The sequence below is a fragment of the Carassius gibelio genome, chromosome B11 (genome assembly GCF_023724105.1).
Source record: "Carassius gibelio isolate Cgi1373 ecotype wild population from Czech Republic chromosome B11, carGib1.2-hapl.c, whole genome shotgun sequence".
Taxonomy (NCBI): domain Eukaryota; kingdom Metazoa; phylum Chordata; class Actinopteri; order Cypriniformes; family Cyprinidae; genus Carassius; species Carassius gibelio.
In genome coordinates, this window is record NC_068406.1 from 23,427,373 (window position 1) to 23,558,663 (window position 131,291).

General features: G+C 35.6%; 4 protein-coding genes and 2 long non-coding RNA genes across 9 annotated transcripts in view; 2 read left to right on the top strand and 4 right to left on the bottom strand.

Annotated features, from left to right (window-relative positions):
• Positions 1-19,200: 19,200 nt before the first annotated feature.
• Positions 19,201-22,698, bottom strand: LOC127968339 (uncharacterized). The gene is made up of 3 exons (XM_052569482.1): positions 22,595-22,698; positions 22,460-22,513; positions 19,201-21,998 (listed from the first exon to the last, which is right to left on the bottom strand). The coding sequence occupies exons 1-3, from the start codon at positions 22,638-22,640 to the stop codon at positions 21,454-21,456; spliced, it is 645 nt and encodes a 214-aa protein (XP_052425442.1). The 5' UTR covers positions 22,641-22,698; the 3' UTR covers positions 19,201-21,453.
• Positions 22,699-44,910: 22,212 nt separating this feature from the next.
• On the bottom strand, positions 44,911-45,614 carry LOC127968341 (uncharacterized). Its single transcript, XR_008155950.1, has 3 exons — positions 45,476-45,614; positions 45,328-45,393; positions 44,911-44,961 (listed from the first exon to the last, which is right to left on the bottom strand). It is a non-coding gene; the product is annotated as an uncharacterized LOC127968341 (long non-coding RNA).
• A 3,547-nt stretch (positions 45,615-49,161) lies between these two features.
• Positions 49,162-70,410, top strand: LOC127968342 (tudor domain-containing protein 3). Its single transcript, XM_052569484.1, has 13 exons — positions 49,162-49,399; positions 52,268-52,358; positions 52,517-52,582; positions 52,978-53,141; positions 58,020-58,161; positions 59,116-59,187; positions 59,266-59,415; positions 60,536-60,685; positions 61,956-62,127; positions 62,396-62,518; positions 66,555-67,378; positions 68,091-68,216; positions 69,229-70,410. The coding sequence occupies exons 1-13, from the start codon at positions 49,362-49,364 to the stop codon at positions 69,343-69,345; spliced, it is 2,235 nt and encodes a 744-aa protein (XP_052425444.1). The 5' UTR covers positions 49,162-49,361; the 3' UTR covers positions 69,346-70,410.
• Positions 70,411-72,485: 2,075 nt separating this feature from the next.
• On the top strand, positions 72,486-110,028 carry LOC127968366 (uncharacterized). The gene is made up of 3 exons (XR_008155962.1): positions 72,486-72,736; positions 107,979-108,042; positions 109,594-110,028. It is a non-coding gene; the product is annotated as an uncharacterized LOC127968366 (long non-coding RNA).
• A 2,707-nt stretch (positions 110,029-112,735) lies between these two features.
• Positions 112,736-116,732, bottom strand: LOC127968346 (protocadherin-20-like). The gene is made up of 2 exons (XM_052569498.1): positions 116,554-116,732; positions 112,736-116,013 (listed from the first exon to the last, which is right to left on the bottom strand). Exons 1-2 carry the CDS (start codon positions 116,602-116,604, stop codon positions 113,458-113,460), a joined length of 2,607 nt encoding a protein of 868 aa, XP_052425458.1. The 5' UTR covers positions 116,605-116,732; the 3' UTR covers positions 112,736-113,457.
• A 10,207-nt stretch (positions 116,733-126,939) lies between these two features.
• Positions 126,940-131,291, bottom strand: part of LOC127968344 (echinoderm microtubule-associated protein-like 6) — a 63,696-nt gene continuing 59,344 nt past the window's right edge. For all 4 annotated transcript variants that reach the window (XM_052569495.1, XM_052569494.1, XM_052569493.1 and 1 more), the window contains 2 exons: positions 127,968-128,068; positions 126,940-127,887 (listed from right to left, as the gene is read on the bottom strand). In XM_052569495.1, coding sequence (XP_052425455.1) covers positions 127,863-127,887; positions 127,968-128,068 — 126 coding nt within the window. In that variant the 3' untranslated portion in view covers positions 126,940-127,862. The remainder of the gene's footprint in view (positions 127,888-127,967; positions 128,069-131,291) is intronic.

Genomic DNA, 131,291 nt, shown 5'->3' on the forward strand with positions numbered 1-131,291 from the left:
GAATCTGTACATTTTCTGAAAATATGACGTCTTCAGCCCACGTCTCGCCCCTAGTCAAACACCACTACGTCACGTAACAGCAACAAAAACATGAACAAACACTGAACGATTGTATTTTTTATTAACTAACATTAACACGGATTAATAAATGTATTGTTCCATGTTCGTTTGTGTACCACGTGCAAGGTTTATCAGCAAATCCATGTCTTCTCAGTTTTAAGTGTATCTCTGGCAGAATTACAGCGCCACATGCTGGTCTGGCATGTATACTACATCGGTTTCTCGTGGACGTGGATATTTCTTGAGACGAGGGAAAAAAAGATCGGGGGTAAGCTACTTCTCCGTGTGGACGGGGCCGAAAAAGTAACGGGTACTTACGGTTATGGATAGAAATCTAGTGGATTAAGAGTACAATCTTTGCCTCTCAAATGTACTTGAATAAAGTCATGAGTACTCCCCAAAAATTATACTCCCGAACGGATTAAAATGATTTGCGATCCCCAAACTGACTCAATGATTCGCGAACCCGCTTTGAACTCCCGAACTAACTCAAATGATTCGCGAACCAGCTCCAAACTCTCAAATTGATTCAAATGATTTGCGAACCTGCTCCGAACAACAAAAAAAAGGTCCCCAGGACGTCCCCTAACGCCGCCTTCACACTGGCAGTTAAAATCAGCTCCGATATGGCTACGAAACGACCGGAAGTCATTCATTTCCTATGGAGATTCGCAGACCGCATGCGAATGGCTATGAACCGGGTCCGAACGAGTGCGGTGCAAAAAAAATCGTGTCCGTTGGTCATCCGGATGCATTCAAAAAATTGAACTCTAGCAAAAGGCTACGGACGGTTCCTATCCGACAATTCCAGCGGAAGTTGCCGTTGCTATGGTACTGATAAACAAACCTGAATTCATAACTTTTAATAAAATAAATGTAATCGTTATTTTATAACGATAAGTTGTCATGTGATTCCTTTATTTTCATGATTTTCTAACATTATAAGGGCAGTTAATACAATTAAAATTAATAATTAAATATTATGGCCCCCGCTCTCGGACACACTCGGTCTCTCTCGCTCGAATGCAGGGTTGTTGCAGCCCTATATACCACTATATCACATTTAGCTGACCTGACATGCACATTCAGATACAGACAATATCAATCGTTCTAATCTCTCCACCATTTTTGTTCTATTCGCTTCCGAAGCTTTCCGATGCTTTTCAGCGGTGTAGTACGACGTCCACTGGGGGAGTATTGCGTATTATGGAGCGGATTTCAACTGCCGGTGTGAAGGCGACGTAACGAAATGATCTGCGAAGCCGCTCCGAACTATCGAATTGATTCAAATGATTCGCAAACCCGCTCCGAACAAAAAAAGGTCCCAAGGACGTCCCCTAAATGGCCTCTGCGAACGTCACCCGGACATCAGCGTGTAGGGTCCGCTTGGTGTTGAGCGGACGTTTGCGAAGACGTCCGCCGGACATTCACAGGACGTGCAGCGGCCATTCGGGACGTTTAGGGGACTTTCACTTTAAATCCTCTAAATGTCATTTTATTGTACTTTTAAGTTAATCAAAGACAACAGACACGCTGTATGAAGCAAAATACGTTTATTTTAATTGAACAATCGTAAAGTTGCAGGGCTATTTTCGTGTGTGTGTGTGTGTGTGTGTGTGTGTGTGTGTGTGTGTGTTTGTGTGTGTGTTTTGGTGGATGGTATGTCCGCGTGTCTCTGGTTGTCAGCTGTGGTTAGTCGATGGCATTTCTTCCCATTGTCTTCTAACCTAAAACAACAAAATGAACATATTCATGACTTTATATGTCTAGGACTATCGTTTATCCATTGACAAAAGATTTGTAAAGACCGAAATTTAGCGGACATAACGTATGCCTTTTTGCCGCATATAGGCGTTTCAGTGTGTATTTTTACCATATGGAAATTTAATATTTAAGTTCAATATCTGCCAATATTATATACCTTTAATCATTTCAACTCTACAAGCTAACATTAGCTTAGAAAGTGTTCACATAGCCTAATGTCAGCAGCCGCGCGGGACAACTTCACTAGTCCATATCGATATTTGATTAATTTTACAGCCCTATTGTAGATGTATTAATTCAAAAATAGCCAAATTCCGTGACATTCTGCTTTATATAGCCAGTTCCATTTGTGACTGGATTCCACTATTCAATCGCTACGCAAACACAGCCATTTTGTCATCCTTTCCAGTTCTGTATGTTTATTAGGAAGGATGTAGAACTTCAACTCATAATTTGTTAGTTTATTGGAGGTACAAAAAGCGACAAAGCAACTCTTCGGCATAATTGTCCCGTGTATTTCATTTGGCGCCAAGGCAATGTTTACCCCCACGGGCTAAATCCACATCACGTGATGGGGCGTTCCCAGGGGCGTTCCCAGACCAACCGTGTGTATCCATCTCCAGTGTGGCTATATTACTTTTTTATTAGAGCTCCATGTAGTATAGCAGTCTTAAATGCAATAACTAATATAATTTATTTCCTAAATAACTTTTCTTGTCGGCTTACCAAAACTTTATACAATAAAAGTTTATCTATATAGCACAAAAAAACAGTTTAATACGTAAATGAAAATAATTAATTTATTTGTCTTACCAGTGTTATTTTTCACTTTCTTTATTATATGTTTTCCTTGGCATTCACTCTATAACATTCTAGTAGAGCTCCTGGGATGCAAACATAGTTTCTTCATTTATGCATAAACCTATATTATTGAAAGGCATCATGATTTTGATGTTTAAATGCTGAAAACATACTCCTGATTTAATGATATTTTTCATTACAGAAGTTACTCCTAATTTCTTTTTCCAGAAATAAAAATTATTATTTTAACATTAACTTTATTTTACAATGTATTCAAATCTATATAGTATAACAAATAATAATATCAATCAGGGGCGTGTTTAGGGGGAGGCTGGCGGAGGCAGTGCCTCCCCTACGATAAGCCCTGCCTCCCCTTAGAAATAATCTGTCATCTAATGATAAATTAAAATGTAAAAGTGGATTGTTTTGTGCATATTTTTCCATCACTAGCAGATGGGTCTGACCCAACAAAAATCCAGTTTGGTGCTGTTGGACAGTGCGCGTGCTTCGGGCGTACACGCTCAGAAAAAGTTTGTCAGGTGAGACCATGGGGCCTGTACCATGATGGAAGCTGAGCAAATTCAGAGTTACAGGATTAGTTTTGAGTTGACAAAACCAAACCTCTCCAAGTCCGGCTTTGTTTGCACCATGATGCTGTGCATCAACTTTCTTTGTCAACTCAGGCTTTGATCCTGAGTTTGTGGAGCGCGTGCGCATGCATGAATATGTGACATCACTGGTGAACAGCCAATCATGGCCTTGCAATACAAAGCAAGTTTGATTTACTTCTCGCGAGAGACCCAGCGAGATTCAAAACTGAAGGTTAAAGGTTTTGCTAAAGGTTAAGAGACTGATGAATATGACAAATTTAAACGTCATATGAAATATGCTTTATCAGTGAAGTCACAAGTGAAACTCGTTAACTTAATTTACACATTTGAAAATATATAGTGATAGAGACTCGAACATGTAAGGTCAGATTTTTTATTTTTTAAATAGTGCAATCTTTTGATCTGTATCTTATCTGTATACATTACTATTTAAAATAAACGATTTATAATAACTGTTAAAGTAAAATTGCTTGTGTTTAAAAGATAATAATATGAATCACAATAATTATATAAATCATAAAAAGACTCAGTAATTATCATTTTTTTTTTTTTTTTTTTTTGTTTTGTTTTTTTAGCATTAGTGACCTTTAATTTGGAGCAAGATAAACTGGACTGACTGTGTCAGACATGTGTCACTTCTCTCACATCTGATTGGTCCAGCAACAGTTTGAGATCTCTAACCCAGAACATAACCTGCCCCAGAGCAGGTTAGCTGTGGAGTGTAAGTTACTATGGCAATAAACGCAGCTAAAAGCCAAGCCATTTACATGGTACCTAAAACCCAGGATTTGTGCAAACTAAACTGAAATTTACCTGGCTTGCCAAATAATCTGGCTTCATGGTACAGGCCCCAGAACGCCAATGAAATGTTTACCTGGCAGAGCTTTAGAGCAGTGGCGTGTCCACAAGGATGGCTGTGAAGAAGTGACCTTCTTCAACGCTGTAAGCGGCAGCACTGGCACGTATTATATGAACACGCACACACATATACAATCATTACTCACCCCTCCTGTTCAGTTTGTGCTGCTATCGGCATAGCGGGTGCACACGCTTGCTTGGTGGCACTCGGTCAGTCATCCACCCTCCTTTCTCTCCCTCAGTTATCATGCCATCCATATAAATCACACATAAACTTTGTCTATTGTTTTATGTTTTGTTTAATCGTCTGCATTACATGTTCCCATAGCCGGGTTACTAGATGCCGTGCTGGCGAACTAGAGGTTTTGGAAGGCGATCGCTTTTGACGTCATCGGTTGACGACGCGCCAGCGCGGCAGCCTAGGATCCGGTGAAACCATGTCTGTTTGTGTGGTGGGGTACCCAAGTATTTCGATCTGTTTCTATTTACAGATCGAAATACTTGGGTACCCCACCACACAAACAGACATGGTTTCTGGGAGTCTGGGACAGGGGAGTCTGGTCTTTAAATCTTTGCGCTAGACTTCAGATGGGGCTTGTTAACCAAGTCGAGCAGACGTGCTGTTGAGGTGCCGTGAGCTAAGAAAAACCCCTTCGTATATTGGTAGATACAAGTGGAAAATTTGTGTATATTTATTATACCGTTATTTTGTTATTTTGTTTTTATACATATTGGTTTGGACTGAGCACTGGTCAATATCTACACTGCTGGACTGTTGTTTTATCGGTGCACGTGTGAATAAAACACCAAGTTACACTGAAGAAAATCTGCGGGTTAAGTCATCTCTTTTGGTCTCGTTTTGTTGGGGTTTTGAACATTAACACGTCCCGCAGTAGACTGAGGAGACCCATTCTGGGCCTATCATAGTCTGCTGCATCACATTTGGTGGCAGCGGTGGGATGGCTTCCCGTAAGAAAGCACCAAAAGGCAAGAGGCCTGGTCTGCGCTCACAAGTAAAGTGGGTGGTTAAAGGGGAAGAGACCGGAGACAGCTTGACATCGGAAGGAGAGGAGGCGTCATGGGTAGATCCTCCTGAAGCGTCGAGCAAACCCGGCTTAGCACCGACCGGTGGACCATCCACAGTACCCAGCGGGGGCCTGGCGAGCCTGATGAGAGATTTCCTTGAGGCGCAGCAAGTGAGGGAGGAGAGATATGTGCGGGAGCTGCAGGGCATTCGTGAGTCAATCCAGCAGACTGTGAGATCAACCGTAGCAACTCCGAGTGACGTGGGGAGCATACATATGAATCTCCCAACGCCGGGGCCTTCAGGAATATCCACACCACCAACCAGGTCACTAACACAGCATAGAGGGCCCATACATCGATCAGAGACACCGGTGCCTGTCTTGCAGCCAGGGGACGACATCGAAAGTTATCTGAGGAGGTTTGAGCGATTGGCCCGAACGTGGCAGTGGCCAAGGGAAGAGTGGAGCTGTCGACTCGTACCTTTACTGACTGGGCAAGCACTTGAGGCATACCTCGCAATGGATGAGAATCTCGCAGATGGCTATGACCACCTTAAGGACGCCCTACTGCAGAAGTTCAACATCTCAGCCGAGACGTATCGTCAGCGGTTTCGGGCAGTGAACATCCCAGAGGGTGAGTCACCAACCGAAACATACCATCGTCTGCGGAATCTTTTCCAGAGATGGGTGCGTCCTGATCTGCATTCTAAAGAGGAGATTGGGGAGCTGATCATCCTGGAACAGCTACTTCGTGTACTGCCATACGACAGCCGTACTTGGGTAAAGGAGCATGAACCAGAATCAGGATTAGCAGCTGCAAAGCTAGCCCAGCAGTACCAGAATGCCCATCGATCTGGCCCGCGCACTCAACCTGTCAAAGGTAAAGCACGGTTTGCACACACAGATAGTTCCCAAGACGCTATCCATGAACTTAAGTTGGCTACTACACCGAAACTGATCTGCTTTGCATGTCAACAGCCAGGACACAAAGCTTCTGTATGTCCAGCACGTAAAGCCAAACTGACTGGCTTTTGCTATGTGCCCAGAGAAAATGATGGGGAAGTAGACTCTGTTGGGCTGGGGCAAGGTAATAACATGCTGTTGGACATTACGGTAAATGGACATGCGTTAAAGGCAATGCTAGATACTGGTAGTGCACTCTCTCTAATTAAATCATGCCATGTTGTTAATATTGACTATGATACCACCACTAAGGTACAATGCGTGCACGGGGATGTAAAGCCGTATCCAAAGGCTGAGGTGTTGGTGGGTGTGCAAGGTCAGATGTATCTTTTAAGAGTGGCAGTAATTGACACCTTACCGGCCGACATGATTCTGGGGAGAGATCTCCCAATTTTAAGTGAACTGGTGAATGAGAGGGGAAACCAGGTCACTGAGGTGGGGAATACCATGCCTATGTGTTCCTTTCCGGTAATAACAAGGGCTCAATCCAAGGCGGGTCTGCAGCCTCTGCCAGACTTAGACAATAGTCTGTTGCAGGGCGGGACCAAAGGCCCAAGAAAAACACGTCGTCAGAGGCGACTAGGTAAATATATGGGTACTCCAGTCTTCAAACCCGATACGAAAGGGCTTGAGACTCATGAATGGCAGATCCCAGAAAACCTGGCTGAGTTGCAAAGGGGGGATGAAACGTTAAAAGCCTTGTTCGAAAAAGCTGAAGGGTTAAAGGAATCTAAGATGGAGGAACAGTATGTGATAAACGATGGTATTTTGTATGCCCAAACTGCTGATGTTCTACGTGTGGTTGTACCCTTGTCTTGTCGACCCCTTGTGTTGTATCTAGCACACACCATTCCATGGGCAGGTCATTTAGCACTACAAAAGACATACATGCGTATTAGTTCACGGTTCTACTGGCCAACCATGTACACTGACGTGCACACATATTGTACCACATGCTCAATATGTCAAAAGACCAGTGCTGTACGTCAGCGTGGTAGAGCGCCATTGCAACCATTACCTGTCATTTCCACCCCTTTCCGTCGCATCGCCATGGACATTGTGGGCCCGCTAGAAAAGAGCAGTGTAGGGCACCGATACATCCTTGTCATCTGTGACTATGCCACAAGATATCCAGAAGCTTTCCCACTTCGTACCATTACTACACCAAAGGTCATTCACGCTCTCATCCAGCTGTTTTCTAGGGTAGGCATCCCAGATGAGATCCTCACTGACCAGGGGACAAATTTTACCTCTCAATTGATGAAACAGCTTCATCAGCAACTGGGCAGTACAGCCATTCGAACGACCCCCTACCATCCGCAGACGGATGGACTGGTGGAGAGGTTCAATCAGACGCTGAAGGGTATGTTGCGGAAGTTTGTCGCAGACACAGGACGCGATTGGGATAAGTGGCTGCCATTTCTCCTGTTTGCCTACCGGGAGGTACCGCAGGCATCAACAGGATTCTCACCCTTTGAACTTCTCTACGGCTGGCAAGTCCAAGGACCTCTGGACATCTTAAGGAAAACCTGGACCAAACCAAAGGCCGAAACAGAGGAGAGAGGTATCGTAAAGTTCATCCTGGAGATGAGAGACCGGTTAGAGACCTATAGGGAACAAGCCAAAGAAAACCTCCAGGAAGCTCAAGCAGGGCAGAAGAGGTGGTATGACCAGCAAGCCAGACTGCGCCAGTTCCAGCCAGGACAGAAGGTACTGTTACTCTTACCAACTTCAAGCAACAAGTTGCTCGCCAAGTGGCAGGGGCCGTATACTGTGGTGAGGAAGATGGGTCCGGTGACGTATGAGCTTAACCACCCGGAAAAGAGGAAGACCCACCAGACCTATCACATCAACCTGCTGAAGGAGTGGAAGGAGGGAACAGTAAGCCCCAAAGATATGGTATTGATGGTGAGAACCGTAGAGGAAGAGGATGACGAGCCTAGCCCAGATATGCAACCGCAGAGAGATGCTGCAACGGTGATGCTGGGTCACCTGGATGAGCCACAACGGGTAGAACTGCAAGATCTCCTCCATCAGTTCCCATCACTGTTCCGGCCAAGGCCTGGACGGACTGAGCTCATCCAACATACCATACACCTCACTAATCAAACTCCCTTTAGACAGCAACCATACAGAATCCCAGAACGGTTACAAGCTTCGCTAAAGGCAGAAATAGAGACTATGAAAGAGTTGGGTGTCATTGAACCTTCCCCTAGTGAGTGGAGCAGCCCATTAGTCATGGTACCAAAAAAAGATGGATCACTGCGTGTCTGTGTTGACTTCCGTAAGCTGAATTCCCAGTCGAAGTTCGATGCCTATCCTATGCCAAGGATTGATGACCTGTTGGAGCGAATAGGGCAGGCCCGGTACATTACGACATTGGACCTTTGTAAGGGATACTGGCAGGTGCCCCTCGACCCAAACTCCAAGCCTCTTACTGCCTTTAGAACACCAGTTGGATTATACCATTTCACCGTTCTACCCTTTGGTCTGCATGGGGCACCTGCCACCTTCCAACGACTAATGGACCAGGTACTCCGGGGCTGTGAAGAGTGGGCGGCAGCCTACCTGGATGATGTAGTCATCTACAGTCATAACTGGAAGGACCACCTAAGCCATCTACGACAGACCTTGGAGAGAATCCATACAGCGGGCCTGTCCTTGAACGTGGCTAAATGTGAGTGGGCAAAGCGAGAAACCAACTACCTGGGGTACCAATTGGGCAATGGTGAATTACGGCCACAGGCATGTAAAGTACAAGCAATCCGGGAAAGTCCGAGACCTAGGACGAAGAAGGAAGTCCGGTCCTTCCTGGGTCTTGTGGGCTGGTACCGCCGGTTCATCCCGGATTTTGCCTCAATCGCAGTACCACTGACAGACTTACTACAAAAAGGGGGGAAGAACCCGGTGAAATGGACAGAGGCCTGCGAAAAAGCATTCAATTCCCTAAGAGGGAAGATGTGCTCCGCACCAGTGCTGCAGAGTCCGGACTTTAACCGCCGGTTCCTGGTACAGGTGGATGCCTCGGACAAAGGGATTGGAGCAGTGCTGGCCCAAGGGACTCTGGGGGCAGAGAAGCCTGTGGTGTTTTTGAGCAGGAAACTATTGCCCAGGGAGACCAGGTACTCAACAATCGAAAAGGAATGCCTTGCAATAAAGTGGGCCCTCGAAGCTCTACGATATTACCTCCTGGGGCGGGAGTTTGACCTGGAGACTGACCATCGGGCACTAACCTGGATACACTCTATGAAAGACCACAACGCAAGAGTGACTCGATGGTACTTGGCTCTCCAGCCGTTCAGATTCCAAATCCGTCATTGCCCCGGGAGAAAGAACCTTGTGGCCGACTACCTGTCCAGGTTCCCGGACAGTGCGCGGCTTGAAGATGGGGGAGGTGATGTGAAGAAGTGACCTTCTTCAACGCTGTAAGCGGCAGCACTGGCACGTATTATATGAACACGCACACACATATACAATCATTACTCACCCCTCCTGTTCAGTTTGTGCTGCTATCGGCATAGCGGGTGCACACGCTTGCTTGGTGGCACTCGGTCAGTCATCCACCCTCCTTTCTCTCCCTCAGTTATCATGCCATCCATATAAATCACACATAAACTTTGTCTATTGTTTTATGTTTTGTTTAATCGTCTGCGTTACATGTTCCCATAGCCGGGTTACTAGATGCCGTGCTGGCGAACTAGAGGTTTTGGAAGGCGATCGCTTTTGACGTCATCGGTTGACGACGCGCCAGCGCGGCAGCCTAGGATCCGGTGAAACCATGTCTGTTTGTGTGGTGGGGTACCCAAGTATTTCGATCTGTAAATAGAAACAGATTGGTGACAACTAATATATGGTGGTTTTGTATTGTGGTTGCAAATGAGTGATGATTTGTGTTAATACATTACCAAGTGAAGTTTTGTATAAATCTTAAAGTGGATGATTAAATAATACTGGTGGAACTTACCTATTAAGGGTCGTGCCTGAAAATGGGCGGAGTCTGGTCTTTAAATCTTTGCGCTAGACTTCAGATGGGGCTTGTTAACCAAGTCGAGCAGACGTGCTGTTGAGGTGCCGTGAGCTAAGAAAAACCCCTTCGTATATTGGTAGATACAAGTGGAAAATTTGTGTATATTTATTATACCGTTATTTTGTTATTTTGTTTTTATACATATTGGTTTGGACTGAGCACTGGTCAATATCTACACTGCTGGACTGTTGTTTTATCGGTGCACGTGTGAATAAAACACCAAGTTACACTGAAGAAAATCTGCGGGTTAAGTCATCTCTTTTGGTCTCGTTTTGTTGGGGTTTTGAACATTAACACGTCCCGCAGTAGACTGAGGAGACCCATTCTGGGCCTATCATAGTCTGCTGCATCACAATGGCACAAATGAGCTTTGCCACCCCAAAGTGTATGGGAACGAAGGGTATTGAGAGCGAAACAATGTGAATTTTGACTGAAACAGGTTTTTTGAAAGTCAGAGAATTCTGCGACTTGCACCTGCGACTTTAAGGTCGAACGCTAGCCCTCGCGATCCAGTCTGCACCCTGTCCTCGATTTCTGCCGAGGGAAGTATATTAATATTTTTGGTTGTGGACGATAAAAATGTCTCCACGATCTGCTTTTGAAGAAATATCATTGTATTGTGCTGCAGCACACATTCTATCAGCTGCAGTTCTGGCGCCACGGAATTAATATACTGCGACATACATTAACATCAGTGTTAGCTCAGCAGTAGAGTTACTCTCACGGGACACTGCACTTATTCACAAAAATATTTTTTGCTTCTGCTTTAAATCCTTACTGGTTATTTAAACGTTTAATTCGTGTGCGTTTCTGACGTGCTGTTTTTCTGAGACCAATCAAAGCGCGGCACTAAAACGAAAAAGCCCTTCAAACTGTGCCTAATTTCTAAGTTATGTTTTGTGCTAATACTGTCAAAACACACAAGGTTCATGTATAGACTCCGTTGGATATGTCTAAAATGAAAGTAAAGAAATGAAAGAGGATGCATGTCTGTATATTATATGAAAGCAGGTCTTAACGGGACAGTACTGAACATGCTGCAGTGTGAATTAAAGGCATAGTTTACCATGAAATTTAACTTCTGTCATTGTTTACACACTCACATGTTATCCAAAACCTATATTAACTTATTTCTTGTGCTGAACACAAAAGAAGATATTTTGAAGAATCTGTGTTACCAGACTGTTGCTGGTCCACATTGACTTAGTAGCAAAACATACTGCAGTCACTGTGAACCAGCAATTGTTTGGTTTTTCACCGTCTTCAAAATAATGTTTATGTTTAGCAGAAGAAGAAAACTCATTCAGGTTTTTTTTTTCTTTACTATTTTCATTTTTGGGTGAATTATTCCTTTTATGTTAATAAAACACCAAACACGCAGAGAAAAATCACTCAATACTCTTGGCTGAAAAAAAACAAAAACTTAAATACAGTTGCTTTAATAGGAATCAGTGTTTATATAGTGTTTTATTTGTAGATTTGTTCATTAAATTTTTTAAGGCTCCTGCTAAATACACCTCTTGTACCTGAAAAAAAGACACTTTATTTGTGCAATATCTGTATTTGTTGCATTTTTTAATAACAAAGATAAAATAATGACAAAGATTTTTATCTTTACCCATGCACTTTGCTGCATGAAGTGAAGATGCGGTTTGGGAAGGACCTTCATCTTAATCTAGAGACTGCTCTTCAAGTTCTGAACAGTTTACTTCAGCAAATTAACACAAACACAAAAAATTATGTTCTTTTTTCCCTTAACACTACCATTAGTTGCTTGGTTTGTTGAACGGTTACTGTAATAAATCTATTTATACCATGGTCTGAATATCTGATTCTGATTGGCTAAAAGGTGTGCATTAAAATACTTTGATTCACAGGTAGTTCCAGTCAGTTTAATTATAATTAAAGTTTAATGTGCTGCTGCAATGACATATATGCAAACAAAACACTTGCACACAGAGATCGGAGATTAAAGTACTGTGAACTGAGACATTTTGCATTTAATTTTTAAACAATTTTACAACCTCAGTTGCATTGCTTCACTGCCATTCATAAATCCTCTCCTGTTCTCATGGAGTAGTAAAGGGTCCACTGTAAGCATACTTCAGAATCTCAGCAGAAATACTTTGATTTTGGATGCTGCTCTGCTCACATACTAATTAATGATTAATGTTTGAAAGTGAAGTGTAAAATAAATTATATAAATATTTCATTTGACTAAGTAATTATTTGTAATTAATTAGTTATTAATTCATTTGAATCTGTAATTACAATTCTTTATGAGTGATATTAATGTAAATTTGTAGATTTTAAGTACTTTTTGTTCTGAAATGTTTATCTGAATTTTAATCTATGTATTCACATTCTTTATGAGTGATATTAATATAAATTTGTAGATTTGAAGTACTTCTATATCTGTATATTTCCATTGTGAGTTATACTTATATGGATTAGTTTTGTGGTACTTGATGTTGTTCTAACCCTGATGGGAATTTAGATGAATCTGTATATTTGCATTATTTATTAGTGATAGATTAATGGAACTTTATAATGGACTTATTTTGTAATATGTAGATGTAGGTGAAACTTTATTTTCATTATTTATGAGATGTTTTAAATGGTTAGTGTTTTAAGTTTGATTTGTACATTTAAAGCCTTGAGTCTATCCAGAGGTAAAAATATAAAATAAATGTCTATCCAGAGGTGAATATATAAAATAAATATGCTGTCTATCCAGAGGTGAAAATATAAAATAAATATGCTGTCCATCCAGAGGTGAAAATATAAAATAAATATGCTGTCTATCCAGAGGTGAAAATATAAAATAAATATACTGTCCATCCAGAGGTGAGAACTAAATATGCTGTCTATCCAGAGGTGAAAATATAAAATAAATATACTGTCTATCCAGAGGTGAGAACTAAATAAATGTCTATCCAGAGGTGAAAATATAAAATAAATATGCTGTCTATCCAGAGGTGAAAATATAAAATAAATATACTGTCTATCCAGAGGTGAGAACTAAATATGCTGTCCATCCAGAGGTGAAAATATAAAATAAATATATCTCAATCCAAAGGTGAAAATAGGAAATAAAATTGCTGGCCATCCAGCTTTGAAAACGGAAATTAGCAGCGAAACGGAAATGACGGAGAAAATGGAAATGACGTAGGCTGTCTATCCACTGGTGTCCAGCCAGTGGTGTCTACAAGGGGCAAGGAACTCGAGCGGAAGTTGAAGTCGGGTGGGGGCTGCCATCTTTTAGCAGAACTTCACTTAAGTTAGCATTCCCATTGACTCCCATTCATTTTGGCGTCACTTTGACAGCGAATAACTTTACATCTGAGGCGTTTAAAGACTCTGTTTGTCCATTATTTATTTCTAAAGATACACGACAATGTATAAAGGGCTCCATTACCTTCTATGTTACATTATGGCCCCGTAGAATCAGTTTTTGTAAAAATAGGCTAACGATTGCGTCATAACCACTCGGCTCTCTGTCGCATTACCGTACAGACAGGAGGAGAAGCTCGCAGACAATTAACTTAATATGGCGTACTGGCGTTATATTTTAAAATACTATACAAAATAATTAATCAGAATACTTACTCCTGCTCACTCACGACAAAGAACTCCCCGCTCAAGCTCGCCGTCTCTGCAAGATTAACGATGGCAGTTTGCACGCACAGCCACTTAGAAGATTTACATCTGTCAGACAGGTTGCTGACGTCGTCAAGCTTCGTTTGAGTCTGCGCGAGCAGGTAACGTTATAAACATACCTGTCAAGTATCCCGTTTTGGCCGGGAAAGTCACGTATTTTACCCTTCTTTCCCGCCGTCCTCCCGTATTAGTATTTTCCCGTAAATCTCCCGTATTTTAATTCTTTAATTTTAACCTGCGTTATTAATAAAATAATAATAAAAAAAAAAACATTCCCAATCTGAGCTCTGTTATAGTCTCGCGATAACTGCCACCTGCAGTAGCCTGTCGCGAGGGGTGTGTGAGGTCAGATGACATGAGTTATAACTCGGGAAAAACAACAACAAAAGAAAAAACAGAGACGGATGATGGATGCTACGATAGAGAGTGAAGGCACACCTTCCAAAAAACCAAAACCCATGTGTAAATACCGTGATAAATGGGACAGCGAATTTACTTTTTTAAAGAATGCAAAGTCTGCAACAAATTTGTACAACAACTCACTAAAAGAGTAAAAGAAAAGTTATGTGAAATGAAAAGAAAAACTGTAAAAAAAAAAAAGCAATATGAAATTAAAAGAATGTGTGGAATGAAAATAAAATGTAAATGTAAAGACAAGCAATGTAAAATTAACAGAAAATATGCAAATAAGCCTTTAAATAAATGCTCTTCATATATACCGTTTTGTGTTTTCATTTGGGCTATAACACCTGTCTTAAAATGTAAGGGATACTGGAGCTTTGTTGGGGTGGTGGGACTGCTCGCGGTGGGCGCCGGAAAATTTCCCTTATTTTCAAATCCAAAACTTGACAGGTATGGTTATAAAGCGGACATACTGCGGACCTAAGCGGACGTTCGGAACGTCCTGGGGACGCCCTCTTGCCTGGGGAACTGAATCAAATGAACTCCCAAACTGACTCAAATGATTCGTGATCCCCAGACTGACTCAAATGATTCGCGATCCCGCTACGAACTCCCGAACTGATTCAAATGATTCGCGATCCCCAAACTGACTCAAATGATTCGCGAACCCGCTTTGAACTCCCGAACTGACTCAAATGATTCGCGATCCCGCTACGAACTCCCGAACTGATTCAAATGATTCGCGATCCCCAAACTGACTCAAATGATTCGCGAACCCGCTTTGAACTCCCGAACTGACTCAAATGATTCGCGATCCCGCTCCGAACTCCCGAACTGATTCAAATGATTTGCGATCCCCAATCTGACTCAAATGATTCGCGAACCCGCTACGAACTCCCGAACTGATTAAAATGATTCGTGATCTCGCTCTGAACTCCTGAACTGACTCAATTCAAGAACCCTAGTTGTTATAGGTTACAGATTACAAATTACCTTATTTAAAATGTAATATGTAGTGTCACTGTTTCAAGTGACTTTAAGTAATGTAACTGATTACATTTGATTACTTTTTGATTACTTTTCTAAATTTCTATTGTTTTAACATTTTGATTATTTTTAATCATTTAAAACAGGCAGGGTTAATGATACAGTGGTACTCAACACTGATTACTCTCAGATTTCAGAATCCTTCTTCACTTGAATTAAGACTGTAAAGTACAACCACCTCAAAATAGGACTTTAGCAGCTCTTTTTACTTTGCAATCTTTTTAGGTTAAAAACATTTAAAATCATAAGATATAGTTTAATAGCTATGATACTGTTTTTGATATCAAATCTTTGCATACTGTATCTATGACAGGAAACATTGGCATCAAACAATGCCTTGGAAAAAAGGCAGTTAATCTAAAAATAAAATAAAATAAAATAATCATTTACATAAACCAAAATAGGAAATAAAACAGTTATGGAATAAGCATGTGTCATATTCTGTGTCTTCAACTCCAGAAACACTGGTGTTTCAAATTTTAATGATGAAGCTCAATATAGCGTTATTGATTCTGGTGAAACAGCAAGATAAACTATAAATATAAATATACTGCACCATTAGACTAAGTGATGTGAAACTGGAAGATTCATGACCGATAAAGATGTTTCTTTATAGCTCATATTACTGAATACGATCTCACTCAAGGGGTTTTGAAAGAAGGGGCTTTGTCTGGTCAGTGCTGCCACTCCCTAACTACTCAAACAAAGGCATCAACTGAAAGTGAAACGAAAAGAGAAAATCCCTGCAGTGTGTTTATGGCAAGCTGATTTAACATTTAATCCTTAAAATCAACTAGTATATATTTTCACGCTACTAGTGTTTCAAGGCCTATATTCCATTGCTTATTCAGGATCAGAATCAGAAAGAGCTTTATTGCCAAGTATGCTTGCGCATACAAGGAATTTGTTTTAATGACATTAGCTTCCAAGACAACAATAAAAAAAAAATTCAGGCTACTATTTCTTATTCTTTAGGTGCTAGTGCCTTTAAGGTACAATTACTTATTAGATATCAGATCTTGTTCATTATATAGTACTTAATTCAGTATTGATTACCTAATTAGAACAACAGCTGAATACATGAAATGAAAAAGATTAGACGAACAGGCCAAATGTGTCAAATTGACAAAGGGCACAGTAAAAGAAAAGGAAATACGTTTAGATGTCTGTACTTCAGAATATTGTTGATTGCTTTAAATGGAAATACATGGAAGTAATTTCCAAAGCATTATGGCATTACCAAGCAATTGGTTCAGTTGATTTTAAGATTTGAAAAGCTTAATTTCTGACCTCCTTCAGATTGAATCGCTTGAACCCACTTATGCATATCCTTCGTAAATTCACAGAAAGACAACAAAGGATGCTCTTTATTGATTATAGCTCCACCTTCCATACGGTCCTCCTTCACAAACCATTTGCACTTGGACTACATCCCACATTCTGTGACTGGCTCCTAGACTTCCTGACTGGCAGACCGCAGTCCGTTAGGATAAAAATAGGACCTCAGACACTGTCAATACAAACATTGGCACCCCACAAGGGTGTGGTCTCAGTCCCATCCTCTACACAGTTTTCACACATGACTGTGTAGCCTCAAGGACAACATCATTCTGAAGTTCAGTGATGGGACGGATCACTGGCGGGGATGAAGCATCCCACAGGACGGAGGCAGTCAATCTTGTGACATGGTGTGAGGACAACAATCTTACCCTAAACTCGGACAAGACAAAGGAGATTATAGTGGGCTTGAGGAAAAAGAGCAGAACTCACCAACCACAGCAAGAGCTGCATCCATCATTAAAGACCCCACCCACCCTCAACACAGACTGTTCACACTTCTACCCTCAGGACGGAGGTATAGAAGTGTAAATTGTAGGACTTCCAGATTAAAGAACTCCTTCTTCCCCTCAGCTATTAGACTCTTAAACATGCAGCTAGCTAGTGGACGTATCTATCTCGGTTCAAATTGTTTCATCTCATTGAACATTTGTAATGTTTTTGCTGTTATTACTGCCATTGTAAATCAGTTAATATTACTTGTGTAGCCTCATCTCAACTTGCATCAGTAACTATTACTTCTGCTATTGTTATCATGTAGTTGTACTCAATTCGCACATTACTGCACTATTGTTTTTTGGACTTAAGTTATTACTGTGCATTCGCATATATAGATATCATATACATAGTCTATTTTTCTATTTTTCACATTCTATATTCCTTCTCTATTCTTGCAAATATAGATATACATAGTCTAGGTCAGTCACAACAACAGAGAAACTCTCTGAACAGATAATTTACTGCAGACTTGTTTATGATAAACCATTATGATAATATCAACTGATGCTGACATGAAACATGCACAAGATCTGCAAAACAAAAACACTTGCACATACTGACAATTGTTTTTAATTTATTGTTTAATCACTATGGTGTAGACATAGACATTATTAATGTCTTACTAGACGAGTGGGAGAAGTTTTCCACCACCGTCACTGGGCATAGGACGTTTGAGCATCTCTGATTTCAACATAAGCATATTTTTTAAATCATAAAGTAGGATTTGACTATAAATAATGGCTCAATCATTAAAAAAAACATAGTACCATCATTTTTGTCTTCCTCGTTTGACTTTCATAATTATTTTTCTTAATCTGTTAAACACATTAACAGATTCTAAACACATTATCATTAAGCATTAAATTAAGCATTACATTTAGAACTTTACCACATGTATGTATTTTAGATCCAGGTCTCTTGTAAAGTGTGTGTTTAAATACAATAAAGAGACAAAATACCTATTTAAACAGAAAACAAAATATAAATACAGTATTTTGTATCTTGAAAAAAAAAAACTATTCTGATTGCAAAGAAAATTTTACAACTGCTTTGAAACTTAAGTTTTCATTTCCCCTTAAATTAACCTTGATGACAGCACGGCCAGGAGACAACAAGCAGTCATTAAAGCTAAGGTTTGCCTGACTAAGTATTGATAGACATCTAACATTATCAAGATGAATTTGTTCTTACACAGTTTAACTCTTGAGTTCTTGTGATATTTTATTACCATCTTCTAGACTATAGAGATTAAACTGTGATAATGTGTAATGTTAAAGGTGTGTTTTGAAGAAATTTTGGTTTGACTGATCTACTTAATAAATGAAGTTAACCAGCTAACATTATACATACTCCTTTGGTTTCTCTACCCAATATTAATTTTTTTTAAATGCAATAAAAATATCAGTATCGGTACTCGTTATCGGCAAGTACCAAAAAAAAAAAAAAGTATCATTATCGGGCGAGTAATGGAAAAAGTGGTATCGGTGCATCCCTATAATGTATTGTGACAATTTTTGGATAGCACTTTGTTAGAACAGATCTTTAAATTAGATCCAATCCATTCAGATCATGTCAAAAAATATGCTACTCAAAACTGTATTAGAGGTCCTCTATCAGCCAAGAAGTTGCCTGAAGAAACCCAGAGAGGAGCAGAAATAGTACATGATAAAAATGAGCAGAGTTTATTGAATAATCTTAGTTGTGTATGTTTCTATAATCTTCAATCTATAGTCTTCATCTGACCAGCACAAATTTACTTCTTCACAACATGTGATGTTAAAAACCTTGAAAAGGAGACATTCTCTTATCTCTTACTCATGAAAACAATTATCTCCAAGATTATAACAATAAGGATAGAAGAAAAATGTTAATAATAATATTTAAATGCATAATATAAATGACAAATTATCAAATAATTAGTATTTTAAGTGATAAAATGATACAGTATTGTTCAAAATAATAGCAGTACAATGTGACTAACCAGAATAATCAAGGTTTTTAGTATATTTTTTATTGCTACGTGGCAAACAAGTTACCAGTAGGTTCAGTAGATTGTCAGAAAACAAACAAGACCCAGCATTCATGATATGCACGCTCTTAAGGCTGTGCAATTGGGCAATTAGTTGAAAGGGGTGTGTTCAAAAAAATAGCAGTGTCTACCTTTGACTGTACAAACTCAAAACTATTTTGTACAAACATTTTTTTTTTTTTCTGGGATTTAGCAATCCTGTGAATCACTAAACTAATATTTAGTTGTATGACCACAGTTTTTTAAAACTGCTTGACATCTGTGTGGCATGGAGTCAACCAACTTGTGGCACCTCTCAGCTGTTATTCCACTCCATGATTCTTTAACAACATTCCACAATTCATTCACATTTCTTGGTTTTGCTTCAGAAACAGCATTTTTGATATCACCCCACAAGTTCTCAATTGGATTAAGGTCTGGAGATTGGGCTGGCCACTCCATAACATTAATTTTGTTGGTTTGGAACCAAGACTTTGCCCGTTTACTAGTGTGTTTTGGGTCATTGTCTTGTTGAAACAACCATTTCAAGGGCATGTCCTCTTCAGCATAGGGCAACATGACCTCTTCAAGTATTTTAACATATGCAAACTGATCCATGATCCCTGGTATGCGATAAATAGGCCCAACACCATAGTAGGAGAAACATGCCCATATCATGATGCTTGCACCTCCATGCTTCACTGTCTTCACTGTGTACTGTGGCTTGAATTCAGAGTTTGGGGGTCGTCTCACAAACTGCCTGTGGCCCTTGGACCCAAAAAGAACAATTTTACTCTCATCATTCCACAAAATGTTCCTCCATTTCTCTTTAGGCCAGTTGATGTGTTCTTTGGCAAATTGTAACCTCTTCTGCACATGCCTTTTTTTTAACAGAGGGACTTTGCGGGGGATTCTTGAAAATAGATTAGCTTCACACAGACGTCTTCTAACTGTCACAGTACTTACAGGTAACTCCAGACTGTCTTTGATCATCCTGGAGGTGATCATTGGCTGAGCCTTTGCCATTCTGGTTATTCTTCTATCCATTTTGATGGTTGTCTTCCGTTTTCTTCCACGTCTCTCTGGTTTTGCTCTCCATTTTAAGGCATTGGAGATCATTTTAGCTGAACAGCCTATCATTTTTTGCACCTCTTTATAGGTTTTCCCCTCTCTAATCAACTTTTTAATCAAAGTACGCTGTTCTTCTGAACAATGTCTTGAACGACCCATTTTCCTCAGCTTTCAAATGCATGTTCAACAAGTGTTGGCTTCATCCTTAAATAGGGGCCACCTGATTCACACCTGTTTCTTCACAAAATTGATGACCTCAGTGATTGAATGCCACACTGCTATTTTTTTGAACACACCCCTTTCAACTAATTCAACTAATTGCCCAATTGCACAGCCTTAAGAGCGTGCATATCATGAATGCTGGGTCTCATTTGTTTTCTGAGAATCTACTGAACCTACTGGTAACTTGTTTGCCACGTAGCAATAAAAAAATATACGAAAAACCTTGATTATTCTGGTTAGTCACATTGTACTGCTATTATTTTGAACAATACTGTAGATGTTTAATTAAAAAAAATAAATGAAAGAATAAATGAATATAAAATAAAATAAAATGCAACACAAATGTATGTTTGCTCTCCTGAACACACACACCTGGGTTGCTGAAAGCAGAGACTCTGAAACAAGCAGATCATGGAAAAGAAAGTCATTTCCAGGCACAGCTCAGAACACAGAGCTCATGGGAGTTTCAAGGGCAATCGAAAAAACAAACAAACAAAGGAACTGGGCATTTAACAAGATGTCCCAATAACAGACACTAACAGGTTTTAATCGATTTTAAAGTGATTTAAAGTATAACATTTTACCAAGTTTAGAATAACACCCCAATAAGCACACTGTAATAATAAAGAGACTGACAAACCAGCTCGATTTAAAGAATAGTATTATTAAGAGAAACAAAACATTATATTATAAGATAAAAAACTAAATTAGATACACAAGTTTGAGTTGACATTTTGACAGATAACGTTCCTAAATGAGGACAGGAATATAAAAAAGTAGACTTACAATGTGATAACAGCAAACATTAGAGATATAAATGAATTATAAAGAGTGATATGCAACAATAACACTCATGTTTAAATATAAAGAACAATTTGAATGCTTAATTAAGTGGATTAAATATAAATAATTGTTAATGGCTTTTCAGAATGTCAGTGCTAGGTTGCGTCAGGAAGACCTGCACCAAATAAATGTGCAGACGATTCTGCAGTGGTGATTTCTAATGTGAGCAGTCAAAACCGAGACAGAGATTTTTAGGATAAATTTATAGTAAAATGTTATACATAAATATTCAAAGGTAATTAATACCTGTTGTGGCTAAAAGAATGAAAATGACACTTCTGAACCCAGCAAGGATACTCCCATCTTTGAACCAAATGAGAATCCAAATCCAAGGATTTTGGCCTCCACCCCACCCAAACCAATAGATGCACCTGTGTCAAAGCCTAGTCCCACTTTCACACCAACTGGACCGGCTTTAGCTGATGCACTGGCGATTTCAGCTCGAGCCATTGCTCCGAGTTTACCCTCTTTGGCTTCGATACCAAATGAGGCACTTGGACCTTTGGCTTCAGCCTCAAATATACTGTATTCAGCACGAGCTCGTCCAACTCCTGCTTCTGCAAGGTATCCAGCCTTGGGAAGCCTCTTTCCTGGTTTGTTTTCAAAACCTGATGATGCATATAAGTCTTGTTCAGCATAACCTCCTTCTGCATTGGCACTCGCTGGTCTGTCGTACGTGTCAATTATGCCCAGTAAAGATTTCGTATTTTGCGCTTCTGACTTTTTGATAGTATCCTCATCAATTTCATTCATGCCATCTTTCTGCCACTGTTTGGTAGACAGCATGTCTAACTCTTCACCTGTAAATGAAACCGATGAGCTTTAATGCAGTGCAAACAGACAGGTGTTTAGAAAAACAACAAGCTTATATATATATATATATATATATATATATATATATATATATATATATATATATATATATATGTACACCATTTAATGCTCAACATTAGAACACTGTAAATGTGACGAGTTGCTATTACACAACCTTGCATGCTAATATTTCTGCATTTGGTCTGATTCAATCTGAGATTTGGATTGCCTACATCTTCATAATAGGTGAGTAATAATATATTTTTACATAATATATAATATATTTTTGATTTAATAAAGAGACGTATTTCAAACAAACTACACTGAGAACCAAAAGAAGTACATGAATACACAAAATAGAATAAATAAATAAACAAATAACACTAAAATGTAGAGTTTGTGCAATGTATGTGTTAGAAATATAGACCAACTACTACAATACACTTACTGTTTTCTTCATGTCCATGGTTAAAATGTCTGGTATCAGGTCTAATGTCTTCATCTGAAAATAAAACATTATCTTTAATGCAGTGATAATCACACAAATGTGTAGAAAACTAGCTTTGTATTAAAATTCACTTACCACATTCGTCATGTCCATCGTGGTTTAACTCCAGTCTTTTAGACATTGTAGTATGCCACAAGTTAACACAATCTATGAGACTTTGGTGGAGTGTCCTTGTAAACTGTATATATATAAAGGGGCAGCAACTGAAAGTGAAAGCCAAAAACGAGAAGTCCTGCAGTGGGTTTAATTACCAGTAAATTAGCATTTTGATGCTACGTTTTGTCTGTTAAGAATTTGCTCATGCTGGGAACAGCTCCTAAAAAAATTGTTTTCTTAGTTTAGAGAACTTTTATGAACACTGTAAAGACTCCATGGAGATTCCATGTCCAGTTTCCTTTAGATATTTCAAAGGTTCATTAAATAACTTTTTCCCTAATATGGGCAAAAGCATCCAGCTATCTCTGTAGCTAAGCTGTATAAAAATGTGAAGGAAATACATGCACATTTGCGACAATATATAGTTTATGTGTTTTTATTATAATTAATTTTCAGTCTATTTGACTTAGCCAATTTCTGCCCCCTCACTTCTGAAAGGATGGCTACGCCCCTGTTAGCATGTGTTTGCAGAAGTGTGCCTATAAAATATGAAATTGAAAGGTGCCAAGTTCATCATCATATACTGAAACTTGCTCTGATTCACAGACTCAGTGTGTGGGTGTTTAGTCTTTCTGCGTCATTAGATAAATTCTGGAATATTTCCAGTAAATTACAGTTTTAATCAGTCCATGCAATTTTCTGGGATGAGAAGTTGTAACATTATCAGCATTTTGATGTAACGTTTTGTTTGTCAAGATCTCACTGACTGAACACGTAATACATATTTGCAGTGCATCACCATTTTTATAAACTCTTAAAACTTTGTAGTTTATACAGAGACTGTCACGTCCCTGGACTCATTATGTTGTGTTTTCCATCCATGTGTTCCGTGTCCCATGTTGATTGTATCATTCCATGCACCTGTGTTTCCCCAATTATCTTGTGTTTATAAGCCCTAGTCCTTGCTGTTGGTTTTTCTCAGAGATTGTACGTCTACCTTTGTGCTCCTGTCTGCCCGGTGTATACCTATGGATTACTGAAAGAAGATTGTTCCATGCATTTCTGGTTTCCTCGCTCCCTGACTTTACACGTAGTGTGACAAAGTCGATAGTGATGTTTCCAGCTTGCCAAAACACTGTTGTCTTGTAAATGTAAGTGTTTTTTTTTCTTGTGTTGGAACATAGACTGAAAAAGACCTTTTTGTTTTCAAATGAGATTTTGGGACATTTAATAACCACTGTACTGAAGATCTGATAAGAATAAAACTTTAAAAAAAAATCCTGCATTCCATTCGGAAGGGCTCATCCCTATGCCCTAATCCCTTCAAAGAGTTTACCCTCTGGTGTGAGAGCTTTGAAGGGTGTAGGGGACCAGTGCCCTTCGGGGGCATTATGTGCCCACACTGAGGCACCGTCATCATGCAAAGGATCATGGGAGCCCGACATGTGTATCAGCTGTACCATTCTAATTTCCTTCATTCTGGACCCTTCGAGGTGATCAGTTTTATGCACTTTGGTTTGCCATGACCCTTTATTACGGCAGCCATGATTGTTTTAAAGTGGCATTCGGAGGGTGATATATCCCATTTGGAACGCACCAATCTGAAATTATGTTCTTGGGATCTAGGATTGTGAATAATTTGATTCAGATTGGGACTTTGGAGCACATATCACATCTTTTTTTTCTAAGTCCTTTTTCTATTTCACAGTATAGCCTACATTACCTCAAAAAAGAGAAAAGTACACAAAAACACAATTAACCACACTTTTATTATTGTAAAAGCATAGTAACAAAATGTTTTTTTTTTTTATTTACAAATTTAAACCATGGTTAATTTGATTTAACGATGTGTTATCATAGTTTAGGTCAAGTTCAAAGTTTATTTATATAGCACCTTAAAACAACACAAATGTTGACCAAAGTGCTTCACAAGAAAAGCAAAATACACACATGATAAAACATGAAGTTAAAACAAATCAATTGTTTTGTGTGTGGAGAGGTGTAACTGAAACGAGCTGTAGTGTTTTGGACGATATGTAATCATGAGGGTGATGACTGACTGATCCCAGCATACAAGGCATTGCAGTCATGAATAATGGTCCCCAATCCCTAAAAGAAGGTGCTTTTACATTAGAGTTTATTTTAATTGGAAAAAAACTGGTCCTGAACACTGAATTTATTTGTTTGTCAAACTTCTGATCTGAATCAAAGATGACACAGAGATTTTTTACATTGGAATTATTTTACTGAGGATGCCCCAAAAAAGCACTGTATATGTCAATACACTATAGTTTAACTATATTAACTATTAAGGTTTTTTTTCACCTTAAATGGAGACATAGGATCAATGCAGTTTTAACAGAAGTTTCCATGTATTTTGTATAAATCAACTTTCAATAAAGATTTTTTATGTATGTGAAATTTAGCTAGCGAAAACAGATTAATTTTCTTATAGGTTATTCTCTTTTGTTTAGTCATACATTCCAAAGAAAACGTCTCTAAAACTGAAAAATCACTTAGTCACAAATTAGACTCCCTGAACATGAAAAAAAATCTGGCCAATGTTTCTGTGAGTGGTTACATTGACAAACAAATTAATGACCTCTTCCCCAGAAGTGTGACAAAAACAGCAACTAATTTCAATGTCTAACTTATATAATAATTGTCAATCAGCAAAAATTGTCTCTTCATTTTTTTTCCCAGACCAGAAATGGGTAATTACGATACTTTTCATTTTAAAATCATGTCATTTTTGTCAATTTTAGGGTAATTTACCACGTTCTGTTGTTCATGGTGCGATCAGATGCAAAAAAAGCAAATAAGAAAAAAGAGGAAGACATTTTCTGCTTGTATTTGCATTTTTTTTTTTGTCAGTGGGCATTTCATGACATTCAGACTTAAGAAACGTTTAGGGATTTTTCTGCAACATCCTGAAGTTTATGGGAAACGTATGATAACCGTGATCTTCAGGAAAAATTATATTTCATGTAATTCAATGCAGTTGTTGATGAATGAACAATGACTTATTACTTCCAGTGATGAACTTTAATCAGAGAATTGACACTATGATTATGATTAATATATATAAAATGGACTAATATATAAAATATTATTATGGTTCTGTTAAAATAAAGAAGAAAAAAAAGTGCAGTTAAATAGAATTGAAGCATCCAGTTCCGCTGTGGAAAACTTCTTCATATTTTTGTGGAAACTGTATATAATTAATATTTCAGAATTCTTTGATGAACAGAAAGTTCAAAAGAATGGCATTTATTTTTTAACAGATGTACTGAATAAGAAATCTTTGGGCCTTTTGCAAGAACTCATGACTCATGGGTCACTACAAATAAGGGGAAAACGAGTGCATTTGCATAGAAAAAAACATTTAAACTTTATTTAACCTTCAGGCATAAAATGAATCATTCTTTATTTCCATCCCAAGCCAGGAAGACCGAAGAGTTGACACGGGACCCAACCAAGAGCGGAGACACATCAAGAGCAAAGAGAAGTTTTCTAGAGAAAGAACCTCCTGTATGCTGGTGTTCCCAGTTACGCAGCGATCATCCACCAAAATATTTTCCGACCCCTTGATGTGGCGGATCTCCAGATCATATGTTTGTAAAAATAAATAACCACCAGCGCATCAACTGTTGGTGATTATGATCAGAATAACTCTCAACAGATGTTCGACCCCTTCCCACATAAACGCTGAAATGCTGAAGTGCCCAAACCAGAGCCAATGCCTCTTTTTCAATAACTGAATAGTTTGACTGATAGACAGAAATTTCCTTGAAAAGAAACATAAACATACGTTCAATTGCCTCACGTTTCCCGCCAATATAATGTCATTCAGTATACAGTATACAGGACAGATTTTATCCAAGCATGCACATTTACTGATGGATCTAAAGGACTTACATGAGTAGGAATATATATTTCAGATTTTAAAATATCTGAATTGTACAAATATGCTGTTGAAATGGCTGCTATTATAAAATGGCTTACATGTTTAGAGGAAGTGTAAACAAATAGATTAGTGATTTGTTTCTGTTTTAACATATTTGACTACTCTGAAATCTTCAAGTTGGATTCTGCTAGGTGCAAAAAAAATGCTTTACTTAATCCTTAAGTAAAGGTAAAATTAAATCTATTTTTTACTAAAGAATGGCAGAGCTAAAGATATTTTAAATAATTGTTGGAAACACTCAAATATCAAAGGGAGAGGACAGGATGGTGTATAAATCAGTTAGCAGAGAAACATCAGAAAACAAATACAGAATGTATAGTCACCTGAAAGAGGAGAGGTGCTAACATGGATAATTCCTGATGTAAAAAATGATTTAGAGATATTGGATAAGAAATAAGAATGGTATGAAATGGGTATTAAATAGGGATATCCCAATATCCAATTTTAGACAAATGATCTGCAAAGCAACTCCGAACTCCCAAACTGACTCAAATGATTCGCGAACCCGCCACCGACTCCCGAACTGATTCAAATGATTCGCGATCTCGCTCTGAACTCTCGAACTGACTCAAATGATTCGCGAACCTGCCCCAAACTTCCAAACGGACTCAAATGATTCGCGAACCCGCCACCGACTCCCGAACTGATTCAAATGATTCGCGATCCCGCTCTGAACTCTCGAACTGACTCAAATGATTCGCGAACCTGCCCCAAACTTCCAAACGGACTCAAATGATTCGCGAACCCGCCACCGACTCCAAAACTGATTCAAATGATTCGCAATCCCGCTCTGAACTCTCGAACTGACTCAAATGATTCGCGAACCTGCTCCAAACTTCCAAACGGACTCAAATGATTCGCGAACCAGCTTCGAACTCCCGAACTGACTCAAATGATTCATGCTCCGAACTCCCAAGCTGACTCAAATGATTCGCGACCCCGCTTCGAACTCCCGAACTGACTCAAATGATTCACGCTCCGAACTCCCAAGCTGACTCAAATGATTCGCGACCCCGCTCCGAACTCCCAAACTGACTCAAATGATTCGCGATCCCCAAACTGACTCAAATGATTCGCGATCCCGCTCCGAACTGTGACTTGACTTTAATACAGTGTTTGATGGAAAACAAGATCGATGGCCACCAAGAAGTGACAATATGGCAAGGGAATTAAGCGATGTTTGTTTACCACATATAGCATAATTGACATATGGAGTTATAAAAATCCACGGCCACTTTTGTATACATTGAGTAATAGGGACAGATTTCAACAATCACATATTGATTTTTGGCTCATTTCAGAACATATAAAAGAGATAGAGAGTTGAATTTGTTTGTATTGTACCATCAGTTTTAACAGATCACAAAGGCATATCTATTCAAATGAATGTGTTTCCCTGTCAATCAAACAGAGTTAAGAGAGGATATTGGAAGTTAAATAGTAGTCAACAGAAATAGAAGAGAATGGGTGATATAGGACATCCCTGTCTTAACCCACGGCCCATATCAAATCTCTGACAGGTACCGTGAGACAACTGGACTGAACTATTAGATCTATTCTGCAGAGCAGAGGGTTGAGACCAGATCAACACCACAGATGAAGCTGACAGAACTAAAGGCACCAACCACGGAGGAAGCAGCAGATCATAGGGCAGAGACCAGACTGGAGCCAGAGGTAGAACTGACTGAACTGAAGGTGGTGGCCACGGTGGAGTCCGCGAAGCAGAGGCCAGAGACTATATTAGAGACTTGAACGGAACTTGATTCCAGAATGGATTCTCGGACTAGATTTGTCTCAGAAACAGAAACCTGAACTGGACCTGGCTCAAGAACAAATTCTTGTACTGGATTTGACTTAGGACCAGAGACTTGAACTGGGCTTGGCTCTGGAGTAAGAGTACAGAGTATTACCCAGACACACAACACTCTTAGAAAAAAGGGTTCATTGGAGTTCTATATGGAACCATAGGGTTCTTTACTCCACTCCAAAAGAACCTTTTATGCTAAAAAGGTTCTATAATGACAAGAAAGAACCCTTTTGGCACAAAGGTTCTTTAGGCTATTATTAATACATATATTACATTATTCTGCAACATTTTGTATTTGTAATTAAATTATTGTTAACTTAATATCACATTTTAATAATGCAGATATATATACATATACACACATATTTACACATATATATATACACATTTCCTTTTTTTTTCGGCGCACAAATTTTTTGTCCACATGGATCTGGCGTTTTGGATGAGTGAAACCGATGTTTTGAAACCGGGTCCCAGAGTGGATATATTTGAAAACGCCTTTGCGTTTTGTCTGGACGGCGAATCTGTAAATTTTCTGAAAATATGACGTCTTCAGCCCACGTCTCGCCCCTAGTCAAACACCACTACGTCACGTAACAGCAACAAAAACATAAACAAACACTGAACGATTGTATTTTTATTAACTAACATTAACACAGATTAATAAATGTATTGTTACATGTTCGTTTGTGTACCACACGCAAGGTTTTTCAGCAGGTCAATGTCTTCTCCGTTTTAAGTGTATCTCTGGCAGAATTACAGCGCCACATGCTGGTCTGGCATGTATACTACATCGGTTTCTTGTGGACGTGGATATTTCTTGAGACAAGGGAAAAAAAGATTGGAGGTAAGCTCCTTCTCTGTGTGGACGGGGCCAAAGAAGTAAAGGGTACTTACGGTTATGGATAGAAATCTAGCAGTAAAGAGTACAATATTTGCCTCTCAAATGTACTTGAGTAAAGTCATGAATTCTCACCAAAAATTAACTCCCGAACTGATTCAAATGATTAGCGATCCCCAAACTGACTCAAATGATTTGAATGAATTGATTCAAATGATTTGCGAACCCGCTCCGAACTCTCTAATGGATTCAAATGATTCGCGAACCCACTCCGAACAAAAAAAGGTCCCATGGACGTCCCCTAAATGGCCTCTGCGAACATCACCCAGACGTCAGCGTGTAAGGTCCACTTGGCGTCGAGTGTACGTTCGCAAAGACGTCCCCCAGACATTCACAGGACATGCAGCGGCCGTTCGGGATGTTTAGGGGACTTTAGCTTTAAATCCTCTAAATGTCATTTTATTGTACTTTTAAGCTAATCAAAGACAACAGACACGCTGTATGAAGCAAAATAAGTTTATTTTAATTGAACATTTGTAAAGTTGCAGGGTTATTTTCGTGTGTGTGTGTGTGTGTGTGTGTGTGTGTGTCTTGTCTTCTTACCTAAAACAACAAAATGAACATATTCAGTAGTGTTATGACTTTATATGTCTAGGACTATCGTTTATCCATTGATGTTTAAATGCTAAAAACAGACTCCTGATTGAAGTACATTTTTCATTACAGAAGTTACTCCTATTTTCTTTTTCGCTTTGAACTCCCAAACTCCTTTCTTTAAAGGGTCACAACAAATACCTCGATTCGGGCACATGATGAAAACTGCTGGATCCCTTGTTTTGGTGAGTGGTTCTGTTACTGTTGCTTTCTTACACAAGACAGAGAACAAGACAAGACTTAAACCAAGATTAAACCTATATTTTTACCCATTCTAGATTGTGGAGATTTTATTGTTTTATGTTTGTACGGTCATCTTGGCCAGAACTCCCAAGATATTATTAGATCACTATGGGACCTTCCTGGAAAAATTGTATCCCATTCCTGTTCTTGTTTGAGTTGTTTTTTCAGATCTTGTTTGATCCGTTTCTTTTTAGCTTAGTCTGTATGTTTGGAAAGTAAACCTGTGTTTGGACCCAGACCCTTGTTTACACGCCGAGTTCCTTTACCGCATCGTGAAAAGTGTGTATGTTTGTGTTTGTGTCTGCATGTATGTCTGTGTGCCTTTTTGCAATTGCACTGTATGTTTGTGTTAAGGCTTGAAAAATGTAGGCGTCTCCCTATTTATTTCACATTGTTGTATTGTCTTTTCTCCATCTGTCTAATCTCATCCTGAATATCTGTGAAATCACGTTCACCAGATCTACATTAAAAATAAACCTTCCTGGTTTTTCTTAGAAAATATTATCTTCAAAAACTTTACCTAACAATCCACCTGAAACCGTACGCAAATCCAACTGTGTTTCACATTTTAAAGTTTAAAGCGCAGTTTTTGACCCGTTTCAATGCCCCCAGGGAGTTAGGGATGGGCAATATGGAAAAAAAATATATAATTCTTTCTTTTTTTTTTTAGAAATATCAGTATTTGCCATTTTAGCACAATTTTTTTGACATGTTGGTTTTACTATTTTGCAAGTTGTCTGAGCATTACAGCCAAACTAATTTCCCTATTATAAAGACATAGACTTTCAACGTAAAAAAGAATAAAGAAAAAAATAATGGAAGATATTTAGACCAAAGAGAAGGAAGATAAAAAATATTTTTTAATAACAAGGATAAAAGAATGACCAATATACACATTACAACTACACAAACTATACAAATTAAACAAACAGTGCTTTATTATCAGGTACAAAAGGTATATTTAGCAGGAGGATTCAAGAAATTAAATTAACAAATGTAAAAATAAAACATAAACTGATTCCCAAAGCAACTGTATTAGATTTCTTCAGTCAAGAGCAGTGAGTTATTTTTCTCTTTTGTTTTATTAACAATATATAAAAATTCTGTCAGCTATCTGTCAATTCTGTCATAGTGTTTTATTTTTATACCATCATTTACTCAAAAGCGTTTTAAAGCCTAAATGAGTTTCTTTCTTCATCTGAACATAAATGCTATTTTGAGGAACATGGAAAACCAAACAGTTACTGGTCTACAGTGACTGCCACAGTATTTTTTGTTACAAAGTCAATGTGGACCAGCAACTGTTTGGTTACCTACATTTTTCAAAATATATTCTTTTTTTGTTCAGTACAAGAACGAAATTAATACAGGTTTGGCGCAATGTGACAGTGAGTAAATAATGACAGATGATGTCACATCTACCAGCAGGTGCATAGGTGCTGAATTTAAAGTAATTAGTAATTAATAAATAAAAGCTTCATTTCATTTTTCAAAAGTTATTAATGACCTCCTTCAGACTGAATCGCATGAAACCACTTATGCATATGTTTTGTAGATTCATAGAAAGACCAACACATCTGCTTTCTTATAGAATGTTTTCATTTGTATGTAAGTTGGCATCACCTGAAATCTGTTGTTGTTGCCTGACATCTTTGCAAAAGTTGGATCCAAACTAGAGTTGTCATTTTTAATAAAACACAACTACATAACCAAATACAAATCGCTTTTTATTTCTTAAATGTAATGAACATCTCAACAATTGTAAAATGACACAATCTCAAATAAAACATTATGTTTTCATATTGGTAAAGTATACTTTTGTGTATTTGTAGCTCAACAACAATACTTTTTTGACTTAACTGTTACATGTAAATTTATTTAAAGGTGATTAACACCTTTCTGATCACATGACTGAACATGACACTTCATTGCCTAGAACAGATACACTGGTTTTTTGACCAACTGAGAATCCGGTTCCTAAGACTTTGGCCTCCACCCCATTCACACCAATAGATGCACCCGTGTCAACTCCAAGCCCCACTTTCAGACCGACTGGACCGGCTTTAGCTGATGCACTGGCAAGTTCAGCCCGAGCCATTGCTCCGAGTCCAACAAAACTGGCTTCTGCACCAGCTGAGGCGTTTGGGCCTTTGGCTTCAGCCTCAAATATACAGTATTCAGCACGAGCTCGTCCAACCCCTGCTTCTGCATAGACTCCGGTTTTGGGAATCGTTCCTTCTTTGTCTTTATGACCTTCCGCATATTTTACAGCTTGAGCAAACTTGCCTTCTGTATAGGCATTTCCTGGTCTTTGATATGTGTCATTTATGTTTGTGGTACCAAATATATAAGAATGACCTGATGTAGCTTTCACACTTGGTTCTCCTTTCTGCTGCTTTTCAGTAGATGTATCATGTCCTTCATCTGCAAATAAAACAAATCCAATTTAATGTAGTGAAAAACAACACGCTTTATATGCTATTTTATCATAATATATTTAAAAATACAAAACTTGTCCCCAACAAGTCAATCAGTTTGAAAATTAAACATTTAGAAAAAATACAACACATAAGTAACAAATAACACTAAAATGTTTTTTTTTTTTTTGTTTTTTTTTTTTTTAGAAAATATAGACTATTAAAATGCACTTACCATTATCGTATTGTCCCTGTTTGGTTAATTGTAGGTTTTTGTCAGACATTTGTGGGTGTCAGTAGTTTATAGATCTCAGGTGGTGTTTGATGGAGGGTTGCAGTTGGAGCTGTGTCTCGGTCAGTAGAACTGCTCCTTATATAGCAGCACAAACTGAAAGTGAGAGAGAAAAGCGAGAAGACATGCAAAGTATTTAAATTAACATCCTTTGTCTTTGATCTCAAATGAATCCGCTATAGAGACCGTTGTCACTTAAATAAATGAACAAACTGAAGTGGTAAAGCAAAGGGCACATAAACTGTAGCTTGTATCATGAAAACAATTCTTTTTTATTATTTTTTATTTACTAAAAGAGTCTTGAACAGAAGAGTTCAAAAAAATACAAGTGTATTTTGACAGCCCCTTAATTTACCAGTACCTATTTAACTTTTTTTGTGAACCGTTATTTTTATTAAGCAGACATTTCAGTACAATACAAAATATGACACACCAATCCAGACTGCTACTTATTCAGAGTATGTTTTCTTCTGTTGAGTTAAGGAGAATGTTTATACAAAAAGGGGAAATGTTGTGTCATCTACTGTAATTCCTAATGCTACCTCTAGGGATGTTCTATTTTAAGAAGTGTGTTAAACACATAGAAAGGGAGAAGAAGAAGGGTGCTTAGTGAAAAAAACATGTGATGTTACTGTTCGGAATAAAGTGAGAGGTCTGGAAGACAATCGTCGTGCTTATTAATTATACAAAATCTAACACTAAACAAATTAGAATACTTCACAAGACCAATCAAAAAAAGTGACTGGAAGGCCAGGTTTCTTTGACAGTGGCCTTCAGCTCATCTGCATTGTTTGGTCTCTTGTTTCTCATTTTCCTCTTGACAATACCCCATCGATTCTCTCAGGGGTTTAGGTCTGGTGAGTTTGCTGGCCAGTCAAGCACACCAACACCATGGTCATTTAACCAACTTTTGGTCTTTTTGGCAGTGTGGGCAGGTGCCAATTCCTGCTGGAAAATGAAATCAGCATGTTCATAAAGCTGGTCAGCAGAAGGAAGCATGAAGTTCTCCAAAATTTCTTGGTAAACGGGTGCAGTGACTATGATTTTCAAAAAAACACAATGGACCAACACCACCAGATGACATTGCACCCCAAATCATCACAGACTGTGGAAACTTAACACTGGACTTCAATGAAATTGGGCTATGAGCTTTTCCACCCTTCCTCCAGACTCTAGGACCTTGGTTTCCAAATGAAATACAAAACCTGCTCTTATCTGAAAAGAGAACTTTGGACCACTGTGCAACAGTCCAGTTCTTCTTCTCCTTAGCCCAGGTGAGATGCCTCTGACGTTGTCTGAGGTTCAGCAAACCTCTTGACACGTCTGTGTGTGGAGGCTCTTGATGCCTTGACCCCAGCCTCAGTCCATACCTTGTGAAGTTCACTCATATTATTGAATTGATTTTGCTTGACAATCCTCATAATGTTGTGGTTCTCTCGGTTGTTTGTGCATCTTTTTCTTCCACACTTTTTCCTTCCACTCAACTTTCTGTTAGCATGCTTGGATACAGCACTCTGTGAACAGCCAGCTTCTTTGGCAATGAATGTTTGTGGCTCACCCTCCCTGTGAAGGGTGTCAATGATTGTCTTCTGGACAACTGCCAGATCTGCAGTCTTCCCCATGATTATGCAGCCTAGTAAACCTAAAGACCTAAGAGTAAAACTGAGAGACCATTGAAGGCTCAGGAAACCTTTGCAGGTATCTTGAGTTAATTAGCTGATTGGCATGTCACCATATTCTAATCTGTTGAGTGAATTAAATGTGAGCCAAAACCATCACAATTAAATAATGATCAATGGCACCTTTTTAGTTACACCCAGCATCACTTTCCCCCTCCTAGCCTGTGAATTTCGTTCCCCGGGACGGCCCCATTGCTTGGAATAAAAAAGATCCCTTCCAGTGGGACGGCTCCTGAGTGATTCCCATTTACACCATACATATACATTTTTGGAGATCTCCGGTCTGCAGTTTTACCCACTTGCCTACGTTCAGGGTGATGGAGTTGGAGGTGAGAGGTTTTTATGTAGTTTAAGGTAAAAAAAAAAAAACATATTATTTTCCACATACTGTACATTATTGTTTCTCCTCTATGCCCCTCCTTCTGAAAACCATTGATTTTCACAAAGCTCATCTCTCTGAAAATCGAGGTGTGCAGTGATTGGCAAGCTATCCAGTGCGTTGTGATTGGCGAGACACACATCTTTCCATCTTAACAATTACATTTTACATTTACATTTAGTCATTTTGCAGATGTTTTTATCCAAAGCGACTTACAATTAGATGATACATAAAGCGATTCTTCTTATTAAAGAGACAAACAGATACAGGAAGTGCTTGTAGTACCAAATTTTAGGCATTTTTTCAAAAACATACTAGCTAGAAAGAGAAGGAATAAATAAAGAGAAAGACAATTATTTTTATTTATAATCTTTTTTCTATAATGATGTCAAGTGGCTTCGAAAGAGATGAGTTTTCAGATGTCATTTGAAAATTGTCAGGGATTAATCATTCCAGATAGAGGTGGGAAGATCATTCCACCACCCAGGAACAGTGAACGAGAATGTTCTGGAAAGTGATTTTGAGCCTACATGGAGGGGATGTAGATTCGTAATAGTGACTGGAAGTAGGCAGGTGCTGAGCTTGTGGCTGTTTTATATGCAAGAATCAATGTCTTGAACTGGATACAAGCCGCAACCTGTAGCTAGTGCAAGGAGATAAAGAGAGGTGTAATGAGGGCTCTTTTGGGATTGTTGAAGACCAGTTGTGTCGCTGCATTCTGGATCATTTGTGGAAGTTTGGTTGTGCTTGATGGAAGCCCAGCCAGAATTGCATTGCCGTAGTCCAGCCTAGAAATGACAAGAGCCTGGACAAGAAGCTCTGTTAGAAAGGGCCTAATCTTTCTGATGTTGCGCAGTGCAAACCTGCAAGATCGAGCAGTCTTTGCAATTTGGTCTTTGAAGGTCAGGTGGTCATCAAAGCTTACACCAAGATTTCTGACCGAAGTTGATGGTCAGAAGTTGTTAACCAAAGAAGAAACACCTGTTAATTCTGTACCTCATTTCGACGGACAGGATGTCATTTCAATGCCTAAGGGGTTTGGGGCCCTCATTTCAAAATTAAAACCATTATCTTCAGTCAACTGTTTTACATGTTTCATTGTAGTTTTTCTTGATTGCTAAAACACTATAGCCACGCTTTTTAATTAAAATTTTAAAACCATAACGGCATTTTTCAAAAAGCACACCCATTTTGCTGAACTATAAACACTATTCCACTGCTTTAAAACATTATTTGGTGAACTGTTACTGCAAAACTCTACACACAAATCCCTAAGTTTCTCAGTGCTTACACCATATGGTCATTTAGAAAGCCGTTTTGGAACAATGGATCAAGAAAGAAGTGATTAAAAAAAGAGGACACCAGAGAGGAGGAGGAAGAGGATGAGTAAGAAGAGTAAGGACCGGAAGAGGAAGAGGTGAAGGACGAGTCTCAGATGTAATTCGTGCCACAGTTACATTATTCAGTACTTCTATTTTTGTAGGACACAAAGGTGATGGAATTGAAGAAGGCTGATTAGACATTACAGTTGATGTGTGACAAGGGTGGTTCAGTATATTCTATTAAGAAATAGAAAATGTGGAAATGTATACAAGTCCATCATGTGAAAAGTTCCTTGAGGGGGAGAATCAATTTATCTCATCAGTGTGTAAAAAAGTGTGAGTGTTTCTGACTGTGTTATATCTGAGTGCAAAGTTGGGTTTTTCAGCAAGATTGAGTTGTTTTGAGTGGAGAGCTTCATTTTGAACTGATTATAGGAAGTTTTGTGAATTGAGTTAGAAGTTAGGGATTCCTGTTCACTGTTTTGAGAATACGAGGCATAGTTTCAAGAAATGCAAGAAATACGGCTGCTTTCTATAGAACGTTTGCATAAAAGCCGTGAAGAGTTTTTTTGTGAATTTTACGATTGATGAAGAAATCTGTGAACTCATTATTTTAACATAAAAGCTTGGAATGACAGAAACGACGAGAAAAGCAATAAGCATACCCATACATAACCAAATACAAATATTTATTCTTAAATTTAAACAAAGGTCATAACATTTGTAGAATTATAACATCAAAAATAAAAACATTTTCATGTTGTTAAAGTAAGCAGTTCTTTTTATTTATAGCCCAATAACAATACCAATTCTTAATTTAAATTGGTTAAAGTTTAAAAAAATTTTTTTTAAAAAGCTTTTGTCTTCATGATTTGGTTGTAAAATGTTACACATAAATATTCCAAGGTAATAAATTCCTCTGTGACTACATGACTGAACATTCCACTTCATTGCCTAGAACAGCTAAATTCGTCACTGGACCAATTTTGAATCCAGTTCCCAGGACTTTGACCTCCACCCCTTCTGCACCAGCAGATAAACCCGTGTCAAATCCTAGTCCCACTTTCAGACCAACTGGACCGGCTTTAGCTGATGCACTGGCGATTTCAGCTCGAGCCATTGCTCCGACTCCAACCAAACTGGCTTCTGCACCAGCTGAGGCATTTGGGCCTTTGGCTTCTGCCTCGAATACACTGTATTCAGCACGAGCTCGTCCAACTCCTGCTTCTGCATAGACTCCAGCCTTAGGAATCCTCTTTCCTGGCTTGTTTTCAAAACCCGATGCATATGAGCCTTGTTTAGCATAACTGCCTTTTGTATAGGTATTTGCTTGTCTGTCAAATGTGTCAATCACGTGTCCGATTTTGCTTGAAACATAAGCTGATGTAGGAGGTATATCAGATTCTTCCTCTGCAAATGAAACAGATGAGCTTTAGTGCAATGCTAATAGACACAGACATTTAGAAAAACAAAAAGCTTTAAAGAAATATCATGACATGATATAACATGTGAACATTGTATGTGTCGAGTTGGTTTTAACCTTGCAAGCTAAGATTTCTGTATTTGGTGTGATTGGGTCTGAGATTTGGTCTGCCTGCATCTATAGAGTGTAATTGATAACATATTTTATATAATAAATTATTTATTTTTCATTTAATAAAGACATATTTTAGATCTTTTCAAAATATGACAGCAATTACCTATTTCTTTGAACATTCAGCATTTGGATGTATTCAGAAACACATATAGCCTACTTTATAACACTACTGTACATTGAGAAAATTAAGAAGTACATAAATACACAAAATAAATACATTAATAAATTAACAAATAACACTAAAATGTAGAGTTTATGCAGAGTTTATTCCACAGTCTCTGTTGTTATTGACTCCCAAATAATACGTATAATAATACAGTGCTTTACCAGATTTTCTTCCATTTTTGTAAAACAGTAAATTCGAAAATTCATGGATAACAATAACTATATACAACTATATGTATATATATATATATATATATATATATATATATATATATTTATATACATACAAACACACACGCACGCACACATGATTGAACATGACAAATCATATTGTGAAAATGAAGAAGAACATAAATACACAAAATACAATAAATAAATTAACAAATATTAAAAAGTAGAGTATATGAAAAGTCAGTGTTAGTAAATATAGGTCAAATATTACAATGCACTTACCATTTCCACCATGTCCATGATGGCTCATCTGTAGTTTTTTAGACATCTTGAATCAAGTTTCTGTGTCGTTGTGTCTCGGTCAGTGATTCTGCTCCATATATATACTGTATAGAGCTGCAACTGAAAGTAAAAGCCAAAAACAAGAAGTCCTGCTGTAGGTGCAAGTCCTTGATCACTTTCCATCCCATATGGAGCCCATTGTCACAAAAGAAATATCCAAACAGAAGTGGTGTATGATTTTTTTAAATGAATTTTTACTACAAAAAGCATGGTCAAATTTTGGTTAGTGTAGCAGAAGTATGGTCAATTTGTGGTTACCATAGTAAGCATTTAGCCACTACTAAATTGTCAATAGAAATCATTTTGATCAATTAATTAAATGTGTTGTTTGTCCCCGCCAAAGTCAGTTTGTCAGTTTTAGGGTAATTTACCGTGTTCTGTTATTCATGTTGGTTGGAGCAGATGACAAAAAAGCAAAGAAAAATGTTTTTTAAAAGAAAAAGAAACAAAAAAGAGGAAGACATTTTTTGCTTGCATTTGCATTTCTTTCTAAACGTCCGTGGGCATTCAGTGACATTCAGACCTAAGAAACATTTAGAGATTTTTCTGCAACAGCCTGATTTATGGGAAACATAATGATAACAAGAATTTAAGGAAAAATGACACTTCATGCACTTTATTACACATAACTATTGTATAATTACTTCCAGTGATGAAATTTAATCAGAGAATTGACACTGTCATTAAAGGGATAGTTCAGCCAAAAAATGAAAATGTGATGTTTATCTGCTCATTCCCAGGGCATCCAAGATGTACAGTAGGTCACTTTTTTCTTCAGTAGAACACAAATGAAAATTTTTAACTCAAACCGTTGCAGTCTGTCAGTCTTATAATGGAAGTGGATGGGAAGTGAAAGTAACATACAGCAAGTAAGGTGACCCATACTCAGAATTCGTGCTATGCATTTAACCCATCCGAAGTGCACACACACAGCAATGAACACACAGACAGCAGTGGGCATCATTTATGCTGTGGCACATGGGGAGCAGTTGGGGGTTCAGTGCCCTTTCTCAAGGGCACCTCAGTCATGGTGTTGCTGGATCGAAACTCAAAAACACAACCTAAGGGTTAGGAGTCAAACTCTCTAACCACTAGGCCACGACTTCCCCGACAGCTAAAACACACAACAGAACTACTACTACAAAAAAAAATATATATATATATAAATACACAAACAGTACAGACCAAAAGTTTGGACACATCTTCTCATTCAAAGAGTTTTCTTTATTTTCATGACTCTCATGAAAATTGTAGATTCACACTGAAGGCATCAAAACTATGAATTAACACACGTGGAATTCTATGTGGAATTATTTACATAACAAAAAAGTGTGAAACAACTGAAAATCTGTCATATTCTAGGTTCTTCAAAGTAGCCACCTTTAGCTTTGATTACTGCTTTGCACACTCTTGGCATTCTCTTGATGAGCTTCAAGAGGTAGTTTCCTTCTGTCTGTGGTCCAGCTCACCCCTAAACCATCTGGATTGGGTTCAGGTCCGGTGACTGTGGAGGACAGGTCATCTGCCGCAGCACCCCATCACTCTCCTTCTTGCTCAAATAGCCCTTGATGCCTTCAGTGTGATAGTCATGAAAATAAAGAAAACTCTTTGAATGAGAAGGTGTGTCCAAACTTTTGGACTGTACTGTATATATATATATATATATGTGTGTGTGTGTGTGTGTGTGTGTGTGTGTGTGTGTGTGTGTGTGTGTGTGTGTGTTTCAGAGGTGTAAAGCACTTGAGGAAATGTGAACTGTCAACAAGGCTACTCAAAGTATACTTTACGTGAATTTGAGATTCTTAGCCAGTAGTTGTGAATTACAGGTGTTTAATAAATGAGATGAGGACATGACTGCAGCTGCCAATGAGGGATAAACCAGCATATTCAGTGAGAAGGCTCTGACTTTTTAATTTTACTTTATATTATTTTATTTATCAGTTACACTGAAGAGAACTTTATGAAAGATATTGTTTTTTGTTTTTGCAATTTTGAGGTGTTCAGTATTATTTTAGTTTCAGAAATACGTGTGGTTGCTGTCCTCACAAATCAGCTCTTTCTTGTTTATCTTATCTGTATCTTATCTTAGCTTGGTAGTTTCCTGTATACTGTATACACAGCCCTATAGTGTTTCTTTAGTTCTTTGTGAGTTGTTGAATGTAACGGTTGTCTGCTTGCCCGTCATTTTGGTTTTTGACATATTTTTTGTTCTAGCTTTTCCATGAAATGTCTGCACACTGATCCTGGCCTCTGCCTATTTTCTCAGCTTCTCCACAACGTTACAGTTTTTAACTGCCATGTATTTTTGACTTCTGAAACTTTGAGCCTATTAAGTATAAGTAAAATACTTAAGTACTGTTAAAATCAGATGCTTTTCTAAGTTGTTTTGGAATTAGTGACTTGTAACATAAAGTAGTTTTCACTGTAAGGTATCTGAACTTTTACTCAAGTATGTTTTTTTGGTACTCTTTATACCTCTGATGTGTTTACATATATACACGTATTATTTATTTATTTTAGAATTTGTTTTAAGAGTAAGAACCTCCTCAAACACCCCCAAAGTGAAATTTGCCCCAAAACGTCATCATGATTATTATTATTATTTTATCTTACTTTGAATGGTTTTATTTGGTTGTAACACCTGGCTGGATGTACATCATCCCACTTTTTACATGCATGTTAAGTAAAAAATCAGCTGCCAAATCAATATTAAATATTTTCTTAGCTCAGTGAATGCAAAGCTTCCATAAAGAAAGCTGGTGCTTGGAAATCCAATTAAAACTGAAGTTTGCTTTGTTGAATTTCCAACAACAGCAGCATCTCTCATACCTTTAATAACTATATAAATGTGATTGTGTATTGAAAGCAGAGACTCATTCTGAAACAAGATCACAGATCAGAAAGTCATTTCCAGGCACAGCCCAGTACACAGAGCTCATGGCAGTTTCAAGGGCACTCAGGAAAAAAAGGAACTTGCCATCCCAATAACAATTAAACAGGTTTTAATTGATTTTAATATACAAACAATTAAAAGGAGAGCATTTCACCAAACTGAAAGGTAAATAAACTAAACAGGCTGATTTTGCTAAGTTCTTACTATTATACACCATCCAGGCCTCTCTAGAAAACACAGCAATAAAAACATTTTAATAATAAAAGAGGTTGACAAACCAGCTCAAATTGAGGAATAATTAGAGAAACAAAACATAATTTTATAAGATATATAACCAAACTAGAAACACAAGTGTGAGTTTAGTTGTTGACATTTTGATAGATATGAGGTACATGGACAGGAATATAGAAAAATAGGGTTACAATGTGATAATTTTATACATTAGAAATAATTAAATGCTAAAAAGTGATATGCAACAAGTAATGTTTAAATATAGAGAACAATTAGAAAATGATTAATTAAGTGGGTTAAATATTAGTAATAGTTTATGGGTTTTTCAGGATGTCGGTGCTAGTTTGCGTCAGAAAAACCTGCTCCAAATAGATATTCAGATGTTCCACTGTGGTGACCACTAATGTGAGCAGTCAATGGATTTTTAGGATAAATTTAGACAAAGTAAAATGTTACACATAAATATTCAAAGGTAATTGATACCTGTGTGACTAGAAGGAAAAAGACAGTTCTGATCCCAGAAGAGATATACCAGTTTTTCGACCAATTGAGAATCCAAATCCCAGGAATTTGGCCTCCACCCCACCCAACCCAATATATGCACCGGTGCCGAGTCCGAGTCCCACTTTCACATCAAGTGGACCGACACTAGCTGATGCACTTGCAATCTCAGCCTGAGCCATTGCTCCGACCCCGAGTCTAGCTGCAGTGGCTTCAGCACCAGCTGAGGCGTTTGGGCCTTTGGCTTCTACCCTAAATATACTGAATTCAGCACTAGCTCGCCCAACTCCTGCTTCAGCATAGACTCCAGCCTTGAGAAGCCTCTTTCCTGACTCGTTTTTAAGACCTTCTACATATTTTCCAGCTCGAGCATATTTTTTTTCTGCACTGGCATCTGCAGGTCTGTCAAACGTGTCTATCATGCCTATGATTCCACTTTCTGAAACTGTAGCTGATACAAGATCCAAATTTATAGCTTTTGATGAAAGTTTATCAGGTTTCCTTTGCTTCCTTTGCTCCTTTGCTTCACCCAGACATCTGGTATAAAGTTTTTTACATACTTTTTCTGAAAATAAAACACATTTGTTTTAATGCAGTGCAAATATAAGCAGACATTTAGAACAATAACATTCTTTGTATGAATTTACGTCCTCATAGTTGCCATTTTACACAGAATATTAGATCACCGCAAAGAAGAAAAATTATTTTGATTTTAAAGCTGTTATTTCTGTATTTGGTTTATTATCATAATTCAGGTGCTGTATTAAGCAGTGCATAAAGTATTGCATGAAAAAGTGTTTCTGTTGCTTCATGAAAACATCTGAAATGGTTGTGTATTGGACTAATATTGCATTTAAACTACATTATCTGTGACAAAGTACACAAACACCGGGTGAGTGTTTCACTACAGGAAACAGGAAGTGTCTGACTTCACACCTGTGTTTTCAGAGCATTGCAAATGTGACAAGTTGGTTTTACCAAAGACTACAGGTTTAACTCCACCTTGAATGCTAATATTTCTTTATTCGGTGCAATTTAGTCTGAGATTTGGTTTGCCTCTTTTCACATCTTTATAGTGTGGTAGTAATATATTTAATATAATATTTTTTTAAATTAAATAAACAGTATTAACTATCATATTCTCTGTTTATTCGCTATACAACTGTGTCAGAACAAGTTCATCTTGATAATGTTGATAGAAAGGTACGTAACGGAAACCGAAAATTCAGAAAACTGTAAGACAATATTAACACAATTATAAATACTTTGTTGACCAATTACCAAGCAATGTTTCATTTTGTTCAGTCTGTTTCTGTGGTGTAAAAAGCTTGCATTAGCAATTAAAAAATAAAATAAAAAAACACTTAAAGCTGCAGTAGGTAACTTTTGTAAAAATATATTTTTTACATATTTGTTAAACCTGTCATTATGTCCTGACAGTAGAATATGAGACAGATAATCTGTGAATAAATCAAGCTCCTCTGGCTCCTCCCAGTGTCCTATTGCCATTTGTAGAAATACATCGCTCCCGTTAAGAAACAACCAATCAGAGCTGCGGTCCGTAACTTTGTTTGTGTTCAAAATGTAGAAAAATGTATATAATAAGCGAGTACATCATGAATCCATTTTCCAAACCGTGTTTTTAGCTTGTCCTGAATCACTAGGGTACATCTATAATAAGTGTTTATATTCGGACTATTTTAGATTGCTTCAGGGGTACCGCGGCGGAGTAACACAGTACCTTTGTGATTCTTCATAGACATAAACAGAGAGAAGTAGATCCGGCTACGATGTTCTTCCGCAAGACGCAAGCAGTTCTGTTTATTAACCCCTAGAGCGTCAAAAGTTACCGACTGCAGCTTTAAGTAAAACATGGTCAGGTCAAAGTGTCTGAATTATTTTTGGTCCCAAATTTACTGATAGTCAACTGTATGAAGAATTTTTGGGTATAATACGTCACGATTTACTCAATTTTCTTTATCCTCACTTACATAAATTAACTGTAGTGCCCTGCACCCAATAGTAAGAAAATTATATCTGGTGTATGAATAATTTTTAGTTTAGTGATTATATTTCCAATTTTTTCAAAATATAACAATGACCAATTTTATACAGAGAGTGTTTGTGGATTTTCAGATATTCACACATTACATGATACATTACATACATTACAACTACATCGAGAAAATAAAGGAATTGAATACACAAAATAAAATACATAAATGATCAAATAACACAGTCAGGAACTGTGCCGGAGTAAAAGAACATGGAGACGTGGAGCAAAGCAAATGAATAAATCCAAACACAGGGGATAGCCACAACAAGCAATAGCTGGTGACACATGATAATAACAGTAGAATGTAGAGTATAACAGAGTCACTGTTAAATACACTTACCTTTTTTTTTTTTTAAATCTTCATGCATATTAGTGGGTATTTCAGAGTATTCATCTGCAAAAGAAAGAGATGAGCTTTAATGCAGTGCAAACAGACACAGATGTTAGGAAAAACAAGCTTTATAGAAATTACCATTAGATGATATGGTATTACTCAACTAAATATTTCTGTATGTGGTGTGATTCAGTCTGAGATTTGGTTTGCCTACATCTTCACAGCGTGAAGTAAATAATGTATTTATTGAATATGACAGCGATGACCTGATTATTTTGGGAGATTTTCAGAAACCCATAACTACACTGAAAAAATGAAGTAAATATACACAAAATAAAATACATAAATTATCAAATAACACTGGAATGTAGAGTATATGCAAAGTCACTGTTAAAGTCACTTGCCATTTTTTGTATAATCTTCTTGGAAGTTAGTGGGTGTTTCACAGTATTCATCTGCAAAAGAAAGAGATGAGCTTTAATGCAGTGCAAACAGACTAATTGGTATTAATCAACTTAATATTTTTGTATTTGGTATGATTCAATCAAAAAATATTTGGTTTGCCTACATCTTCATAAATTGTGATAGTAGTAATATATTTTTACATAATAAATCATATTTTTTCATTTAATAAAGACAAATATTTCAGATTTTTTTCAAATATGACAGCAATTACGTATTTATCTGACCTACATCATTCAGTGTTTGGGAATATTCATGAACGCATAACAAATAAAAAGGAAATAAATACGGAGATAAAATACAGAAATTAATGAACAACACTAAATGTCAAGTTTATGCAAATATAACAGTACACTTACTTTCATACATAATTTCTTCATGTCCATGGTTATAATGTCTGGTATCAGGTCTATCAGAGTCTTCATCTGCACATAAAACAAATGAGCTTTAATGCAGTGATAACGACACAAATGTGTAGAAAACAATCTTTGTATTAAATGCACTTACCACTTTCGCTCTGTCCATCGTGGCTCAACTGTAGTTCTTTAGACATTGTAGTCTGTCACAAGTTAACAATTTCTACGAGTCTTTGGTGGAGTGTCCTTGTGTCTCTGCTCCCTATAAAGGACAGCAATTGACAGTGAAAGCCAAAAACAAGAAGTCCTGCAGCTTTCGCTGGAGCACAAGCCTTTAATCACTTTCAATCCCACTTAAAAGAATTTCGCAAGCAGAAGTGGTGTGGGTGACCACTTAAACTATGACTTTTAGACTATTGCCAGTAAATTACAGGTTTAATCAGTCCTTGCAATGTTCTGAATGAGAAGTTTCACATTACCAGTAAAATAGCATTTTGATGCTATGGCATGTGAACATCCATCCGTTTATTCTCTACAATGCTTCGGCTTTTTACACTCTTTACTGTAGATGTGCTGCATAAGAAATCTTTGGTCCAGTCAAAATACTTTGATGGAGATTAATCTCCATGAATATAGAAAATAAAGGTTTAGAGACATATTTTTGTTTATGTGCATGAAATTTAGATTGCAGGAAACACAAATTAATTAAACTATATTTTCCTATATCATCCTTCGAGTAGTCAAACAATCCATCTCTTTTTTCGTTTTTCTTTTTTTTGAACTCTTCATATTTAAAGAGAGAACTGTAGTTTCCAAAGATGGATATCACTTCTTAATTTAGATAATTTCAGAGATATTTAAGAGACACTATGACATGTCCCACCAATATCGGCCACTACTAAATTGTCCCTGGCAATAATTCTGATCAAACAGTTAAATGTGTGTTGTCTGTCCCCACCAATGTCAGAGATGCTGATTTAGGGGGAAAAAAATGGAGTGGTTTCTTAATTTTTCCTGAGCTATAATGGAGAAACATGAAACAGGTTTAAGTGATGAATGTCAGGAAGCTAAGGCCAACATTTTTTTTTTCATGTCATGTCAGTTTGTCAGTTTTAGGGTAATTTACAGTGTTCTGTTGTTCATGTTGGTTGGAACAGATGACAAAAAAGCAAAGAAAAATGTTCTTTAAAAGAAAAAGAAACAAAAAAGAGGAAGACATTTTTTGCTTGCATATGCATTTCTTTCTAAACGTCAGTGGGCATTCAGTGACATTCAGATTTTAGAAACATTTAGAGATTTTTCTGCAACACCCTGATTTATGGGAAACATAATGATAACAGGAATTTAAGGAAAAATGACACCATGCACTTTATTATTGTTGGTGAATAAATATTGTCTAATTACTTCCAGTGCTGAAATTTAATCAGAGAATTGATACTTTCATTTATATATATATATATATATATATATATATATATATATATATATATATATATATATATATATATATATATTTGAATCACAGTTTCCACTAAAATATGAAACAGTAGAACCATTTTTAACATTTCTAATAATAAAAAAGTATTTCTTGAGCAGTAAATCAGCATATTAGAATGATTTCTGAAGATCATGTGACTGAAGAGTAATGATGATAAAAAAAAGTTTGGAATCAGAGGAATAAAATACATTTTAAAACATCTGGCAGAGTACACAGACTATTCATAAATTATTTTAAAAGCACTGGGTTAAGTGAAGGAATTTAGCATGGATATTATGTCTACGGTAGTTAATCAAAGTTTTAATTGATTTATTTTGTTCTACTTCCTTTGATGTCAATCTGCTGCTCACACTCCAGTCTAAAGATGGCGGCAGGGACGGCTCTAGTATTTTGGGGTCCCTAAGACTTTTAAAAGTGGCCCCTATACCTACAGTTTCATCACAATGTACACATATAATCAAAATGTATAACAATTTTGTGATATTAATGCTTTAAGCAAAAACACCTATGAAAATTACATTAGAGAACAGTATAATAATAATAATAATAATAATAATAATAATAATAATAATTAATTTTCTGGGTTGAAATGACAGGCCAGATTGAAATGCAAAAATAATCAAATGTGTAAACACGTTGAAACAGATTTAAGCGACATCAAAGTGAAGGATAAAGTCTGAGACCGGACACGAGACAGTGTTCACAAGAATGAGACTGGACAAGATCTGTACACTATTTTAAGAAATCTTTATTGATTAAAAACATGCCTGGAACACATAGTCTGCACGTGCATCTGAAATCTTGCAATAAATGCCATCTCAGTTCTGCTTTCTGAGTATGAATTATAATATGCAGTAACAGACAATACTCAAGCACTGTCAAACATTGAAATACTGAACTGACTGCCTTCTCTTTTGTGTGATTTCACGGGTCTCTTCAGACCTATAGAATTGTACTTGCAGTTTTCTTCAAGCAAGATACAGAGCAAATAGATGGTTATTATAACTACATATCATATTATAGTGTGCATACTAATTTCAGCCTAGATATTGTATGCAGCCGCTCTTTGAGCCGCTCAAACTGCTGGAATTGAAATTGGATATTGGATAAGGAATAAGAATGGGAGGAAACGGGTAGTATTAAATATAATGTAATTAAGTATATACAGGAAAGATTTTATGCGAGTATGCACATTTACACTGATGGATCTAAAGACCCTAAAACAGGACTTCCAGGAGAAGGAATATATAATCCAGATATTAAAATATCTAAATTGTCAATATATGCTGTTGAAATAGCTGCTGTTATAATATGACTAACATGTTTAGAGGAAGTGAAAGCAAATAGATTAGTGGTTTGTTTCTGTTTTAACATATTTGACTATACAGCAGTCTTCTAGAGAAGATTTGATGTGTGAAATATTAATATTATTATGGCGTATGCAAAGGAAATGAGTGGTAGTTGGATTCTGCTCGGTGCAAAAAAATGCTTTTGAAAGAGAAGTTACAGTTTTTAATGTTCACTTAAGTAAAGGTGAAATTAAATCTGTTATTATTAAAAATGTTATTAAAGAATGGTAGGACACATGGCATTTATATAATATAAAAATAATTTTAAATACTAAAAGAAGTGTAAGTGATAGAAAAAAACAAGAGGTTATAATAACTAGAATAATAAAGAATATAATAATTGGAATACTTGAGTCTGGTCAGTGTGGGAATTGTGGGGGGAAAGAAACAGTGGAGCATGTAATATATACTTGTACAAGGTATGATGAAGTGATTAAATTAATATCATATAAAAAAAAGTTTAATAAAATATACTACTAAGTGAAAGGATTTAAATATAGAATGTGGAGGTTCTATCCTATTCTGGATCTTTGTCTGGAGGAGGGGAAAAGGAATGATATGGTATTATGAATGATATTATTCAAGTAATATTTGTACGTGTGTAAGAATATAAAAAGCAAAAAAAAGAAAGAAATTGATTATAAATAAACCATGACTGCATGACAGAACTGCAGCATAGAAACTGACATAATTTAATCAGACTGAATAAGCTTCTTCTTTTTTTTTTTTTTCTTTTTTTTTTTTTTTGCACTAAAATATTTTATCTGCAATGTTTTTTCACTTCACTGGTTATTTTTTAGATGCCCTTATTGTATAGCTGTATTTTATATTTTGTATTTTATATTGTATATTTGATCTAGATTTTTAGGCTCTACTGTTAGTGTTATCTGTATGCACCATGGATCTGAAGTAACGCAATTTCAATTCTCTGTATAGTGTACATGTGGAAGAACTGACAATAAAGCAGACTTGACTTGACTGAACAGCAAAAGTAGGTGGCGATATACAGACAGGATGTAACGCGCCAAAAAACGGAAGAAGAAGAAGAAGAAGAAAGACGTGATGTCACCTGTCTTTATCCAGCTGCAGCACGAGCTAACGCTGTAGTAATGAACTCCGATTAGCACATGATGGGATTTCAGGAATATTTCAGACAGTGATTCCGTGCAGACTCCTCAGTGTGTGTGAAGATGTGTGATCTGAGCTCAGCGCTCATTAAAGAGGGCTGGTGAGTCTCTGCGGAGCGCTAGCTGTGATTAGCATGCTGCTAATGCTAACTCATGTTTACATTCGTTTACTCGCTCAGATTTAATAACGAGTTTTACTTTTATGCCGTATTTATGCATGTTTATAAGATCCCTTAACAACATAGAGTTTATATTAGCTCGTTTCTTTGTCTGTTTGGCTTTTGGGATGTTTAGTGCTGTTAAATCGTAATCAGCATGTATTAACTGCTAGTCCTTTATCAGTAACTTTCAATTATTAATACGTATTATAATATATATATATGTCATATGAGATGTTTCTCATTGATTTCTTATAACTCAGTCCGTCTGGACTGTCATGACACCTTTCAAAAGCTCTATTAAACTTCATTAGCATCTCACAGCCTTTTAAGAGTTGATGTTTATTTGTGTTTTCAGAGCTTGAATTTATTTCCTTGAGATCTCAGACTGTACTGTGCCTATTGAGAGTTATAATGAAGTACTGTGGTATATATGCAATTCCAAAGTGCTTGTCTTAATGTATTGTGATTAATGAACTGGGGAAATATGGATTATATAGGACTTAATTATGTTAAAGGTGTTTACAGAGGGGATTTAGAGCTTTTTATCAGTCCATAAATAAATAAAAATACTGTCAAGGGACATTATTTATAGACAATTAATAAATACGATGTAGAAAAATGATGTAGAAATAAGGTGATGTATCACCAAACCCTTCTGTCCAAAACTTCATACTGTAGATATTAATAAAACTGTAATGTGGTGTTTCTAAAAAAACGCATTTAAAGATATGTATTGTGATTTTTAAATCTGCAGATTCAAATATAAACATTTTATTAAAACATTGTAAAAAAAAAAAAACACTACTAGTTTTACTTTCACTGACAGTGCAAAATAAATTCAGAGAGCCACAGCAAATTTTCAGTTAAAATAATGTTTTTATATATATATATATATATATATATATATATATATATATATATATATATATACTAGAATAAATATTTAAAACATATATATATATATATATATATATATAATATAATATATTGAGTAAATTGGATTGAAAAATGTGAACAAATAATAAATCTGATAGTAGGGCTGTCAAAATGTCTGAAAAACTAAATTAGAATTTTGTACTTCTATATTATCAAAATTCGAATTACATTCTAATTTAAAATGCATAATTTCAGTGGGTGTGAAGAAAAGCTTTGGCTTCTCTTCTGAGGACACAAGAGGGTGTGAAGTGAAGTGAAGTGTGAAGTGAAGTGACATTCAGCCAAGTATGGTGACCCATACTCAGAATTTGTGCTCTGCATTTAACCCATCCGAAATGCACACACACAGAGCAGTGAACACTAGGGGTGGTTAATCTGTATGATTTCCCGATTCGATTCGATTACGATTATTGAAGTCCCGATTCGATTACAGTCGATTTTCGATTATTAACGATTCTCGATTAACGATTATTGATTTTCCATTTCACAACAGTAAGTAGTAAACAAACTGTGTAAATCATTACTAATAAATGGTAGAAACAAACCGAATGCATGTAGTGGTTAGGATTTTCAGTTTACTACATGCAGCAGGCACTCTGATTCCATGTATGGGGCACATATATATTATTCATATGACACACAAACACAAGTAGACAAGACCTTTTTAGTTCAAAATCTATGCTCCGTGTCACATCGCCTCTGCTTCTGCTATGAGCAGCGCGGACAGATCTGCCTCGCGCACGCGCCGAGTGTGCACGGCTCGGATTACTCTCCACCTTACCTCCTAACTGTCCTATGAATACTTCGACCTTGTCTAACATACCCAGAGGCATTAGACAAAGTCTCCACTACAATACTGTCACCGCGATTGCGGAGAGGTGCGGTCAGAAGACAAATATACATGTCTAGCGCGGAAAAAATCTCCCGCCTCGTCCCCGCAACAATAAAACGCCTGCTAATTTCGCGATGAACACTCCGACCCCTGCAAACATTGTTCACACCTTGACATTTGGCAAAGGACCATTTACATTGGGCAAAGGATTCACCGTTTGTGCTTGGTGTACTTTCACTTTCAATATCTCCGTCATCTTCTGGATACAGATATTCCCCTTCAGAATCAGTGTCCGCGAATAGAAGTCCCAACACTTCATTGCGGGTTTATTGAAGCTTTATTGATGCCATTAGATAATAATGATAATAATAATAATCTAATGCCAATACTCGCTAACGTTGACAATATTGGTCAGATAAAATGGCTCACTCTCACACAAGCTCCGCTTTTTTTCGCACTGATTCAATGCGCTCTCGAAGATTTTGTTAAGGAGCATTACGTTTTTTTGAGTCAGAGATGAAGTATTACATGTCTGCTATCTGGTGCAGGGGAGATCGCTTGAAATTTGACACACTTGCATCGAGCAAAATATAACTAATGCACGTTTATTCAAAGCATTAAAAAACATGACTGTGTGAAGTGAATAATATTTAAAATAATGTTTATAAACCAATTATAACTAAGTTGCTTAAACAACTATAAACAAAACAGCATCATGTGTGCATGCATAGTTTAATACAAAGGGGTAAAAGCCAATCACACAGAGTACATTTTTAATTTAAAAACGAGATGGGGAACAAACTCACCATAAAGTCTCGAGATATGTTTTAAAAAAGTTAAACTTTTACATGTCTTTCTAAGCATGCATCTCTCTTGTGCGAGACGCGAGTGCAACGGTGATAGAAGATGTCCCTCTAGAAAATGCACAAAATATGCGTTTTGATGTAAACAAGATCTTCTCACATTGATTCTTTCTTTTTCCCTCACATATTTGGGATAATTAAAAAACCCTGACTGAAATCAGACACTTTTCTACACAGGTACCTTACAGATGAAGGAATAGAGGAGTGTAAAAGTTCAACAGAGAAGGAGAAAACATCACCGACTGACATCATCCAAGTAGCACTAAACGCAAGTGCTTTAAGAAATTACCTTTTATGTTTACTCTTTTGTGTCGTCTGTCTTTGTCAATATGTGATCATGTATATTTGGGTCTCGGCTCTCCACAGAAGCCGCCACACCTTGAGAAAGCCAACAGAAATAATACTATTATATACTTTATATTACAGAGTGATCTGAGACCAATCGGAAAGAGCTTCCTGCCAACAGACATCAACAGTGGACGAGTAGAAAAGGTGTGTTCGTGTATTAAAATAACTGGCTTGATTACATCACACGAGCATTATAAACTGAATGGGATTTTGCCATTCGGTTTTAGCCTGAATCTAACATAATGGATAATTACAGTATGAATAGACTTCATGCACCTGCTAATGCTGTCCAGAAGATGGCGCTGTTATTAAAGAGAACATTAGGAGAGCATAAATGAAGATGGATAGAATCAGAGCAGAGGTGAAGAGGTTAAAGAACATTTAGTTTGGCCAAAAGGACATGACATTACTGGAGAATAATAACTGTTATCTATGCGTTTCTCTGCAACACTAATTTAAAATGTAACTGTTTATTAACTTAAAACTTGTTTATATGCATTACTTTGTGTTTTTAGAGTGTTTTATCTGTTCTCCTGCAGTTGGAGTGTGGCCCGTGTGTCCTTCAGGTGCAGAAGATTCGTAATGTCGCCGCTCCTAAAGATCACGAGGAGTCGCAGGCGGCGCCCAGAATGCTGCGTCTGCAGATGACGGACGGTCACACGTCCTGCACCGGCCTCGAGTACAAACAAATGTCCAAAATCAGGTACAGCTCATGCACATATTTGTACCTTTCCACCTTTTGATTAGACATGCTCTACCTGGAAGTAGAGAGTTGTTAATCAGCATCCACTAATAGGGGAAGAGAACTTCTGTCCTCAGGAAGCCTTGTATAATTAGACTTACTGAAGGTCAGGCTGCTGCTTTAATAAAGGGAGTGAATCAGGCTGACATCTCATGTCTGGTGGGCTGAAATCATTCTGAGAAGTTCTCTTCCATTTATTCTCTTGCATTAAAAATATTAAAGCTGAAAGTAAAATTGGTTCACTAATTAGTAGATGACTAATCAGGGTTGTAGGTGATTTCACTGGCTCTGTCTTCCATGAAAAACTACTTCTTGCTACATGTACACTTCGATTCAAAAGTTTTTAATTGTTATTGAAAATCATCTGTTTTGCTCACCAAGGCTATATTTATTTAACCAAGAAACTGTAAAAATTGTGAAATATTATTACATTTCAAAAATGGCTTTTTTATGTGAAATATATGTTTAATTATAATTAATTTCTGTGATCAAAGTTGAACTTTCAGCATCATTCCTCCAGTCTTCAGTGTCACATGATCCTTCAGAAATCACTCTAATATGAAGATTTGCTGCTGGGAAAACATTTATTATCATCATCACTGGTCAAAACAGTTGTGCTGCTTCATATTTTTTGTGGAAACTGTGATGCAATATGTTTTTCACTATTCTGTGATGAAAAAGTTGAAAAGAATAGCATTTCTTTGAAATAGAAACCTTTTGAAACAGTATAAATGATGATATATTTTATGCACCTTTGCCGAAAAAGTGTTCATTTCTTTAATAGTACTGACTCCAAACTTAGCACCTGTTATTATTTAATAGTGTGCGACGTGCAGCGTTAAATAATCAAACAGCATTATGCTGCAGTGTTGTTACATGACCTTATTATGTTGCATGTTTAATTTAGCAGATGGTGTCCAGTTATCATCTCATAAATAAATACAGTAATTTAGTATTTTTTCAATCTAATGATGAAAAAAAGAAATGATGTTCCTTAAGTTTCATTCGCGTGTCAAGCTCAAGAGCATTGCATTGTGGGATACAGTTTTTCACGTGGTTAAAGTAAATATTTTGGCAAATGCATGTGGGTTTTCCAAGTATTCAGGAAGTATGCTTACTTTGCACACTCCATACTTCAGAAACCGAATGAGTGATGTGGAATCTGTGCCCGCAGAGTTCTGTAGAAAGTTTCTCTTTGTTTATTAGATATTTTAGCTAATTTGTTCAGGTTTATTGCTGTCAAACGCTGCATTAAAGCGTAAAAGTAAAGATTTGGCAAGTAGCTGCAGTTTTATACATCCCTCACTCAGTTTTTGTGAACGAGTGGCTGTAAAATCAAGTACCTCAGACATGTAATTGAAGCACGTCTAATTGCGCCGTATGATTTAATGAAGTAATGTCTCGGCCCGTCAGACACAGTGAAGTGGCCCGTAATGAGGCCAAAAACCTGCTATTTGATTAAACACAGCTCTTTATATGATAAAGAGCTCCTGTAATTGCCTTGAGCCATACTAAAGAGGTCTTGATGTAGTGGGGAGCTGCATTAAAGTGTTTCTCACTGTGAAATGATGTTCACGGCACTACAGAGTCATTCAGGGTCGTGCGATTGCGCTGCTTTTCAGATTACTTCAGGCTCTTTTTCTCCAAACTAAACATCAGTGTCAATTTGAAATGAGGAAAGTAGTGTCAGATTCAGGTTGCATGCCAAGAATGTGTCTGTCTTGTTGCATTGAATTATGCACCACTATAATAAACCCTTTTTTCTTTTGGTTGTCAACTGATTATACAAATGCATTATGACTTAAATCCCTAATTTTAACACTTAATGTGAGGAGTTAGATTCAAATGATTAACCCTAGTTAAAAAATTTCTATGATCCATGATAGTTCATACAAAAATGTACATTTGCTAAATATTTATTCACCCTAAGATAGTCCCAAGATGCAGATGAGTTTGTTTCTTCATCAGGTTTGTAGAAATGTAGCATTGCATCAGTGTCTCATCAATGGATGCTCTGCAGTGAATGGGTGCCGTCACAATGAGAGTCTGATAAAAACATCACAATAATCCACAGCCACTCCAGTCCATCAGTTCACATCTTGTGAGGCTAAATCTGCATGTTTGTAAGAAACGAATCCATTAAGATATTTTTAAACCTAAAAGCATCGCTTCTGGCCAAAATACAAGTCCATAATAACGCTTCCTCCCATGCAAAGTCTATCTTCCGTCGTCTCCCACATCAAAATCAAGCCCCAGATTTGTTTAGATCTGTGTTTGCCTGTAAACAGTGCTTGATCTGTGCAGATGTCTCTCTTGATTCAGACCAGATGACTTTAAACTGAAGAAAAGTAATGTCATAAATAGAGGACTTGCATTTCAGCTGGTTTGAAGTAAAAAAAAAAATTATCTTGGTAAGTTTCTTACAAACCCACAGATTTTTGCTTCTCCGGCTGTGGGTTTTCGTGATGTTTTTATCAGCTGTTTGGATGTTGATGTGAGAGACAACAGAAGATAAACTTTGCATTGCAGGAAGCGCTATTATGGACTTGTATTGCAATGCTTTGAGGTTTAAAAACATCTTAACGATGGATTGGTTTCTTACAAACATGTAGATTTGTCTTCTCCAGATGTTAACAGATGGACTGGAGTGGCTGTGGATTATTGTGATGTTTTTATCAGACTCTCAATCTGACGGCACCCATTCACTGAAGAGCATCCATTGATGAGACACTGATGCAATGCTACATTTCTCCAAATCTTATGAAGAAACAAAGTCATCTAAATCTCGGTTGTCATTAGGGTGAACACATCTTCAGCTAATATTCACTGTTAGGAGAGCTATTCCTATGGTTTAAGGTTTAATTTGAAACGATTACAAAGAAACTGCCGTTAACACATCAAGTTAAACCTGAGATTTTGAAGTAGAAACAACTGAAATAGTATTTTCTTGGAAAACCTATTCCTGTAATACTTTACAGTCTTGTAAATGTGACACGGTGTAATCTTGTAAAGCCTCTTCAAACTCAAACAACCTTTGTCTGCCCTTTTCTTGTCCTCCCCTTCCCTTAACCCCAGTTTCAGACCTCACCAGTCCCGTGTCTCCATTACCGCTCTGACCGGGCATCAGCCGTCGTGATGGCCATCGGCCAGCGGCTTCAGGTCGAGCCGTTTGAAAAACAGAGCTCTCTTTATATTCGTCTGTTCCTCGGCTCGCTCTCTCTCTACATCCATCCCTGTCGCTAACAAGCAGAATCAAACTCTCCACTGTTCGTCCGAACCCAAAGCTTCCTTTATTCAAGCACTGAACGGACATGCATTATTTTAAAGTCTCTGTGAAGACACTTATGAATTGTAGTTTGATTTGGTTGTTTTCACAATTCAAGTTTAAAATCATTTCACCTGTAATTATTTCACAAAGCAATTGTCCAGTTTCAAATAAATGCTAAGTTTCTGTTCATCAAAGAATCCTGAAAAAGAAAATGCATCAAACGTATCATCGCTAAACTTTTCAGTGTTTCATTCCGTTCGTTTCAAAAGAAGTGCATGCAAATGAAACCATCGCTTTCTTCATTCGTTCACAGAAAGGACATGCATTATTTCAACTTTGACTTTGGTTATTATTTTTAAAGCTCCGTTTAGTGTCAGTCATTTCCAATAATTATTTCACCTTCAAACGTTAGTGCGATTGTTTGAAAGAACAGAAGCAGTGTTCTGGAACAAACAGTGGATTTTCTGACATCTCCAGAGAGTTGGTATCGGATCCTGTCTCCCTGTGAGCGGCTTTGAGTCGATGAAGCGGTCAGGAAAGTGTAATTGCGCTGGTCACGTCACACATTGAGTGCTGTACTGCTCTTCTAATGAGAGGAGCCGGGGAAGTTGGAGTTTATTTGGTGTGTAGGAGAGCGGGGAGGTGTGCGTGTGATGTATTTTTAGCAGGAGCTGCTTCTGCAGTGCAGAGCGGTGCATTAACTTTTGATCAGGGTGCCGGCAAGGGGACACATTTGAGGAAATAAGCCTGCATTTTTTGGAAGATTCACTGCTCCACTTCTCTCCTCGGGGTATTAGAGTGTTTGTGAGGGGAAATATAGTTTCTTCCTCTTCCTCTCTCTCAATCCATCCCTTCTCCTCCTTTAATCTTTAATTAAAGTCAAACAGTCAGTTCTTAATCCCAAATTACAGCAAATGCCCCACACTAACTAAAGCCGGAGCACATCGCAGGAGAAACCTGATTGACAACCAGAAAATAGAAGCAAGTAAAGCAGAGAAGTGCAATTATGAATTTTTAATTCTTTTTTTAATTCTCCTTTTTTTGGGGGGGAAAGTCTGCAGATTCAAAATAAAGAAAACTGACCTATTTTTGGGGTGAATCTGAGGAAATCTCTCTCAAGAAATCCCTGGGTCACATTATACCACAAATCAAAAGGAAACATTCTGAGATTATATTTTCCTAAAGGAAATACGCCTTTTTTAGGAATATTAAGACTTTGACTTTGTTACAGTTAAACTGAAAATAATAATAATTCAGTATATTAGAATGATTTCTGAAGATCATGTGACACTGAAGACTGGAGTAATGATGCTGGAAATTCAGCTTCGCATCAAAGGAATAAAATACATTTCAAAATATATTCAAGTAGAAAACAGTTATTTTAAATCATAATAATATTTCACAATATTACTGATTTTACTGTATTTTTTAAATGCATCCTTGGTGAGCAGAAGAGGAAAACATAAAAAACGCTGAATCCAAAGTTTTCATTGTTTCTGTTATTTATATATATTTACAAAAAAGAAAGCAATTGATTCAACACTTTAATGTGATTTCTGCTCCGCTTTCAGTCTGAACACTCCTCCTGGAACCAAAGTGAAGCTCCTGGGGGCCGTCCAGCTTAAAAATGGCCTTCTGCTATTGGACGATTCCAAGATCTCGGTTCTCGGAGGCGAAGTGGATCACATGATCGAGAAGTGGGAGTTTCAGAGGGTGAGCTTCTTGAATATTTGCTGATAATATATATATGATATAGTTGTACATGACACACAGTTGGAAACCAAATTAGTTTTTTATTGCTTTTATGAAATCGAGATCCAATCTATCATGTGTGTTCATATTTACTATCTCCAGATCTGGTCTAAAAAGTCATAATATGAATACCACCACCCACATTTATAAACAAACCAACTTGATCCAAGCCAAATCATCTTAGCCAATCACAGCGGAGGTCATTTGCATACAGGATTCTTGAATATGACATGGCACAAGCTGTTTAGTTCTGAGTGTCAGGGTAAAACATGAAGCTACACTAATTTACACCGTTTTTACTGCAGGAAACCTTCCCTGACATTATAACTGAGCTCTAGGGAAAAAATGAAGAGATGCAAAATTGTAGAATGTGACCTCTTTAAAAGTTCTATTCATTAAAACTTAAGAAACAGAAGCCGCAGTGTCTGTAACCATCTGTTAATATCCATCATGTTTCGGTAGTGATGGATGACACATTGGCAACAGATGATTTTATTTTAATTCTCAATCAAAGCCAGATAGCTTGAAGACGCATTGCTGTATTCATCTTGATGAGTAAATAACTTCAGTCCGAAGATCATTCTCTTTCAATTAAAACTGAAAACCATTAAAAAAAAAATCATTGTTTGAAATAAATTCAACATTAACTGAAAAAAAACAACTTTTATTTCCGCTATTTGCCAAGGCGTCATTTCTCATTTCACTTTAATGAAATAACTAAAACTGAAATTAATGTAATACATATAAAATAAAAAAAGCACAATTATTAACACTTAGAAATGAAAAACAGTATTAAAAGATAATATTACAACAGGTAAAAAACGATAATCATATCTCAGTGATATTAAAGTAACACTAGTCTGGATTCACTTGAATGTTACATTACATCCAATGTTCAACTTTTTCCCAAAAAAGAGCCTGGCCAAACACAGCCGAAGAAACATCGGTGCAGAAGGCGGACCCCCTCCATTCGTTCCCTTTGGACAGGTCAGAAGTTCTTTCATTGTGACCTTTGACCTTCTGGATGTTTTTGAGGTTGATGGATGGTGTGTCGTGTCTCTGTAGAGATGTGCTCAGAAGGAGCAGGTGGACAGCAGAGCTCTGGATCAGAGGAAGACCCTGCAGAGCACCAACACTGTCAGATCTGCTGACGACAACGATGAGTTTGAGAAACAAAGAATCGCTGCTATCGCAGAGATCGCCAAGAGCAAAGAGGTGTGCTGTCGTCTTTTATGAGACTTTAATAATCTGAACAGTTAGCCCACCCTATGACCATACGTCTAAAGATGAAATTAATGTGCAATGCTGTAAAGAAATCTCTTCTTTCCTGCATTTGTTGTATAGGAATACTGTAAAAATGTGAAAAATTATTACAATTTAAAACAGTTGCTTTCAATGTGAATTTATATTAAATTGTAATTTATTTCTGTGATGTGCAGCTGTATTTTCAGCATCATTACTCCAGTCTTCAGTGTCACATGATCTTCAGAAATCAGTCTGATATTATGATTGTCATCAATATTGAAAACAGTTGTGTTGATTTATATTTTTGGAGAAATGGTCATACATTATTATTTAAAAGTTTGGTTTCAGTAATTTAAAAAAAGGTATTGAAAATGTATACTTTTGTCCAGAAGGGTCTATTAAATTGACCAAAAGAAGCAGAAAATACAAAAATTCTGATTCAGATTAATGTCCATTAATCATTCTATTAATCAAAGAATTCTCAGAAAATAAATATATATTTTTTTAAAATATATTCAAATATGAGACTTTAAAATTGCAATCATCATTGCTGCATTTTTGAGCAAATAAAAGCAGCCTTGGTGAGCAGAAGAGATTACTTTTGTTAAAATCATAATTATTCCAGACATTTGACTGTTAATGTACACATAACCTTCAGATTTCAGTGTTTTGCATTGTGCAAAGATATTGGCATTTCAATTCAGAATAAATAAGATTTTCATCCCCTGCAACAAAGTATCACCTTTGATAATGAAATATTGATGTATTAAAGCAATATGTAATTGAATTTGTTGGTTCTCATGACTGCGTCCTGAGGCCATGGGTGAACTTAATAATATTCTCTGATATTTAATTAAGAAATGTTTGGTTTTGATTGTGTAATTACAAGTGAACACCACATAAATGATTAAACTCTTGGACTCAGCAGCACCTGGGCTGTGTTTCAAAACTGAGTTTAAAACACACTTATGATGTCCAGAAACATTGATCATCGTGTCCTTTTAAATCGGCTCTGAAACTGCTGCAGATGCACCAGTGTCTGCTGTTTCTCATCGTGCATCTGTTGTCTCTTCTCTTTGGTTTGTGATAGATGCGTACGTTCGGCGGTGGAGGCAATGCAGGAGGAAACCTCGCCAATCCAGGATCCACCTACAAGAGCCGAGACACCTATCAAAGAAGACAAGAAGAGAGAGAAAAGCCCTGGACGGAGAACAAGCCAGAAGGAGTTTACAGAGATTTGGTGAGATCCAAAGATCATCATAAAAAGATGGAGAAATTAGTGTTTGTCAGCAGTTTGAAGTTGTTCCTCATTAAAAAATCAGGGAGAAGATCCAAACAGACTGAACTTAATTATAATATATTCAGATCTAACATCTAATTCAGTGAAATATGCCATTTTTTTTTTCGTCAGTCCTCACTGAGAACAAAACCGCTGTGGTTTGATCACTTGTTAGTTGTCCATTGACTTTCAGAAACCAGTGGGTCTGTTTAAAAAAAAGCATCACTACTATATTTAGTGTTGTTACTTTACTAAGTGATCACATGTGTTGATGATAAGACAGGCCAAAACACTTAAATGCATCATAACGGTGAGTTTTACACAGGCATGCATCACTCATTATGCATTTTCTTCACGAAATGTCAAAATGACATTGTGTCGCACAGAAAAATTAACAAACCATCTGGGGATTTTCAAGATTCTTAAGATTTTTTAATTCGCCAATCCTGCATTTATTTGATTAGTAACTGTAATGTTGTGAAATATCATTACAATTTAAAAGTAGTGTTTTCTATATGAATATATTGTAAAATGTCATTTATTTCAGTTCAAAGCTGAATTTTCATCCCGTCTTAATGTCACATGATTTTCAGAAATCGTTTTTAATATTCTGAATTGCTGCTTAAGAAACATTTCTGATATTATGTTGAAAACAGTTGTGCTGCTTTATTTTTGTGGATACTTTGAATAGTAATTTCACAGTAAACTGTATTTCTAATAACATTTGTTTTTGTAACATTGTGTCATTTTATTACAGTTAAATGCATCTTTGCTGTATGAATGTACTAATTTCTTTTTTCTATTTTCTAATATTTTAAAAGTACAAAATCACGCTGACCTCAAACTTTTGAACCATGTGCAAGGAGAAAGTCATCATGGAAAGTGCTTCACTTTGAAAATAAGAGTTTCTTTGTGCTAATGGATTGGAATTCTGCTGTTTTCACTTTTGTGTTTCTTAAATAACAATCTGTGAAAACACCTCAAGTGCCCCAAAATTGTATGATGGACTCTGTTATAATTAAATGCCATTATTTCTCTTTAAGAGAGTGCATGACTTTTCTGGTAAAAGATGAATCGAAGGCTGACGTGACTATTGATGTGTGACCCCTCTGTCTGTTTTGTTTTTGTGCTTTCTGTTTGCTACATCTGTTCTTTTGTCCTTGATTTTTAATGCATTTTTTGATGACCCTCAAGTTCTGCTGTTTCATGTTGCTGCTGCTGTCTCTTCAAGGTTGATGAGCGCGCTTTGAGGGACATCATGGAGATGGGCTTTAACCGAGAGGCAGCCAGACAGGCCCTGCTGGATAACAACAATAACATGGAGGTGGCCCTCAACTTCCTGCTCACCAGAACAAACCATCCCAAAGTGGCCGAAACAGAGCAGAGCCGCCCACCGCCTCGAGGTAAAACCTTCAAGAGCTGAGCAAAGAACCAGAAACCTTCAGATATTCAGCTGCTTAAGGAAAACAGTCTGTAGATGTTATAAGAGCTGGCCTGTGTTGGTTTCCTAAACTCATAGGATTCATTTATACACTGGTTTTAACATAAATTAAATTATTTCAAATTTATTTAGTGCAATAAAAGCCATTGATGATACCCATTGATTCAGGATTGTAATTGCCGCTTTGCTTGTTGGCCTTTTAATTTGTCTGTTTATTTGTTCTCTGACAGGAAAGGGTCGTGGAAGGGGACGCTTCAGACAAGATGAGGATGAGGAAGCAGGAGGAAGGCCATCTGGACCCAGCACACTGTTTGACTTCCTGGAGTCAAAAATGGGGACACTTTCCATTGATGGTACACAGAATTAGTTTTACCTTTTAAAAATGAAAAATGCTAACAATATGAGTGCTTCTTTAAATTTGATAACTGAATCGGCCAATTTTGGATTATGACATTATTAAGGCCGGTTTTGTCCTTTCAATTAGAAAGTGTGTTATTATTTATGTGCTATTTTAGTATCTACTCCTTTTATTACTTTGTATTTGTTTTAGTATTATGATACATTTGTTTAGTTTTAACTTATTTTTTAGTTATAGGTTAAGAAGTTTTAGTACTTGATTTTTCAGGTAGTTTTAGTTTCCAATTGTTTAAAGGGGTCCATTTTCCACAAGTTGATATGATTCTTAATGAAAAGTCTAAATTAAATTAAATTAATATTAAATTAATGCATTTAGCAGACGCTTTTATCCAAAGCGACTAACAGTGCGTGCAGGCTATCAGTTTTTAGATATCATGTGTTCCTGGGGAATCGAACCCACAACCTTGCGCTTGATACCACAGTGCTCTACCAATTGAGCTAATGAAAAGTCTATAACATACTTTGGTTAAAATTTCTCAATGGTAGTGTAAAACACCCTTTTTTGTCCTGTCAAAAACCGCTCTTTTCAGAGCAAGCTGTTTTGTTGCATGCTGCTTTAAATGCAAATGAGCTCCCCTTTATTGGGGGCAGTTGTGGCCTAATGGTTAGAGAGTTAAGTCAGACTTGTAACCTGAAGGTTACTGGTTTGAGTCTCAGGTCCAGAAGGTATTGTAGGTGTGGGGAGGGAATCACCAGTGCTCTCTCCACCCTCAATACCACGACTGAGGTGAGACCCTAATTTGAATAATGGGAGGGGCCTCAACCAGTTTAGTTAATGCAGCATTATTTCAACCACCATTTTTTCGGATAAATTTCAAAATATTACTGTTATTGTGCCATGAAATGTAGTTTTTTTTTAAAGTATTTTTAAAACTTTGTCCTCCATTGTTGTTTCAGATTTCCCACTGCTCGCTACATTGTAATCATGTCACTACTAGAGCAAGCTCCTGATTGGTTAACGCGGCCTGAAATGCGTGATTCGCGCGTATCACTAGAGTTAAAATATCTGAACTTTGGCATTTTACAAGGTCAGAATGCCCAAAACGCTCAATTCGCGCTGTCTTTCGCGTGAATCACGTCTTTAATGCCGCAGAATGTCTATTTGCATCTTTGCATTGACTTAACATGTAAATCACTCTTGCTTAATGCTTTATTCGCGTTTGGTGTGAATGCACCATAACAGATTGTTTACTTTAGCCGCCAAACTTGCTAACTTCTGAAATGTGAGCACAGAGAGCAGCGGTTTGTGTCCGCTCTCGAACCGTTCCATGCATTTCTGCAGAAAAGATAGGTTTGAACCGGAACTGACGTCTTTTATATTTATCGTCCAGTATGCAGAAAACTACGTCAGTATATCATCATAAACACAGCTGTTTTTGTGTTAAGTGAACGTAAACAGATGAGAAAAAAAACGCACATGTGCAGTATTTTTAGATCTGCATGCGTTCAGTGTTAAAGAAACAGCAGCCTGATAGCAACACTCTAAAATTTGAAAATGATAAACGTCTAGTTGTTTTTGCTGTGATATTTTTGTAAAAAAGCATTGGCAAAAGTTCCTCTTGTAAGTGTTCTGTAGGCTGCTGATTTTTGCTCATGTTTTTCAGCTGCAACAGAATGCTTTGCAAAAAGACACAATAAATGTTTGACTTTTTTATATATAAATTGGATTACTGTATTTATATCTTATTGGAATTTAAACTAGGAATCGATACGAATCGTAACCCTAGTTATGGAACAACTATTCTTATTCTTATAATCTTCAGATTAAACTCTTCAAACCTTTTTTCATTTTGAGGTTATTTTGCAAAAATGACTAAATGATTGCATTAAAACGATTGTGTGATTTGCTTCATTCCTTCTGCATTTGCAATGGAACCAATCTTAATAATGGGAACATTGTATCTGGATTTTTTTAATCTCCTCTTATGTTGAAGTCCCAGTGGGCTGCAGAACTGTGCGGCGTCAAACAGATGGCCAGTCCCAAATGAAGGCGCTCTATTAGTCAGCTTTAGATAAGTCTCTGTGGCTGGTAAGCTCTGCCTGACATATGGCTTTAGGAGAAAACAGACAGGGCTAATATGTGGAGAAACGGTTTGTCGTCTTCCGCTCTTTCAGTGCTGTTGTTTAACATTCATGCTCTTGCTTTGAGTCAGAATGACATGAAACACACTGTAATTGTGCTTTTGAAGTGCCCTGCATCATCACTGTGTCTTGCATTTAAGGCGATGTTTCTGTGAAGAGACTGTCAGCTTTCTTGAATGAACTTTGTTATTACCGCTTGTTCTTTTGCCGCATTTCCCCACATCATAAAAGGTTATTTAAATGCATGTCGTGATGTTCATGGTGCAAGATGCAAAAAATATGCAAAACGACAGGAAACAGGCTCTTCATTGGGTTTGAATGGTCTTTTCTGAGCTTTTCTTCACAAATACGGAAATGTGCCATTTAATTGATTGGCATAGAAAGTAATAGTTTTATCAGCATTACATTTTTTTTTCTTCGGGTTTTAATGTTTCTAAATTCAATTTAAATTTTCATTTCTCTAGGCTCTTTTAATGATTGCATAAAATTTCCATAAATTAATCAAAAGCGTGTGACTGGTTAGAATCATAAAACTTAAAATTTAACAACAATTTGTTAAAAGTCCAGCTTAAGTACACCCCCCCCCCCCCCCCCCCCCCCCGAAAAAAATTTTTTTCATTAGAATTTTACTGAAATCCCTTTTAAATAGTTACATTAAATGTTTAGTAATCAAAAAGAAAATCTTGACTGATTTATCAAATTAAAAAATAGTTAAACTTATTCATTTTAACACTAAATTATTAATAGTATATATTATAGTATATTTTTATTCAATTCAAGTTTATTTGTATAGCACTTTTTACAATACAAATCGTTACAAAGCAACTTTACAAAAAATTATGTTTCTACAATATTTAGTAGTAGCTTATAAGTGGTGAAAGTCAGTTTGTGCACATATGACAGGATTTTTCAGAAAAATGTATACAAGATGTAGTCAGCCAGACGATGAACATTATTAATTTTATTAATAATTCATAATTATTATATGATGCAGTCACACTTGTATCAATATTTGTTAGTTCTGTTTGTTGATTCAGGGTTAGCATCATCTGGGGTCCTCTGAGGGTCAGCATCATCTCTTCTCAGGTGTTCTGGATCCAAACTGGAGCTTGTGTAAATCCTAGTTACCCGTGGCAAAACATAGAAACAAATAGAGACATCATTAGCATAACTGCTGATTCAACAAGGGTCAACATGTATATTGAAAATAGAAGGGGACCTAGGATGGATCCATGTGGCACTCCATATTTTACTAAAGATAAATGAGATGACTCCCCATTTAAGTAAACAAAATGGTAGCGATCGGACAGAATCCTAATAACAATAATAGATAATACAATTTTATAAGTTGTTATTATTATAATTATTATTACATTTATTATTAAAATATAAATTATTTTAATGAAATTATTATTATTATTATTATTTTTCGTTTTTGATCGTTATTAGGATTCTATTTTAATGGTGTAATTAAACTTTAATGATCAAAAAGCCTTTCTAATCAATTGAATTCTTAAAAGCTGAATCATTTATTAAAATTTTTACAAAATGCTAAATATACAATTATTTATATTTTCAGAATGTGTTGGATTTATTTAATGCAGATTTACTTCCAAAAATGATGGTAATCTAATGAAGGCAAAAAATAAACTATTAAATTACAAAAAAATGCTTCTCAAAAAATGTTACTCTTAAAATTTAAACAAAATATTGTGAGAGATTCTTTTAAAATGGTTGTGATTTTAGTTTTAATAATTACTGCTGTTACTTTGACCAGTATAGGTCGTAAATGAAACTGCACCACTCATTCCCACACATATTTCATCATAGGCCCTTACTACATTTACAATTTGTAATCAGTTGCTTTTTTTCTCATAATTAACCCTCTAGAGTCTAAGAACCAACCTTCACTACATGATCACCCATTTAAGATGACATTCCCCAGCACCGATCAAATGTCCAGAGATGCCACCCAGTACAGACACCCTCCCCGAAACGAGGGACGCTCGCAGAGAAACGACAGGCCTCCACGTTTCCAGAAGGACGGAGACTTTCCTAAACCCAGCGTGGCCTCATCCCAGCCACAGAAATGGAGGGACAGGGAAGAGCGAACGGGAAGAGGAGGATCAGAGCGATGGAAGAATGAGTCTCAAGATGCTAGACAAACATACACCTCAATGGGGAAGTCTAGGGAACAGCAAGGTAGCTCTGGAAAGGAATATAGCGGGTCAAAAAGCTTCCAGCAGGAACCACATAACGGCGGATTGAAAGAGCAGGATGGGACAGGATCTGCATCGTTTAGAAAAAACCAATCAAATGGATCCGTGGCACCCAAGTCCTCAAATCCTGCTGGCCTGGATCAGAAGGACAACAGAATGAAAGGCAAGCCGGAAAGACCCAATTCAGGCTACTTTGAGCGTTCCCAGGATGCAACGAAAAAAGACTTTTCGCAAGACCCTGGATTGGGTCAGTGCATCAAAGTGGGCGGGGTTTCAAATGCGCAGCTCCCTAATGGTGATCTAGATCACAGACGCACCGGTCCAATCAAGTCGCAGTCTTCAGCTCCGCCTCAAAAACAAACCAATATGCATAACTCCGCCCCCAAGAAACGATCCGGACCAATCAAAGGTCAGAGAGAGATGACGGACACAAATAATCATGTAGACTGGAGAGCTGGTGACCAGTGTCTAGCGCTCTACTGGGAAGACAATAAGGTCAGTCATTAGCATTATTTTCATGTTGCTTAAGGTCAGGAATTTATTTATTTTTTCTCAAGGGGAAATCTCTATTAAAGTGTTATAAGCTGTGAATCAAATCAGAAAAAACTACAATCCCATGATGCTTTGCAAATGATTTTATATGATGTTTTAAAATTGGTGATCGATCTATACAATATATTTGTAGTTTATTGCCAAATATACATATGTATGTATCTATATGTATTTAGATGTGTATATGTATTTTACACAAGTAGTTTGTAGACCAGCTTTTCTGTATTGGATCATGGATAATGTAGTTTTTCACCAGCGGTCATTAAATGCATTATTATTTTATATTATTTCCTGAGCTGAGATTATAATCTTAGTTTGTTAATAAAAACTATCATAATTTAGATATAAATGTTTATTTTTATTTGAATGCTCTGTTAGAAGGGGCCTGTCTGCTCTGCTGTGATTGGCTAACATCTTTGCATATAAAATGAGCATTACCTGTGGAACTCTTTTTACTGTAACAGCCAACAAGATTGACTAATGAAAAAGTTAAATGAAAAGTATTGATTAAAGCTTTATATTTGAAAATCAATTTCCCTGTGGAGGAAATTAAAGGAGCTTTTAATTCCTGAATCACGACTGTTGCACTTTGTACAGTTTTTATTGCATTTTCCCGTTTGTGTGTTTGTAAAACATCTTTGTATATTGTTGGCAGTTTTATCGGGCGAGAATCGACGCCATCCACCCGTCTGGATCCACGGCTGTGGTTGTGTTCAGCGACTACGGAAACTGTGAAGAAGTTCTGCTTCACAATATCAAACCTCTGCACATGGATGTGTGGGTAAGCAACAGATTGAGCTCCAAACCTTGAGCTCTGTTACAAAACCTAGAGCATTTTGAAGCACCACGAGTGACAACGTGAATGAAGGCTGTTCAATAACTTGCTGCTTCCTTAGATACTTTCTTTTAGAAACCATATCATTTGGGAACAATGTACCAAAGTGAGAGAAATGGTGCTTTTAAATATTCTTGCTTTCTTTCTTTATTTTTGGTGGTGGTTGCAGAGAGACCCAGTCATATGATTGTAAAACAAACTTTGGGTGTACAGCAATGCACAATAAAAAGCACTATATAAATGCCTCATTCATTCATTGATTCGTTTGATTGTTTATAAGTTTAGATTTAAGTCTAATAAATATGTATTATATTTGCCCAAAATTTGTTGCATATTTTTACACTTATGCTAGGACTTTTTGGAAAATTTTTGTGCAAGGGACCCCCATCCTAAAATTTAAAAGGTTTATTTATTTATATTGTATAAAGACCCAATACTGTGAATTTTCTTTTTTTTACAAATATGTCTGAAATATTAGTTGGAAAATATTTACTTTATCACTTTTTTACTATCATAATGTTCATTATAGTACTGTACTGTTTTTTTTAAGTATATGTTTTTATTTAATACAAATTTTTAATTGTCTTATTTAAATATTTTTATTTATTTATTTATTTAAAAAAAATGTTTTATTAAATTATTTATTTATTTATTTAAAGTTTTTCCCAAATTCCCAGATTTACACTTTTGGTGGTGTTTTATTTATTTCAAGACCAGTCTGTCTGTCTTTATATTTTGCGTTTTTGCCCTGTATTTAGACAGGAAGTGAAGTGTGTGAGAGACATGAGGGCGGGAAAAGACATCATCAAAAGACATCAAACATCATTTGTTTTTACTATTATAGTACTTAGTTTATTATTATTATTATTGTTTAATTAACGTCCAGTCTGTCTTCTGTTTGCGATAGATTTGCATTTTCAGTAACATTAGTCACTCATTCCTGGTAACTTCTTTACAGGATGATGAAGACGTTTACTATGAGAATTCACTTGAATTTCGAAGAGGAGGAGATGGACAGCCTCGCCGCTCTCGACCGACACAACAATATTACCAACCGCCTCGTGCAAGAGACTGACTCGCGCTCACACACAGTCACACATCCACACCCTTCACTAGCAAGGGAGCTCAACTGATTTGGTAAACCAACACACTTAGGTCAGGACTAGATCAGGTTTACAGCTCTTACTCTTCTGCTAATAGACCTGTCTAGTGTAGTAGTTTCTGTAGATCAATATGAATGCAACATGATGTTCTCTGCCCATGCAAGTATTATCATCTCATTATCCAGTAGTAAATGACTCTAATTGGAGAAGATTACGTGCAGTTTGTTGTACCTTTTCAGAAGCATCACTATAAACAGCTAAATATATAGGACGTGCTAATTGAGTGAATATCAGAATATTTCGGCTCCAAAAAAAGAATAAGAAATTTGCATTGTGACGTCCTTAGGACTTAGCTAATAATTAAAGATTGGAATTAATAATTAATACATTATTAATAATTATTGTTATATATTTTTATGACTGTGATATTTTCTTAATTTTTATTTAAACACAATTTCAGTATTTTTCTAATGCAGTACAGTAAAAACCTTACAGTTGATTAAATGTGCATAATCATGAAAATGTCACAATGCAAAATATCTGAATGATCCTTAAATAGGTTTCCTTCTCTTTATGCAATCTTTATTTTTATTTTTTGGGGTTGAAATATGACCTGGAAATGAGATGTTGTGAGATTCACTAAATAAGCATTCGTAAAAGTCGCATGACAATGCTTCAGTTCGATGCCTGAGTGAATCTGTGCGAGGTACTCGCTGCGCTCCATATGCACGGTCTCATGCGACTTAAAAGGAGACAACAAAACACTATCTGATACATTTGTGTTTGATCTCAAAGATGTTTTTTTTTTTTTAATTCAAAGACTGTTGATTTGATCTCTAGAGGAGGAGATGAAAGAACATATCTCAAAAATATCTGATCCCTGTCTTGGCATGGGAGACGGATTCGTAAGGGCTTGCAGCACACGTTGCATTGATGAATTCTGGACTCTGTGAAACTTGCCATGCAAAAGGCTGCTGTACACGGTGACTATTTGTAAATAATTATAAAAGCTCTATGCTCTTTTGTTCAAAACTCAATGCGTCATTTGTTTTCTTGTTTTTTTGCAGCTGATACTTTGAATTTTTTTGGCAGTATTTAAAGCAAAATCCTGCAAAATAATGATCCTTAAAGAGACAGTTCACCCAAAAATGTAAATTATTTCACCTAACAGTTGACGGTAGCCATTATGTTTTTTTGTCCATACAATGTAAGTAAATGGCTACCTTCAGCTATTTGGTTACAAGCATTCTTCAAAAAAATTATTTTGTGTGCAACAGAAAAAAAAGATACTCAGGTTTGGATCAACTTAAGGGTGAGTAAATATTTTTGGTGTACTGTCCCTTTAAGTACTATTCACACCATATATAACATTGAAGATATTGGCATCTGCACCAACACACAATATCATAGTTTCGTTTTTGTTGCTCTACATTGTTTACATTTTGATCTGAGTGTAAACAACATATCCGTGTAGGATATGCATTAATGTATACTCTCCAAAATGGTGATGCGGAGGAGACGAATTGTTGAATAAAGTGCATAAAAAGTATTCTCATAGCTAGGTTAAATTACGGTTGAACCCCTGATGTCGCGTGGATTATTTTACCAATGTCTTTGCTACCTTTCTGAACCTTGATCATGTAAGGATCCTTGCTGTCAATGGTGCTCTCTGAATGCACCCAAAATATCTTAATTTATGCTCTGAAGATGAACAAATGAACAAAAAGGTGAGTAATTAATGACAGAATTTAACTTTTTGGGTCCCTTTAAATGCTGGAGCTCTTTGGAATAGAGTAGATTATGATTTGATGTCAAGGTTTTTATCATTTCTCAGTATTAAAACTTGATGAATGAGCTTTTAGTCCTTAAACACAAACATGTCTGTTGTGTGAATTGTTCCTCAATGAAACTGCCATATTCAGTTTGCTGTATGAATGATTTATACACATTTCCTCACTCAAGTCTAGTGCTTGTTTCCACTATGAATTGCTAAGTTATCTTGAGAGAAAGTATTGTACAATTGAAAAGTTAAATTCAGTTCACATATGACAGAAATGTACAGTAAGAATCATGTAGTTAATGGCATGTATTCAAACAGACGGTCAACACTATGAACAGCAATGATTATATGTTGCGATCAAATTTATAGCAAAATTTGGTAGTTTTGTATGTTGGTTCAGAGTTGGCTTCATCTCAGGTGTTCGGTCATCTCTGGTCGGATCCAGACTGAAGCTTGTGTAATTCATAGTTAACATACTGTGTCAGAAACAGAGAAGCAAATAGAGAAAAATGAACGTAGCTGCTGTTCCAACCAAGCAAAAAATAATGAGTTTAATCCATGCAAAAGAATGATAATGTGCATTTGATCAGATATAACTTTGGTAAAATGTTATGAGATGCACTGTGTGAATGCTTGGCTAAAGAGATGTCTTTAATCTGGATTTACAAAAGAGAGAGTGTGTCTAAACCCTGAACATTTACAAAAGAGTCTATACTTGAAATGAATAGTTTGCCTAGAAGTGAAAAAAATAAAATAAAATGCTGAAAATGTCCTCATGCTCAGGCCATCTGAGATGAAAATGAGTTTGTTTCTTCATCAGGTTTGGAGAAATGTAGCATTGCATCAGTGTCTCATCAATGGATGCTCTGCAGTGAATGGGTGCCGTCAGAATGAGAGTCTAAACAGCTGATAAAAACATCACAATAATCCACAACCACTCCAGTCCATCAGTTAACACATTGTGACGAGAAAAGCTTTGTGTTTGTCAGAAAAAGTGAAAAGTGCAGTCTGCCTCAGGAGAGAAATCTGCATGGATCAAGCACTGTTTACACATGAAAAGAGTCTTAAACGTCTCTAAACAAATATGTTGATGTGAGAGACAACAGGAGATGGACTTTTTCACTGGAGGAAGTGTTATTATGGAGTCGTATTTTACCCTTGTAGGTTATTGTGATGTTTTCATCAGCAGTTTGGACGCTCATTCTGACGGCACCCATTCACTGCAGAGCATCCATTTTTGGGTGAGCTATTCCTTTAAGCATTGCGAACTGGAAACACCTGATACTTAATCAAACATTAGGTCTGACATGCTGCTGTTTGCATACAAAGTCGGACACCGAACTAGTTAATATTTAGCAGGGTTTAAATGTGCTGCCTGCCATCTGTCGCTCACCAATTTTGAAGTGTTTTTTTTTTTTTGTATTTCTTAGGAGACAGGACAGGAGTAGCTCAGAGTTGAGAACAGAAGTCAGAGATATTGAATGAACCCCAAGCCTGGTCTCGTGTCTTCTCTTATCAGCAAACATCAGACTGCCGTGCATCCCTCCAGCTTCATTTGTTGTAGCCAGTGAAGCGAACACACAGTAAGTCAATAGCATCCGCCTGAAACAGAGATCTCACGGTGGGGCGCTATCATTTTTCACATTACAAAACACACGATGACCAACACTTCATCCGTGGCCCAAGACTCGCTCAGAACAACAACGTCAAAACATTTGGATCTTATCATGAAAAAGAGAGTCGGAAATATCAGTGCATTAGAAAACCGATATTTGTTTGTTTATTGTAAACGGCGGTGAGGTTGGGAGGGCTTCAGTGCATGCATGTTGAAGCTCTGCATTTGCATATATGAATAATTCACAGCGTGTGATATGGAGACCATCTCTGAATAGCTGAAAGTTGAGTGCTGGAAGTCTCGGCCTGACAGAGCGCTTGTTCTTCTACACTTTTACTGATTAGTGCAGACAAATTAGGTTAGACGTGTGATGAGAACTGGCCTAGAAAACACAAACTAAAGAACTAGCACGACTTGCAATGCATATGTAATTATAAGTTAAGCGGTCAGAATGGACATGTTAAAACTCCTGAGTGATGGAAGAGAGTTTTGCACACTCGTAATGGATTGATCGGTTTTGTAATATGATGAAAAGATGACAGGTTAGCATTATAGCATCAGATGTCAAGCTCCTGACACTCCCTGCAGACGTGAAAGCATTGTTCGTTCAGCTAAAAGCTGCTGTTAGTTTCTTTTCTTAAGCAAATTCAGTGCTATCTTATCAAAATAACTTTATTTATTTGTGTTTGTAGCCTACGGCGTTAAAATGTCTGCATCAAAAGAAATGCAAAAGGGATTTAATGTCCATAGAAAGCACAAAAGTGTCCACTTTTAAGATTTCAGTTACGTTTTTGGAGAATAAAATCTCAAAATCTGGTTTAAATAATGTTAAAATGTTATTCAGTCTAACACAATATTTATTTAAAAATTAAAACACAACGTGCTTATTTTGACTTGTACATATTAAAATATATTAAAGAATAAGGGAGCATATTAAATTTCATTGTTTTTTAAATAACAAAAGGATAGGATAGTGGCAATTTTTAAACATTTAAAATGATAACTAATTAGTATTTGGAGTGAAAGTAATTAGTCTTTTATTATGTCATAAATTGATTTTTTTTTTTATAAATATGTCTGACAAAATTGTTACGCTGAAACACGTTTTAGTGGGTGTCTTCTGTAAATCAGGGAAAAATGTATATTTATTTTGTTTCTTTGGAAAAACAAAAACTAAATTGTAATTAAACAGAAAACTTATATTCTGAAAACTTATATTAAAAAATATTCTGCGAAAACAACAACAATTTAAAGCAGTATTACACTTTCTTTTTTTTTATGCTTAAACCCATTTTTTCATATTGACCCATTTGGAACTTGGGAAAAAAACTAGTTTCATTGCATTATGGATAAACTGAGAACTGTACACAGTTAATAATAAACAGTTTTTGGCAAACAGGATGCATCAGTGAGTCAGTAAAAACCACTTTAGCAAATGTTTGTAGTGTCATGGGTGTAAAACACGGTAAATTATCTTGTTGATCATCGTTGCGTTGTTCAAACTGCAGTTTGGTTACTAAAAGACTTCTTTGTTTGACATTTAAACATCATCAAGTTTGACATTTGTGTTACTATATTGTGTTTCCTTCTACATCATTGATGGGAGTAGTTTCAGACTTTTAAAGCAAGTAATACTTTTATTGAACAAGGATACATTAAATTGACCAAAAGTGACAGTAAAGACATTTTTAATGTGAAAGAAGAGACTTCTTTCAAAAGCCCAAACCCAAAAATGTGTGTATTAAACAGCCAGCGCCATGCATGTTTAATTTGACATGATTTTGTGTGAAAAGAAAGCTTTTTTCACATTTGCATTGGAGTAAACCATTTCAGAAACACCTTTTTTTTCTTTCAATTTGGACTTTTTCTATGTTTCTGGTCACCGCAGAGCTTGACAGATATTAAAGTGTGAAAGTATTACTCCAGCTAATAAGCCACTAGCACAAATCCTGTGAGTTTCTGGGATGAGCGACTCTGTGCTCGACTAGCTTAAAGCTCTGTAAAGAGACAGAACCTACATTAATGATGTGAGGAGTCCGAGTACAGGAGCTCTAATTCAGCCGAACACGGCTGCGTGTAATAAACGGCGGAGCTGGTTAAATCTGAGCGAGCCGTTCGCCCGACTGTCAGACTTTCAGTAGGAGACTGGTTCTCTTTTATTCTCAGACCCAGTTCCTCAAAAGCATTAAAACATTAGCTTGTTAATGGGATTACAGTTTAGCCACAGCACCATCAGTCAGAGTTTAAACCGACTGACTGTGCTGTTTTCCCCCTCATCAAACCCATATATCATATTTTTCTGTATGAATAATGCGTGGACATCAGAGAAAGCGGCTGTGAATGAAATCAGTGCGATTCATGCAGCGAAAGTGACCCAGTTCACCAGCAAATCAGTTTAAACCCACTGAACTCCAATCTTTATGAGACATGAATGAAGATTTGTGTATGAAGCTCAGTTCTGAAGTCTAATGAAGTGGTTTGAGTTTTTCTGAGCACAACAAAAGGACACTAGATGTTAAGGTGAACTCGTGTGACACTCCCTGGAAAGCGCTATGTTTGGAATGGCATCCTACCTCACTGTTTCTATTTTTGCAGCATGATTATTGTGCACAATGCATGGTTTCTCTGAATGCATGAAGTTCCTGGATGATGTGTTACAGTCGTGTGCAGAGTATAGTGTTGAATACTGTGTGTCAGTGCAGCTCGACTTGTTTTCTTATCAAATGAACTGAATATCAGCCACAATCTCTTTATTGACTTATATTGGTGAGATGTCAAACTTTGAGACCCTTTTGAGCACAAAAGTTGATTAAAAATGCATAGCATTAAACATAATAAGCTTATGTGAGTGACAGCTGAAGCGTTACATTTTGTATAAAACATGTAAGGTCCCCCCAAAAACTTCAATTTCAATGTTTTTTTTATTTTTAAAGACCCTTTTGATACGAGGCTTCACACAGAATGATGGAGAGACTGTAAATAAAATAATGTGAGATTTAGTTTAAAAGAATGATAATGTTGGTTCTTACTTTAAACATCTAATGATTATTCATATTTAGTATTTACTACTTATAACAGATTTTTTTAAGAGAACATAACCCCTCCATTTATATTGCAGAAATGAAAATGTTATTTAGTTTGTTTGTTTAATTGCATTGCATTAGGGAGGATTTGAAGAGAAAACTATTTGATAGTATAAAAAAAAGTAATTGGCCCCAAAACAAGCTAATTTTATTTTAGTTTTAATTTATTTAAAATTTTATTTGTGCTAGTAATAATAAAAAAAAAAACATTCATTGAGAATAACTGGAGTTAGAAACAAAATTGTTCCAAAATTGTCCAGTAAAACACTTATGTATATTACAGTAATGAACCTTTGTTTATTTATTTTTTACATAAATAATTGAAAAAATGAAAAAGCTGAAAAATGGCTAGTATGTCATAAATAATTCAGATAACATTAAATCAAACAAAGTTTTGAAATGGACAGACTGGAGGCGTGTTATCTTGTGAAATGCACTCATAACACGTTCTAGTATTCCCATAATTTTCACAGTGTGATAATCTGAACAGCCTGACCCTCATTTCCCTCTGATTATCAATGTATGTTTTGGATTTTGTGTTAAATTCGTCATCATCTGAACGTTCAGTCATGATAATCTCTGTGCAGAGTCTCTCAGGAGACGTGTTCTCTACGTACTCCACGTTTGTCCTGGAAATAACTCCGGAGGTCTGTGCAGTTTCTCCAGACTTTATTTTTTGGTCACTTATTGTTCTTTTTTTCTCTTATTTTAGCAACATTTGAGATAAGTTTGTTTTAAAGGTTTATTTAACTGTAACATCTTTTGATTATTAGTATTTAGCATTAATGGATTTATACTCAAAAATTAACATTAAATGGCAGAATTACAAAACAGTTCCAATGTTCAACAATTCCAAAAATTAGCATGAAATGCAATGTGCTTTAAAACACATTTAAAAACATTAATTTATTCGTTTATCATTGCATTGCATTGCAGTAGGGAGAAAACATGCTAAATTTGTATGGAATTTTGTTAAAACCTGCTAAATTTGGATGAAAACAAGCTTGATTTTAACATTTTAATTTTTTTATATATTATTTATTTATTTATATCTGCGATTAACTGCATTTACAAAAATATCCAATCTTCAAAAAAAAAAAAAAAAAAAATTTAAACAATCATGCATATTGCAGTAATTAATATTAATTTTTGTATTATATTGCAATAGGGAGGATTTTAAGGGAAAAAATGCTATTAACTTATTATTTAAAAAAAGAAATTGTCGCATAAATAAGCTCAATTTGATATTTGATTTGATTTGTTGAAGAAGAAGCTTCTGAAACAAGGTTGGTACTTCATTTAAACCTCTCCTGAACCACGAACGAGCAACATCTGGTCAATAACATTGTTTCTCTAGTGATTTTCCTCCTCTTTTAACCTAACAATTGTTCGTTGTTCTCATGTCGTTTCCTCTTTCATAGCTCCAGTCTGGAACTCGATGAGCGGCATGAACACAAAGAAGAATGAGGAAACCACTTCGCTCTTTCTGGAGACCCTGAACATTGGCTAACAGTGTTATATGAACCTTGTGATATAGGCTTCAGTGTCCTTTATGTGCGGTTCTCGCGGGAAGGACCCAGAACAGAGGAGCATTGTGGGACGGGAGGCAGTCAGGGCAGACACAGACACAATAGATTTGAGCGTCTCAGGTTGAGTTTATGAGTCGCTGGGAGAGTTTGGTCCAGTTGAGCGGAGCTGTATAGATCCAGACAGAGGAGGGAACGTTCCAGCGGTTTATGGAGGGATATTGCTTTCCTAATTCATCTTAAACCAGCGGCCTCCCACAAAGACTTTTACACCACCATTGTGGCTCCTAATGCGTTAATTTAGCGAGCTGGAGAAGGTGCCAGAATGTTTGTCCTTCACTGTGGTCCTTACAATGAAATTAATGAAGCAGCTTCTAATCTGCAGCGACTTTTAGTGACGTTTAGTTTGAATTAAGACCTCATAAAACACGTCGAGAGTCGTATTTACCTACAAAATCTAAAGGAAAAAAGATTAAAATCAAGGTTGGTTTTGCTAGCATGAAAACTTCTTTGAAAATATTTCCCTTTACAATTAAACACATACTCATTTATTGCAGAAAAAATAATTTATTATATTTATTATATATATATAATAGTATTTGTTGTACTGAATTTGTTAATGATAAAATTAAAGAATGCAATTTTTATTATTGCTTATTGTTTACTTATTTTGCATTCATAAATAATTGTAACAAAAATTTTTGTACTTATTGTAGTAATAATAAAAAATAAAATAATAAAAAACGATATTTCTTTGTATCATTTTGCATTGAATTGATAAGAATTTGATGGAAAACATTACACAAAATAATGTCATAATTTATTAAGAAAATATAATGGTCCCAAAAAATATTTTCGTTGATTTAATTAGTATGTATATATATATATATATATATATATATATATATATATATATATATATATATATATTAAACACGATAGTATTTGTTGTTATGGCTTTATGCAGATCAAAAATATGTGGAATTTACATAATTACATAAATAATTGAAATTACAAATTAAAACAACTATGAAAGTCTGTGCATTTTATAGTGCTAAAATGTATAATTATTAATATATGTATTTATATTATTTGTTCTTATTATTATGCATTGCAGTAAAATGTGTGCATGTCTTTAAAAAAAGCACAAAAAAATTACAATATTTTAATTAAATGTATTTTTGTTATTATTCATTATTATAATTTTTTTATAATAATTTTAGTTTCATTTATATTTGTTTATTTTCATGTTCTTGAAAGATCCAGCATCTAAAGGCAAAGTCAACTCTTTGGAAATTAAGCTACACAGAAAACCCATGTTATTTCTTATCAATTAGTGAAAAACGAGATGAAGAAGGTTAATGACCTGCAGGTCGACCTTGATGACCCGATCTGACCTCGCTGCACATCTTGACCTGTACTTGTATGAGTTTACAAGGTTACTTGAGTTAGCACTTATCCACAGTTAAGCCAAAAGTTTCTTTTGATGTAGTTTTTGGCCAGAACGACCTGCACAAAGTGATCCATATTTGATGCTGAAAATCGAAAGTATGGATCTGCAGGCTTATGCTTTATTAACGTGATTCTGTGTCAGTATGTGAGAATTGTTTGAAGATCTGGTTTGAGATGAAGGAAAGCCTGTATTTTGGCAGATGATGGTTTGCATTAGCAGTGTGTTTTTGCCTTTAAAAACTCATGTTCTTGTTTCTCTGCTAACGCTGGATTTACATGTACGAGGAATGTTGGCGAGAGCCACGAAAACCAGTTTTGCACATCGACCCACAACAATGACATTGGATTAAAATGGCATTTGCAGAATCCGAGGTGTGTTGAAACCATGCAAGCTGCCAAGCTCCTGAATTAATGATGTAGTTCATTACTAAAATATATTTGTGTGTTTTTCTAACTGAATGCTTGTACATTCACTCTCTTTCTCTGTTGATGGAAATAACGTGTTTTGAATGCCATTTACACTTTCAGGATAAACACTTTTGCTGGCAGTGAAATCCATCTGAGTGTAAAATGCGATGATCGTTTGTCTTTGTTAAAGTCTCGTTCTTCACTCAACGCAGTCTTTGATGGCATTTTATCATGAAACTCGACTCTAATGGACATTTAGTCTATCAACAGCCTGTTGATGAATTTCAGTGCTGAAGTTCGGTCATTTCAAGCAACAGGTTTCATTATACTAGATTGAGCATTGAGAAACTTTTGGCTCAATGTGTTGTTGATTTTTATAGTGTGTGAAACGCTGGTTAAACATTTGATTTCTTGAGATGTTGTGACTGTTTTTCATTTAGGGTCTTGAACTTGTTTTGGAAAGGCTGTACAGATTTTGAATGTTATTGACCCTTACTGGGTTCCATGCAATTCGGAAGAAATTTGTATTTTTTTTTAGATGATCAAGAACTAAATATTGAAGACAAGTGAACTTATGAAATGTATAACTCAAAGTTTAAGAATTAGAGGCTGTCTATTGAATCATTCGGGAGAATTTGCAGTTTTCATCGGTTTGAATTTCACAGTATAAACTTTTTTTTACAATAATCAGTTTTTTTGTTCTTCGTTTTTTTTTGTGTGTGTGTGTGTGTTTTGCATATAAGATGCTACAGCACTGAAAATAAGTGTGATCCTATTATAGTTTTTGTAATTTTTATTCAATCAGTAAAATATATTTTTTTTATAAAATAAAATCTGTTTTTATTTTTTATATTTCATTTGAAAGTTTTACAAATTTTGTTGTGTTTTTGTCATTTAGTATTATTTATATAAATCGATTTCTGTGTATATTTATTTCAGTTTTAGTTCAACTAAATTGAAAGTTTATTTAAAATAAAAACACTTTTGTTACTTTTGTGCTTTTTTTGATACTTTACATTTTTATTTTTCTGACAAGCTACCATAGATGTCTCTCTCTCTCTCTCTCTCTCTCTCTCTCTCTCTCTCTCTCTCTCTCTCTCTCTTTCTGTTTTTATTTATTTAATATTGTAAATTTTTACCAAATTGCATGGAAACCAATAAGTGTCAAAATAAAACACAAAAGATGACCCTGATTTTTCAAATGAAAATCTTTTTACTAAAGTTTGATTAAATGTAGAAACTTTGAAGTGTGTTTTTGGCTAGTTGTATTTAATTTAGTAATATTTTGGCGCAGTACTCATGCGATAAAGGTGAAGTGTGTAATGTATGTGCATCTAACATCACCAAACAGAATACATTTTCAGAAAACTCACTGCATTGTTTGAGCCAGATTTGCTTTGTCAGGCTGGTCAGACTTTCTCATCAAACGAAAAGTAAAGATTAAAGTGTTGTAACATCAAACACATTGCACACTTCACCTTTAACCAGTTCCTCAGTACTTTTCATATTTATTAGAGGAAAGTCCTTGCGTGGCCCTCGAGGTCACTGTAGAATAGCTTTTTCTGAAATGCAGTCGCTCGTTAACTGTTTTTGTATGGAGATAAACGAGCGGCCTGACTCTGTTCCAGGGTCAGAGACAGATGAAGGATGAGGATGGCCTGTGATGTGTAAATGAAGGTTACACGAGGCTTGTTTACCTAAGATAAACATGTTTGTAGTGTATGGAAGGCCGATGGGGTCAAAACACCTTAAACAGAATGTGTGAAATTTGACAATGGCAACACACACTGTTCTTTAGTATGTGTAAGGACGCACACTTTTACCATGTTGAGATGATGAATTTGAACATGTTTCTTTACGTGCACACTTTCTGGATGTGCATGAATGTGTAATGTGTTCAAATATAATAATAAAGTAGACTTACCTCTACATTTGCCCACATTTTAATCCTTTCTTTAGTTAACCAATGCATTACATTGTCTCCCATATCTACTGTTCTAGAGTAAATTAATTAATGTTAGAATGTAAAAATAAGACTTTTCTGAAAATGGAAATAGAATCCAGAGATTAACAACTAAAAAATAAATTTCATCCTTTCTGTATAAAGACTTTTGGCCCTATCTGCCTGCCATAGTGGTGGGAATTATTGCTCCATGCATCTTTACGCGTGTCTGACACACATGTGTTTGTGTGCATGTTCATGCATGAAGCTTATTCAGTCAAAGAAGGGGATGATTCATCAAACTTGAAGGAAGAGGCATTAAATGCTGATACCATGCCAGAACATCGTGCATACTTTGCAGCTTTAGTTGCATTTGTCTGTTTCAATGGGAAAAAGAACGCTGGGAATGAGGAAGTTGCATAGAACCTTTTAATACTATTAAAGACATTTCTAAGCATCGCTATTATGATTGCTTAATGTTTTTGATCTGTGATCACCTCTAACATCTAAGAAATAACTCTCTGGTGCTGCATGTTCAGTCATGTATTTAACTTAATATATTTTAGAGGAATTTAGGGTACTAAATTGTATTTATGGAATAGTTATGATCCATTTATTGCCTGATAACCATTTTATGTGCATAGAAAATGACCTACTTTAACTATCATACATTTTGAACGTTTTGGAGCACAGACTTCAGTTTGTTTGTTTTGTGATATTAAAAAAGTAATGTGTGTGTGTGTGTGGTGTATATATATATATACATATATATATATATATATATATATATATATATATATATATATATATATATATATATGTATGTATGTGTATATATGTATATGTTTTTTAACAATGCTATTTTCAAATTTTATATGAAATATATATTTTCCAAAACAAGTTCCGAATTATTAGCAAGATTTGTAAGATTTTGTTTAATACAAAATGTTTCCACTAGATAAAATCAGCTTCCTGTTTGTTTCATATGCTGTTATTTTTTTAGCTATAAAATACAAGTGAGGCTTTTTATTCAGGATCATTTAACCTTTTCGGATAATGTTCATGATTTTTTGTTTTCTCGTAACAAGTTGCAAAACCTTTTGTGTCATTCCAATAAAACAACAAAATAGAACTGTTTTGTCAAAAATGACTGGACCGCACCAGAGGTCATTAAAGTCATGTGCATAATCCTTAAGCATTGGAATAATTTATGTGTTCATTCATGCATTTAGCAGGAACAAAACAAAAGCAGTTAATCAAAGAACCAACAATATTTATAACACACAATGGCATTTTTGATAATAACTACTGTGACTGTGAATCCTCAGTGCATGTGACTTGTTGGCACCGTTTGCATGTGCAAACATTAAATATTCTTAGGAACATGTAAAAACCTGTTTGTTTCGCTCTTTCTATAGGCTGCTCTTGTTGTTTGTGAGCAGTCATTCCAGTCATGCATCGTGGTTTGTTTGCATGTCAGTTTGAAGTGAATCTCTGGCAGTTAGACAGAGGGTTAGACTTCAGATGGGACACAAGGAGGAAAGATTGTCAGAAACTCCTTGATGCTTGACTCCTCTGATTTATAGATGTACACGGGGATGTCGGTTTAGCTGAAAAAAATCTGAAAATTTCAAAGTAGATTGTGTGCAGTTTTGCAAAGGTTAAAAAAAGTTACTTTGCAACTTCTGCTTTGATGGCTGTTCAGATGTTCAGAGTTGAAAAATTATTATTACAATTGTGACTTTTTCCCTTAAATCTGTGCAATAAAAAGTCTGAATTGTGAGATTAAAAACTCTGCAAAATCTGACTTTTCTTGCAAATTTATTGGCTGTAAGAAAACTTAGACCATAAAAAACCTTTATGTTGAGGTAAACATTACTGAAGTAAAATAAAATATAAATAAATGTAAGTGTATATTTTATTTCAGCTATTACCAAAGCAACTTCTCCATTTCCATTCAGTTTCTCTTTATATACTAAATAGGCTAACTAAAATCATATAAACTAAACCGAATAATACAAATTTATGAAAGCTGTGTTATAATAACCAGTGCTCGGAGCGGCTTTGTGGATCATTTGAATCAGTTCGAGAAATCGGAGCGGGTTCGCGAATCATTTGAGTCAATTCGGGAGTTCGTAGCGGGTTCGCGAATCATTTGAGTCAGTTTGGGAATCGCGAATCATTTGAGTCAGTTTGGGAGTTCGGAGCGTGAATCATTTGAGTTAGTTCGGCAGTTCGGAGTGTGAATCATTTGAGTCAGTTCGGGAGTTCGGAGCGGGTTCGCGAATCATTTGAGTCAATTCGGGAGTTCGTAGCGGGTTCGCGAATCATTTGAGTCAGTTTGGGAATCGCGAATCATTTGAGTCAGTTCGGGAGTTCGTAGCGGGTTCGCGAATCATTTGAGTCAGTTTGGGGATCGCGAATCATTTGAGTCAGTTTGGGAGTTCGGAGCGTGAATCATTTGAGTTAGTTCGGCAGTTCGGAGTGTGAATCATTTGAGTCAGTTCGGGAGTTCGGAGCTGGTTTGCGAATCATTTGAGTCAGTTTGGGGATCGCGAATCATTTGAGTCAGTTTGGGAGTTCGGAGCGTGAATCATTTGAGTTAGTTCGGGAGTTCGGAGTGTGAATCATTTGAGTCAGTTTGGGAGTTCGGAGTGTGAATCATTTGAGTCAGTTCGGGAGTTCGGAGCTGGTTTGCGAATCATTTGAGTCAGTTTGAAGTTTGAATGAATAATGCAGTATAGCTCTTTCTAAGGGTATTTTTTCAAAATCCTTTTGCACCTTTTATTTATGTTCAGTAGTTTTTTCTAGCTCAAGCAAATCCACAAACTAATAAAAGGATTCATTATTAAGGTCGCCTGTTGACTTCTGTATATAAAACCCCTTCAATATAGTTGTTGTTACCTCAGGGGATGAGGGGAGTCATCAAAAAAAATAAAAAAAAACGGAATATATTTTTTTTTGGCTATAATAGAGTACCGGCACCTCTTTTGAGCCACTTAAAGCACTGATAATAACAACAAAAAAACACTATTAAAACATTAAAAATTACAAATTAAATAATTAAAATGAAAACGTAAAAAAACCCCAGAAAGAATACAATTTAAATATTTTCAAATATTACTAGAAACTGTAATAATATCAATAATGCTAAAATAACACGGTCTCAAAAACCAACAAGGATATTGATTCAGGAACGTGTCTTGTTTGGTGTCCTGGCCTGTTCTTGACTCATACCGTGGTATTAGATGTTTACCATATTCATATACTGTGGTATTTACATATAACTTTCTTCTTCTTTTCTGTTAGTGAAGCTCTCTGCGTGTGATGCCGTTTATTTGATGCTGTCTTTGCAAACTCACATGTGAACATCAGGCCTCTCAGAATTTGCCTTAAAGGCAAAACTCTGATAGTCAATTTCGCACATGACTCATGAGAGATGATTGCATGTATGAAGATGCTTGTGTTGTGAGTCAGTTCTGCTCAGAGACATTTCTGCATTATTACTGTCATTGAAATTACAGTAATCTGAATATTATTTTCTCACCTCAAGACCAAAGTGGCAGGCTGGTAAATGACTTAAAGTTGCATAAGGGAGTGCATAAAAACATTCACCAAAGTTGATTTGATTTCTGTATAACTAATAAAAATAAAATGCTACATGCTAATGCTACATTTCTCCAAATCTGATGAAGAAACAAACTCCTCTACATCTTGGATGATCTTAGGGTGAGGACATTATCAGCAGGTTTTCACTTTTAGGTGAGCTATTCCTTTAAGTGCATTGCTTTATTATATGATCAATATTCTACGATCTATTAGTAGGATTATTTGCATTGTCTCACTAGGTTTTTAAACATACCGGTGTTTTTTGGCCGAATGACGTGTTGAAAGAACATAGAACGGAGTATCAAACTCCTGTTTTCATTTCTAATTCAGTCTTCATTTCTTCCATGTATTTATTTCATTCTCTGTTTTTTCAGGATTCAGGTCGACTGGTTCAGACTGACTTCTCTCTCTCTCACATTATTTTCACAGTATTTTCTTTCTCGCACTGTAAAATCGACACCGGTATTACGCTGCGAGTCTGTCTTAAATGAACTTATTGTGAATATAAACACACCAGGCTAATTTGGCGGTGTGATTTTCTTCTCAAACAAAGGTAATTAGCGGCGCTGTTGCCTCTGATTTAATCCAAGGTCTGTAATTTATCATCTTCGTGCATAATGAACGAAGCGCACAAGAAACTCCTGTTGAATTCAGATGAGCACAAAGCAGACGCAAAGTTTGTGCATGACGCGTGTGAAATCATTTCATGCACCAAATGAGTAAAAATGGTTTGCGGCTTTAAAGATGATTGACGTTGGGGTACATTGAGGAAATTTCCCGTCAGATTGTCGAGCGTCTTCGGGCTTCGATTGGCTGTAGGTGTGTGTTCACCAATCAAGATCTCGAGAACGAGTTTCCTTCGCTTGAACATGGGACGAGTATTAAGACTGACATGGATATCCTATAATGATTTCGGCCTGTCAGTTATCATCACTTGCCATCGAATTTGTATTTAATTGCAGATGTGAAATGTCAAATCTGGTGATTGTAACAGATGGGTTTCTCGTAATACTACTGCTGTGTTTAGCTGCAGTATAAGAAATGCTGACATGTTGTTGCATGACCGTGTCTCTCATGTAGTGGAGATATTTTCCTGCTATCTAACAATCTTGTACATATGCTTTTGAGCGATCAAAGCATTTCTACGTAACGCTATCTGCAGTTTTGCCAATGGTGCTTTGTTGTGATCCTTTCGGTTTAACTTGAAACTACTGTCATGTACAAGAAAGTCACGAAAGCACCATCATGAATTCAGATCAGTGATACTTGAGAGATGAGATGTGACAAAAAGAGCATGCATGTATACATATGACTATGCAATCTATGCAATCAATGTTTTTTTTTCTTTTTTTAGTTTATTGGTTATATGTTTTGAGCGTTAATTTAAATTGTATTAATCAAAAATCATGTGCAATTAATTGAAATCATGACATTGGCAACAGCAATTTATAAAAAGTTTTGCAAAAACTAATATTATAAGGGCTTTTCATTCTTTCTTTCGTTCTATCTTTCTTTGTTTCCTTCCTTCCAAAATCTGTTTCCATTTACGTTTTTGGTGGATTCAATTTTAATCAAGTGTGTAGGTTGATTTTGGCATTGGTGGGAACATAACAGCAGACAACAAACATTTAAATATTCGATCAAAATTATTACTAGGTTCAATTTAGCGGCTGATATTGGTGAATGATCATGTCATAGCATCTCTACTAAATTCTGCATCCTTGAACATCATAACAAACGAATGCCGACTTCGGTAACTACTCTCCTTATGAAGAGCTCAAACAACAGATTAATGAGTTTAAAAAAGATTTGCTCTCTGCTCTCCAAAGTAATGATCTGAATCAGACGACTCATGATCCGGGCCCTGAAATCACAATTAAAAATGATGCTTTTAAATAGATACAACTACGAAACGCAGATTGTGTATTGTGATTTTTAATTGTGAGTTCTGGGCATGAGACACAGATCGAGATTAATTAAATTCACGAAATGACTCAGAAACATTGCTAACAGTTTACTGCTAACAAGTAAAACACTTCATTAACAAGATCTGCACCTCAAAATACATGATGGATTTTAATTGTTTAATTAGCTATCAGTAGCATTTCCAATTAATTAAATTAATTGAAAAAGAACTGTAAAAAAAAAAGGGCCCTATGTATTTTTATTTATTTTCTTCAGATTTTTTCTTTTAATCAAATGAAAATTACACCCCCACACAAATTAGTTATTATTATTATTTATAATTTTTTTTTTTTTTGTGCACAGCAGATGTTTACACACAAAATTAAAACCTTGGGAGTCTGGAATTATGAAAAAGTACATTTTACCATATATTCAAAAAGAAAATAATAATTTTTTAAATGTAATGATATTTTATAATATTTCTGGGTTTTGTTATTTTATTTTTTACAATAAATAAAGCAGAAGAGAATATTTTGACCCCAAATTTATGAACGATAATGTGTGTGTGTGTGTGTGTGTGTGTGTGTGTGTGTGTGTGTGTGTTCTTATACATATAACTTTTGAAACTACCTCTAAAACTTTTTCATATTTTGGTATTTTCACATATATACTATCATTTCAACATCATCTGCTGAGTTTTATTTTTATTCTGTAATAAGTCCTTGTGCCTGAATGAATGATTTATAGCTCTCAGCTAATGTTTAACCATCAAACCTGACTGTACGGATGGGTCAAACTCAGGTTAAACGCCTTTTAAAGCGTAAAGTTGGTGTTTTTGACAAGCTGTTTGTGCAGTGAAGTGTGTGTTAATTGCAGTGAGTGATAAGCACTGCGTCAGTGTGTGAATGTGTGCCGATCTTAATCAGAACCACCTGTTACTGTGGACATTAATGAGCAGGATGCTGGAAATGTGCTTGGCTCACATGGAGACTGTAACTATAATGAGACCAGAGCAGCTCACATGCTCACCGTGTGTAAACAGCTGCTAGAAACCACCGCGGTGCTCCGGTCTGGTTGTGTAGCTCGCCTGAAGAGGCTTATTGATTGTATAAAAGAACAACTACAGCTGTGAAGTAATATAGATTATTATCATACTACTTATTTTGCTCTCTGTGACCAAAAAAATAAATATGATTAAAATGCACTCACCCTCAGGTCATCCAAGAGTAGGATGAGTTTGTTTCTTCATCAGGTTTGGAGAAATGTAGCATTGCATCAGTGTATCATCAATGGATGCTCTGCAGTGAATGGGTGCCGTCAGAATGAGAGTCTGATAAAAACATCACAATAATCCACACCACCTTGTGAAGCCAAAAGCTGTGCGTTTGTAGAAAACAAATCTATCGTTAAGTTTTTTTCTACTTGTGACGGCACCCATTCACTGCAGAGCATCCGATTGTGGGCAAGTAATGCAGAGCTACATTTCTCCAAATCCATGATGAAACAAACATCTTAAATGGCCTGAGGGTGAATACATTACTTTTTTATCCCATGAAAAATACAATAGTTCATTGTTTATTCATGTTAGTTCTCTGTGCATTAACCGATGTTAACAGATATGACTTTTGATTTTACAAATGCATTGGTAACGAATAACAAAACTCACGTACTGTAAATACTGTTTCAGTCTTTCTACTTCAAATTCAATGTGTTTCTTGCCCTTTCTTTGTAACTGTTTGTGAAGTTTATCTACCAGCAGTTTTATGAGTAAACATTGTATGCTTGCAACGTCCAAGTCATGGGCTTGATTTCCAGAGAATGCATGAACTTGCACTTATCCAAATGCATGTGAGAAACCGTAACTAAGATTAATAAATACTATAGAAGCATTAGTTCCTGTAAACTAATGTTAACATATGAAACTAATGCATACCTAATATAGCATTTCTGAATATTGTTTTTAGTCAGGAGTGCTCTAGTATTGCCTTTTAAGCTGGATGTGTAGTCTTGTAGTCTGATGTGTGGTCACAGGTGGATATATCAGCTATTTTACAATAAACACACTTTCATCTACCACGGCTGTAAATCCCAGCGCCGTGCAAACATGTCGCAGCACGTGTGATTTGTAAGGTGTCCTGCACACTAGAGAGGATGTGAGTGTAAATGTGAAACACGAGCTCAAACGATGTGTCTTTGAAATGTAACAGTGATGCAGGTATCAAAGGAAGGTCAGTGGTCATGTGATTATTGGTCAGAGTTAACCGCTTGAACGCACGAGTGTCACTGCTCAATAGTGCTGGCTCTGATTTTATTTGCCTGTTGGTTTAACTTGAGTTGAGGTGACTATATCAAAAATATAGCTGTCAGTAAAAATAATAATTGAGATTTTTTTTTTTTACCTGTTAACTGTCACCCGTCTCCTCTGTGGGACGCCTACATTTACTTCACTATATTACAATTAAATTTAATCTAATCTTGACAAACTATATATCGTTGGAAAGGTCTAAGACTCCCAAATATATATTTTATCAATGTTTTTTGTTAAAAATTATGTTGGAAAAGTACTCGATTATTTATGACAAGAGTGAACCCTCAAAAATCTAAATTATAACTGGAGTTTTGACCTTTGTTGCCTTTTTCTTCTCTATCGCAGTTTAGAAATCATCAGAAGTTATATATCAACTGAAAACTTAAAATCTCAAAATTCATCCTTTAAAAACCATTTTAAAACCAGACATTGCATTAACATGTAAATGTCACATCAATATCATGGTACAAGATATTTTCATTCATGAATTATAAAAATGTAAGTTTGGATCGTGCACTACAAAGTCAATGTTCAAAAATGTGAGTGACAGTTAAGGGGTTAATAATTTTGGAATGTCTCTTATGCTCATCAAGGCTTTACTTATTTGATCAAAAATACAGTCAAAATTGTGAAATATTATTTAATTTTAATATAACTGTTTTTTATGTAATTACGTGTTCAAATGTAATTTATTTCTGTGATCAAAGCTGTATTTTCAGCATCGTTCCTCCAGTCTTCAGTGTCACATGATCTTCAGAAATCAGTCTGATATACTGATTAGCTGCAAAATAAATGAGGAAAATTCTTTGAGGAGTAGAAAATTCCAAAGAACAGCATTTATTTGATTTATTTACAACTCTTTTGTAACATTATTAATGTCTTCATTGTCACTTTTGTAATGCGTTCTTGCTGAATAAAACTTTTTGTTGACAAAAATCAGCATATTATTTCTGAAGGATCATGTGACACTAATGATGACTAATAATGAACTCCAGCTTTGATTACAGCAATAAATGACATTTTTAAAATTGATTGATCATATTATTCCACAATATTACAGTTTTTGGTCTCAAATGCACAAATAAAAATGAATGAATAAGAAACGAATCAGTAGTCATCATCCAACAAAATTATTAAGCAATAAAATGAATGTCAGGAGATCAGACATAAGACATCTCTCTTGAGGTGATTTTGAGATAACTGCTTTCTCTTTCCTTGTGAAGTAGGTGAAAAGTGTCAATCAAATCTGATTGCTGTCAGATATTAATGATTTAAACGAGCGGAGTGATTAAAAATCATCATACGAACAGGTTAAAACTCTATAGATAGAAATACATAAACGTTATATATAATTAGTCGTCAAATCATGTTCTGTTACATGCAATGTGTATCCGTGAGTTCAGCCCTATAATTATCATCATCGTTCATCATAACCAGGTGGTTTGTGAGTAATATTTCACTAGAAAACTCACACATTCCAAAGCCACAGATTATCATCAATGATTCATAACTACTTTCATCTCCATGTGAAACTGTGTCTAAAAAAACGATAAAATGTCTTGCTGAAGGAGCCAGACTGTTGGATTGAGTCCAACACGAAGAACCGAAAGGAAAGCCTTGCCAACATCTAATAGCATGGTTAGATTTTTTAAATTCTGTGTATTATTTAATATGAAAGCTTGACAAGTCCAAACTGCACTGATCTGTTTTGACATGCTTTCTAGTAATATGCAGTATATGTTATTATTGTGCTGATCTGGTGTCCCGCAGGCGTAACTCAATCCACTTGCAGTGTTTGTGCTGTACAGCTGACGACTGTTGGGACATTTTGTCCATGGATTAGTTTGTGTTTTTGTGACCACAGTGAAATATAATTGCTTCAAAATCCAGTCGATGTGAAAAATATTGTTTTGTTCTGACTGGCAGCAGTTTGAAGTTCACGCTTGGTTTGGAAGTTGTCTAATGTATGTGTATATATATATATATATATATATATAACTTTTTGTAATAGTTTAATCCAACGGCATGTCATGCTTTTGATAAAGTCCTTAATATTTAAATATTAATTGAATTGTCTAATTGCATCCAAAATGCAATGCTCTGAAATTAATTTCTCTTGCAATTCTGAATTATTTTTCTCAGGACTGCAAGAGAGAAATCTGAATTGCAAGATGTTAACCTGCAATTTTGCAAAAAAAAAAAAAAAAATGGTATAAAAACTAAAATGAAGGTAAATGCAATTCTTGCAATTACGACTTTATATCCTAATTTACACGTTTCTTATATGAATTGCATGTTTATTTCTCATAATACTGAGTTTATATTGTGCAATTCTGACTTTTTTGTCAAAGCTATGAGAAAAAGGTCATAATCGCAAGATATAAACGATCAATTCTGAGAACAATTGTCAGAATTGTAACAACTCAAAATTGCGGAAAAGATTTCAAGCTTATTCCCACAAATAGATAATTGTGACTTTTTATCTCATGATTCTAACTATTTACTTGTTTTTTGTTCTTGCAATTCTTTTTTTTTCCTCAGAGTCGCGAGACACTGAAGATGCTCTCAAAATAATAACCTCAGTTGCAAGATGTTTACTCAAAATCGCGAGAAAATAATTTTAAGCTTGTTTCTGCTATGACAAAGGCAGTCCAAACTGTCCAAAATATCAAGATGGTTTTCGCCGTGGAATAAAAACTTAAAGAGATGACTTTTTAACTTAAAATTCGGACTAACTCGCAATTCTGAAAGTCATAGTTGTGAGATATAAACTCAGAAAAAACCCTAATTATTCACAGTGTTCAGCCTCTTCATTAGCACTACTGTACGTACTATAAAGGAAGAAAGCATTCTGGCACTAATGTCTTTTATTGCATCTGTGTTTGTGTATCTGTATGGTCTCTTTGAGGATTAGTTTTTCATTTCCAGGAATTTAACTGGGCTTTTTCAGTCATCTGCATGGATCTGATGTAGGTTTATCAGTGCAGCGGGTGGAGAATTAAGTCTTTTCCTCTGCGGGGTTTAGTCTGCAGTGTTTTGGGACGCAGAGAGTTGTAATCTTGTGATTATTTCTGTGACCTGTGGGTCATGAGCTTTTTTCTTGTGTTCTCATGCGTTCATATTGAATGCAAGTTATGTAATATCACATAACATTATTACTTTCTCACATAATATCTGTTTCTGTACATAGTGAATCCGTTTATGCAAGTCAAACATTGTTCTCTGAAGATTTTGCAAGGATTTTGTTTAATAGAAATCATACACTTGGCTAAAAACGTTTGGATTTGTTTTATAATCTCAAACTTGATGAACTCTTTTAAAAATGTTTTGCATGTGACACTTTTTTTTTTTGCTTGGATATTTGGAGTATAGGATTTACCTTTACAATATTTACTCAGAAATTAAGTACATTTTACAAATAATAACAAAGTGCATTCAAATCATCTTTTTTATTCACACCTTAAATTTGTTTACGGTGTGCCGTTCATTCAGATATGTTTATTTGTTCAAAAACACTGTAAAAAAAAAATATTTTTAAGTAAAAGTAAATAAAACAAAATATTTGTTTACATTTTACAAGAATATGCTGTTAAATTGTTTTGTACTTCAAACTTTTGTTCATTTAAGAGTCCAAATACACTGTAAAAATGTTTTTTTTTTAACTGAAGTAAAAAAAAAATAATATTTTAGTTTGTAAGTAAATCTGTTCATTTAAATGTTGATTTGTGTCTTAAAACATTATAATTGTTGAAATTATACAGATGTACTGTAAAATATGCTGTAAAACATTTATTAGAGGTTAAACCAAATAAAAAATTGATTTATGTAAATGTTTTTTACATTAATCAAATTTTTTGTTTACTTAAAAAGTTAATGTTGATTTTAAGTGTCTAAAAATAATGTAAAGTAATTATTGTAAATATATAAGGACATAAAATAAAAATGTACAGGTTAATTTTAAAGTTGAGAAGAAAATATAATCTTATTTTCTCCACTTCAAAATTGATTTCAGTGTTCAATAACATAATACATATATTTTAAATAATAAAACAAGAATTATTAAAAAAAATATATTATTTATTTTTTTGTATTTGAAGTAAATGAATGTGATTTTTTTTTTAGGACATTTAACAAGAAAATACTATTTATTTTTCTGCTTCAAAATTTCATGTTGATTTAATTGTCCAAATACAATTTAAAAAATATTTTTGTTTCATTTAAAATAAATAAATCAAACATTACATGTGTGCATTTTACAAGACATTGCTGTTTCAGTTTTTCTCCTTCGAAATGTAATGTTGATTTAAGTGTCTTAACTAAATGTTTTACCTGCCAAACAGTATCTGAAATGTTTTAAGTAAAAATAGTTTGTTAACCTTTTTGAGGCCAGTGTGGATCTTAACAAGTGGGTTGAGTTAATCTCAATTCACCCTATATTGAAATAAATCACCATGCAAACACTTTACAATGAGAAGTTTTACTAAATTAGACAAGCTCTTTCAGTTTCTCCACTAGCGTCCAGTAAGTGGTCGGTGTGATGATAAATCACACTATAAAGGTTGGACAGCAGGAGCTGTTTGTCTCCTTTTAAGGTTTTCCCAGGTTTTGTGTGTGATGTGGCCACACTGGAGCCCATAAGAGAGCTGATGGAGCGTTTCTGCTCTTCATCTCCAGCCAATCAGACGCTTCCCTCCGAGGGTCGGGATCACGGCGCTCGCTCTCGTCCTGACAGCTGGCCGAAATGCCTCAATGGCCGAAATTAACGAGGAGTCCGGTCACGCCGCGCGTCACTAATGCGATCTGAAGTCACAGTGACCGTATAAGGCCCGTCTCATTTAGACCTGTGTGTGAGTGTGCGAGAAAAGAAAAGTGCAAAGAAAGTTTGAGATCACCTCCTTTCTGAAAGAGAACTGCACTGTAGCATACTTTTATAAAGTGTGCTTATTACGCAAATTATATACTTTAAAAGACTACACTTAAGTGTGAATTAAAGGCAATCTATTTGAAAGACTAAATGTTTATTATTAGCAATTGATTTCAAATGTATTATAGTTTAATAATAAATGCAATTAGTTGAACTGAGATTCATTTTTTTCTGACCCACTTAAGTAGGACTTTAATAAATCTTTGTATGCACTTTCATGATTGCTTCTGTTGTCTTTGAAATATAATTTTTTTTAAGAAGTGCACATACAACCATTGCTTGTATCAAATTAGATTAGAAATTAATACATTTACTCTACATAAAATCTAGATTTGCACATTTTCTTAAGACAGTATGCATGGCATTTTTTGTATGGGTTGCCAGGGTGTTGCCATCTTTTGTAAAAAGGACTTTTTTTAAACTGTAGAAAAAATATTAAAAGAATATATTTTAAGTGTGAACTCGATGCAGTGTTTTCCAACACTAAATTGCCTGTTAATCACAATTAAATTAAAATGTATTATAATAAATGCAGTTAATTGAAAGTGTTTTGGCCCATTTAAGTAGAGCTTAAGAAAATCTTAATATGTATAAATTAATTATATTGTCTTTAAAATATGTTTTTTTTTTTTAATAAAATGAAATTATATTTTTTAAATCAGATTTTTTTCTTCTTCAAAGCATTACCAAAGTTTTAAAGAAAAAAACAGAAAGTAACGATTTAAAAAGTGCACTTAAGCATGTTTTAAAAAATTAATCATGTAATTAACTATACTTAAGTGGCCCTTTATTTCATTATTATTATATTACCTGCATATTCAGTTTTATATAGTTGTATAAAATAGATTTGAAGTACACTTAAAGTGCATCTTGTCACATAAAAAGCTGTACGTGCAGATAATATAATGTTAATGAAATAAAAGGCCACTAAAGTGTACTTAAAGAGAGACTCTTTCATGACAAGGTTTAAAAAAAAAAAAACATTTTAAATCAACATTTTAAGTACACTTATTTTGATGTATTGTCTAACATGCTAAAACGCTTATAATGTACTTAATTATGATTTTAACTGTAGTCTGTTATCTGATATTACATTTAATGTTTTAATTGTGCTAAACTGCAACTTGATCATTAAAAATGTGTAATCGCAAATATATTTAAATGCAACTTATGTGTAATATGTTTAGTTTATCATAATGCAATACAGTGCATTCAGCAGTACACTTGCACCATATTTTAAAGACAATAATTATGAAATGACATATTAAGATCCTATTTATGTCAAAAACACTTAAGTTTGACTAATTGCATTTATTGTACATTTCAACTAATACATTATTATTTAATTTCAAATAACATGCAATTAACTGTTTGCATTTACAGTAAGAAATAAGTAGTTGTTTTAACAGCAATGCTTAAGTGTCCTTAAAAAGTAAAACTGAAATTGTTTTCATAGAAATAATTTGAAACAATTAAAAAACAATTTACTTAAACAAAAGCTTAATTTAAAGCAACATACAAAATAAAATAAAAAATCTTAAAAATGCACATAAAATTACTTAAAATACTTAAAATAGCTAATTCACATAGTATAATAGTATGTAAATAATAAATTAGTGGATGGTTATCCCATTTTATTACATTATATATTACTATATATAGCACAAATGGTTGCACGAGCTTCACACTGAATTTAATATTTAGTGTTAAAAATCTAATTTTGAGCAATCATTGAAGCTTGACTTGACAGACATCACTAATTATACTGTTTAAGCTTTATGGTGCATTTAAAACCCGTTTGACTTAAATGAAAGTACTTTGCGTTCTTACAAAACCAGGATTTAGAGCTGAGCCCTCATGCCTGTGTCATTCAGCAGGAACGTCTGCTGTTTTCTGACGCTCAACTCCAGCGCTTAAGCGTGATTTTCCCACAAAGCTGTGGAGGATTGACAGCTCGTCGCTGTTATAAGAGCTGAATGATGCTGTCAAACGTAATAGACTCCAAACTCTCCGTCTGAGTTCCTAATGCCCCTGCGTTCCCTCATAATACAACCTTCAGATCACCTCCACTAGCACAAGTTTTCATTCACAAACCCTTTTTTACATTATTGACATTCAATCAAGAGTGGCATGAAGACAAACGAATAAAATCCCAAACATACAGTACATAATTGAATAAATTAACCCTTGTGCTGCAATGAAAATATAATGCAGTTTGGTGGTCATAGTCTAAAATGACTGGCCTATTAAATAATTATTGTAAATGTGATTATACTTTAATTATCAGCAAGTCTTCTTGTCTTCTTTCAGTTAGCACAGTTGGTGTTGTTTTTTTAAGTGTTTGATCATCGGTAGCATTGAGCTGAGCTTATGTTCCTCTGTGTTTGAGGAATAAAGCATTATTTATGAATAACTTTGGCAATGTTCACTCAAAAACTGAGCTGCATGAGTTCAGATCAATGAGGCCTTTGATCAGTCCGTTCCAAGAAATAAAAATACAAATCCTGTGCTAATCGAAAGGAAACGAATTAACAAAAACATTTAATCTACACTCATAAAAAGTATTTTTTCAGTTTTGTTCACTTTACCTGAACAATTCATGTTGAATTAATGCCATCTTGGCTATTTTTCACTTCAACATGATTGTGTCATGTTAAACTGACTGTCACTCGTTGGTTTAACAGAAAGTTTTCATTTTGAAATGTTGTTTCAATCAAGTACCTCAAAATAAGTTTTACAATTCCCATCATGCTTTGCACAGGACTGGATATGGGGAGAGAAAATGTTGAAATAAAGTGTTATTTTATGCAGTTTTTAGTAAAATGTGATAATAAGGAGACTTTTTTAATGTCTAATGCTCTATTATGTGGGCATTTTAAAAGACTTTATATTGGTGTATTTTGTGCGAGTTACCATTGTGGTGAAGTGTGGAGCTTGTGGTTGGGTTGAGGACCTGGTTAAAAGAAAGTCTAAAATACTTCATTTAAAAAAAACAACTTTAATGAGAGTGCTAGTGCATGATGTACACTAGTGGTGGAAAAAACTACAAAATTTGGTATCGATCCGATACCAAATAAATATAGGGTCAGTATCGCCGGTACCGATACCAATACGATACTTTTTACTTAAAAACTTTTGTGTAGGGGAGTGCAGTAGGTCTATGTCATTATTTCTGAGGTGGATGAATGATCAATTATTTAGCCAATATTTTTTATTAATGTATTGAAGTCCACAAAATTATTAGTTATTAGGCACTGTAGAATTAATTCTTTACAGCCTTTTAAAAAAAAATAAAAAAATAAAATAAAGAATACAAAAATCTCCCTTTTTTTCTGGTTTTAAAAGCAAATGAAATGAAGTGCACACAATTATTACTGAAGAACAAACAAAGAACAAATATACCTGTACAATTACATTCCCTGAGCCCCCATCTCACTTTTCAATTACAATTGTATCGATCCGATACCGATACCAGTGTTGACATCGATACTATCGATATTTAGATATTTTAGCCCACCGCTAAAGTATACATAGTAACATCCTTAAACTGCAAACAACTATCATCATGTGTAAAGAAAAGTTATATCTTACTTGCTAATGTTTTTATAACACTTTGGCTAAACTTGCATGGACAGTGGTTCTACATGATGTAAACATATTATCTCTACTCAGATATTTCATGTAGGATGAACTAAAGCAAACTGAGTAAACTCAACTAAAAGTAGACATGTCCTTATAACTTGATTTATTCATGTCCAAATAAAATTGTACAAACATGTGGAACCACTGTCCATGAAAGAATCATGTTCAGCCAAAGAGTAATTTTTTTGAGTGTAATATTCATAGCCTAGTAATATAAAAAATTAATAAGCAGTTTTTACACTGGGAACTAGAACCCTAATTTCACCACTGAATATTAATATTTTTTATTAATCTCACAATTCTTCTCAAAATCATTTTTTTTTTATTAATTCTGATAAATTTCAGAGTTTTTTGAATTTCAGAAATTTCAGATTTTTACATTTCTGAAATTTTAATATCTCACAATTCCGTTTTTTTCTTCTTGTAATTCTGATTTCTGTCTCACAATTATAACTAGATAAAACTGTAGAATTTATATATAATCTCAGAACTGAAACAGAATTGTGAGATATAAACAAAGCATTAAGATTAAACCTCAAAACTTCATAATTTTAATAAAAATTCAAAATTACCATTTAAACTCAGAATTGACACAGAAGTGAGATATAAACACAGAATTGCAATAAAATGTCATAATAAAAATAAAAATTCAGAACTGTATAATTAAACAGATTTGAGATTAAAACTCGATATAAATCTAGAATTGAGATGGTTTCAGTAGTGCGAGATATAAACACAGAAAAAGAAATCCGAGTTTATATCTTACAATTTGGATCTATTTTTCTCAGAGATGCAAGAAACAAAGTCTGTTTAGTGAGATATCTATTCAAAATTGCGAGGAAAAGTCAGGATATCAAGAAAAAAAGTCCTAATTTTAAGTACAAAAATTGTCCATTTTGCGGTGGATAAAATCCTTTGTGCATTAAAATGTAAATTATATAAAAACTTCAATTAATCACAAAAGGGAAACGAACTGACTTGAATTTGCATTAGCATTGACAGATGAAACTCACTGTAGTTCTCTGTTCACTTGTGCTTTATGCCGTCTGATAATAACTGCCCAGCACTATAAGTTATGCATTTTTAATCATCCCTCATCTCAAATGCTCTTAAAACGCCATAAGAGAAAGCTCTTTCCCATAACGAGCTATTAGTTATAGATCTGACTCGCTACTTCAGATGAATAACATGCATGAGGTCAGTTTCTGCTCAAGTCAATTCATCTCCAGAGCAAACAAACCATTTTCAAATGATTCACAAGTTCTTCAGTTTAGAGAGAAACTAACGAGTTTAGTTCAGAGAGTTGAGCTGATGCACCTTTCCATCCACAAAGTGCAAGTTAAAGATTTATTATCGGAGTATAACTTATAAATGTGTGTTTATTAAATATATATATATAGTCATATTATAGTTTAATTGTATTTATTAATAAATTATATTTATTTAAATTTAGCATACATTTTAATTAATTTAGTAGCCAGTTTCATTTATTTAGGGCAATAATTCTTACGACACTGTTGTAAGATTTTTTGAAAACTTTTTTTAAAATATATTATATATATATATATATATATATATATATATACAATTATTTATATTTTAATATATCTTCATAAAATATTTAAAGGGGGTCATTCAGACTTTGGTCTGTGCTTTCCATAGTTATTTAAATAACTAATAAACTAATAACTACGGCTGTCAAATGATTAATCGTGATTAATTGCATCTAAAATAAAAGTTTTTGTTTGCATAATATATGTACTGTTTGTTTATTTATTATGTATTTATTATTACACACCCATACAGTGTATATTTTGAAACTATTTGTGTATATATATTTATATATTCATATTTTTCTATTTTCTATTATATATAAATATATTTAATAAATAAATGTAAACATGTTTTTCATAAATATATAAATGCATGTGTTTGTATTTATATATACATAATAATTATACACAGTGCACACTCATATACTATGTAAACAAAGACTTTTATTTTGTATGCGATTAATCATGATTATAACTAACAAATCTAAATAATTTGTCTCTTTTTTTTTAAGATAATAGTCTGTTTAAGAAGGTGATGTTGAATGTTGTCAATCGCCAGAGCCACATTTATTTTCTTTTAATTTAATGTAGTAAAACAACTAGAACTGAAATATTAAAAACTACAAATAATTACAAAGACAACTGAAAAATGTTTATTTTAAATATTTAATAGTATATTTTTTTATTTCAGCTAACTAGCAAAATATCTCACTTTAATTTCACTTTTAATTAAACTTAACTTTAATTTAACTTATCTATTAAAAAAATATATTTAAAAAAAATAATTACAAAAAAACAAAATTACAAAAAAATGGAAAATGTGAAAATCAAAACTGATTCATAACAATAAAAAACTTATTTAATTTCAATTATTTGCCAAGGCAACATTTTTCTTTTAAATACACTTAAAGGATGTACTAAAATATCTAAAACTAAAATTTTAATAAAAAATCAAAAACTACAAAAAATGACAAATACACTGCAAAATGAGTAAAACTTTAACTAAAATATTAATTTAAAAAATTACTAATAAAATTGGCATAAAAATTTAAAACTGATTACAAATATTGAATAATTTCTCTAAATTAATTTCTCTAAAAAAAACGTCAAAACCACAAAATTGCTAAAATTAAACATTAAAATTAAAAGCAAAAATTTTAAATATGCAAAAAAAAACAAAATCAAAATATTAATAAAACTATAATAGTATCCCAATGATGCTAAAATAAGTAAAACGGCTGCAAATAATTATACAGAACCAAACAAATGTGTACAAGTGTCTATAGATTTGAATTTATTTGCCTTTTTTTAATGAAATTTACTAGAAATGTCTGAATGGAAAGAGTTTCTACACCAGATGTGTCCACTGTTAGCATATTTCTAGGCTGATAAACTAAACCGGTTTGTCAGACATGGAGTAAAACCAGGAAGAATGGTCCAGTTTTGTGTGTAATACGCATGAGTTGTTGGCTGAAACCAGGAGGTCATTGATGGTGGACATTAAATCAGAATTGGCTCATGCATGCGTTCTGCAAGAAGCAAATTGTCTCCCAGCCTGAGAGAGAATATCTGGCTTCCCGTTTTGTGTAAAATCCTAATTGAATGAGACTCCGAGACAGAGCGGCTGGGATGGAAGGGGACAGAATGCAATGAGAGTTGGCCATTTGTGCCTCTGTGCTCCATCAAACTTTCATCAGAAATGTTAATAGAGTAAAAGGAAGACGCTGGTGGAGGCTTTCCAGGAGATGTGAAGCTTCTGTCAGAACGCCAGTGGAGAATGATTTCATTAAAACCAGAGCTGTTTATGGGAATCTCATTTAGCCTGCTCTGAACTTCCTCTTTCCTGCATCAACACGGCCTTTTAGATGTTACCAAACACTGAAACATGAAACGCAAAATGAGCAGAATTCACATAACACAGATTCTTAGTTCTCCGTCGAGCGGTGGATGAATCTTGGCACAAACTCTCGTCAGTCAACACATCAATAGATGCATGAGTTCAGCTCACAAATATGAAAATGGAGGTTTATGAAGGCATCACGATTTTCCTGCAATATACAGTTTATTTTGCTAAACTTGTTTCCTGTTAATGAGTAACCAATGAAAGAGCAACAGCCATTAACACAGAAGGAAGTATTCCATATGACAAATTACACTCAAAACTATTAAGTGATGCTTTTCAAGCCTTAGAAATATATAACTTTTTACATTTACATTGACATTTATAAGTATTTTATCTTGTTTTCTGTTTATTTTTTAAAAGCAGTAAAATAGTTAAATAATAAGAAATGTTTTATTATAAACCCATTTTTATAAAACATATGTATTTTTGTGTATTTTATATATATATATATATATATATATATATATATATATATATATATATATATATATATATATATATATATATTTCTTTAAATAATACACTTTTTTAAAATAGTTTTAAAATAGCTAAATGCTTAGTTTTTTGTATATATATATATATATATATATATATATATATATATATATATATATATATATAGTTAAAAAAATGTATTTATTGTTTAATTATATAAAATAACTGTAAATAATATTGTAATTTTTGCAATTATTATTTCAATATTATTTCAACATTTTAAAAAATTGCTTTAAAATAAATGATTAACAATTACTATGTAGTATTATTATTTATAATTAACATTTTTAATTTTAAATAATTGTTAAAGTAGTATTTATAATATTTATACTTTCAATTATTTTAATTTATATTTTTAATCATATATCCTTACATTTTTATAATAATTAAATAATATTAATATTAATAATAAATTTGAGTTATATTATATTATTTTATGATAGATATGATAGAGATAGAGAAAAATGAGGAATAATTTTAAATTTTACTTTGGTTTCTGAATTATGTCCATTATAAATGCATTCAATAGTTCATTGATCATTGCTCTGTATTTGAAGTATGAAGTTCATTTTTAATATTCTGTTCTAAAGATGAAACAGATTACTACTTTTCATCTTTTGATTAAACTGTGTTTTTAGTGTATTAAAATAAAAAAGTACTTTATTTGAGAAGTGGAGTCTATCATTTAAATGTTAAAATGCCTATTTTTAAATGTCTACAATTAAATGTGAAAAACATCAATCTGTTTGTTGTTTTTAGCCCAGAGGTGAGTCTATCTTTCAGATATTCTGTTCAGTTAGTAATAAAGGGTTCTGAATGTTGTTCCATGGCAATTTGAGGCTTTTTATGATGCTGTAGGATTTTTTTGTTTATTTTGTTTATTTTTAAAGCATGCAACTTATATTAGATGCATTGAGCCTCTTCCTGATCCACCAATTTCTTCTTCCCATTCTTCAATAGAGTCCGAAATGCAGTGTTAATCTTAATCTGACATCCAGGGCTGTATAATCTGTCTTTAAGCGCAGCTATAGCTTCACATCTACAGTAGTGTACATTAGCCGCTGATTATATTCAGTATAAGCTCTCGTACAGACACACACAACAGATGCAGAGACGCCGCTGAAGGGTTAAAATAATGTTCTGCTTCAAAACAAATTAAGCTTCATGCAGTGCATCTGCAGCCGCTCGTCCATTAACACACACGCTCATTGGGACTCATGTTTACAGTAATGGAGTAATGCAATATTTATTTATGTACAATTTTATTTAAATTATAAAAAAATTAAAAATGTAAAAAAAAGGCAGAAAAAACATTATTTTAAATATTAATGATTAATTAAAATATATTTATTGTGTGTATACACTGTGTGTGTATATATGTATATATATATATATTAGGGGTGTAACGATACGCGTATTCGTATTGAACCGTTCGGTACGACGCTTTCGGTTCGGTACGCGGTACGCATTATGTATACCGAACGGTTCGTTGGAGTATTTAATTATATTTGAAAAAAAAAAAAAAAGAGAGAGAGAGAGAAATATAATGATATGCGTTCAACAAGGTAGCCCAATAACCCAAACAACGTAACAGGCAACGCCCCTGACACTCCCGAAGAAGAAAAAAACACCATCTTATATGTTTATGTTAGGCTACTCAGCAGGCGCTCGCTCACTCAGTACACGCTGAAGGCTCGTTGCAAAATAGCCAATGCGTTTAACAGACTAGAAATGAGAAGATCCTCCAATAACCAACAGGTCTGGTGTTTGGGTGCACTTTGGATTCCCTTTAAGCTATAATGGTGATGGCAAGAGAGTGGTGGATAAAAAAACAACGGTATGTCGCATCTGCAACATGACAGGGTACACCAGCGGGAATACAAAAAAAAAAAAAAAAACACCAGCGGGAATATCTGGGATATATGCGTCAGTACTATCTGGGAAAAGACGAAAAAAAAAGGAGAAACATGCACGCAGCAAACTATCCCTGCAGCATTTAGACACTATAGCTTACAGGGAATCCAACCCAAACACCAGACCTGTTGGTTATTTTAGGATCTTATATTTCTGGTCTGTTAAATGCATTCGACATTTTGCAACGAGCCTTCAGCGCGTGCTGAGTGAGCGAGCGCCTTAGGGGCCGTTCACATATCGTGCCTAAAAACGCGTGGAAAACGCTAAGCGCGTCTTTCTCCTCCTTTCCAAAGCGCTCGGGCAGAAGCGCTCATGAGGCGTCTGTCTTTGCTAAGCAACAATGACGTGCTCTCTCCATGAGACGCGGAAATTTCAGCGAAGGATAAATGGATTTGCAGCTCTAAAAATCGCTTGCAGTAGCTCTGCTACTAAATTTATTTCAAAATTGCAATCCATTTACAACTATGATCAGCTGATCCTTCATCTTGGCTGAGCTCTCAACGTTGTTACGGGAAAGGATGAAGCTGATTGGTTGGTTCTTGTCACATGACCCGCGGTGCGCTTGCGGCATTCTGAAAAGTTGAGATGTTTTTACATTTTGCTGTATCTAAAACGTATCGAACCGAACCGAACCGAACCGTGACATCAGTGTATCGTATCGAACCGAACCGTGAATTTTGTGAACCGTTACACCCCTAATATATATATATATTATATATTTTTTATCAGTAGAATCCTCTGCCTGTGGATTAACTGAGGTTATGACATCTATATACTATAGATGTCTGCATTATTTCACCATATTTCACCAATATGCATTATGCTGTCAGGAGGTTGATTACGGGTTTTATGGCAGTCAGTTGTATTAAACACCAGACATGTTCTCTCCTGTGAGAATTTATGTGAGTTTATGTGAGAGATTCAGAGAGAGATTCAGAGAAAAACAAAATATCAGGAAACAGTGAATAATGCATCTGAAATCCACAAAACATAATTACTATGTAAATGAACACGCTGCAAAGCAGAGAGGATGATGGGATACAGAAACTCTTCTGATGCCGGTTAATATCTGCATATGTGCTAGCTATAGATTGTTGTTGATAAATCACTCAGTATCGAAGCTAATCGGTAACGATATGATACAGTGAATCGTTTTGTTACAGTACTGCATTACTCATAAAGAGTTACAAGTCATATTAAGTTGTTACTTTGTTACTTTTTTAATCGTCAGACTGTTGTTATAGCAACAGTGATGTTTATTTTTAAAAAGAAATCAAGCTAAACAACGTTTAACTATTTAATATGCAGCTATTAGAGTAAAGAATTATATTATATATTATTTATATTAGTAAAAAAGCTATAATTGTGCGAAACAAGCCTAGAATTAAGAAAAAAAGTCAGAATTGTGAATAAAAAGAATAATTAACCATTGGGCAGAAAGCAGCTTCCATTATAAAATAATTTTGTATGTTAAAATCATTACTTTCCAGAACTGATGTATATAAAATACGTTATATTTATCTGTGAACATGGCCAACATAAACAACACATCCCATCAGCTTTACAAATGCTGAGTACATCTATTCAGTTCTCTTACAATAACAGACAATAACCAGTAGTCAATAGGTTACAAAGTTTGATATGACTAACTAAACAAACTAAACAAGTGAATAGTCCACAAGAGAACAAGCAGCTGGAGCCATTATGCTTTAAAACCAATCCACAAAGCTTTCACAGAGCCTGAATTAACCCATCATCTTCACATATAGCCAGAGATATCGAGGGAGACGGGAAAGAAATTAGCAACATAATCCGGACGAGGATCAAAAGGCTGGGACTGGATTATTTTCTATTGCATCACGGGTCTGAAAGACCTATTAGATCAAAGGCTGAGATTTTGGGGAGGAGAATGCTATCTGAATGCATTATTGAAGTGCGGAGACAGGAGTGAGAAGATGAAGGTGGATCTGGTGTCATAACGGCCCGGTGGGGGACTGTACCTGTGAAACACAAGACCGAGCAGCATTGTGTGCCCACGTTTGTGTGGATTCAAAGCATAGGAGGAACTATAATGCCGATCTCGAAACGGGATCGGCCCCTGGCTGATAGTAATTACTTGCTGTCTATGTGATTAATAATTAAACGTAATTTCAGATCCGCCACTTTCCAGAGGAAGAGAATGGCACGCTGTCAAACGCTCACACACTGTGCTGTTCTTAAAGAAATAGATCAGCCAAAGAAGAGAACTTGTTCAGGCCATTCCAAGATGAGTTTGTTTCTTCATCAGATTTGGAGAAATGTAACATTGCATCAGTGTCTCATCAATGGATGTGAATGGGTGCCGTCAGAATGAGAGTCTGATAAAAACATCACAATAATCCACAGCCACTCCAGTCCATCAGTGAACATCTGGAAAAGACAAAAACTACATGTTTGAAATAAGTATATATATCCATCACTAAGATGTTTTTAACTATAAACGGCTTGTTCCAGAAAATAGTGCCTGTCCATAAATCATAATAGCAGTTCCTGTAGGAAAAATTGTTCTGTCTGAATCAGAAGAGAAATCTGCACAGATAAAGCACCATTTACAAACGAAAACGGTTTAAAACAGCTCTAATATGTGTGTGAATTTTGACGTGAGAGACAACAGAAGATGGACTTTAAACAGTTGATGCAATGCTACATCTCTCTAAACCTGATGGAGAAACAAACTCATCTACATCTTGAATAGTCTGAAGGTGAGGACATTTTTAAGGAAAAAGGCTGAACTTTTTCTTTCACACAACCATTGCTTTAAGTGGGCCGGTACGCACCTGTACTCAGTACCACCACTTCCAAATATAGCTCTTGAGCGTACTGCCACCTCTCCGTGCGCCCGGAACGTGCTTTTAGCGTACCGGTACGTTCATTTGGACATCTGTTTTAATAGAGGTTTTAATCCTTTGGCTGTGCTGCTGCTTTTCAGAGCGCCCTTCACAATGCACGCTTCCTAATTCATCCCACTGAGAGCAGAGACTACATTACCCATACACCCTTGAGTTTTACAAGTGAAAAGCTCATGCTTCACTTTTTCCGCTGTCAGTGTCAACAACTCAACGTGACCGGAGAGAGTGTGTGAAACGAAGTAATGCAGTAGCTCTTTCTAAGTTCAAAAGCGGAGTTCAAAGTGGGTTCGCGAATCATTTGAGTCAGTTTGGGGACCGCGAATCATTTGAGTCATTTCGGGAGTTCGTAGCGGGATCGCGAATCATTTCAGTTTGGAGATCGCGAATCATTTGAATCAGTTCGGGAGTTCATAGCGGGATTGTAAAGTGAAGTGAGATTCAGCCAAGTATGGTGACCCATACTCAGAATTTGTGCTCTGCATTTAACCCATCCGAAAATGCACACACACACAGAGCAGTGAACACACACACACACTGTGAGCACACACCCGGAGCAGTGGGCAGCCATTTATGCTGCGGCGCCCGGGGAGCAGTTGGGGGTTCGATGCCTTGCTCAAGGGCACCTAAGTCGTGGTATTGAAGGTGGAGAGAGAACTGTACATGCACTCCCCCCACCCACAATTCCTGCCAGCCCGAGACTAGAACCCACAACCCTTCGATTGGGAGTCCAACCCTCTAACCATTAGGCCACGACTTCCCCAACTGTCCAACCCTCTAACGATTCGCGATTGCGAATCATTTGAGTCAGTTTGGAGATCGCAAATCATTTGAATCAGTTCGGGAGTTCATAGCGGGATCGCGAATCATTTCAGTTTGGAGATCGCGAATCATTTGAATCAGTTCGGGAGTTCGTAGCGGGATCGCGAATCATTTGAGTCAGTTTGGGGATCGCGAATCATTTGAATCAGTTCGGGAGTTCGGAGCGGGATCGCGAATCATTTGAGTCAGTTTGGGGATCGCGAATCATTTGAATCAGTTCGGGAGTTCGTAGCGGGATCGCGAATCATTTGAGTCAGTTTGGGGATCGCGAATCATTTGAATCAGTTCGGGAGTTCGTAGCGGGATCGCGAATCATTTGAGTCAGTTTGGGGATCGCGAATCATTTGAATCAGTTCGGGAGTTCGTAGCGGTATCGCGAATCATTTGAGATTCTGAGATTGAGATTAAGTACTAAAAGAACACGGTCAGAATCAGATGACTCACTAGCTGAGACCCCACCAAGCCGGAATGATATCGTTGGAGGTCAGACGCAAGCTAATGAAGTAATGCAGCAGCTCTTTCTAAGGGTATTTTTTCAAAATCATTTTGTACATTTTATTTATGTTCAGTAGTTCTTTCTAGCTCAAGCAAATCCACAAACTAATACAATTATTTATTATTAAGGTCGCCTGTTGGCTGCTGTATATAAAACACCTTCAATAAAATTGGCTATAATAGAGTACAGGCACCTCTTTTGGGCCACTTAAAGCACTGCACACAACAGGACGTGACCAACAACGACACTTCAAATTAATGTTTGCAAAAGACACATCACGTATCTGTTCTACGAAAATATTATCAGTTGAAATGTAATGAAATAATAACAAAAATGTTTGTAGTTCCCTCAACAGAGCCAAGAAAAGCAGACCGTGCATCACGTTTGTGGAGAGATCAGGGGATTGGGTGAGTTATGAGGTCAGGCTGATGTCATTTCCTGTGTTTGCACCTCCACTAGAGCTTTGGGTTCAGATGTTAAGCAAAGCTAGAGGGAAATGCAGATGTTTAAATGCATAAAAAATACTTTCTTAATGTTCCTGGTTTTCTCCAACATACTGTAATTCACCAGAGCAAATACGAGGAGTAGATTATCAGCAACACTGCAAGTTTACATTCAGATATGAAACACACACTTACCACAGAAGTAGTAAAACACTTTCATGATAACTTATCTAGATTAGCAAAAAAGATATTTTACCCCCATATGCACAGGAAAACGCAATGTTGTGAGTTTTAATCTAAATGCTTTGTCAGATCACTTATAGGAAAACCTTCCAGACTTGCCAATGTAGTGGTATTCTGGAAACTTGATACTATGAGTTGCCATCTGATTATCAAAAACACTTGTGTTGGAACGAATGGTGGCCTCTGATAATGCTACCATCATGCTACGTCTCAGAATTTCATGTAAGGCATGAGCCGCCTGTAAATGAACAGAAAGGTGATTTATTTTTCCAATCTTCTACACATCAATACAAAAGTTTATTTTCTTTTATTTGGCAGTGATTCATTTGATTGATCAAAATTGACATTAAAGACATTTATAATGTTAAAAACTTTTTTAATGAATGCTGCTATTTGGAGATTTCTATTCATCAAAGAATCTTAAAAAATAAAATATATCGTGACTTCATGAAAAATATTGTGCAGCACAACTGTTTTCAACACTGATAATAATCAGAAATGTTTCTTGAGCAGAAAATCTGCATATTTTCATGATTTCTGAAGATCATGTGACACTGAAGACTGGAGTAATAATGCTGAAAATTCAGCTTTGCATTGCATGAATAAATTATATTTGAACATATATAAACATAGAAGATGGTAATCTAATTCATAATAATATTTTACATTTTTTTAATGTATATTTTTACTTAAAAAATGCACCCTTGGTGAGCATTAAAACCTTTCATAAAATTGCATTTGTCTTCTAATAGCCTGAATGAAAATGCACTTCTCAAACTTGCAAGCATAGTGTAAATCTCACATTTGCATGCTTTGCAGACACGTTTGGATTCAACCGCATTGCCACACCTCATAATCGAAAAGGTAAATCTGCGGCTATGCGCATGATTCAGAGGCAGTTAGTCATTTTGATGCACCTACCGTCTGCAAATTAGATAACTATCGTGTTATTTGGAAAGGTAAACAATGTCAAGAGTCAGGAAAGGCCATCAACCGCTTCACAAACATGCTGGTCAGGTTTTTGAGAAGCGCCTACAGTGCCAAGATTGGAGAAAATTATATTGCATGCAAACTCAACACCAAGAAAAATTATAGCAGTTGTACTTTAAACACTATAAGCCCAACGGACAAAAGAGCCTTAATTAAATTTGAACAGCTCTTTTTGGTAGCAGCACATTTCACTCCAAGCAGCAATCAGATGGAGAGCTGGAGCAGAAAGGGCATAAAGTGTATTTTATTAATCAGAGGCTGTTTGTTGTGGGTCTCTCACAGGTCCTCCATCACCACAACGAGTGCAATCAGGCCGTACGTCTCCAGGCTAATGTTCTGTTTGTGTTGGTCGCCATTGAGCAGATGCTGTGGGCCGTCGAGAGGCACATAACCGTCTGGCCAGGTGGGAAAGCGGAGAGGAAAGCCGATTGTATGCTGGAGGAGTGAGAACATACACACATACTTATAGAGTGACATGAGTAATCAACACAGAGGAAAGCTCAGATTAAATGTGACCCGATCAAACCCCATCGAAGTGGACATATTGAATAACAAAACTCACCGAGAAGCTGCACACTTATTTGGTTCTTGCTTAATATGATTGAGGTGTCCTTCTGCAGAATGACATATTCTTCTATTATAGATATTTTTGGTGTAAACCAAATGTATTTAGATTTGTTTCAGTTGTGTTTGCTAAATAAAGCATCATTTATTATTGCTCTTGTTTATGGTTAGTGATATGAACAAGCCTGTGTGTTATTAAACTTTAGATTATGCTACAAGCAACAAATCCTAAAGCTTGTTGCAGTGCTGTTTTTTCTTAACAATCATCTTCACCCGGTACACTATAAGAAATCTGAGACTTGAACCATGTCTAGAGACTTTAATTGATTTGTCTTTCTGTAATTCAAACATTAGATTGTCATTAGCAATGCAAAAGCCGTAGGTTTGATTACCAGGCAATGCATTCATTTATCAAACATATACGCTTTGCATGAAAGCATCGATTTTTTTTTAAATATTGTATTTCCCATAGCCCAAACAGCAGAGCACATCACTAGTAAAACCAACGCTGTGGGTTCGTTTCCCATGGAAACAAATACTAATAGAATGTTTTCCTTGAATGCAATGTAAGTTGCTTTGTTTAAAAGTGTTAAAAGCATAAATGTGAAAGTAATTGGGGCTTTCGTGTAGATCTGAGGAATGCCAAGGTCATGGGTTTGATTCTCAGGGAATGCATGAACTGATCAAATGTATACCTTGAATACAATGTGAGGTGATTTAGATAAAAGCATTAAAAGCATCAATGTAAGATAAAAGTGATAAAACTGTTGATTAAAGTGAATAAAAGGTTCGTTAAATGCCAAAAAAAAAAAAAAGTACATGTAATTGGGGCTTTCCTGTAACTCAAACAGTCGAATGTCAAGGGAAAACAAGTGCTGTATTTATACATTGAATGCAATGTAAGTTGCTTTTGATAAAACAGCCAAATTATATAAATGTAAATGTCACTGGGGCTTTCCTGTAGCTAAAACAGTATGACATGGCACTACCAAGGTCATGAGTTCGATTCCCACAGAAAACAAGCACTGAAAAAAATATAAATGCATACCTTTAATGCAGTGTAAGTCACTTTGGATTTTTAAAAGCATTAATATAAATGAGATTGGGCTAGAACGTAACCATATAATAATGACCTAGTAACTGCATAGCAATGCACAAAAAAAAATAAATAATAATAATTCAGAGCAACAAAATTGCATCATGGTGTTGAGCTTTGCACAAGCATCACTCAATTTACTTTTAATATAAATCTCAAATTACTTCAAAGATAATGCTTTTTTACATTTAATTTCTTTTTGTCATTTTCATTTTGTCATGTCAGGAAACGGGAGTGGAGACAGCACAGTTCAGCCAATATATGCATGTCTATACTGTGAGTGGCATGTTTTGACAGAACTTGAACGTTCCTTTGATAATCAAAGATGCTGTTTCTACTGCTTTTTATATACTATTAATGTGACTTTGCACTAATGCCGCTCATCAAAACATTGCATTGTAAAGTTGTATTTGAACTTGAATAACTTGTCAGAAAGTCAACTTCAGATTCCATTGCTGATGCAACACTGTTGAGAAGAGTTTATCTTTATGTAAACAAGCCAACACTGCTCACACTAGTCATTAAAAATTAATGATTTCTGGTCGCTTTAAATCACTGGCAATGTCAAGGTTATCTTAGGTTTGGTTACCATGCTTACAGTAATGCTTTTATGCATTTGCCAAATGTTTCACCTTTATCTAAAGTAAATTACAGTGTATTTTGGGAATCAAACCTATGACCTTGGCATTGCTTACACCACCGGTTTCAAAGAATTTAATAATGTGCAACATCATTTTTTTCTTTAATCTGAAGCTCAGATCTCGACCCACAGATGAAGATGTTCTCAAATGCATGCTGGTGGATTCAGTCTCGGTCTCCTGCTGGTTTGTGAACATGTTGCTGGTGAAGTAAGCAGATTAAGCAGTGAACCTGACCCCAGGTGACAGGCCCTACTCGTAACCTGTGCACTGCAAAGCCTCGATACATTATCTGTCCTCCGGCTTCTTGTGGTTTTAAATGACTGCTTTCCATTGTGAGCGTTTCAGAGAGTTCCAGAGAGAGAAAGGGAAAAATGAAACCGAACTGGTTTTTGGAATAATAGAAGTGGCGAGTTACCATGCCATGCTTGTCTATTTTAGAAAGCTGAATGGTGTTCCATAAGCGATGACAAGCTAAACACACACTCCCGATCTGACCTCTGTAATGGGTTCGGGACACTGGAGAAGCCATCTTACTGGTCCGACACAAAGAGGTAGATCAAAAAGAGCAGAATGAGATGCCAACCACACCGCAACCAAAAGTCTCTCCAAATGCTTTCTGCTCGAAAAGCACATGATTAAGGTGAAATTAATATTGTTTGACTTCAACTTTCATGTTTTGATGCACATATACAAAAGTTCTTTAGTAGAATATTTTTGCACAAGATCTTTTTCATTGTTTTTGGCACCAGCAGCACACTACTATATCTTCATTTTGATTTACTGAATGATGTTTTTCAATGTAAATAACTTTGCGATTTGGTTTCCGATAAGACTGACGATAACCCCTTTTCCTGATATTTTATCTTTTCCAAAGAAAGACTGTGTGTACGAACACATTCCAAGAAAGAAGCACTTCAGTTTACTGTATAAACGACATATAGACACAGTCAAATCAGCCACTGAGATGGTTTTTAAACTCTCCACATGATTTAATTAATCTACTAAATGCTTTAGTAGATTAACTTTTTGAGCAACGACTGCTGGAACAGCTGCTGAGTCGTGTCCACATCTAATACTGGCTTAGTCTGTAATTCATTAAATAAAATCATAACCAAGCTATTAATAAGAAAATAAAGCACTTTAATGTTCACAAATCATTTGCTTACACAGAAATGAGATCAGAGACATGTAGCCTTAGCTGCTTTGAAGAAAGCTTTTGAGCTGAGAGCACAAAAGTCATCATAAACAGATCTGAACAAACCATTTGGAGGAACCAAGACATTCAAAGGTTCGAGAAACTCATTAGGACATTGCACACCAGCCTAGTATCCTACAGAAAACACAAAATGTCCAACAACACGGGTTAATAACTGAGAAACAGTTGAGGAATCAATGCAGCATTGATTTCTCATCTCCTTTGGAATTCATTTTCACAAGGGTGATGACAAACACAAGGAGCATTACGTTTGAAAGTGAACAGCTTTCCATGGGGAGAACAATGTTCCTGTAGAGAAGTGCATTGGGCTTCAGAGACAGGCTTATAAAAGAGGCTCGACAATTTGACACAACACACTGCCAAGGGCACCATTGTAAGATAAATTACATTAAAAGCATGTTGGGCAGCAAATGCAAATAGCAAAATCTTTATATTTTGCAGCGATCTTGTCAATATATATATATATTTGTAGATTCCATCATAGTTATAAAACATACTGTATGCACAATATATGCATTGTATTTTCAAATCATTTACTTAATAGATATTAAGATGCACAAAACACACTGTAAACGGATTAATTTGGGCAGTACAAGCAGTGTCGGATGTTTGAAATCTCCATTGGGTTCTTAAAGAGAATTTAAGGGAATCTCAATGTCTGATCTCTTCTTTTTCGGTTTTCTTCTTTTGCAGCAGATGTAAGTCACCAACGACACAACGGTCAGAAACAATCCCAGGCAGGTAGCTGTCAGTGCAAGCAGTAACACTCGGTACTCGCCACACATGTTTGGCACTTGTTCTCCCTTCCTCCCTTTCTTATCAGGAGGAAGCTCACCATGGTCAATATCTACACTTCTGGGCAACAAACTCTGAATGAGGGTCTCATTGCTGACTGTTTCATTCACAAACAGGTTGACCAGAACGGTAGAGTAGAGTTCTGGTTGTCCGTGGTCCCTGACTTTGACCCACAAACTGTAGAGGCCCCGATTGCTCAAGGTTTTCCTCAAGGTGATGTTTCCCGTATAGGGGTCAATGTCAAATGAGCCTGGCTCTCCATCCGTTCTCTTGATGATGCTGTATGCAATAACAGCGTTCATTCCGGTGTCCCGGTCCACCGCGTAAACCTCCGTTATAGACGTTCCCGGAAGCGTGTTGGGAAGCACCAACATGTACGACTGGTTGGACTGAGGGAAAAGAACAGTCGGAGGGTTATCGTTGACATCCAGTAGGAGAACAGTCACCGTTGTGATGCAAGAAAGAGCAGGTTCGCCTCCATCGATTGCCTCTATCCAAACGTAATACGTTCCCTGTTGCTCCCGGTCCAGAGAGGTCTTGGCCCGCAGCGCTCCTCGTCCGGTGTCAATCACGAAGATGTCGCTCCCATTAAGGATGGACAACGCCACCCAGCCGTTCTCCCCAGCATCCGCATCTGTGACAGTAAGAACGCCGATTTCCCCAAAACCTGGAAAGTTCTCCGGCACAAAGAAGGTGAAGTCCTTGTTGATGAACCTTGGACTGTTGTCATTCCGATCCTGGACAGTGATAATCACAGTGGCGATCGACTCCTTTCTCGGCGTGCCACGGTCTACGGCTCGCACCATGAAACGATACGTCTCCTTTTCCTCTCGGTCAAGGGAAGTGGACACCGTCAGTACTCCGGTTGACCGATCCAAGTCAAAAATGGTAGGAGCGTCGGCACCGAGTAGGTAATAAACCTCGCCTCTACTTTCACTGTCTGCATCGGTGGCCTGAAGCTGAGCGAGGAATGTATTTGGTGGGTTGTTCTCCTCCACTGTGATTTCAATGAAAGATTGCTTGAAAACCGGAGCGTTGTCGTTAACATCCAACACGTGGACTTTCACTATGGTGTTAACTACTAATCCATGAGAGTTACGAACCACAACAACTATTTCATAATCCTGTTGCTGCTCATAATCCAATAGTTCGGTGGTCTCAAGCAGGTACTCGTTTTTAATCCGCTCATACGGTACAAGTCTAAACGGACCTGCACCTTCAAGAAGACACTCTATCTTCTGTTGTGGCTCGGTGTTTTTGATGGTAAAAAAAGCAATGGGTGTAAACGCTGGCTCTGATTCACTTAAACTCACAACACCGTCCTTCTCGGACGCAATATAACGTGGGATAACCACCGGAGGCCCGGAGAGCTGTTTGATGACGTGAACGTTAACTGTTGCAACTTCTGGAATACAAGTCGGCCCATTGGCCAGCACGATTAGTTTGTAGAGTTTTCCGGTGTTGTTGTCAATCTTTCCTGCTAGTTTAAGAACCCCAGTGTTTGTATCCAAATTAAACAGGTTTCTGCTTTCCTGAGTGACCCGTTCGCTGAAAGTGTAAGTGATCAAGGCGTTGGCTCCCTCGTCTGGATCGTAGGCTTCTAGACGAGCCAGTTGCATGCCCTTAGTAGCATTTCCGTAAATAGTAACGTTCACTAGCGACTCTGTAAACTTGGGACAGTTGTCGTTGACGTCCGTGATGATAATCCTCAGAGTTGCAGTGCCTAGAAGCGGCGGAGTGCCTCCGTCCTCGGCTATAATGTCAGTCACATACTCAGCTTGTGTCTCTCTATCAAGAGACTCGGTAATGATGAGAAAGGGTGTCAGTTCACCGCCTTCGTTCTCCTCTACGTCTAATGTGAAAACTCCATAGTCATTAGCAAGCCAGTATGTTTGAACGCTGTGAATCCCGATGTCGGGATCGACTGCGGATTGCTCCACCGCAAACCTTGCATTAACAGGTGCGTTCTCCGGCACAGACACCCTGATATCTCCAACAGGGAAATGCGGGTGGTTGTCATTCACATCCTCAATAATAATTTTAACCTTAACCAGCTGAAAGTACTGTTGAGGAAGGATTAGCACGTCCAGAAAGATTGCGCAGCCCTGGCCCTCGTGGGACTCCGCGCACAGAGCCTCTCTGTCAATCTCCACCGCAGATGTGAACAGCTCCCCCGACGTGTTATTCAGATTCACGTACTGCTGTCTGGCCGTCTTTAGCTCCAGATTGAATGAACGAGGAGGACTGACAGAAAGATCCAATTTTAAGTCCGCACTGATAGCCCCTATAAGTGTCCCTTTAGGTAATCCTTCTTTTATCTTATAGATGAGGTGACTGAAATTTGACGAGGAGGAGAGGGGAATGGTGTACAAGAGGAGGATGAACAAACCCTGAAATAAATAACAGAAAAACTAATAAGCAACAGAAATATAAGTAAAAAGCATCATGCTTTTAAAATCAAATGGCAAGTATATATGAAAATGGTTAATAAGGAAGCAATGAATATATTTACTGCATACATCTTTTGCATATAAATGATTAATTAAGCACATCAAAACAGGTTGGGTTTAACATTACTGTATGTGTGTGCTGGGAGGATGGTTGGACTATATCTAAAATCCACCCGTATTGATATGACAAAATATTCACCCAATTATTTACCATGATAACTATGATTTATGTCATAGTTTCAACATAGTTTTTATCTCTCCCTCTCTATGTATCTTGATGAGTGGTCGTACCACAATTTTAACTAATAAAGATATTTTGACATTTTGATCACTGTACAAGTAATTTAATGGATTTGGATTATATCATAATTTTGGATTTTATAATTTAAACATATTATGAAGAGTTATTTACTTATTATTTACTGTTAAGAGAATTCGCTGTCATGTAAAATGCCGTTTTCGTGAGTATAAGAAACTTACCCATAACTCTCCTTTGCTGTGCAGGCAGGATCCTCTTTTAGTGTTCCACATGTTTCCCGTTCAGTGTTGGCGTCACAGGGAACGGGAGCGGGAAGAGGTTATAGTAGCAGCCGCATTCTGAGCGCCGGTGAGCGGCTGACTTCTCGCTCGCTGCCCGATGCGCGACTGAAGCGCTCTACTCATTCATCTGACAGACACGCTACGGACACGCCCACCGCATACTAATGAGGACCGGTGCGTCCAACCAGCGTTGGCGCAGAGCCAGGAGGCGTGTCTAGAAACAACTCATTTGCGGGTTAAATGTTTTTAGACGTTTTAATAGTTCTGGACTAAATGATTTATTTCTTGCGGTTAAGAAGCATCGGCATGACATGAAAGATAATCATGCTGATAAAACCTATTCCACTTTCTCAATAATTACAAATGCATATAATTAAGCAAATAATAATAATTCCGTTTTTTAAGTATTTCTGGAACTATGCTCACAATAATAATAATAATCTTGTGGTATTATAAGTCACTTTGCATAAAAGTGGCTGCTAAATTATTAAACTAAAATGTCATTATTTAAAAAAAAAATAATGAATATGATTTTGTTCACAGAGAAAGAAAATAGAATATGCTTCTTATCAATAACGTTTGAAAAAATTAAATAAATAATCAGAGACCCTCAGAAAATGTAGTGTAGATACAAATGTGCATTAGAGCGTATGAGTGATTAGACAGTGCAGATGATCAGCATTGCTGCAGCAAAACAATAATTTCCTGGTGGAAGGGAAGCTGAAGAGAGCAGATATGAATTTGCATCTCTGCAGTTGAGATCACATTAACCCCCCATTTACATAAAACTCACCAAAGCTGAGAGTAAATATGACTCACTTTCTTTGTCACACTTGCTGAATAATTACCAAACACTTGTTTATTTGCTGCATCTTTTAAACCCCTTTTTTATTTTTTAATCTTCGCATTTCCATCATTTTTCTAGCTTTGCAGAGCACCACGAGTTGATGATGTTAGGATTACAGAAGGAAGAATCTGAACCATCAGTGTAACCTTCAACAAATCAACTCGTCTTAATCTGAGTGTTTTAACCTCCTCAACAGATGCTGGCCGTGATTGAGAACACATTGACCATCTGACATCTGCAGAGTCACCACACACAAGCTCATGAGCTTCAACTCTGATTACACACAATCACATTTGAAGAAGACGGTGGCAGGTGGTAAAATGAGAGGAAAAACCTCATGGAGCTGAGCCATATCTAAAGCAGAAAATCACATACTTCAAGGTGCAGGACTTAAACCAGCGAGAAACCACTTAAACCCCACAAAACACCCGTGTAGGTGACAAGGACCATTCGTTTTATTTCTGAAAAACATTTTAGTTGGATGTTCATCTAACATTTTGTAACTGTTACTGCATTCAAGAATCATATACAAAAATAATTTTTTTTTAATTTAATAAGAATTAAAAAATATATAATAGTATCTCAAGGATACTTAAACAACACTGATATGGAAAGGTCCTCAAAGTTCTGAACTCAGTTTCTTCCAGCAATGTTAAGAGAATGTTAGTTCAGCGCTCTTTGTGTCCTAATGTTCTCAAAATGTTTGTACGACAAAGTTATGGAAAAAATATTATTTCTAAAATGTTTTCATTGGATGTTCATATAACATTTTTTGAATGTTACTACTGTACATGTTTCAGAATGTTCAGAGAACATTCAAAAGTAGCATTCCCACAATGTTTGCAGAATTATAAAATGTAATGTTCCGTACCATTTGTATGTATCCAAGTGTATGTATTCCAAGAACATTCATAAATAAAATGTTCACAACTAAATGGGAACATTAAAAAAACATTCTTAGATTTTATTTATTATTTTATCAGTATTTTCACTAATTTATTATCCTGTCTATATCTGACAGTGTGCAAAACACCAGGGATTTTATAGATAACTAAAACCATAAAAATATTTTCATTACCTTAAATAAAAATTAAGAAGTTTTATTTCAGCTAGTTAACAAAACATGTATGCTAAAATTAATAAAAACTATACATTAAAAAGCCCTTCTGTCATAAAAAATGACAGAATAACACAACAAAATAACCAAAAATAATTGGAATTTTTATACAAATTCTGCCTTTGTTAATTCATCCTTATGTAATTGCAAATTAATTTTCTTTTCTCCACTGAAGACAATTGAAATCATTTATGCTGGAAATCTTTCCTTTGCTGTAGTTCTTAAAGGGGTCATTGGATTTGACAGTGTAATGATAAACATTTTTTTTTAATCTACTAAAATCTTTACCCCCTTTTTAAAATCAAGCCAATCTCAGATGCCTGTCTTTGTGACCTCACACTGGCAGGCCCCTCCCACAATAGTTTGATTGACAGTAGCGTTTCAGCACAGACTGGACTGGCTTCTTAGCTTAGCTCCGCCCCTGAGTGACTGTCATCAGTCCACCATGGTTTCACTGCCTAAGCAGATATAGACAAGAATGACTATTCTGATCTAATTCGGAATAATTCTGATCCAGTTTAATCTCAAGAGGAAGTGAGTTTAAGGTTTTTTTAAGAATTGTTGCAAATCATTTTTCCTAATAACATGCTAATTAGCAAGTTTCACAATGAATGTGGCTAAAGTAAACAGTCCCTCAGAGAGCAGCTGAGAAGATAAGGGCGGAGTCAGCAGAGCTCATTAACATTTAAAGGGAAATGCTACAAAATACAAAAAAAAGCTGTTTTTGACAGGGGAAACAAATGCATTTTGACCCCTTTAAATCTTTTTTGCATTCACATACATTAAAATATGAAGCATCAATATGTGCCATTCAAGGTTTGCAAACCAACTCACGTATTTAAGTTTATGCAATGTGCAAGTCATGAATAGTGGATTGTGAAATGATTTCATTGGAATCTCACCTGCACACATTAAAACCACAAAGCAGAAATGAGCTCAAATATCTGGATCTAATTCAGATTCTCCTGTGCAAACAGCTCTTATATAATTACTCCCTATAATTACTTTGGTTGCCGTTTTAGCTGCAGGCCAGGATACATTTGTTCAGTCAGTTACAGAAAGTGTTGCAACACCAGATATCTGTCACTGCTCGTAACCTTCTCACAATGTCTTTCATTTCAGATCTACAAGCTTATCATGCTGCAGTTCAGACAACAAACACATATGTTTATTAAAGAATATGACATGATTTTAAAGAACCCTAGGCCCAGAGTGATTATATTTTTAGTTAACTGGAATTTAAAACATTTTATTTCAGCTAGTTGCCAAAACAACTTTACTTTTAGTGGAATTTAACTTGATTACTACTTTAAAATAACTAAACTAAAATTTAAATAAAAGTAATGCAAATTATTTAAACATTAAAAAAAAATAATAACTCAAATTTGCTTAAAGAAATATAACAAAAATTTAACTTGAAACATAAAATAGGGATTAACAGAAAATAGTGTTATTTTAGTTTCATTCAGACTATTTTCAATTAAGCTTGCTTGAACCATTAGAAAAAAAAATTAAAAAAAGAAAGTTTTATATTTTTAGTTACCTTGAATTCATAAAAACTTAAATTTTGTATTTTTAGCCAGTTGCCAAAGGAACATTTTGGTTTAGTTTAACTTGATCTATTAAAATAACTAAAACTAAGACTGAAAAAAATGAATAAAAACTATTAGGCAATTCAAAACAAATTACAAAAACTCACAACAAAATGTATACATTTTTAATTTAAAATTTAATTGAAACCGGGAATAATAGTATCTTGATACTATAAAAGATATACAAGTTCATCAAAATGCTGTTCATAAAAAAAAAAAAAAAAAAAGAGAGTTATCAATGAATTGGTGGTAAAATTTTGAACACATTTATAACACGAAAACAACAAAGGTTACAAAGAAGAAACAGCTGAAGAGTTTGTGAGTGTCTTTTGTTTCTTCAGCAGGTGTGTGTCACGTAACATCACTGTAGGAAACAAGGTGTGTGTGTGTGTTTGTGTTTGTGTGAGGTCTCGTGACAGCACGCCTCGTCTCCTCCTTCTGCTGAACAGGATTTTGGGTAAACTTATAGGGCGGGACGTTCAGAGAGCCATTCCTCACTCTCCTGTCTCTCAGGGCATGTACAGTATGAGGTTACTGTCCTACAGGGATCAGTCAGCAGACAGTTTGAGGGCTATTTCAAAAAATTGCAATTACGTTAAAGAGGTCAATGCATTCACTTATGCTAAATGAAATAAAAATAGATTTACAAATTAAATGAATAAATACGTTTTTTATACAGTTTAGTTTACATATATTTATATAAATGTATTTATTTTATATTATCATAAATTATTTTTCTTATATTAAATCTTTTTTTCATTGAAACTTTAAAGTTTTTGGTAATTTTGTGTTTTTTAAATTTTTGTTCATTTTGTTTTAAATATTTAATATATATATATATATATATATATATATATATATATATATATATATATATATTTACATTTCCTTTAAATTATATATTTTTTTTTTAATTAGGTTAAACTAAATGTTTACCTTGATGTGCTAAATAAAGTAAAATTTTCAGTAATTTTATTTTTTTGGCATTTTTATTTTTTATTTTATTTTACTTTTATATTTTCATTTAAACATTTTCATTATTTTATATATATATATATATATATATATATATATATATATATATATATATATATATATATATATAAACACATGATATGTAAAAATTTATATCCTGAATGCATTGCAAGTCGATTTGGATAAAAGCATCTGCTAAATGCATAAATATAATTTATATAATTTATTTATTTATAAACCTTGTTACATGAAATAAAATAAACATTAACTGAAATAAAATAATAAAGTTAAGTACAAAACCTACCGTGTAGGCAGGGGCGGAGCCAGGGGTGGCCATGGCGAAATAATCACGGCCACCCCGATCGAAATTGCGATCTATTATAAATAATAATAATAGTTTCTTAGATTTTGATCAGAATGACCTCGACCGATCATGGCAAAACGATTACGTTCGGACTGCGAAACTATCGCGACAGTTGAATCACTTACAGGCAAATGCGCTATCGCGAGAGTTTCCGTAGCGCGCGTTTCTTTCCAGCATTTGTAAAAAGTCGAGGACTGAGAGAGACGAAGAGTGAAGCTTCGATTTGTGCCTGGTTCAAACTCGTGTTTGAGCACACAAACACATCTTTTCAGGTAAGTTATTAAAGTCAGATAAATTATTATCTTAGTTCCGTTCAACTATTTGTGTCTGAAGTTTTATCATTGTCCTGTGTAACAAACAAGTAAGGTAGGGAGCAGTTAACTTAGCTAGCTTCATATTAGCTGACTTGAATGCTCAAAACTATGTTTATTTTATCTCTGAATATATAAATGAATGTTTTAATCATGAAACATTTAATGTGATTCAACAAACCAATATAATTACTAGCTTCTAAATCGATTTTATATGACGCTACTTTTCTATGTAAACACGCTAACGTTAGATGGATGTGAATAACCGTTGCGCTCTAGTCATACTTGCGTCGTCACGCGCATGACGCAGAGTTCTAGATATAAAGTCAAGATAAAATTAGGTACCTACAACAAAAACATCTAATCTTTGCTCAATAATAGTCATAATTTTTTTTGCTGTTTTTCAAACATTTCAATATTGATACGTTTTGCACTTGAAATAAAATTCAGTAAATAATTTCTTGTCCTTTTTAAACTTTTCAGTATCATTGGGAGATATGTATTCTGTTTTCAGAATGAATTTCCTAAGTTTTATTTTATTATATAACTTGAGGGTGAAGTAAGATTATGACAGGATTTTGGTAGACTTTTGCGGCACATACAATACGGTACTTTAAGAAGTATTTTAAAGGTCCTGTTATTCGCGCTTTTTTGAAGCTTTGTGTTTACAGTGTAAAATATAACATGTTCATGTTTCGCGTGTAAAAAAACAGTTTTTCACACAATTCACCTATCTGTATACCGCTGTTTTCACTGTCATAAAAACGGGCTGATGACTTCCTTGTTCTATAAAGTCCCTCCTTCAGAAATACGTAACAAGTTCTGATTGCACCAGCGGTTCCTGTGTTGTGATTCGACAGCAGCTGAGCTCACCCTGTCCTCCTGCTAACGTGATTGGGCTAGAACGCATGTGCTGGAGATGTATTTATAATCACAGGAGCGTTTTTACTGACTAGTTGCGCATGAAAATCGCATTCGTTTTTTTTGCACAGCCCTAACTTCTAGTTAACAAAGCTAAACGGCATTGCCCTTTGTGTAATAAGTTACAGAAACTGTTAAACGCACCAACTTAAATAATAAAATACACTTACCAGTTGTGGTCCATAAACAACGCCATCTCCAGACAAAGAGGGAACTGCTCCATCTTTCAAGAATAATCTTTGTGCGAATCCGGCATTAAACTGATTGAGATTGAGGAAGTTGTCCTCAGCAAAATGTGCTGCACATAGTTTTACATGTGGATTATAATTTTCGGGAACCGAGTTAAACATAAATTGTAACCATTAATCTCCAAGTACAGCGTCCCTGGGAAGCCCAAACAAAGATGACTGGACTCAGAGATGAAAATAACAGCTTTTCAAACGACATGGCGACAAACACAAACGCAGCTCTTGCTCTTCTCTGTCGGAGCGCAACAAGGCCACGCCCCCTTTTTTTGAATTCATGTGGGCGGAGGTTAGTCAAAATACTGTTTTAGTGATGTCATTACTGCAGGAACTAGAGGGATGTAGTCCAAACGGGTCATTTTTTTGTAGGCGAATTCTGTTAAATCAAATATCTCGCTTGGCATTGAACTTTGAGCTTTAGCATTTTACAGATATTATTTATACTCTAACAACAACATTACACACTAACTAAAGTTTAAAACATGGGATCATGAAGAAGGGGACCTTTAAGGTTGGATAAGTGCCGTGTTTTTTTTGCAAAATTATGTTTTGTGTGCCACCCCTGTGAAGAATTACTGGCTCCGCCACTGAGTATATAGACATATTAAACTAACTAACGAATGAATTAATTAATCAAATTAAGTTTTAACTAGAATAACTGAACATTTTTTTTAAATATAAAAATATGCAAATAAAATCTAATAAGAAATAACTTTAATATGTAAATGAAACAACAACAGTACTGTGTATTGACTGATCACTATATTGATTTCAGTAGGACTCTAGGTACTGTTTTAAAGTACTGTTTGTTAATGCTGAGATGAAAATGAAATCTGCACTGAATGCATTTACACATTTTCATCAGCCGTATGGTTTTATTTATTCAGAAAATGAGACTCGGGCATGTGGGCCGCTCTTCTGTTTGCCATGTGTGTGAGTGTGTGTGTGTAAAAGTGTGTTTGATCTCATTTAATGGTGGCTTAAGGACACAGAGACGCTGCTGTACGTTGGAAACTGATTGCCAGTAAATGCAGCGAATGTTGCGTTAGATTTCAGACCAGATGTCACCGCAATGTGCTCCAGTTTAATTAAAGAGGCTTTAAGCTACATTGATAGCAGAGCTCAGAACATGAGAAACACATCGCAGGATGATCCGCAGGAACCAGGAGAGAACAACAAATATGTTTTAGATTCATTTCACATCCATAAAAGAGAATGAACTCAATGTACGTCAAAACCCATTTCTGAATGCAGCACGCTAAAACTTTACTGCTGAACAACTAAAACAAAAGCTGAAAATGAAAAGTAATGTTTTACCCCATACATACATCAAAAGAGAAAACCTGAATTAGAGTTATTTTAGTGTCATTCTTAGACTATTTTGTATTATTTGATTTATGTTTATACGTACATATTATTTATTTTATAAATAAAATACATATATTTTATATTATTGTATATTATTTATTTTATAGTAAATCTTAGGTATTAAATGTTAAATCTTTTTATTTTAATTTAAGGTTTTTGGTAATGTTTTTTTTTTTTCATTTTGTTTTAAATATTTTAAATTAAAGAAATACAATAAAAAATATGAAATCAAACATAAATCTTTTTTCCATTTCCTTTAAATTATTTTAGAAAACTAAGTTAAACTAAACATTTACCTTTATGTGCTAAATACAGTGTCAGTAATTTTATGTTTTTGGCATTTTTATTTTTCATAATTTTTTCACATTTTTTAATTATTTTACTTTTTATAATTTCAATTTTAATTTAATTTTAATTTCAAGTTTGTTTTATTGTAATTTTATTAGTTTGGTTTGCATTTCTTGAAATATTCTTAATGTTTTACATTTAACAATTTTCATTTAATTTGAATTTATTTTAATTTTTTATTTCTTAATTTTCTTTTAGTTTATCTTAGCAAATAAAGTTAAACCACAGTAAATGTGCTAAATCAAGTTAAACTTTTACATTTTTGTTTTTGTTCATTTTAATTTTTTATATTTAATTTTTTTTTAAATTTATTTTAGCTCTTACATTTTCAAATGAAACATAGTTTTATTGTTATTATCTCTCCCTCTCTCTGTCTCTGTCTCTCTTTCTCTCTCTCTGTCTCTTACACACACACACACACACACACTGTTTAATGGACCATTAATTTCACACATCACACAGCATGAGTTGCACCAGCTCTAAACTGAGCTGGATGTGTTATTTAAGTCTGTCAAACATTAATGTAGCTGAGCTGTGTTTCAAATGCTTCGTTCAGTGTGACATCGTAAAGTCATGTGACAGAAACACCTGATGTGACCAGGAGTGTTTGTACAGATGTGTCTGTGATTCATCAGAGCAAACATCTGCATTTCAGTGCATTCATTTTATTGGGGAAATTATTTTATTTGTTTACTAAATTAATTTCATTGGGTTATTTAATTACTATATTTATCATTTTTTTTAACATTTTTATTTTAATTTTTTTTATGGCGGAGACATGCATTAATTCAATTTGTTGATTAATTTCTTAATTTTTTTTTATTTTGTTAGGAAGATTGATTTATGTATTTAGGGGGATTCATTCAGTACTTGTTTGTATTTATTTATTTATTTAGTACATTTTATTTTATTAGGTGATTTATTTTTATTAATTTTATTGGTGGGAATCAAGTAGTCCATTTATATAATTTATTTAGTTTACAATGTATGTATTTTTCTTTTATTTATGGGATTTATTTATTTATTTATTTATTTACTACATTTATTATATTTGGATTTAATGAGTACACTTATTTCATTTATGCGTTTACAATATAGATTTAAGGGGGGAGGTATTTATTGTTATTGTTTTTGTTTTTAAATGTTTAAAAAAAAATTAACACTTTTTTTTTTTAATCATTAAAAATCTGTATCCAGACACGTTTTGAGAACAAATATTCTTGATTTTAAATTCATGACGATTTCTCAAAAGACAAAAACAAATGAATGCTGCTGAGTGTTTAAGACTGTTGTCTGAAGGATCATAATTGTGAAACTGCTTGTGTGGCACATAAACACGTGTGCAATGATTTAACACCAATACAAAAGCCGCATGCTTTATACTGTACACACATGATACTGTTACCATGGGTGTTTTTACTATAGTACCCAGTACATTCACCACGCCTATGCAAGTACAGCCTGAGTGAAACAGTGTGGCATGTTGAAGTGTGTCTGTTGTGTATTTGATGAGACTGATGACTCATGACTCTCTCTCTCTCTCTCTGTAGTGTGGTGGGTGGATCTGGAATGTAGCACATTAATAATCGCTCTATTATTTTCTTTTATTTGCCGATTAGTATTAAATATCATGAGAATGGAACTCTTCAGTCAAAGCTGTGCATCGCACAAAGTTCACGGGCCAATCAGCTTTAAGCGTTTTCAATCAACTTTTTATTTATTATTTTATTATAGAAAGAATCAATTAAAAAATATCATAGGTTCCAAAAAATAAACCATGAATCAGCATTTAGAATGATTTCTTAAGGATCATGTGACACTGGACTAATGATTCAGCTTTGCATCACAGGAATAACTTAAAATTTAAAGTATATTAAAATAGAAACTATTATAAATTGCAGAAAAAACTTAGAAAAAAAAAAAAAATCTTTCTGATGCCAAACTTTTGAACGGTACATATATATGTGTGTGTGTGTATAAGTAATGACATGACTATTTAAATGTAATACATTTCATAATGCAAAACATTTGTCTTAATATACTGATTAATCAACCGAGGGATATGGTGATATTTATTAATTAAACTTTTTTTCACCTTGTGTAACTTAAATACTGTATCCAATAATAATTCCCACATTATCTTGTGCGTCTCATTGAATAGGGTAACAAATAATTGTGTTTTGAGAAACAGTTATACACACACTGCCATCATCTGGTGAAAGACGGACACACACTGAGTTTCACATGTGAGCACAGTTGTCTTTTAATTATCAAACAACAGTATTCATTCATGATCAACAACCACACAGACTTCGATTCATGCATTATTATATAGCTTTCAATTAGACTGACCTCTGATCAGACGAATTACAAAAACACGAACATACAAATGACAGATTTAACGAGATATCTGCGCACGATAAACAGCTGCTGTCACGTCATTGGCTACAAACAGCGCATCGCAATCTACACACGTCGCGACATACAACGCTACTACGTACATTTCATATAACTCTAATATTTGGACAGCAAATTTTTTGCATTTTCAATTTTCATATACGCCCACAGACTAATTTGCATACGTCATACGCAAGTACGTACATAAAAAATAAATATTTTAACAAAAATAGCACAGGTCAAATATAACATCTACACATTACAGTACTTAATTTCTCCTGAGTCCCATGTATTTGGATACTTTGATATTTTTAACAGGAAGAGCATTTAGTGAGTTGACATTTATGTACAAAATGTAAAAAGAAGATAAAGAAGAAAAGAAATTGCATAATGCATGGTTTTTAAAAGAATTGTAAAAAGCTCTAAGTGGACATTTAGCACCATATATGCATCATATGAACATTTCGGGGCAAAGATCAGCAAACTGTGTCTCCAAGGCACTTCAGAATCCGAACAAAAAATACATTTATTTCTGAAACAGTGGCATGAGTTATGAGTGTATCTTTTTCTTTTTCTTTGTAAAAGTACACGTAAGCGTAAACATTGCACTTCACAGAATGGTTAAAAAACCCTCTTCGAGCTTGTCTAGGATCCATCAGGTCTAGAGGGGTAAAACGCAGCATAACAGAAGTGCAGCATCCGGACGCTGGAGGTATCTCCGGCTTGATGTTTGGAGGAGAGATTCCCAGCTGTGTGGAGGCCCATCAGATGCATCTCCATACGAACACACTGAGAGACACAGGAGATGCATTAATAACAGTACAGACAGACCTAGAGACAGATAGACGGATGGATGGATGTGAGCTCACCTACAATCGTTGCCTCCTACACTTATCACATATTTGTCATCGTAAGAGAAACGAATGTTGGTCACGTGGGCTGAGTGGCCGAAGTAACGCTTGTGTTTGGCCTGTAAAGAAATGCAACCCATCAGTACAAATATCCAAAACTAAAACAAACCATTCAATGATTAAGGGATAATATTGTTAATAATACTAGTTCAATAATAAAGGGTTAATATGACTGATTGTAAAAAGGGATAAAATGGCTAATAATATTATGGTTAATTAAAATAAGGGTTAATAAAGGATTAGCGTAATGATTAATAAAGGGTTAATATGGTAAAAAAAGGTTATTCATAAGTAGGGTGACCACCTGCTAATAAGCCAAAGGGGTATGTTTCTGAGGGACAATGTGGGACACTGCCTTGCGCGGCGGGGCCCCCACCCCATGGGCAGACTCTCTGATAGTGGTTTACCCATTTCTAGCACATACATTAACATGTTATATTAATAATGCCCTATTCCCCTAAACATGTGTAACTGCTGATGTATGCTCATGACAGAATTGACATATGCACTTCCACTTACGATTTACTTTAGCTCATATACAGCATTCGCGTTGAACAAGAGTGAATGATTTGTCCAGTTTTTTTTTTTTCTCATGTTTTTGTAATGTCTGGGAAGCCAGAATGTGCATTCATCAACAGAAACGTTTTTTGTTTTTAAGCAAACCGTGCAATCCCTATTACCGCAATAATCAATCAATTACAGGCCTAAAACAATCATGCCCGAGCAGACGGATATTAGTACATCCCATCACACCGGCACCCGTGTCTAAATCAGTTGTATGGTCTGGTCTTCAGTCTAAAACAGTTGCGTCAAGTATAAATGTCTCGTCTGTTTCGGGAGGTGCGCGCGCAGTCAGCGGAGGCTCGCACCTGTTTTTCTCAGTTTTTGAAAAATCTTCGCGATCGACTTAAAATGCTTCCAAGATCGACTTGTTGACCTCGATCGACGGGTTGTTGACTCCATTTTTTTTTATTATAATAGGGGTAATTAATAAAGGAGTAATGTGGTAAATAATATTAAGGTTTGATAGCAAAATGCTAATATGGTTCATTTTAATAAGAATTCATAATAAATTATCAGTATGGTTAAAGTGGGGGTGAGATGCTTGTTTTCACTCAATATCCTGTTAATCTTGAGTACCTATAGAGTAGTACTGCATCCTTCATAACTCCAAAAAGTCTTTAGTTTTATTATATTCATAAGAGAAAGATAGTCTGTACCGATTTTTCCCGGAAAAACACGACAGACTGGAGGCGTGACGTGTGGGTGGAGCTAAAGGATCACGAGCGCAAGTAGGTTTTTGCGTTGAGAGCGTTTGAAAGCTGTGACTTTACCTTGAGGAAAAAACCATCATCCAAAACAAACCATGGCTAACAGTCACATTCAGCCATTTATTTATGATCCAGAATCAGATCCCGAGGCTGAAACTGAACGAGAGCAGCAGCAGCAACAACTCGCTCCGAGTGGGGCTCGAACCAGGGTCTCCGATGGGAGGCGGATGCACTAACAAGGAGACAGAGATATTTTGAGCAGTTTTACTCACCGCCTGCGGTTCCAACACACAATCATGACCCTTTTTCGTTGGGATTGCATCATCCTTAAGAAATAAACGACACGCAAATCCGTCATCAAACTGGGCCTTGTTTGTAAAACAAGCATCTTCGAAATGCAGGGAACAAACACAAACACTTGCACAACTCCGTTGATGCTCTGTAAATATAAACTCCATCCACTGGTCCCTTAATGCTGTTTTTTTCTTTGGTAATCTGTGCAGGGTTGTCTTGCCCTGGCAACCAAAAACACACTCCTTTTGTGACATTTCGCGATGCTCTGATCAGTGAAGTCTGTTGTGCTCTCAGTGCTCTGCTACACGGGAGCGCGCGCTCTTCCGGCAGACGTGCCCTCAGGACCCATATAACGTCACACAGAGCCATACTCGAAAAACTTTCCGAAACTTGTGACAAACCGGAAGGAGTATTTTTGGTCCTTCAAACGTACAACTTAATTTTTGAAACTTTGTCCATGTTTAGCATGGGTATCCAACTCTTTAACAGTGTAAAAAACTCAGTATGCATGAAATAGCATTTCACCCCCCCCAATACCCTTTAAGAATAATAATGGCTAATAATAAAAGGATTAAACTGCAGTTGGTAACTTTTGTAAAAATTTATTTTTTACATATTTGTAAAACCTGTCATTATGTCCTGACAGTAGAATGTGAGACGGATAATCCGTAAAAAAAAAAAATCAAGCTCCTCCCAGTGCTCCTATTGCCATTTGCAGAAATACACCACTCCCGGTAAGAAAACAACCTATCAGAGCTGTGGTCCGTAACTTTTTTTTTTTTGTGTGTTCAAAGTATACAAAATGTATATAATAAGCGAGTACACCATGAATCCATTTTCCATACCGTGTTTTTAGCTTGTCCTGAATCACTAGGGTGCACCTATAATAAGTGTTTATATTCGGACTATTTTAGATTGCTTCAGGAGTACCACAGCGGAGTAACCCAGTACCTTTGGGATTCTTCATAGACATAAACTGAAAGTAGTAGATCCGGCTACAATGTCCTTTCGCAACACGCAAGCAGTTCTGTTTATTAACCCGCTGGAGCGTCAAAAGTTACCGACTGCAGCTTTAATACTAAAGGGCTATTATGGTAGATAATAATAAGATTTAATATTAAAGCTAATATGATTAATAATAAGGTTTAAAAAACAAAGGATTAATATGGTTAATAATAAAGGTTATTTGGTTAATAATTAGGTTTAATAATAAAATGTTAATATGGTTTAATATTAATAAAGTAATGGTATATGTTAATAAGGATTAATAATGAAGGGTTAATATGGCTAATATAATGGGTTAATACTATTAATAAAGGTTACTAAGGGTTAATTGTGTGTGTGTGGATGTATATGTATTAGGGGTGTAACGGTACGCAAAAGTCACGGTTCGGTACGTACCTCGGTTTTAAGGTCATGGTTCGGTTCATTTTCGGTACAGTAAGGGAAAGAAATGCAAACATTAAACTGCAGGTTGTTTATAACTATAAACTTTTTTTTTACAATTTGTTTACAATTGCTTAAAAATACTTTTTAATAAAATATATATAAAATAAAAAAGAATAAGAAATAAAATACTGCTTCAAGTTCTCCACTAAATAAAATGCTCTTCAGTCTCAAACCAATATCGTATAATAAAATATAATGAAAAACCTAAATAAATAACTATGATTACAGTGCAGCATTACCAATCCCAGCTTGTAGACCTGCTCATATT

What these genes read in the sequence shown, in the direction of transcription:
- LOC127968339 (XM_052569482.1), bottom strand. Translation starts at nt 22,640, where the DNA reads ATGTCTAAAAGACTGGAGTTAAACCACGATGGACATGACGAATGTG. An exon ending in CGATGGACATGACGAATGTG is followed by an intron (nt 22,514 to 22,594) that starts GTAAGTGAATTT and finishes TTTTATTTTCAG; the next exon opens with ATGAAGACATTAGACCTGAT. An exon ending in CCATGGACATGAAGAAAACA is followed by an intron (nt 21,999 to 22,459) that starts GTAAGTGTATTG and finishes TTTCATTTACAG; the next exon opens with GTGAAGAGTTAGACATGCTG.
- LOC127968342 (XM_052569484.1), top strand. Translation starts at nt 49,362, where the DNA reads ATGTGTGATCTGAGCTCAGCGCTCATTAAAGAGGGCTG. An exon ending in GCGCTCATTAAAGAGGGCTG is followed by an intron (nt 49,400 to 52,267) that starts GTGAGTCTCTGC and finishes TTTTCTACACAG; the next exon opens with GTACCTTACAGATGAAGGAA. An exon ending in CATTCGTTCCCTTTGGACAG is followed by an intron (nt 59,188 to 59,265) that starts GTCAGAAGTTCT and finishes GTGTCTCTGTAG; the next exon opens with AGATGTGCTCAGAAGGAGCA.
- LOC127968346 (XM_052569498.1), bottom strand. Translation starts at nt 116,604, where the DNA reads ATGTGGAACACTAAAAGAGGATCCTGCCTGCACAGCAAAGGAGAGTTA. An exon ending in ACAGCAAAGGAGAGTTATGG is followed by an intron (nt 116,014 to 116,553) that starts GTAAGTTTCTTA and finishes TATTTATTTCAG; the next exon opens with GGTTTGTTCATCCTCCTCTT.